Source organism: Canis lupus, chromosome 14 (genome assembly GCF_048164855.1).
Source record: "Canis lupus baileyi chromosome 14, mCanLup2.hap1, whole genome shotgun sequence".
Classification (NCBI taxonomy): domain Eukaryota; kingdom Metazoa; phylum Chordata; class Mammalia; order Carnivora; family Canidae; genus Canis; species Canis lupus.
Window position 1 is genome coordinate 22,166,265 of NC_132851.1, and position 144,179 is coordinate 22,310,443.

The 144,179-nt window shown below is 39.8% G+C and overlaps 1 protein-coding gene, 2 long non-coding RNA genes and 1 other non-coding gene across 7 annotated transcripts; 3 read left to right on the plus strand and 1 right to left on the minus strand.

The window, feature by feature from the left end:
- Window positions 1-36,139: 36,139 nt before the first annotated feature.
- On the minus strand, window positions 36,140-91,377 carry HAS2 (hyaluronan synthase 2). 3 transcript variants are annotated; one of them, XM_072774359.1, is made up of 7 exons: window positions 91,161-91,377; window positions 90,756-90,929; window positions 67,674-67,808; window positions 66,194-66,787; window positions 52,402-53,028; window positions 39,304-39,405; window positions 36,140-37,812 (listed from the first exon to the last, which is right to left on the minus strand). In XM_072774359.1, exons 5-7 carry the CDS (start codon window positions 53,026-53,028, stop codon window positions 36,883-36,885), a joined length of 1,659 nt encoding a protein of 552 aa, XP_072630460.1. In that variant the 5' UTR covers window positions 66,194-66,787; window positions 67,674-67,808; window positions 90,756-90,929; window positions 91,161-91,377; the 3' UTR covers window positions 36,140-36,882. The 3 variants fall into 3 exon arrangements, with proteins under 3 accessions (XP_072630460.1, XP_072630461.1, XP_072630459.1); XM_072774360.1 differs by lacking the exons at window positions 90,756-90,929; window positions 91,161-91,377 and adding an exon at window positions 71,199-71,265 and having other exon boundaries at window positions 66,194-66,445; XM_072774358.1 differs by lacking the exons at window positions 90,756-90,929; window positions 91,161-91,377 and adding an exon at window positions 71,199-71,265.
- Window positions 42,624-42,731, plus strand: LOC140604413 (U6 spliceosomal RNA). The gene has a single exon (XR_012007312.1). It is a non-coding gene; the product is annotated as a U6 spliceosomal RNA (small nuclear RNA).
- On the plus strand, window positions 66,550-77,667 carry LOC140603781 (uncharacterized). 2 transcript variants are annotated; one of them, XR_012006772.1, is made up of 3 exons: window positions 66,550-66,803; window positions 73,771-73,930; window positions 77,235-77,667. It is a non-coding gene; the product is annotated as an uncharacterized lncRNA (long non-coding RNA). The 2 variants fall into 2 exon arrangements; XR_012006771.1 differs by having other exon boundaries at window positions 73,771-73,829.
- A 105-nt stretch (window positions 91,378-91,482) lies between the features above and the next one.
- On the plus strand, window positions 91,483-113,886 carry LOC140603390 (uncharacterized). Its single transcript, XR_012006368.1, has 3 exons — window positions 91,483-91,599; window positions 103,989-104,225; window positions 113,768-113,886. It is a non-coding gene; the product is annotated as an uncharacterized lncRNA (long non-coding RNA).
- The last annotated feature ends 30,293 nt before the right edge of the window (window positions 113,887-144,179 follow it).

A 144,179-nucleotide genomic window follows, 5' to 3' on the forward strand; every position in this document is an offset into this window, starting at 1 on the left:
TAGGTTGTTGGAATTGGGAGGAAGAGATATTATTGTACCCCTCTGCTTGAAAAATACGGTTTTATTTTATCATTAATACCACTCTACCCTTTGTCATAAAATATTTCAGATTCGTTAGGTTTAAAGTTACCACTGGAATTTATACTTTCATTTTTAAAAATTCAAAAAAGTAAATCCAAGTGCAGGTAGGACCTAGGTCCCTAAATGATTTCTTTCCACAGCCTCGGTGATGGGGCGCAATTTCTTCCTGACTCATGTGAATTTGTAGAGTCCACCAAAGAAAGTTCAAATAAGAAAGGACTCACTGCACTCTAATTATTTGTTTTAGAGGAAAGAATTGATCCGGATGATAGAACCATCTACCTACCAGATGGAGCAACCAGCACGCAGAGGCCTTTGTTTGGAAGCGTGTTAGCCTCATTAGATAAAGACAAGAAGTAACAGGAAATCAGTTTATTTTAACGATCCTATCCTGTCTTCCATCCTAATGTAAACAGCCATCCCCTTTGCTAACCAGATGACACCGACACCGCTCTCCACAGCCTCATGTGGCCACAAATGTGAGCACCACAGCAACTAGCTGTTGCTGGTGGAAGATAAGGAGGAAAGAGAGTGTCCATATGAAGTTTATTTATTTTATCAGAGGCTACAACTGTCAGGAGAAGACTGTAAATGCCATGCACTTTCTTCTGGACAGGCTGTCAACTTCAAAGCAGAGGTCTGAGGAGAAGAGTCTGGAATCATCTCCCCCCTCCCATTAAGCAAAGCCCCCACCACTGTCCCCAAGTTCAGCTGAACTTCTCCAGTGTCTGTGAAATGAAACACACACACTGCAGGTTGCGATTTTGCTGGCAGGTAGGTGTTGTTAAAGGGGCCACTGCTTCTTGAGAGGGTTAAGGACTGCCAAGGAAGGAAAGTAAGTGTGCACTGGACGAAAGCTGGAGTCTGTATTAACCCTTGGCCCACGGTATTCCTGGCCTTTCTGCATTACTCACTTGAGGATATTTTAAGAAAGAGGACTGTGTTTTCTGACTGTAAATATGAGTGCAGCAGGTTGAACCAGGTTACACCAAATATTTTTCTAACTGAGGGAGACCAATGTAGAATTTAGATGCCAGCAAGATGACTAAACAGCCGTTTGTCTCATATTTACTCATTTAGGGCTGATGGGAGTGGAAAGAAACAGCTGGTGGGAGCTATTTCTATGGGAAGCAACAAGATACAGCATGCCATAAGAGATTATTTTAAACCCAAGGTACATTATTGTCTCAGGTCCTCTAGAGAGCTCTTACACTCTGCAAGCTTCTCGGTCAATGTAGATACACATGCACAAAAAACTTGAGCTGCATTTCATGGGTGAGGGTTTTGTTTGTTTTTTTTTTGTTTGTTTTGTTTTGTTTTTGGTAAGCACATTTTGTCTTTCAACCATAAAATATGTGTGTGTGATAAGAAAGAAAAGAAGACTATCTTCAAAGTTAAGAACTTAAGTTGCTTTTAAAAGAGCAATAACAAAGGGAAAGAAATTTGAAAAACAACAACAAGATCCCCCCAACGAGGTCATGTAGTACTGTGTTTGCCCCTACTGGTCACAAGAATCGCTCCTGCTAGTTAAGAAGGCGCTGTCCTTATTTTTCATGTGTGATGTAGAGTGACTGAGTGGCCTCCCCTTTTTTCCACAAGCAGTTGGTAACCGCCTCATGAAATCCTCCCCAGGACCGCATGCTTGAGCACATTTACTTTTCCATTACTAACACTTCCAACACATGCTCCAGAGCCAACCCTGTAGTCTCCTCACCACGAGGGAAATAGCCAACTTCCATTCTCGGGAGGAGGCCTTCAGGTAGTGCCTATTTGTAGTCCATTTAATATTTGAGGAAACTTGATCCAGAAATGCAGGTCCAGGGAAGGGTCTCTGTTTTCATTGAATTTTAGAGCCAAAAACAATTTGGGGGAGCTTCAAAGTCAGTATCCTTTTTAATGGGTGTATTCTCAAGATCTAGCAAATTGCCCACACTTAAATGCTCCACGGTTGTGAGTTAATTGATACCAATGGCCTTTTTGCAGATCCTCATTGCTTTGGTTTCCAGTAGAGTTCTCATTATTCAAGATTCCTGCCATAGCCATGGAAGGCTGTTGTGCAGGTACTGAGTGGAAGAGGTATTGGGTATCTGGCTTTTTAAAATTATTTTCTTGGGCAGCCCCAGTGGCCTAGTGGTTTAGTGCCGCCTTTTCAGCCTTGGGCGTGATCCTGGAGTCCCGGGATCGAGTCCCACATCAGGCTCCCTGCATGGAGCCTGCTTCTCCCTCTGCCTGTGTCTCTGCTTCTCTTTCTCTCTGTGTCTGTCATGAATAAATAAATAAAATCTTTAAAAAAATTCTTTTCTTTGCCAAAGCCCTGCTACTTGTCTTTTGTTGTAGTTGTTATGGTATGTTTATGCTGTTTTGTGTTATCTGTTCCTTTCTCCAAAAGACTGCATGGTAAAACACGTTGGATGTCTTACCTGCTGCTACACCCAGATGTCAAGCTCCACCACCTCAAGTCCTCACATACTCATTTACACACATATACACATGAGTGTGCCCATGCGTGTACACACACACACTCACATAGTCACTCACTCATATGGTTGCCCCTCACATACACTCATGCACACGCAGATTTAGGTCTCCTATAAGGACTTCTCTCAGAACTTCAGGCACCCTCAGAAATCAGTCATTTGCTTCTTTAACCTGCCACATTCCCCAATAAGGAAAATTTACTTTTTAAGGCAACTCTTAAAAGCTGCAAAAACTTCAATTTTCCCTGTCTTCACTCCTAACACATCTTTCATGATGATATTTCAGTCCTATGCTTGGCGCTGTTTTATAGAAAGCCCTTTCAGACCCCTTTCATGTTATAACACCACAGAGAAATTAAATATTTTGGCCACTATATTAAATATATATATTTATATTTATATATTTTTTATATATATTTATATATATTTATATTATATTTATATATAAACATGTATTTATATATATATATTTATATATATTTAATATAGTGGCAGAAATAAGATGAGTATTCAGGTTTTCTGACTCCCAGTACAACGCAGCTTCCACTAAAACAGACTGAAGTCTTCAGTACAGGACTGAACATTCTCATAGGGGAAGAAAAAAAAAAAACAAGGCCATATTAACAACAATTATCACATTGTACAATGATTTCTCTAGAGATATAAATGTCCACCATGTTACTCAATGAAATAAAATGGTGCCAAGTCAAATAGCATAAGCTGTGCCTGGAGGCGATTAGAGGGTAACGATATAAATGATGCAACCTCAAGAAAACCATAAAGCAATTGTGAGATTGATCAGAGAGCCAAAGAAATACTAGAATGGTGGTGACCCAAGAATTTCTGAGGGGAAAGAGCTTAATGAGAGCTTAGCAGCTATGATGCCTCAAAAAAAAAAAAAATCCACTCCAACCACAAAGTACACCTGCTTTCACATAAATAGCATCATACTTACATTATGGCTGGTGTCCAAAATACCCTTCTCTTTCTATTGTCCAAGCCCTACCTTTCCTTTCCTTTAAGATTATATTTTACCCCATGAAACCTTCTCTGAGTCTTGGCCCACAGTTGTTTTTTTTTTTTTTTTTTTTTTTTTTTGTTATTTGTTTGTTTTTTTTCATTTTACTCTGAAACCTTTCAAATCTGTGCTTTGACACTGCTAAAAGAAAAAAATTTTTTTCAAAAAAAAAAAATTCTATGTCTTCTTTCATCCAATTGACTGGAAACTCCTGTACCATCTAACTACTTGGGTTTTTTTCCCAAATAACAATACAACTCAATACATGTCTTTAAAAAAAAAAAAAAAAAAAAGCTTTATTTGAGAGAGAGAGACAGAGGATCTGAAGCAGATGCCATGCTGAGCACAAAGCTGGACACAGGGCTCAATCGCACAACTGCAAGATTAGGACCTGAGCCCAAACCAAGAGTTGGATGCTTATCTGATGGAGCCACCCAGGTGCCCCAATGTGTTTCTGACAATGAACTAACTCTAGGGTCAGGGAGGAAAGTTATGCAAGAGTTACAGTAAGAGTGTGGAGCATTTTGAGTGTGTCTTAGAGGTGTGGGACCTGCATTTGTAGCCTGGTCTCTCCTTGTATCCCTCACTTCTTTGTATAGAAAGTTATCCGTGGCCATGAGACCTCTGCATGAAATTCTTGAATAAGCCAGGAACTTATCCCACCATGAGGGTGAAGACTTATTATACATTCAAGTGTATGGATATCAATCAAAACTAGGAAGCAAAAACTATTTATAATGTTTAAAGAGTCTGAAATTGGAACACAGGGCCAGAGAATGGATTTTTCCCCTAATTTTTAAATGTATGTTTTAGAGGAAGAGTCCATGATCTTAAAAAAAAGTCAACTATTAAAATGACCAACATCTGGAGCATCGACAACACCAAAGTAAAAAAAGCAGTAAAAAGATTAGTGGTTGCCAAGATTGGAAGAATAAAAAGAGCACAGAGGATTTTTAATGCAGTGAAAGTACTCTGCATGACAGTATAATGATGGATATATGTTCTCATACGTTTAACCAAACCATAGAATGTAAAACACAAAGAGCGAACTATACTATGAACTACAGACTTGGGGTGATAATGATGTGTCAAATGCTGGCAAAGATGTGGAACAACATGAAATCTCATTCATTGTTGATGGAAATGCAAAATGATACAGTCACTTTGAAAGACATTTTGGAGATTTCTTACAAATCTTAAAATACTCTTAGCATACAATCCAGAAATCAGACTCCTTGGTATTTGCCCAAAGGAGTTGAAAACTTATGTCTGTATAAAAGCCTGCACATAGATGTTTATAGCAGCTTTATTCATAATTGCCAAAACCTGGATGCAAGCAAGGTATCCTCCGGTAGGTGAATGGATGAATAAACTGTAATACAACTGGACAATGGAATATTGTTCAGCACTAAAAAAAAATGAGCTATCAGGACAGAAAAAGACTCAAAGAAAACTTAACTGCATGTTACTAGATGAAAGAAGCCATTGAAAATGTTTACACGCGATGTGATTTCAATTACATGACATTCTGGAAAAGGTGAAACTATAGAGATGGTAAAAAGATGAGTGGTTGCCAAGGTTAGGAGGGGAGGAATAAAGAGACACAGCACAGAGGATTTGGGGGCCAGTGAAACTACTCTGCATGATACCATAATGATGGACACATGTTCTCATATGTTTATTCAAACCCATAGAATGTGCAACACCAGAGTGAATTGTGTTATGAACTACAGACTTTGGATGATAATGATGTGTCTGTGTAGTTCATCAATGGCAACAACGTACCACTCCGGAAGGGGATGTAGATAATGGGGAAGGTTACCTATGTGTCAGGAGCAGAAGGTATATGGAAAATCTCTATGTTTCCCTCAATTTTTCTGTGAACCCCAAACTTTTCTCTAAAATAAAAAAAAATAATAAAGTGTCAATTTAAAAAAGACACACAAAAACATAACAATTAATTACATCGATATGCCTGCTGAAGTATTTAGGGGTATATGTACTGGTGTCTGCAACTAATCTTGAAATGCACCAAATAAATGTGATGAACTGTTGGATGGATAGATGGACAGATATGTGACATAGAAAGAATAGCACAATGCTAATTAGTGACACCAAGAGGTAGGGTGTTCTCTGTATATTTTTCAGGATTTTTTTTTTTAATTTTTATTATTTATGATAGTCACACAGAGAGAGGGAGAGGCAGAGACATAGGCAGAGGGAGAAGCAGGCTCCATGCACTGGGAGCCCGACGTGGGATTCGATTCCGGGTCTCCAGGATCGCGCCCTGGGCCAAAGGCAGGCGCTAAACCGCTGCGCCACCCAGGGATCCCAGGATTTTAAAAGCTATTTATAATCAATGTTGAGAAAAAAAATCTAGTTATGATGTAAAAAGGCAATAAAAAATAGGTGTTTTCTTATTTTACTCACTGATTAATCTATAAGCAGACTGCAGTCTGTCAATAAGGCCCATGCACTTGTGTATGTGCACATGGTGCTATAAATCTGAAAAATTCCATGTGTTAGTAAAACCAACTAATATTGACTGGGTTTAAAAGATATATTGATATATCAGGCTAAAATGCATTCATCTCACTTGCAGCCTGCCTTGTCTATGCCTGGTGAAGAAAACTCCTGGCTAAATGGGGCAGGGGGCACATTTGGAAAATAGTAATTCACCTGAAACTTAAATGAAAATATTTGATGTGCAAAAATAAAGTTTATTTCTTTCTTATTATAAATATAACACATACTATTTATACAAAAAATAGAAGATATGGGAAAAGGAGAAAAAAGTTTTAAAATACATATTTTTGGGGCTGCCTGGGTGGCTCAGTTGGTTCTGCCTTCAGCTCAGATCATGATTCCAAGGTCCTGAGATTGAGACCTGAGTCAGGTTCCCTGCTTAGCAGAGAGTTTGCTTCTCCCTCCCCCTCTCCCTCTGCCCTTCCTCATGTGCTCTCTCTCACTCACTCTGCCCCTCAAATAAATAAAATCTTAAAAAAACCCACATAGCTCTACACTTTTTTCTATCCATAACTTTTTTATTTGCTTCACATAGTTGAACTTATTTTCAATATTTTTTTATTTTTCATTACAAAAACAATGCATTGTCATCGTAATATTTTAGAGAATACAAAAAAAAAAAAACCCGAGGACACAAAAACATCAACTATGCCTCTATGACTCCCATGCAGCCATTTGTAATATTTTTATGAAAAGCCGAACGTTATAAAAATTAAATCATGCAAATCACACTTGAAAAATAATTGAGAACTTTCTCAACTTCAGGTTTCTCTGGATCCAGGCTACCTAGTCTTCCTGAGAAACACTTGCTCTCCCTCCTTGCTTTGTCCATGGTCCCAAGTCTCTGGAGTTTTCCAGCCCCAGAGAAGACATCATTTCCTACCTATTTCCTGGAGCAGTCCCCTCTCAGGCCAAACATCATCTCCCTTCAAAACAGTAGCTTAAGAGTGGCTCAGTAGATGAAGCGTCTGACTCTTGATTTTGGCTCAGGTCATATTCAGGGTCATGAGATCAAGCCTGGCATTGGGTTCTGCACTGGGCATAGAACCTGCTTAAGATTCTCTCTGTCCCTCTCCTTTTACCCTCCCCCACTCTCTTTCTCAAAAAATGAATGAATGGATGAAAATAAAATAATAAAATAGTAGCTAAATGTGACCAATGAAAGCTCTTATGGAATGACCTGGAGATTCGGTGTTTTCTCCCCTTACCTGGATGGGAGTCGGGGGAGGCACAATCTCAAATCTGATATGTAAAAGCTGGGAAATCTGGACACCTTTCCTATTTCAACTCTTTCATCCCCACAGTAGGAATAATGAGAGTATGCACATGAAATTGTTGCAAAGGTGAAATGAGTCCATACATGCATTGCTGTCAGAATGGTGCCCGGCGCCCAGAAAATCCTGAATAAGGGTTAGCTATTGGGCTGGGTTGTCCTTGACCTTCCAAGTGGATTTCTTCTTTTAGCCTTTGTCAGTATTCTCTTGCTATTTTTTAGTCATTAATGTAAAATGCACTGGTATTTTGAAATTTCTTTGTGAAATGTGAAGGCTTGCTCTTAGCATTTAGCTCCAGATTTTTCCCTGGAAACAGGGACACCCTGACCAGGGACCCTAGGGACCCACTCTGGGTCCCACAACTGGGTCCCACTTTATCTTCACAACTTTATCCCTTAGTCCTTGCAGGCCTGCCTGATTAATCTCATCGCTGCCTGTTAAGCCTCACTTTGCTTCCAGAAACCAAACCTGCTCAAATCGCAACCCCATGTTCAACTCCCCATGATGGATCTCTCAAAGCCCTTTCTGGCTGCATCACTGATTTCTAGATGTTACTTTTGATTTTTAGAGTAGCAGATTTTTTGAGCAAATGTTTTATTTAATGATGAACTGCTAGAAGCATGCTATCACTTTTTATTTAACCTTGTATTGTAAGTGTTAGTAAGTTCAGCACAAGAATAAAAACAAAATGCGGGCAGCCCAGGTGGCTCAGCGGTTTAGCGCTGCCTTCAGCCCAGGGCCTGATCCTGGAGTCCCTGGATGGAGTCCCACGTTGGGTTCCCTGCATGGAGCCTGCTTCGCCCTTTGCTTGTGTCTCTCCCTCTCTCTCTCTCTCTCTCTCTCTCTCTCTCTCTCTGTCTCTCATGAATAAATAAATAAAATCTAGAAAAAAAAAGAACAAAATGATATGAGTTAAAAAGATATAAAGTTGCAATTACCAAGATAGTATCATTGCCTGTTTAGAAAACACAAAGTAGGGGCACCTGGGTGGCTCAGCAGTTGGGCATCGGCCTTTGGCTCAGGGCATGATCCCAGGATCGGGTATCGAGTCCCACATCTGGCTCCCTGCAAGGAGCCTGCTTCTCTCTCTGTCTTTCTCTGTGTCTCTCATGAATAAATAAATAAATCTTTTTAAAAAATAAAGAAAACACAAAGTAAACTATAAAATGTAACTCAGTTTAGAAGTAGTGCTGGATATGAGATCAATTGCATGAATATATACCAGCAAAAAATTTAAAGATACAGAAAAAGTAAACTACGATTTGTGCAATGATGGGTAGACCAAAGAATTGATAGACCAAACACAATAGGATTAAGGGCCCAGAATCAGACCCACACATGTTATTTTTAATAGGTGTTCCCTCTCTTTCTTATATGTCTTTCCCCAGGTGTATTGTAACATCATTGGAGGTCATATTTATTTCTTCTAAAGCACCTAACACAGAAGGATTGACTTTTTGCAAATTTTATTTTTAGGGGGTTTTTTAGTATCAAATTTGTCTTTAGCAGAATATATGAGATTTATTTATTTATTTATGTACTTAGAATATATGTGTGTGTCTGTGTGTGTGTGTGTGTGTGTGTGGAAATTAGTGATGGAGTACATTCCAAAAAAAATTATAGTAAAGATTAAATTGTAAAAAAATAGGGCAGCCTGGGTGGCTCAGCAGTTTAGTGCTGCCTTCAGCCCAGGGTGTGGTCTTGGGGACCTGGGATCGAGTCCCACATGGGGCTCCTTGTGTGGGGCCTGCTTCTCCCTCTGCCTGTGTCTCTGCCTCACTCTCTCTCTCTCTCTCTCTCTCTCTGTCACTCATGAATAAATAAATAAAATCTTTAAAAAATAAAATAAATAAATTGTAAAAAATAGAAATAAACCCAGAATATATCAATATCACAAATTGTCTGGCTTAGTGTAAAGCTACCATAGCTGGGTTGGGTTTTTTTAAGATTTTATTTATTGATTTGACAGAGAGTGTGTGAGAGAACACAGCAGGGGAAGCTGGGAGAAGCAGACTCTTCACTGAGCAGGGAGCCTGATGCAGGGCTTGATCCCAGGACCCTGAGATCATGACGTGAGCCGAAGGCAAACCCTTAACCTACTGAGCCACCCATGTGCCCTACCATAGCTTTTTAATGCCCATTTCACTTGCTGCTGTGTAAGACTGTGTCCCAAGGAGCTGCCACATTCTCAGGTCCCCAGTGTCACTACTGCCTCCTTAGCCCTAAACATTGTGTCCTACCTGGGAACGCTCTTCAAGAGATCTAATTGAGGGTATTTTGGAAAATACAAAACTGTATAAAGAAGAAAATAAGATGTCAATAATTCTATTTGGTTTTACTCCTCTTGTGAATATTCCCAATGTAATTATAGCTTATGCAGTCATATAGGCTATCGCACTGTTACATAGCCATATAGGTTATCATGTGCTTATAAATTATGTAAGTTGTACCCAATAGTGTGTTATACTTTTATCATTTCCCTGTTACTCAATATGTGGGGTTTTCCTGTCTTTCCTACTATACAGAATGCTGTGAAAGCATAAGACTTTGTTCATCAAAATTTCAACATTACCTCAACACGCATCCTGAGAAATACAATGACTGGGTTCAAGGCATGACTATTTATCGTCAGACACTTGATAAATATTGATTTTTCCAGACTGCCTTCAGAAAAGGCCACAGAGATTCTTCCTCCACAATATCCTGGTCACACTTTTCAGATAATTAAGCATTTTTTAATTGTTTCAAAACTGATAGTTAAAAATGAGAAAACTATGTACACCCTTATGTTCATTGCAGCATTATTTACAGTAGCCAAGATACAGAAGCAGCCCAAATGTCCACCAGTAGATGAATGGATAAAGAAGAGGTAGTCTGTGTATATACACATATATATAATAGAATATTAGCCATAAAAAAAGAATGTGATAGGGATCCCTGGGTGGCGCAGCAGTTTAGCACCTGCCTTTGGCCCAGGGCGCGATCCTGGAGACCCGGGATCGAATCCCACGTCGGGCTCCCGGTGCATGGAGCCTGCTTCTCCCTCTCCATATGTCTCTGCCTCTCTCTCTCTCTCTCTCTGTGTGACTATCATAAATAAATAAAAATTAAAAAAAAAAAAGAAGTGATCTTGTCATTTGCAACAACATGGATGGGAAGATGAGTGAAATAGATAAAGGGATTAAAAAAGAAAATGAGAAAATTATTATTTTTACTTGCATTGCTTGATTGATAATGGTGGTAAATATACTTAAAAGTGTACTAACTTCTACGCACTTCTATGAATTACTTCTTCAGACATTTTCACTATTTTTTCTATAATAATGTAAGCATTTTTCCAACATAGCAAAGACATTGTCTTTACCTATGTTAGTTTGAATTAATATTTCCCACCATTATTTTGTATTTGCATTTGTATTTCAATTGTGTTCAGGATATGCTGTAATACAGAAGATGTATAATTTACATACATACACACAAAATGCATCCATTAGAAATGTACAGATTGGTGAGCTTTGGCCAATGCATAAATTCCTGTAATCACCACCTTATTTAAGGCAGAGATTAATTCCATCTTCACATAATTTTTCTCAGCAACCTTTTGCTGGCAGTTCCTCCCTTACTCCCAGCCCTAGAAACCACTGGTTTGCTTTCTGTTGCTCTAGATTGATTTTGCCTTTTCCAGAATTTCATGTAAATGGAATCATATAGTATGTGTGGTCCTTTCTTTCTGTCTTCTTTGGCTCGGTTTATTACTTTTAAGTTTCATCCATGGTATTGATATTATCAGTAGTCCATTCCTTTTTATTTGTTTTGTTGCAAAGCACTCCACTTCAAAATGCCAAATTCTATTATTTTTCTCTATTTCATAAAGAATTTGTCATATTCTTTTTCAAGAGTTTGTTTTAAATTTTAGAGCCACATCCTCTTTTGAGTCTTCAGAATAATACATGTCTCCCCTTTCCATGTATTTCTAATGTTGAGACTTGGTTTTTTTGTTGGTTTGTTTTTTTGTTTTTCACTTTGCTTTATTTTCATTAATTTTGAAAGAAGGAGAGATCTATCCAGACATGGTATTTGCCAACAAATCTCTGTGTGAATTGCCCTTGGCTTCTTTTGCTCCTCATGTGCTGTTAGGTTAATCTCGTGTTCATATTAATAGCTGAGGTAGTGGGGTAGTTTGATAGGTTTTATTTTGACCCCATTTCCAGTCATGAATTCACCTGCTTTAACTCTTGTAACTTGAAATGGGATTCTTTTTTTTAAAAAAGATTTTTTATTTATATATTCATGAGAGACCCAAGAGAGAGTGGCAGAGACATAGGCAGAGGGAGAAGCAGGCTCCATGCAGGGAGCCCGACATGGGACTCTTTCCAGGGACTCCAGGATCAGGCCCTGGGCTGAAGGTGGCGCTAAACTGCTGAGCCACCCGGGCTGCCCTGAAATGGGACTCTATCTAATGTCTAGTGCTTGATTCTTTATCACTCTGTCTGAAATCCCCAGTATGTTATCCTACCAGATTCCTATTTCTGCATTGCCCTGTTCACTAACTAACTACTTCCAAAGTTTCATTATGGAGACATAGCTCCCGGTATTCAATGCTAATTGCTCTGTAGAAAAGGAAGATAAAGATGATATGTCTATGGGCTTGTGTCTAGTAGGTTGGGGGTACACAGGAGTATGAAGAAAAACACTCTGACCCCAAAATATAGAACTGAAAATTAGAGGAGCAGCTGCATAATTTTTCTTACTTCTAATAATTTAAACAGGACTTGAATCCAGGTCTGGTTTGACTACAACATTCAAGCTCCATATATGTAGACACTGCTTCTAGAAGCTGATCCATTTTCCTAAAAGAGGAGAATCAAAAAATTTTCTGTCCCATTTTTACTACCAGATAGACAAAAGAGAAAGACACTAGTCCTCAAAGATGTGAACATCTACATATAAAATAACACAACTTGTATTGTGAATTCTAGAGTAGAGATAAAATAAAGGAATACATTTGTAACACAAATATTAGACAATCCAATGTCATAATATAATAAACTCTTGGTACAGTCTACTATAAAGAGTGGGTATTTGGAGTAAATAAAGCTGCAGTACATTAGGTGTGGTCCTATTCATGCCAAGACAGCGGGAGTATCACTCCCTTTGGTCTGGACACTACAGTCCTGTTAATGCAGCCCCAGATCAAATTATCCTCTTGGCAGCCTCAACACACTGGTGACTCATGTTGGGCTGGCAGTCAACTGAAATCGCTAATCCGTCTCACACGTGCAGCTGTTTAGCCGCATCTCCCCCATCCTGGCCTGGTGGGTTGCTTCTCAGAGCATGAATGCTATGTTCTTATATTCCCCTAAACTGTCTCATTTACAAGTATGGAAATTTCACACACTGCATAATCATCATGACATAAGGATGAAACAAGCTTAAACTGCTATTAATTTACCCTTTAAAGTTAAAGACTAAGTAAATCAGAAAAAGATGCAAAAAATTAAGAATGTCAGCGTCCCCCAACCTCACATGTCTAAATAAATGAACAGTTTTCTTCTGTCCTTCTCCTGAATATAAAGATGATACAAATTCTCTGTTGCCATTTTTTCTCTGTAAAGGTCCCAGCTAAGGACTTTTGGAGAATTCTTAAACCCAAGGTAGAGAGGTACCCTAGGCCCTCTGGGCTGATCACCTACTCCACCTCAAATGTAATTTGAAATGTTTCTGGGTCCCCTGGGAAAGATGTTCGCTTTCAAAATAAATGTGCCACACTAAGGTGGAATTAACCTTTTCTGAGCATCTGCTATATTTATTTAGGTTTAGGCACTTTCTTGAAATATTTATTTCATTGTCATGACAACCTTGTAAGTTATACGTGACTCTTTCTGTTTTATAGTGGCAGAGCTAGAGATACAGGGAGAATAAGGATATTGTTCCAATCTGCACTGAAAAATAGAATAAAATAAAATAGCCAGGGTATGACCATCAAATTTTCTGGATTTAAGATTTAGTCTATTCAACAAACTATATAGATACCACTTGCCAGTGCATAGAAAGCAGCTAACTCCAAGAGAGAGGCTTTAGGGTGGTAAAAGTGAAGACATTCACTCTGAAGGGTAGATAAATGAGATAGTGTACTTACTTTGGTCTTAATTTCTAGAGCAATGCCAAACTCATAATAGATACTCAATAAATCATTGAAAATTAATGAATATCCAGCAAATGGCCAAATATGTTCAATTTTGCTTATCAAGTCAGTAACTTTCAATTAATCAGCAGAGATTTTATTAAGTTCCTACCATATATTCAGTACCTCATGGGGTATCATGGATATGTGGTGATCTGAGACAATCTGATTTCAGTGAAACCCAAGATACATGACCAATATTCTCCAATTTAATCAAGTAGCAAAATGTATAGCACTGATTGTTCATGCTACAAGTATTTAGAGATAGAGTACTTGAAAGGATTTTTTGGAAGCCATCATGCAGCTCACATGATGTGAGCCTTAAAGGATAGATAGAAAATCAGTGCATTTCATGAAAGGAAAACATAGTGAGGAAGGGAAGCATAATGTGAGCCTTAAAGGATAGATAGAAAATCAGTGCATTTCATGAAAGGAAAACATAGTGAGGAAGGGAAGCATAAGGTACAGAATGTTTGGGAAAAGGAGAAATAGAGACATAGGAGTGACAGGAAATTATTTTAAGTAAAGACAATGTTAGTTGCTGTAGCAAACAGAAATGCACTACGCATGAAGGGAGGATCTTACTGGAAGCTTTTTAGACCAGATCCAGAAGTGGTATTCAACATATTTCCACTCACATCCCATTGACTGGAACTAGAACATATGATCACACTGAACTACAAGTAGAGTGGAGAGTGTTGTCTCCCTGTATATACAGAAAGAAGAGGAAGTAGTTTCAATGACTAGCTAGCCAGTCTCTGCAAGAGAAATGAACTAATTTGGAAAACAAACGAACAAAACCACACACACACAAAAAAAAACAAAAACAAACACAAACAACAACAAAAAAAACCACATAGAGCTCAAGGTTGAGACCTGATCTCTTTGTGCTTGAGTTTTCTCAGTTTTAAAATGGAGCTAAAACCTTTGATGGAGTTCTCATAAGGTTGTCTTTTAAAGGGGTACAATGAGATAATGAATATAAAATTGCATTGAAAACTCAAAGGTTTACCTGATTTGGGGTTGACTTCACTTCTCAGATGCCAGGAAATTATTATGCTATTATGGTATGTAAAGAAGATGGAGAATACAGTAGTACATTCAAAAATCAATGTAGCGAAGAGTTTGGACTGGGGAAAATAGGAAATTATCCTTTTAAGACTACTTAAAAAGATACCTACTTCCAATGATTCCAAGAATTTCCCAGCCATATGTTAAGTACTAGTTAAATATTTGTTGAATTGATGAATAGGGCCTTATTTTCTTAGTCCCCAGAAAATGTGTATCAAGGTCATATATGGAAAACAGAATTCTGTGAGTGAAGATGTAAGACAAAAGGAAGGGAGGATGAAGGAGAGAAAAACAGGAGGAGGAAATATAGAAGGATCAGAGAATGCTACCTTGCTCACGCCTGTAGCTTTTGTATATATATTATAGTATTTAATAATGGTAACTAAATTAGGAAGGATGTATTATTATATTCATTTTGTAGAAAAGGAAACAAAAGTCCATAAAAATTGTGTCAGTTGGACAAGTTAGTATTGTTGATCACAGACAGAGCTAGATTGAATCTGAATAAGATTCCAAATCCAGGGATCCCTGGGTGGCGCAGCGGTTTGGCGCCTGCCTTTGGCCCAGGGCGCGATCCTGGAGATCCGGGATCGAATCCCACATCGGGCTCCTGGTGCATGGAGCCTGCTTCTCCCTCTGCCTGTGTCTCTGCCTCTCTCTCTCTCTCTCTCTCTCTCTCTCTCTGTGACTATCATAAATAAATAAAAATTAAAAAAAAAAAAAAAAAGATTCCAAATCCATGCTTTGTCCTCTGATCCTCACTACCACTATTAATTAACGAGGTAGGGAAAAGATTGAAGAAATAATCTTTATTTAAAAAAAAATTTTAAGTCATCTCTAAGCCCAACATGGGACTTGAAATCATGACTCCAAGATCAAGAGTTGCCTGCTCCACCAACTGAGCCAGCCAGGTGTCCCCAAAGAAATAATCTTTAAAAAAAAATCTCTTTGGTACAATCAGACTCAGAATCCTTGAGCTTGCAGGCCCACTGGAGACCAGCTAGTCAAATGTCTTATCTATAGATGAGGAAGTTGAAGACAAGGGAAGAGCTGTGTCTTGCCAAGGGTCAAAGACCTTTAATGGCAGAACTAGACCTAGAAAACCCAGGCCCCCCAATTTAGGGTCCACTACAAATGTTTTGGCTAGGGAATTGTTTTTTAAAGTCACATGTGGGACGCCTGGGTGGCTCAGCGGTTAAGCGCCTGCCTTCAGCTCAGGGTGTGATCCTGGAGTCCCGGAATCGAGTCCCACATCGGGCTTCCTGTATGGAGCCTGCTTCTCCCTCTGCCTGTGTCTCTGCCCCTCTCTTTCTGTGTCTCTCATGAATAAATAAATAAAATCTTTTTAAAAAATAAAATAAAATAAAGCCACATGTGGTGCTATAAAGTTATACTATGCATGACAATATACATCTGGAAATTTCCCCATATTTATGTTTCTGCTGTGGTGTTTTGTGATAGAATTATACCAAAGTAGAGCTGAATCACTGAGTAGTCCCTGAGCTAGGTTTTACTTAGTGAGGTGAAGTGATATCAGGTGAGTAAACTGATAGTACAAGAAGTGTCAAGTTGTATAAGATAGTCAGGATTCTTGGGATCCCTGGGTGGCGCAGCAGTTTGGCGCCTGCCTTTGGCCCAGGGCGCGATCCTGGAGACCCGGGATCGAATCCTGCGTGGGGCTCCCGGTGCATGGAGCCTGCTTCTCCCTCTGCCTGTGTCTCTGCCTCTCACTCTCTCTCTCTGTGACTATGACTATCATAAATAAATAAAAAATATTAAAAAAAAAAGATAGTCAGGATTCTTAATTACAGAAGTGATTGCCTGGTATAGGGGAAAGAAGCCTGAGCTGAGAGTTAAGAGATCTGACTCTTTAAACTTGAGTGCCCCTGGCTATCTCTGTGACTCCAGCCCTCACATCCCTTATTTCAGTAGCTTACTATACTTATCTCTTTCACAATAATCCCATAAACTGAGTACCTAACATTTTCAAAAACCAAGGCTCAGGGAGATTACCTTGATGAACAGCATTTAGGGTGGAGATAAGGTTCCAAGGGTCTTGACTATCAGCCTTATACAAAACACTATGCCGGGAGTACTAAGTGCAGTCCCCATTAGCATCGCCTGAAATTTTGTTAAAAGCATCAATTATTGGTATCTCCCAGACTTCCTGAGTCAGACTATTTCAGGCTGGGCTGGGCCCTGAAATTTGTGTGTGTGTGTGCGTTTAAAGATTTTATTTATTTGTTCATGAGAGACACAGAGGCGAGACATAGGCAGAGGGAGAAGCAGGCTCCATGCAGGAAGCCTGATGTGGGACTCAATCCCGGGACTCCACGATCATGCCCTGAGACTAAGGCACATGTGTAACCATTGAGCCACCCAGGTGTCCCTGGAATTTGTGTTTTAACAAGACTCCTATGTAGTTCTGATTGGAGAAGCACACCGCTGCTGTAATTTGGCATAGACATCATTACTTGTTAAATGCTTTAGAGAAAGGAACCCAAGAGATAAGCTAGACTGAAAGGTAAAGTTCAGGAAAAAGAGGCACTCAATCAAGTGTAAGAAGATGAGATAATGATGCATGGAGTCCAGAAATTATATGGAATACAACTCATTATTTTTTAATTAATTTGACCTTTTTTATTTTGAAATAAGTATAAACTCACAGAAAGTTGCAAGGATAGTACAGGCAAGTCCCATGAACCTTTGGGGCAGCTTTCCCAATGATTATATTTTAGATAACTATAATGAAATATGATAACCAGGAAGTTGATTTTGGTACAATACATGTATACAATTCTGCATCATATTTATCTCATATATAGATACATGTAACCATCGCTGCAATCAAGATACTGAAATATTCCATCACCACATAGATCTCAAGTTACACTCCCTTACCATCCCATACACCTGTCAATCACTACTTTGGTCTTTGTTGCTATAATTTTACCACTTAAAGAATGTTATATAAATGGAACAACATAGCATATGACCTTTTTAAAATAGCTTTTTTTTTTTTTTTACTCAGCATAATTCCTTTGAGATCCATCCAAGTTGTTAGATATAGTAATAGTTTATTCTTTCAGTGCTAAATAATATTACTTAGTATGAATGTACCAGTTTGTTTAGTCGTTTGGGTTATTGAAGGAGATTTGAGTTGTTTCTAGTTTGGGTTATTAGGAATAAAGATACTATGAACATTCATGTACCAGTTTTCATGTAGACATATTTTCATTTCTTTGAAATAAATGTCCAACAGTATGATTGCTTGGTTGTATGGCAAGTACATATTTAGTTTTAGTTTTTTATTTTTAGGAAACTACCAAATGGTGTTCCAAAGTAACTCTACAATTTTATATTCCTACCAATTATATATTAGATATACAGCTTCTGTGCATACTCGTGAATGTTTGGTATTGTCACTATTTGATTGCAGTCTTTTTTTTTTTTTTTTAAGATTTTATTTATTCATGAGAGACACAGAGAGAGGCAGAGAGGTAGGCAGAGGGAGAAGCAGGCTCCATGCAGGAAGCCTGATGTGGGACTCCATCCTGGGACTGTGGGATCATGCCCTGAGCCAAAGGCAGATGCTCAACCACTGAGCCACCCTGGCATCCCTGATTGTAGCTCTTAAGAGTATGTAGTGATATCTCATCATGGTTTTAATATACATTTCCTTAAGTGGCAAGTGATATTGAATAAATTTTTATGTATTTATTTGTCACCTGAATATACTTTTGGGTGAAACATATCCTCTTCTATTCATGTCTTTCACCCACTTTCCAATTGGATTGTTTGCTTTCTTACTGTTGAGTACTACATATTCTTTATATATGCTAAATACTAGTCCTTTTTCAGATATGAGGTTTGCAAATATTTTCTCCCTTTCTGTAGCTTGTCTCATCATTCTCTTAATAAGGTATTTCTCGGGCAGCCCAGGTGGCTCAGCGGTTTAGCGCCCCCTTCAGCCCAGGGCGTGATCCTGGAGACCCAGGATCGAGTCCCACATGGGGCTTCCTGCATGGAGCCTGCTTCTCCCTCTGCCTGTGTCTCTGCCTCTCTCTGTGTGTCTCTTGTGAGTAAATAAATAAAATCTTAAAAAAAAAAAATAAGGTATTTCTCAAAACAGAATTTTTTACATTTGATGAAATCCAATTTACCAATTTTCTCTTTAAGAATAGTGATTTTAGTATCATATATAAAAACTTCACCAAGCCCTAGGTCCCAAAGAGTTTTTTCCTATGTCATTTGATATAGAGTTTTAGTTTTATATTTTACACTTAAATCTATGATCCATTTTGACCTTGATTATTTTTTTAAACTTTTTACTCTGCATGAACTTTGAACATACAGATGAACAGAAATATAAACTCTCCAAACCTATGATCTAGATTTAACATCATGTTATAAAAAGGAAGTCAGGGCAACAGGGCAATTGTCTAAATGGAAAGTTACTTAAAAGACCGAAGAGTCAAATGAAATGAATGAAAACTGATTAGATCATAGTTTAAATAGAACAGCTATGAAATACATTCTTAGATAATTAGGGAAAACTTAATATGAACTAGGATGGTTTTAGATAATATTGATACAATTACAGTAAGATGGGTGTAATAATAATCTTGGCATTAAATAAGAAGATGGTCTTACATTTTAGAAATACATACTAAGGTATTTAATGGTAAACTGTCATGATGTCTGATATTTCTTTTTAAAATTTCAGAAAAAAAATCATAAAGTAAATATGGCAAAATGTTAATAATTGTTCATTGGTTCCCTAAAGGGACTGGAACAGCTGTTCTAACATCTCAGTCTTTGAAGTGCGGGACAAAGGGATAGTAACCAGATAAATTATGAAGCAGAGCTTAGGAGAGATGACTGAGAGAGTGAACATGGAGGTAACAGTGAAAATTCGACTAACTTAATTCAATCTAATGAATGTTTACTGAGCAATTGAGTGTTTGTTTTCTACAAAGCGCTGTTTAGCATTTTGGAGAATTTGAAGGTTGGTAACATAGTCCCTCTTATGCAGGAAACAAAGTGATGTTCATTCATTCATTCACTGAATTCTTTTTTTTTATTTTTTTTATTTTTATCTATGATAGTCACACAGAGAGAGAGAGAGAGAGAGGCAGAGACACAGGCAGAGGGAGAAGCAGGCTCCATGCACCGGGAGCCCGACGTCGGATTCGATCCCGGGTCTCCAGGATCGTGCCCTGGGCCAAAGGCAGGCGCCAAACTGCTGCGCCACCCAGGGATCCCTCATTCACTGAATTCTTGTTAAGCACTGAGGATGCAAGATAAACAAATCAGACAAAATCAATACAATTAATAAGATATTGCATAATATCTAACCTGGGAAGACTTTTCTTCTATCTTGAATTAAGTTGGTCTTTATTCTTAGAATGACCTATGTATTCATTTCCTAAGGCTGCTGTAACAAGGTGGCAACAGCTGAGTGGGTTAGAACAACAGAAATGTATTCTCTCTCAGTTCTAAAGGCTAGAAGTCTGAAATCAAGGTGATGGCAGGACCATGCTCTCTCTAATGGCAGAGGGAAAGAATGCTTCTTGCCTATTTCTAGTTTCTCATGGTTACTGGAACATCTTATTCTTTGGTTTGTAGGCAGTAATCTCTGCCTCAGTTGTCACATGGCCATCTTCTACCTATGTCCCTCTCCTCTTTTATAAGACCACCAGTTCTACTGAATCAAGGGCCCACTCTACTCCAGAATGACATAACCTTTTTTTTAAAGATTTTATTTATTTATTCATGATAGTCACACAGAGAGAGAGAGAGAGAGAAGCAGAGACACAGGCAGAGGGAGAAGCAGTCTCCACGCAGGGAGCCTGACATGGGACTCCATCCTGGGTCTCCAGGATTGCACCCGGGCCAAAGGCAGGCGCCAAACCTCTGCGCCACCCAGGGATCCCCAGGGACATAATCTTAATTTCATCACATCTACAGTGGTCCCATTTCCAAAAGGTCATATTCTGGAGTACTGGGCATTAAGACTTCACTATATCTTTTTGGAGAAACATAATTCAACCCATAAAAAAACCGATTCTAAAATCAGTTACTTCTATCCAATATGTGCCTTGGGTGTAGCTAACTTGGAAATGTGACAGCTTTGCCTCAGAAACAATTTTCTTTTTCTTGTTTCTTAAGATTTTATTTATTTATTTGAGAGAGAGAGAGAGCACAAGCAGGGGTGGAGAGGGTCAGAGGCAAAGGGAGAAGGAGGGTCCCTACTGACCACGGGGCTTGATGTGGGACTGGATCCCAGGTCCCCGGGATGATGACCTGAGCCAGAGGCAGATGTTAATCTGACTGAGCCACCCAGATGCCCCAATTTCCTCAACCTACCTCAAACTGTGTGGTCTCTGAGACAAGATTGATAGGGACAGTATTTAGTGATCACACAGCTTTTTGTGATCAGTGTATTCTTGTCTTAATTCCCATTATTTAAACATGAAAACAGATTTTTAGGGTGTTAATGATGAACCCATCTTATATTGTGCAAACATAAGTGGAAGCTTTAAAGAGCAATCTTTTAGCCTTTAACAACAGATTTGTACATCTGTTTAGCGCAAAGTTACCACCACACATAAGTTTCTTGGCAACTGAGCTATTTTTGCCTACAGAGAACTAAAGAGGAACTGAAGAGTATTTAAAACAACAGATTCCCAACTGTTGGGAATTATGAGTCTGTGTCCTTGTTTAATATCTTCCTGGACAGCTGCCTCCTGCTATAATGGCTCTGGAGCCCTGCTTTTAACTGACCAGACACTTTCTGAATGGTCTGTGGCAGGGCTGGTGGAGGCCATCCGGCAGCACAGGCTTCGTGTCTACAAGATGCTCAGCCAGCGTTTGTCACATGAGAGATTGCCGTGAAGAGTCAGGGATGATGCTTACCCTGGGGATTCTATGAGGTTTATTCCAATTATTTTCTACATCCAGTGACTGATGACCACTACAGCAGCAGGGGCACCATGGTCCTGAATGAAACGATGGCTCAGAGGTTGTAGTTGTAGTTGTGATATCTCAGCACCTTTCTTAGCCTCTTTCACGTTCCAGTGTCTTGATTTGCAAAATTGTAAACTAAGGTCCACCCAACAAATTTGTTGTGGCTGTCACCTAGGGTCGGGCCTGCGGGATAAGTCAGATTCGGGGAAGGAGGGCAGAGAAATTCTTGCTTCGGCTCTTTTTCTTTTTTTCTTTTGGCTCTTTTCCTTTTTTTCATCTTTGAGTAATCCAGAGACAGAGGAGCCCTTTTTTTGGCCTGGGGCAGGGGGTTATTTTAAGACAGTAGAGCTTTGCTTCTAAAGAGGTGGGAGCTTCATTCCCCTTTCCACCAGTTCAAGATGATGAGAAACTCCACTGTCCTGGATTCCTGTCCTCAAGAAGGTGACATGTGGTTGAGAAGGATGGATGTACATCTTCTCAAACATCATTATTAGCATCATCACATTCCCATAATGGTCACACTGCCATCACCATTATCAATAATAATTGGCATTTATGAAGTGTTTACTATGGTCCAGGCACTATGCATAACCTGTTTATACAGCATGACCAGAATCCTTTGAGTTAGGTACTGTGCCTTTCTATCAAAGTTGGAGAAGCAATGCAGCATAGTAACTAGGCACTATGTCACTGGAGCTACACTTGCTAGGTGGCTTTTTTTTTTTTTTTTTAAGATTTTATTTATTTGGGAGAGAGAAAGAGAGATCACTTGCAGAGGGGGAAGGGCAGAGGGAAAAGCAGACTCTGCTGAGCAGGGAACCTGATGTAGGACTCGATCCCAGGACCCTGGGATCATGACCTGAGCTGAAGGCAGATGCTTAACCAACTGAAGCCACCCAGGTGCCCTAAATTTGCTGGGTTTAAATCCCTGTCCTCTGTGTGTGAGCCTGCCACCCGAGCTGTGACATTTAATCACTCTGTGCCCTGTTATTCTCAATAAGACAGGGGAGTCAATGATGCTAAGAGTACCTGCTTTGTAGGAATATTGTGAAGATGACATGGGTTGGAAGCATACAGTGCTGTGCTTATTTCATGGAGTAAGAATTCAGCCAATGCTTGCTATTCTCGTCTCTCTCTTTTAGGTGGAGAAACAGACTTGGGGTTTAACCAACCAGGTAGAGCTGATGCCTTTTTAAAATCGTGGTGCTGAAATCTGACCGTAGGCAATGCAGTTCTGCAGCTTGCATTCAAAACCTCGACACCCCACATCTAAATTGAGTTTAATCACTAGAGCCCTCAACCATCAGAGAGCTGGCGCGATGCCACCCAAACCCAAGGGCTGGGGACTGGCACAGCTGATAGAGGCGCACACCGCATTCCCACAGGCTGGAGTAAAAGTAAAATACGACTTTGTTTGGAGATTCCCATGACACCCTCCAAACAGGGTGGAGACACACTGATTTAAAACCCTTCAAATCCCAGAGATTGAATTGCAGGAAAGGTCAGGCATAGGGATATGGGAAGCTCTCCTTTGCCTTTTGAAGCCTGAACTCAGCTGGAGTTTTAAAAGGCACACAAAAATTCCTCTTTGCCTCCTCTTTCCTCTTGAGTTCTGTAGATTAAGCCTGAGGACAGCCTGTTCTGAGGGTAGATTGAGAGCAGAGGTTGGACACCCAGGGTGGCTTAAGTTACTACACCGAATGTGGAACCCGGTCTCTCTGTCAGAGGCAGTGCTGGGGCTGCCCTGCCCTGTAATTAGCTGGGCTGTGGAAATCCACAGATTTGTCAGGCAAGGATTCACATAATCCCACCCTAGGCACTCACCTTCCAGTTCTTTCTCAGAGCCATTTAGCAGCAGCTGTCACTGAGGTCTGACGCTGAAGTCTGATGATACCTAAAAGCACTGACTCCATATTTTGTAAGAACAAACACACACTTTTCCTCCTTGCTATTTTTTTATGGTATGCATAGGCTTGAGCCAAACTATTCTGGACTTTGAGAGTGTTTTTTGTTTTGCTATTTTTTTTTTCCTTCTCCAGTCTGGCACCCCAAGTACTGCATGACGGAGTTGATTCAGAACCAGTCTTGAAGTCTTCTACTTGGGGGGCCCAACCAGTCCTAAATGAAAACCATCATCGCCAACCCTAGGGGAGCCTAAATTTTGAGAACAAGCTTTGTCATGGGGGCAGGTTGCCAGGGACCTTCCTCTCTGTTACGAGGAGCTAGGGGTACTTTTGTGTTCCAGAATGCCATGCCCTCTGCTAAACTTCCATAAAGCTATATGCATGACATATGGATCCTCCTCCTTCTTCTTCTTCTTCTTCTTCTTCTTCTTCTTCTTCTTCTTCTTCTTCTTCTTCTTCTTCTTCTTCTTCTTCTTCTTCTTTTCTTTTTTTTTTCCCAAAAATAAAGGCTGAAGTTTAGGCATCTTTAAGAAATCTCCTTTGTCGGGATGCCTGGGTGGCTCAGCAGTTGAGCATCTATCTGCCTTGGGCTCAGAGCGTGATCCTGGGGTCCTGAGATCGAGTTCTGCATCAAGTTCCCTGCATGGAGCCTGCTTCTCCCTCTGCCTATGTCTCTGCCTCTTCTCTGTGTCTCTCATGAATAATAAATAAACTCTTAAAAAAAAAAGAATTTCATGTATAAAAAAGAGGCTTTTATAGGTTACCTCATTCATTCATTTGGCCTTTTGTTCCCGGTTCTTCATATAACTGAAAAAGACCTACAATTACAGAACAGGATTGGCAAGCTCCTTTTCTCTTCTAAGCTTCAGCTTTTCTCTCTGATAAAGAGGGACCTAATTATGTCTGATGTTTCTTTTGATCTGAAATTATGTTTCTTTTTTTTTAAGATTTTATTTATTTTTTCATGAGAGACACAGAGAGAGAGAAACAGAGACACAGGCGGAGGGAGAGGCAGGCTCCCCTGGAGGGCCCAATGTGGGACTAGATCCCAGGACCTCAGGATCACGCCTGAGCCAAAGGCAGATGCTCAACCCCTGAGCTACCCAGGAGCCCCTGAAATTGTGTTTCTGATTGATATTTTAGTATCTCCCTCCTACAAAGGAGCTTTCTTAACCTCATAGAGAAAGTATTATAAATATAGAAACATAGCAGACAAAGCAAAGCTCTTATAATTCCTGATTCTACAACTAATGATCAATTTCATAGGACTTTTTAAAATTTAGAATATCCAAAATTGATTCTAAAATAATATAACCCTGCTCATTAATAGCGGTATTAATCAAGCAATCTGTGGCTTGAAGACCAAAGATCTCTTCCTTTCTCTTACCCTCTTTTGAGTCTCTGCCCTGCCACTGCCACTTTCACAATAATTCTATGAAGGAGTTCTATAGATGTCTGTTGTTTGGGGGATTCCTGGGATTTTTTTTTTTTTTTTTTTTTTTTGGTAAGAGGATTTCTGCTACCTTTTATCTCCTTTTTACTGTGTACAGAATTGATGGCAATGACTATTGAAGCACTCTGTCCAGTCTTAGCCAAGGGTAGTCATGGGACCTATCAGAATGGACACGTGGACCAATCAGAACCTCCCTTGTGAGAATTTAAGCAAAGACAGAAACTGGGCTGAAGCTCACTCCTTGTGGGAGGTGGGCATGGAAAAGAGTAGGAATCAAGATGAGATTTCTCCTTTAATTATCTAGATCTACTATGTCTCTACCCTCTTCTTTACCTGATTCTCTGGTCTTTCCTCATTAGAAAGTCCAGGGCATTCCATCTCTGCTCTGATTAACCAGTCATGTTCCATTGCATTCAAGGAAAGGTTTATTTATAAATGAGAAAACTTGCCTCATTGGGAAGTCTCATATGGGTCTCCATAGCAGACCAGGATTCTAATTCACACCTTCAGCCCAAACCTATGCTTTTAATCACTCCAATCTTAGATTCTTTTAGATTCTCTTGAGCTGCATGTTATTAGATAAACAGATATCTTTGTTTTTTGGTAATTAGAGTAACATAAATGGACTCCATTATTTTAACACCCTGCAAAAATGTGTTTATTGGGATATGATTTAATGTAATGCTACTAGGATTTATAGAAAAAAAATTGAAAGGGGTTTATGAGAAATTGAAAGAGCATCAGACTTGAAGGGAACAAATCTGTTTTGAATTAATTCTGTCTCATTATAGACTTTAAAGAAGTTTTTTATACTGTTGAGTCCCAATTTCTTCATCTATACAATGGGGTTATTATGCAAAATGAGTAAGTTGAACAACAAAGTCATTATTCTGAGAGATATCTCCATTGAGGGCCACTTAGCTTGATTTCTATTAATTAAGTTCAGTAAAACATAAGTTTGGCCACACAGTAAACAAATTCATATTAAGTAAGACACTTTTCTACTTTTGAGATCTTGAACTTGGCACTCGCTCCCTCAACCCTGTGTTTCATGACACCTTCCTTACTGAAAAAAAGGAGGCATTAATATTTAATTTATAGGCTTGTTTAGTGTTAGTGAAATCATGTATTCTAAACTCCTTGTCATTCAGCAGGTACTCAAACAAACTTTACTTGTCATTGACTTAAGGGTTCTGTATTTTTTTGTTAAACTAAGATAAATAACTTTTATTCACTCACTTGATCAATTATTTACTTACCTGATCAACAAATACAAAGTCCTTAATGGATAAGCATTTCATGTTAGTAAGATATGTTTACAAAGATGAATCAGACATAGCCCTCTTCCTCGTGCATATCACAACTTAGTAGAGAGAAGAAGACAGAAACTTTTAAATAATTAAATATAGTATATGAAGGGTATTATTACTGGAAAATACATGTGCATTTTGGAAAGAAAGGATGGAGTCACTACCTCTTGGTTAGTGACCATCCAAAGGCTTCACAGAGGAAGTTGTTACTTCACCTAGGCCTTACAAGATGATGTGACAGGTTGTGTGACCTTATCAGGACTGGTGAACTCATCATGAATAGGAATCAGTTGAATTAAAGTGATTATCTACTAATTTTTACTCCAAATCTAAGCCTTCATCCACTGTAGCATTCACACTTGTCAACTTAGTTTAAACAGGAAAAAAAAAGAAAAAGATTTTATCAGTGGGTTCAGAGTAAACAAAACAGAAACAACTGGTTCATATGTTGTCATTCATCATGGTAGAAAGAGAACGAGGTTCTAGCTGGGGCTCATATCCCTGTGTGACTCCAGAAATTCAGCTGGACGAGATTAACTCTGAAGAAATATTTCAGTGTTTATATACAGATTCTCACCCAGTTATATTTCTGTAGACTGCCTGTTATCTGGTCTATGAAGGAAATGACTCAAGCATAGAAAGGAAAGACGGCTAATACCTATGGCATCATTGGATTTATCCCTTGCCAGATAACATTATTCCAATGGAGATGCTTTCTTAACTGGACCTTGTCCAGCCTGGGCTTCTATCCATGCAGTGAGATATGAGCTCTATATGCCCAGAAGTAATTCTGAACAGTTTGGAAAGTAGCCATCTAATGGGGGTCACAGCAACATAAGCAGCCTTAGTCAAGGTCTCAGAAGGTCAATGGAAGCTTTCAGCCCTCTTTACACTCCCTAATCTCTAGTTGTTTCTTCTGCCAAAAATATACTTGTGGAAAACTGGTACTGGTTCCAAATTACCATCCAGTGCCTAGATTCTTGGCAATACTGGGTGGGACTTTTCTTGGGTGGAGCTGAAAATTAGGCAAGCAATGACTGTGGTCATCAACGCACACAGAGTTAGTCTATTTCCCTTTCTAAAATGATCTTCTCCAAGATACTCAGACATTTTAAAAAAATCTTGCCAGTTATCAAAGATGGTAAAAAATGTAAAACTCTGGTTGGTGTGCTAAATACACATTCATGCAATATTGATTATAACATGGAAAGCAAATTTGGATCCACGGTGTATGTATAAACAAGCCACCCAGTTTTAAGTTTTTCCTTGGATCTAACTTGGGTTAGTTCTTGATTTGTGGAAATGAATAACAGAGAAGAGGAAAATCCCTTTTTAAAATTTGAATAAGAGATTTTGGGAAGGCAGGTACAAGATTTACAAAAGTTGAGCAGTTGGCACCATTATTTTAGACCTGCATGCATTCAACAATATTCACTGGGTACTTTCTCTCCACCAAGTGCTGCTCTAGGCTCTGAAATACAGACTATCCCCCTGCTATCAGGGTTTTATTTAAACTCTAAGTGCTGGGGATCCCTGGGTGGATCAGTGATTTAGCGCCTGGCTTTGACCCAGGGTGTGATCCTGGGGACCCAGGAGTGAGTCCCACATCAGGCTCCCTGCATGGAGCCTGCTTCTCCCTCTGCCTGTGTCTCTGCCCCCTCCCCCCTCTGTGTGTGTGTGTGTGTGTGTGTGTGTGTGTGTGTGTGTCTCTCATGAATAAATAAATTAATTTAAATAAATAAATAAATAAACTCTAAGTGCTGAGAGAGACAACAATCAAGTAAATAAATAAATGTCATCGTTTCCATTAATGATAAATGCACTGAGAAAAATCACAGGATAATGCGTTGGAAAGTGGGAATGTGGATGTCACTTTAGGGAGCATGGTCAGATAAGGCCTCTATGAGGAGGTGACCTAAATGACAAGAAGAAACCAACCATGCTAAGTCCTTAGGTAGTGATCCTGAAGTGGAAACAAGTTTGTCTTGGCTGAGGAGCAGAAAAAGTGCCAGTGTATAGTGTAATAAGGAAGAAAGATAGGAGTTCAAAAAAAAAAAAAAAAAAAAGAAAGATAGGAGTTCAACAGAGGTCATGGAAACAGAAGGCAAATCATGTAGAATCTTGTAGAGTGTGTTATCCCAAGATAAGAAGACACTCGAAGGGTTCTAAGCAGGTAAATGTCATGGTCTCACACTGTTCCATGGAAAAATAAAGAGGACCAAGAATGGGGGACACAATGGGATGTCTGTGACAGCAGACACAAGATGGTGTGGCGATGTGGCTGGAATGGTAGCAACAAGGATGAGAAAACATGGTCATTAGGACTCGGAGCCTGAATCTGACTTCTGTTGTGGTAAATGTCTGAATGTCTCCTAATGCTCTCAACAAATAACAGAAACTCAAATCTGAAGGATTCTTCTGAATCTCCGATAGCATTTCCCTTCTATTATTTTTATTGAGCCCGGCAGCAGCCCTACGAGGTTCGTAGCAGTGGAGTTCTTATACTTTTACAAATGAATAAATTGGGGTTTTCACTAAGAGTCAACCAGAACACAGCAGAGCCAGGACTCAAATCCATTGGATGCCAACACCATGCTCTTCCTACTGGCCCACCTACCATGTTTCAGGCATTCCAGAGTATTTACTTTGTCAGACACAAAACTGTATTGAATCAAGTGCTCTTCTTGAAGTTAGAACTTCAGGATTGCCTATATACTAGGCAATTATAACAATTCTCCTGCTTTGTGTCTAAAGGAAAAGAAGGCCACCTCTTGCTAGAAAAAATCTTAAGGCTGTAAAGAAGCCAACAAATGGATGATTTAAAATGCATTTTTGAGGTATGCTGAAGGACACAACCAGTGGAATTGGTCCATTTGGCAAGATTAAAGAAACTGCTGCTCAATTCCATTTCACTGGTATCAAAAAAAAAATTCTATTCTCCTATTCTCACAGTGTACTGGCCACAGATGGAGGCATTGCTTTGATGGTCTAATACATCAACCTAAGATCTAAAAACACACCAGTTGTGAAAGCAATATAAATGAGTTTTAAACTGGACTATATCTCGGACGCCTGGGTGGCTCAGTGGTTGGGTGTCTGCCTTCAGCTCAGGTCGTGATCCCGGGGTCCTGGGATCAAGTTCTACATTAGGCTTCCCATGGGGAGCTGCTTCTCCCTCTGCCTATGTCCTTGCCTCTCTCTTTGTGTCTCTCAAGAATGGGTGAAAAAATAAAAATCTTAAGAAAATAGAAATAAACTATACTGTATCTGTTAAGTACCCCTGCCTGGAGAAGCTAATGTCAACTCATCATGTGCTAGTCAATTCGTACAATACATTATGAACCTAGGAAAAAAGTTAAAATGTATTTCTGAGAAGCAAAATTCCTTGGTATTTGCATTAAATGTCCCAGCTCTTGGTCCAGTGGTTTGCTGTGTAAAGAAATTTTAAAAAGGAAATAAGGGGGCACCTGGGTGACTCAGTGGTTGAGCCATCTGCCTGTGACTCGGGTCGTGATCCTGGGGTCTTAGGATCAAGTCCCACAAGGAGTCTGCTTCTCTCTCTGCCTATGTCTCTGCCTCTCTCTCTCTCTCTCTCTCTGTGTGTCTCTCATGAATGAATAAATAAAAAATCTTAAAAAAAATAAAAATAAAAAAGAAGTAAGGAACAACCGAAGGAAGAAAGAAGAAAGGAACATAAGTGAAGTTAGCTGCTCAGGAAAGAGGGAAAAAAGAAAAGAAAATTTTATTGAACTTCTATTTGGAGGCAAATATCTTTCCTAGGTGCACTTCGTAGGCTGTCTTGACTGCCTGGTAACTTTGAGATGTGTCATCTCCATTATTAATCACATGAAGAAAATAAGGCTCAAAGAAGTGGGATTTTCTCAACTTTAAGTCAATCTGCAACCCAAACCTCAATACTAAATAAGTCAGACCTCCAAACCTGTTCCAGCCTGTGCACTTCCAAAGTGGGTAATATGGCAATAATTTGGTTTAGGGCAAGAACTTTAGAAGATCCATTTTTGATATGTTGCAATATTTCTTAGTGGTACTGAAAATGTCAGGTATTGTTGTAGACAGCCCAGGGTGGCTTTTTATTTAAAGTCTAAATATCAAAGACCCGTAAACCTGAAAGCTTATGATTTACAACTCCTTTCGAGGGGAATGGATTTAAGCATAGCCTCAATATGTCAGATTTAAGAGGGGAGTAGCTGCCCAGAAACGGCTAATTTGAGGTTTTCTGCATTATAAAGCAGGCCAAAACATCTGGGTAAAAGAGCCCCAGATGCTAGCCTCAGGGTTTGTAGCCAGCTGTGCAACCTTGAGCGAGGTGCTAAAATCAACTGGATTGCAATTGATTCCTTTGAGATAAGGGGCCTTTACTCTCCCCCTTTCTTTAGGTCTTGACTGATTCCAACTAAGATTTGAGGCAGCTGAGTTGGACTAAATGAACTTCAAGTTGCCTTTGTACAGTGGGATTATACTGATCACTTCATTTAAACAGCCATTCAACTTGGATCCCAGAAATATTTTTTCCAAGATTCTTTTTTCCTTAAAATTTTTGCCCTATGTTTTTGATATTTTGCTTGAGTTGTCTAGAAAAGTGGATCGTCTAGAAAAGTGGGATGTGTCCTTATGTGACATGCTCATGCATCTGTTCTTTCTGAGTGAACATGTACAACTGTGATCCTCTCCTGACCTTGTTAAAAGTGATTGTATTTGATTTTTCGACTCAACAACCCAACTCAGTCCAAGATAAAAGGCAAGCCCCCCTTCAGTTTATGAAGCAATTGTGCTTCCTTTCAGTCAGCACCCTGTACATTGCCAAGTTATTTCAAAGATTAGGCTCACCTACTCATTGCACATTTCCCCCAATGTATTAGGATTGAACTCCTTGTTGCCCTGAATAGCAGAGCTAAAAGAAGTCATCTAGATTTGCTGAAGCCAGAGTGGGGAGAGCTTTCTGACAGCAAGTGGGTAAACAACTCTTCAAAAAGAGCCTGTCTCTGTAACTCAGGGGCTGAGCCAAATGAACCTGAAGCCTCCTCCCTCTTAAGCCTGTGGTCTCCACACCTGGAGCTGATTACTCAAGAAATAAGGAGCTTAAGCATTGCATATTTTTTCCAGATCTTGAGTGAAAATAAATCCAACTTGTGGTGTCAGGGGTTATATACCAGCATAACCTAAACTATATACTGTGGGATAACAATGTTAATCTAGACGTTAACCAACATCCCTGTGGAATGGATACTGTAGTCATCTAAGTGTAGATATTTCTGTATGTGATGGGCCTATCTTGCAGACTCATAAAACTTTATCAGCATGTTAAGTTTTCCGAGAGTTTCTGCAATAAAAAAAGCTAAGGTAAAGGGCAAAGTGTGTGCAAGAGGAAGCAAAGTAATATGCTTTAGTGGGACCTCAAAAAATAGGATTAAGGCCTATGAGAGAGGATGCAAACATAATCATTAGCCTTGAATGCATTTGTTTTAATGCTTTTATCTTGTTGACAATGAGATGAAATTAAACCTTTGTATTCAGTTAGGTCTTAGAAGGGAAATTTTGACAGAAATGTACAGAATTCATTGGATGAAACAGAAAGGAGGAAAAGAGGTAGTTAGGAGGTGTTTTTAATGATTCAGGTAGGAGATACAGTATGTCTTAACTAGGGTGAGAGAAGAATTTGACGGACATGGCAAGGAGGGAATCAAATGATTGGGACTATCCAGTTATGGGGCAGATAAAAGAAGCTGGTGTTTGGGCAACTAGAGGGAGATCTGAATGGAATAGGAATGAAAATAGTCAAGTGCCCGGAAGCATAATGCCAGTTTATTATAAGCACACTTGAACCAAATCATACTTGTCCATGTGGGGCACTCAAATCCAAACCTCCATCATATCATTTGGTTTGCAAAAATGTCAGCACCCCATTCAAAATTACCTGCATGTCCTGTGCCCTATCAAATTGAAACACCTCATTCTAGTATTTCTCCCAGTTGGATTCTGGTTTTCTGTGATCTACCTTCAAATGTACTTATTTTTTTTAAGATTTTTAAACAATCTACGCCCAATGTGGGGCTCAAACTTACAACCCCAAGGTCAAGAGGCACATGCTCTACTGACTGAGTCAGCCAGGTGTCCTCAAATGTACTTTCTATAGCTAAGTCTGCACTCTTGCTTATAGATACAGGCCAACCTTAATTAAACTTGTTAGTTCTGTGGAAAGGAACATATATCAAAATCACACCTTGGGACGCCTGGGTGGCTCAGCGGTTTAGCGCCTGCCTTCGGCCCAGGGCGTGATCCAGGAGTCCCAGGATCGAGTCCTGCATCGGGCTCCCTGCATGGAGCCTGCTTCTCCCTCTGCCTGTGTCTCTGCATCTCTCTATCTCTGTGTCTCTGCCTCTATCTCTGTGTCTCTGCCTCTATCTCTGTGTCTCTCATGAATAAATAAATAAAATCTTTAAAAAAAAATCACATCTTTATTGCTCTACCCATATTCTTTTCATCTGGAAAGTCCTTAGTTCCCATAAATTTGCACACTCATCCCAGACACCTCAATGCCACACTATCTTGAAATCGATCTTAACAGAGTTAATCATCCACTTCATTCCTACTTTTTATATCCCTGTGCCATTCTTTATACCTTTATTACGCCATTTTGCACCAAATGTTAGTATAATTATCATATCCCTTATTCAATTTCTTACTCATGATGGGTATTCAGTGAACTTCACTAAAACCAGGTGTGTGTCAACATCTATATTTGATAGTAAAGGTAAGAATCTCAGTAGGAAAATACAAATATTTGAATTGACAGTTATCATAGAGACAATACTTAGTATGAAGAAAGCAGTAGAATGTACTAGATTAGAGCAATGCTTCTCAAATTTAAGGTGAGTCAAAGTCATCTGGGGATCTTATTAAACAGGTCCTGGGGCCCAGCCCAAGATTTTGATTCAGTGAGAGCTTTTGATTCAGCTGGTCTGGACCAAGGCTGTGCATTTGCATTTCTAACAAGTTCCCATGTGATGCTGGCACCATTGGACCATGGATGGCACACTGAGTGTTGTGTTTGAAGAAGTCTGACATCAGAATGCGTGCAGCCAAGTTCTGCCATTGCAATTTGCTAGCTTTATGATCCCAAGATACCAAGTCTCTTTAAGCCTCTGATTCCTCACCCGTAAAATGGCAGGAACAGTGGAACCCCTTTGGACTGATAGAATTAAAATAGGCAGTCTATACAATGTACTTCTGGCAATCCCTGATAACCTGGTATGGGCTCAAAAATTAGGTGTTGGTGTGAAGTATTTAAGGGTACAAATAAGTCAACAGATTTCTAAAGAGCAAGGGCCATTAAACCATGGCCGTCAGACCAAACCTGGCTCATCGCCTGTTTTAGTAATGCTGTTAAGCTAGGAAGAGTTTTAAGATATTTAAAGGACTACAAAATATGAAAAGATTTCATAATGCATGAAAATTATAAATTCAAATTTCGATGTCCATAAAGGGTTACTGGAACATGGCCACACACATTTGTTGGTATAATGCCTATGGATGCTTTTGTGCTACAAGAACAAAGTAAGTAGTCCCATAACAGACCACATGGCCAGGAAAGACTGCAGCGTACACTGGCTCTTTACATTGTTTGCCAACCTCTTATATTGCACCACGTGACTTTATCAGTGAATTATTGGGATTAGAACCACCACTAGAGTGCCAATAATGTTCAGTGGCTACTGTTATTTTTCTTTATATATAAAATGTAACTGTACCAAAGTAATGAGAGATTCTTAGGAACCAAATAATAAAAATTGGGAAATAAGATGAATTTGAGGGATGAGTGGCAAAATGGATTACCATCAAAGCTCCTCAGAACAGGAAATGCTATTAGATGCCCCAACCCACTTTTTTAAAAAAGCAGTATTTATTGTCCTTTTTCGGATTATAAAAACAATACAGGATCATGGTATTTGGAAAATACAAAAATGTATACAGCATAGAAATCGGTGATACTCCCAAGAGTAGAGATAACCAAGCTTAAACATTTTTATTTTTACAAAATCGGGACGTTACTGTACAAAATGGTTGTATATTTTTAATGTAACATTTGTCTAACTCCCCATATCCTCTGAGAATATTTTAAAGGATAATAATGCTCCAATGTTTGAAAATGCCATAATTCATTTAATTATTGCTACTCATTGGATTTGAAGTTCTTTTAAGATTTTGCTATTATTTGTTAAGTATCATAATTAAACAAACTTGCTTGTAACTCTTCTGAAAATCTGTTTTTTCCCCTAAATTACTATAATAAAGTAATTTCGGTCTAAATTTGGGCTGCTTCCAAGGGAAGTAGAAGGTAAAGACATGTTCTATTAATTGGGTCTCTCTCTCTCTCTCTCTCTCTCTCTCTCGTTTTCCTGATTTCCAAACACCAATTTGGGGGATTTCTGCTTCATGATTAGTAACATTAAGCGACTTCTATTATCTTTGACCAAGCATGTTTGTCTGTTTTTTACATACCCCGTTCTTCAATCTATTCCACTACAATCAGGAAAACAAAGTTTTTGTTTCATTTGAAATTCCCCCTTCCCTTAGAAAAAAAGGCGATAGTCTTATCAAAAATATTTTATTTACAAAAAAATCAATTATACTATACATCCTATCCTGGAAATACATTGAATAATTGCTAAAATAAATACAGGCAATTAATTCAATCTTTTATAAGAATGAGAGAATTTGACATTTGAAAGTTATCAAAGCTTAACTTAGAACATAAATAGTTAAAAAGGCAAACTCAAGTTTCAGTTTCATTTATTGGCATGCTGTGTGTTTCGTTTCCCACAAACTCTCTGGTCAGTGAGTCTGGGTTGCAGAATGATCTGTACCTTTTTGTACATCGAAGGTAGAATGTGCAGCTTTTTCTTGGGCAGGATAGATGGAGCATAGACATCTGCATGGAAAGGAAGCAGAATGGCAGAAGCACAAGGTTGAACACTTCTCCACATTCGCACTCCACTTCATCCCAACATTTTTTTAATGCAATGACCCGTGTATTTGATTGTTTCTAACACAGGTCTACACAGCACCAGCTACAAGGCAAGATGGTTCATGTCAAAAGCCAAACTGGATAACTGAGGCCCTTGAAGTAGTTAAATTAGCCGGGTTAAGGTTACCGGGTTCATCAATTTTTTTTTTTTTATGTGCCAATTCTTGATACACGTATTAAACCTTGATATTATTTTGACTACGTAAACATATCTATGTAGGCCAATAGCAGGACAGAAGAAGCAATTATCTGTATAAATTCAGGAAAAAAAATCCTCCCTAGGAAGTAGAAGAGGAGCTTGAATGTGCCAGTTTTGTATCTATAGGCTTAACACTGACTAAAATGTATCCAACTCACCCCTGTAAACCTCATGTAAAGTGAACTGGCAAGCTGAAAAAAAAAAAAAAAAGACAGGTAAATTATGTTCCATATGTAGACAGGATCTGGTAAATTCAGGCCACAGAACAAAATGATGAACTGTATTGTATTTATCCAAGTAACACAGATCATTTTTTCCACTCTCCAATTTACTCAGCCTGAGAAAACACTGCCAGAAATCTTCACATTTGTCCAGTGCCGGATGCTTAGTGTTTTCTCTCAAGGACTAGCATTCCCTTTTTTCGTTTAAATCTCATGAAAAATTGCACTTTTCTACCCCCTTGGCCTTGATTTTCAATGATTTCTTTTCTTTTTTCTTTTTTGTACACGTAAGTATGTATTTCTTACTCCCAAAGTGTGACAGGTATATTGGCCTTTTCTAAAGGTAAAGAAAAAAAATTAAAATATTGAAAGTTTTAAGTATTTTCCACGGAAATAAACTATTCCATTTTAAAAGGTAGAGAGAGAGAGAAACATTTTATTCTTTCTATCATGAACAACATCAGTCAACCAAGCTTCACATTTTGGGTAGGTTTTTTTTTTTTTCAGTATGAATTTTTTCAGAACTTATTTTAATAATAATAAAAAAGAACAGGTGTATTTTGGCAGAGAAGTAAAATATAGAATATGCAAAATTTGTTTTAAAAATTGGCATACAAAATTTTAAAACACAGTACAATTATATAAAAATACAGCACAGCCAACGGCCTTTAAAATTTCCTTTGGCATCTCATTTGGTAGAGTTAAACAGAAAATCCTTTCTAAAAAAAAAAAAAAAACAAATTAGCTATCAACACAGTCCATAAGTTAGGTTGTATATGTTGAAAGAACTTTTCCTTGAGTTTCCAAAATCCTTTTCTTCCATGATAACCCACATAAAGCATGGCTAGTGAGGTATATAGGGCAAACACTGTTAGGCGGATGTACAGTAAGGAAAAAGTGCATAAACAAAGAATGCTTCCCACTTTCATAGAAATAACAGGTTAAATCTGAGTTTCTTCTCATGGATGTCTTGTTTTACTTTGGCAGAATCAAAATAAACCCATAGAAATGTCTTTGTTCAAGTCCCAGCAGCAGTGATATGTCTCCTTTGGTGGCATTATCTGATGCCACGATACTGTACAGTCCCGAGAGGAACTAAGGTTTTGTGTGTGTCTGCGTGCGTGACTGCAAACATCAAACAACAGAAGATCATACATCGAGCACCATGTCATACTGTTGTCCCTTCTTCCTCCTGCCACACTTATTGATGAGAACCACATACAGCGTCAAAAGCATGACCCAATAGCATGCATAGAGCAACGTTCCAACAATGAGAACTGTCTGCTTGGATTCTGAGAATGGCTTTTTAGATTCCTTATAAATGGTGAAAATCACACCACCCAGGAGGATTGTAAACCAAACCGATACTGGAATGAGTCCTATGAAATTAACGACAATGGTTTTCCTTCCAGATGTGCCCCACCCAGCTTTGTTTATCGTGGCAATGGCAAACATTTTGGCAGGAAGTAAACTTGACATGTATAGCACTGAGTAGAGGGACATGAAGACCATGACAATATTTCCTCTAAGGCAGCTGGCAAAGGAGGATTTTATGAGACCTACTAACTGGACAGTTAACAAGAAGAGGAGGATGTTCCAAATTTTACCCCTATAGAAGAGCTGGATCACTGTGGCAATGAGAAAGAAAGGGAAGAATCCAGTGATAACGGCCTCATAGGTCATCCACAAGTGATGTTTATGGAACCACATCGCATTGTACAGCCACTCTCGGAAGTAGGACTTGCTCCAGCGGGTCTGCTGGTTTAACCATCTGAGATACTCTATAGGCGTCTCCGTAAGGCACTTGGATCGAGCTGTGTATTTTGTTGCATAGCCCAGACTCAGCACTCGGTTCGTTAGATGCCGGTCGTCCCCAAAACTACATTGGCTGCCCATAAATTCCTGATTGTACCAGTCTTCCACAAATTCATGCAGCAAGGAGTTTCTGTACATTCCCAGAGGTCCACTAATGCACTGGACACACCCAAAATAAGACTGGCAGGCCCTTTCTATGTTAAAAGCCATCCAGTATCTCACACTGCTGAGGAAGGAGATCCAGGAATCATACTTGTTTAAAATCTGCAAGAAGGAAACAAAAAAAAAAAAGGATAAATAAAAGGGAAGCCTTCACTAATACCAACAAAATCGGTGCCATCGTGAGGTTACTACCTAGAGCGATGTTTGTTGTTTGATCCTCCTAGGTTAGTTAGCCGTCCTTCTTTTTGACATGGTTATATTTTGTTTTCTCTGATTCTGTGTTCCGAGATTAATCTGATAAATTGTGTGCATGCGTTTAGTTTTTGATGAGCAATACTTTCTCTACTTCGTGACTCTGTCCTCGTTTTTGTTGGGCTTTTTAAAATTTTTCTTGTTGTTATGCTATAATAGTCAGCATTTTTTTTTAGGCATTACTTCTCAGATCCTAAATTCTCCCACTCTCTCCTACCATGTAAGATCTGAAAGGTTTTTAAGTCTTAATCTCTCCTGTTCTGGTTAATTTCCAGCTCATTCAATTCTATCAATTTTCTTCCTCTTTCTTTCCCTCTTTTATGCAATGCCAGTGATAAACTGTTTGTTCTGGCCTCTCCCCAAAACTTAAATCCTGAAATCATGCTTTATGTAAAGGCTACTGAAACTTATCAGCTTTTTCTTGGCAATATTTCTAAATTCTTTCCTCCATCTCGATTTTGCTCGGTTCTCATCTGGATTTCGCATGCTTCCTCTTTTACCACCAACCAGGCTGTTTCTTTGTCTTTTCCAGGCATTGTCTTTGCCATTTTATACGTACACCATGCATGTATAAAATGGGTTATACAGCAATGCAATACCTAATTTTTAAACTCCGGTTTCCATGTGCCTCTCACCTTTTGCTAAAATCACATTTGCAAAGCACTCATTTTAATCTTCACATATTTTCAGGTATTCACATATATATTCATTTCCCATCCCACAGATTCCAAGTTGCCTTCGTTAATATTTGCTTCATTGTTTCTCCATTTATAGCCAATAATGGGAAATCAATAGTAATTAGTGAGAAATAAATCATAATCAGAAAACCGACTTGCTAATTGTTCCTTTGCCTTTCTTACCAGTATAAATATGAGTTGCTACTTCTCTTTTCCTCTTTTGTAACCTAATTTGGATTTTTAATCAACTACATATTGACCAGCTTTTAAATACCTAGGTATAAAACACAGCATCCATCTCTGCCCTTCTTCCATTCTTTTTTTACCTTCTCAACTAAATGAACTCCAATATCAAGATTTTACCAGAACATTAAGTTATGGTTCAAGAAGATATGATAGAAATCATTACACATTTAAATTAATTGTGTATAACTTATCAGCCAAAACAGACAAGAATTATATCCCAGGGTTAAGCAAAAAAATCCTTTTTTTTTTTTTTCAATTTAGAAAAGAGGAAATAAAGTGGGTCCAAGGCACATACTAACATGTCACTAGCACCAAAAGCAACATCTGATAGAGTGTTTTGTGTATAATAAATATATGTTCAATGAATCAAAGAGTATAATGAAAAGTAAGTCATGCAGAAAGTGAAGCTGATCTGCACCTGGACATCTCCCCCGACACCTCCAACCATGGGGTCTTCTTCTAAAACTTTCACCATCTCCACAGATGAGGCAGGGTCAAGCATGGTGTCTGAATCACAAACCTGCAAAGAAGTAGCAATGAGTTAAAGAAAAGGAAGAAGCACAAGTGTGGTCAATGCAGTCAACATTGAGCATCCATATTATGCCTTCAGCTTTATTGTCACAGGGCCTCAATAAGCCAGTATTGCAGGGATGACGGTTTGTTCTGTCATGACCAATACAAAGAGCAAGCTTGATATCGAAGGAAATGGCATAGCTAGATAGACCAGCTGAAGTGATGTGCTAGGTGTGTCTTACAGGCTAACCAGTTCGTCTTGGTTTACCATGGATGTTCCTTATCTTGGCAATGAAAAGTCTTATGTCCCAGGTAACACACTAGTTTTCCAGGACTTAGGAAACACATTAGGTTGGTCACCACGGAGGTCTTTTATTGTTGTTACTGTTGCCTTAAATAAGCCCTCTAGGCAGCTTATCCCTCAGGTCTGAATGAGGGTCAGAAAATTCTATTGAAAAGGAGGCATGTTTAACAACAAATTCCCTCCCCTATTTTATTTATTTACTTTTTAAAGATTTTATTTATTTGTGTATTTATTCATGAGAGACACACAGAGAGAGGCAAAGACACCGGCAGAGGGAGAAACAGGCTTCCTGTGGGGAGCCTGATGTGGGACTTGGTCCCAAGACCCCAGTATCAAGACCTGAGCCAAAGGCAGATGTTCAACCGCTGAGCCACCGAGGTGCCCTCCCTCTCCTATTTTAATATGGTGACTAAAAGGCAGAAGAGTAATTCCCCTACATCTGTTGTATACTTTTGAAGCAAGATGTCCATATGAGCTGGACTTAGCAGTTGACAGAGCAACGAGAAGGGAACTAGCTTGATCTGCAGACCACCTTCCTATTCTAAACCATTAAGTACTCAACTAGCCTTTTGTACATAAAAACAAATGTAAATTATCATAAGCCATTCTAGAAATGCCATTAGTTGTTCTTGAAGACAATCTTTATATAGGTCTAAAAAAGTTATTCTGAAACCAAACCAAACTACAATTTCAAGAAAATTATTGGGATTAATCTCTACCAGTGAACCTCTGACAGACAGTTCTGTTGGAGGTCCAAGGGGGCAGGGTTATAATTACTTTTCTTTCCAGCCTGATTTCTGAGCCAGTCGGAAAATGAAACAGAAGAATAAAAGAGAGGAGAAACCAAAAGATCACGTGTCTAATCCTAAAGCTAATACAGAGAACAGAGCTTATACCTGTGGAATAGCAGGTGTCATAATTATGTTCCCAGTATTAGACAGACTTATAAAGTCCAAATAGCATCTGAGTGGGGTCAGCCTCCTCCTGCAGGTAAAGTGCATTCCCTTCTAAAGGTATAGCAGATGCTGGCTTCTTGGTGGTAATCCACACCCAGAAGAAAGGGGGAAGGAGGAGCCAGCTACCCCTTCTCCCATCCTCAGCTATCAGATTAAATCACTTGTCCTAGGAAGGAAAGAGTGAGGCAGGCTACTACCTTTCCCTCCAGGTGGGTTATACCTGGGGACAGAGCTTCTTCCACGTGATCAAAGAAAATCAGAAGGAGGAAAAGTGCTCCCATCTCTCTATCTCTGATTAATACCAGTTAGACATAGTCCCCATATTCTTTTCTGGGGACTGCAGCAAAGCCTAGTAGATAAAAATTAATGAGAGTTGACCTGTAATGAACCAGTTTCACACCCCCATCCAAACAACATAGAACATAATTGAGATGGGAGAGTTATCAGCAATTCCCAATATTTTGCCATCTATTCTGACCACTGGATGGATTTAATCAAGATTAAGCCTATTTATTTATATCAAAAGTAATTATCTTTATAGTTCTCCATACTACTTTATTAAAATAGTAGGGATCTGGGACAGCTGGGTGGCTCAGTGGTCGAGTGTCTACCTGTGGCTCAGGTCACGAACCTAGGGTCCTGGATCATAAGTCCTATATCAGGTTCCCCACAGGGAACCTGCCTCTGCCTCTGCCTGTGTCTCTGCCTCGGTGTGTGAGTCACTCATGAATAAATAAATATTTAAAAATAAAATAAAATAGTAGAGATCTGATATACCAGTTTTGAATGAAAAAAAAAAACAAAAACCTAGTAACTTGTAAAAGCATAAACTAAGTTGAAAGGGTCTCTCTCTCTCTCTCTCTCTCTCTCTCTCTCTCTCTATATATATATATATATATATATATAAATAGCATGAGTCTCTCACATAATTAGTTAAGGAATTTCAACATTTTTAAAAACGTGTCTGCATGGGCAGCCCGGATGGCTCAGCTGTTTAGTGCCGCCTTCAGCCCAGGGCCTGATCCTGGAGACCTGGGATCGAGTCCCACATCAGGCTCCCTGCATGGAGCCTGCTTCTCCCTCTGCCTGTGTCTTTGCCTCTCTCTCTCTCTCTCTCCCTCTCTCTGTCTTTCATGAATTAAAAAAAAAAAAAAAAAGTGTCTGCCTCTGTTTTACTAACAGCTATATTTTTCTGAAACAAACATGGATTAATATATATTTTTGAAAACATTAATGAATAATGTTGGTGAAAACAATTTAAATGCATTATTGAAGCTTGTAAATTAAGAAGGATGTAGGGTATTCAGTTATAACCACTTATTTTGTTTTATTTCATTTCTTAGCATTCTATTTTGGTCCAGCATGAGCTCACTTATTTAGGCAACAGCAAGGCATTGGTTTTTCACTGTAGAAAGCAGGATTTTACTAATACTTGGGTTCATATGCAAGCCTCAGAAGCCTCAACAAATTTCTCCCAAAGTGACCTTTTACCTCCCTTGTGTCTTGCAAGGGAGAAGGGTGTCTTTGGATGGCTTGTCTTTGGATGGCTGCAAACCTGTTCGGCCTCTAAGGAGGGTAGAAGGGTGAAGGCAAGAGTTCAGCCCACCTTTAGAATCCAGGATCCCAAGCTTATGGCCACACCCACCTCTATTGACTCAGGCTGGGACAGGTAAAGCCGGAAAGCTAAAATAAGACTAAAAATAACAGGAAGGGGGCAATCTAGAATTAATGTTCAAGTAACCCCGCCTTGTGAGCACAGGCAAGCCAAGGGAACTGCCCTGTTGAAATGACTAAACTTCTGAGGCTCTGAATATTTAAATTGGTCCTGTCCCTCCCAGTTTCCAACAGCAAAGCGCCAGCAGTTCTGAGAGAGACTGTTCTCCTGGTGGGTTTAAGTGTCAGAAGGGAAAGCTCCCAGATCCCTGCTACAGCAGGATCACAGAGCTTTAAAGAAGTACAATTTCTGTGACTCGCTTCAGCAGCACATATACCCAACTGAGAACAATATAGAGAAGGTTAACATGGTCCCTGAGTATGGACAACATGCAAAGTTGTGAAGCATTCCATATTTTAAAAAGAGAAGAAAGAAGATAAATAAGTTCGATGTCTGGATTTCTGGATGCACTTTGGTGACCAAATGCCAGCTAGAAAGCCATCATCGGTGACAATCAGCATGTATGCCCATGGACCTAATGGTATGTGTTTATGAGTATCTAAAGAGTGTGACTTTAGCTCCTCTGAAAATCAAGATAGTGCGAACAGGATTTCTAGTTGTCTCCCCACCAGTTAATAACAAGTATGTAATTCCATAAATGTTGGCTATTTAGCTCTAGGCTAGAAACTGGGGGGGGGGGGGACACAGCCAGTGGACACAGAGTTTGACCTCACCTAAGGACAAAATACAGGCTGTGATTAGCACCCAGGAAACAATTAGAAAGCAAATCTCTCCACACTGAATATCTCACTGTCATTTGTCTAAACCACATGATCACTAGTCATAAGATTTCTCACTAGGAGATATGGAAATGAAGCAAAGTCATCAAGTTTTCACTAAAATGAGTGGAAAATGTCAAGACAGAATGACATTTTGGGGAGGAACCAGCCACCTCAGTCTTAACCACAGAATCATCAACTGAAGTGCCTATGACTACCACTCCTCCTTCTTCCTCCTTCTCTGCAGTCAAGAGGTTAATAGCCTTTCCTTCCCTCCCTATTTAAAACAACGGTTGACAAAATAAGGTCTTCAGGCCAAGTCTAGCCTGCCACCTGTTTTGATACAGTCTGTGGGCTTAAAAAAAAATGGTTTTTATCTTTAAAAATAATGTAAAAATTCATTAAAAAATACTATTTTGTTGCACATGGAAATTATATGAAACTCAAATTTCAGTATCCATAAATAAAGTTGTATTGGAGCTCAAGCATATTCATTCATTGTCATATCAGCTATAGCTGCTTTCACACTAAAACAGCAAAGTGGAATAGTTGTAATGGAGACCATATGGCCTGCAAAGCCTAATAGTTACTATCAGGCCTTTTACAAGCAAAGTTTGCCAACCCTGAGACTAAAATAATTGGTTGCAGGGGGAGGGTTCTCTTTCATTAAAAAAAAAAAAAAAAAAAAAAAAAAAGGTTGAGATTAAATGTATTCTAAACCCAATTTTAATTCTAGTGGATTTTTAAAAAACATTGCCTCCATCGTCATGTGTTATAAAGAACAGTAAATGCATAGAAGGTGTAAAGTACATCATTAGGTAAAGCAGATTTTTTTTCTTTGGCCAACATTGGCTTATTATAAGGGCAAATGGCCCCAGATTAAGTCCTGGGTCCTGGGATCCCTGGGTGGCGCAGCGGTTTGGCGCCTGCCTTTGGCCCAGGGTGCGATCCTGGAGACCCGGGATCGAATCCCACGTCGGGCTCCCGGTGCATGGAGCCTGCTTCTCCCTCTGCCTGTGTCTCTGCCTCTCTCACTCTCTGTGACTATCATAAATAAATAAAAATAAAAAAAATCATTTAAGTCCTGGGTCCTGTATCTGACTACTTCTGTGACCTTTAACAAGCCATTGACCATCATCATGGTCCTGGAGTGAGACACTGCACATCAAAGTACCTTGTAAAGTACAAAGGACTGTAGAGAGGTACACCATTAATATAAGGTAATAATTCTTACCTTTTTATACTCACTAAGTAACCCTAACCTAAGGGATCATGACAATTCTTACCACAAATAGATGGCTTAGTAGAGAATCTCTAAAATGACCATGGGAATTGATTACATATCAAGGTACTTTTATCCCAATAAACAAATTCAAATGTGTCTGCAACTATAATTCAGTTACAAACTATTAGTTTAGTGATGCCTGGGTGGCTCAGCGGTTGAGCATCTGCTTTCAGCTCAGGTTGTGATCGTGGAGTCTCAGGATCGAGTCCCGCATTGGGCTCCCTGCATGGAGCCTGCTTCTCCCTTTGCCTGTGTCTCTGCCTCTCTCTGTGTGTCTCTCATGAATAAATAAATATTTTTAAAAACTATTAGTTTATAGTCTATTATATAAGTTAATTGACTATAAATTCATTCCAACTTATCTCACTGATCTTAAAGTGAATCTACCTCACTACAATTTAAACAAAAATCTCCTTTAGAAATATTCCTACCTCTTCTACAAAACACAGTTCAAATCTAAGACCGAAGTCTAAAATCTCAAGTCTCTGGGTTTTACTTTTTTTTAAATGTTTCACTTTTCAAAACGTGTTTCCTTTTGAAACTGCCTGGTGGATCTCCCCACCCCCACCTCCAACCCCATACCACTTCAAAGGGCATTGAGAGCTATACAGATTAAGAGAAAATCTTAATTACTCTGGCTGCCTTCAATGAGGAAACAGGTTGAAAATAAATCAGGACCCCTTCTGCTGCTATTGTCTTTATCCCTTGCCTGCTTACAAGACTTGACCCTTCATCTTAACCTTGACCCAGTGAAACTATTTTTTTCTATAGTGTGTGGAATGTACACTTGGTCGTGACCTTGCTACCAGCTTTCTTGACACAGCTTTACCATGAAGTAAATGGAGTCTCCCTCATCCCTCCTTTCCCTGGAGACATTTCTCTAGTGAAAAGGGATAGGCCAGACCAACAATAACAAAAATCACAAATAGTTATTTACTAGCAAACACAAGATCGTGCCAGTCTCCTTGAATTCTTACAGTATAATACCAGAGGAAACACACTGCTGTGGAAGAGAAAGCACTATGCAAATATTGGAACCAAACAGATCTGTCCCAATCCGCCATTCACCAAGTTTATCTAAACCTGGACTAGCTTCTTGACTTTAGTGTCCTCACATCATCTTCCTAAGCCTCTACCACTCAGATGAAAAATGTGGTTAATCATATCCACCTAAAGTTTGTTGTATTGGTAAATTAATTCGATAATGCATGTAAAGCACTTAAGAATGGCTAGCTCATAGTAAATGCTCAATAAAAGGAAGACATAAAGTGGTAAACCTAAACCAGAAGTGACAAACCAAAAACAGAGGCCCCAACTAAGGACACTAATCCAATGAGAAGTGGATTACTTTTTTACTATCACTTTTTACTATCACTATAAATAAGTGATGGCTCACTGAGAGAGCAAGAAGCCAGTGCCTACACCATACCCAATAAGCTGAAGTTAAGCAAACTGAATTCGAGCAGGCAATGTAAAATCCTTAGATTGGGTTGTTTACAAGAGAAAAGAAATTTAAAAAAAAATAGAGAGTAGTTTGCTGCTAATGAGTATTCATTTATAGCCTTGAATGTACTCTTGGGGTGTAAAGTGTGAAAGTTGCTCCTATAGCAAAGGGTAGATCCTGGGTTTAAAACTTACAAAAGTATTTGTTGTATTTTTTTTAAGATTTATTTATTCATGAAAGAGAGAGAGAGAGAGAGGCAGAGATAAGGTAGAGGGAGAAACAGGCTCCATGCAGGGAGTTCAATGTGGGACTTGATCCCAGGACTCCAGGATCATGCCTTGAGCCAAAGGCAGATGCCCAACCACTGAGCCACCCAGGCGTCCCATGTTTGTTGTATCTTGACTTCGTATCTCATTGTCATTGTATCTGCTGAATGTGATACTATTTAAAATAGGAACATACTCTTTGGTTTTATAAGTACATAAACATACAGGGCAGAATTTTACTTTTTAAATCTGGACTTGAAGACTCAATTATCTGCTAAAAATGAATCCATAATTTGGATGGGACCATAAACATGCAGAAGATGGTGGAAACTAAAGTTAGAATGGAAAATAACCTTCACAAAAACAGAATATCACACACAATTTAAAATTTCTCATATAACCAACAAGGTCACTCAAAAGTTCATGGTACACAATAATTAACTTTATTATAGCAAACCTCTAGGACTTTATCAACATTGCATGATGCTTTCAATTTTTAAAAATCTTGATTTTTCTATTTATTTGTATTCTAGATAAACGGAATTTGCAAATGCAGCTAAATTTACCAGCCTCAGATTAAAGTGGCAAATACAAGAATCATAAAATCTAAGACTTATAGAGCTAAAAAGACTCTTTGAAATTAGTTAGTAAAACCATTCCAGAAAAAAATACTCTCCAAGAAAGAGAAAGGTAATCTTTCTTTTGTAAGAGGGAAGAATGAGGAAGACCATCTTTTCTTACATCAATTAAGTTTATGGCAAGGGATTCTAAATCTAGCCAATGAACATCTAAGACAATCATAGACATCTAAGCAATTTGGCCCTTCTCTGTTGCTTTTTAAAAAAAGAATTAGGAAGATATATGCCTTCCCTGGTAGAATGAATTATCCAAATTTTTGTAAAATAATTACTGTCTTTCATCAACCTAGAATCTCTTCAAAACATTAAGGTTAAAAAAGAAGTCATTTGGTCATTCTCTTTTCTTTTTAGGAAGGCTTAAACATGAGTGAAAGTCCTAGAAGGTGCAAAACAAAGGTGACAAGCCAGCTGGGAACGTGGGAAACCAAATGTTGACACCTCTAAGGCTTAAGTCATGAAACACCCCTATTCCAAATGGTTGGAATTCTCATTCTAAAGAAAGGAATCAGGAAATCCCATAATGATGGCACTTAACTCAGGACCTAAATTCAAGATTCCAAATTTGGGGGGAACAGCAGGTTAAAAATGAAAGTGAGGGGAGCCTGACTGGCTCAGTTGGTTGAGTGTACAAGTTCGAGCCCCATGTTGGGTGTAGAGATTACTTGAAAATAGAATCTTAGGGACACCTGGTTGGCTCAGTGGTTGAGCGTCTGCCTTTGGCTCAGCTCGTGATCCCCGGGTACTGGGATGGAGTCCCATCTCGGGCTCCCCACAGGGAGCCTGCTTCTCCCTCTGCTTATGTCTCAGCCTCTCTCAGTCTCTCATGAATAAATAAATAAAAATCATTTAAAATAAATAAATAAATAATTTGAGTCCTTAGCATTGAATTCAGCACCAACAGTTATAACTGACACCTAAACAAAGTTCACCTAACAAACATATTTTCTCCATAAGGCAATCAGAGCCTTGTGCTCAGGAACACTAGCCAGCACTTCAGCAGGACACTTGAGGGGCATTTTAAACAGCTGCATGACCAAGAAAAAGCCCAACAATGTGAAAAACATGATACCAAGTAGATTATGAAGTTCCTTGTTATACTGTACTGTACCGTGTTCAGTACAGTTTCTAGCACAGTCTTCTTTGACCTCAGTTGGGAACATGCACATCAGGTGACTCAAATTTTTTTGCTGTTCCACACGTCTGCAAATGATCACAAAAGCACTGCAAGTACTGATTTGGGGGTTACACATACACTTTAGTGAGTAAGGTAATCTACAAACACAGACTCCATGAATAATGAAGGTCAACTCTACAATTATGAATAATTTAGTCTCACTTGTCTCCTGCTAAAAGGAACATGGATACCTAGGACACTGTCAGATTAAATTAATAATAAATGGTCTCCTATTAAAAATAAAACAAGACAAAATCAGAGAGGGGAGACAAACCATAAGAGACTTTTAATCATAGGAAGCAAACTGAGGGTCGCTGGAGGGAGGGGGAGGATGGGGTAACCCGGTGATGGGCATGAAGGAGGGCAAGTGATGTGATGAGAACTGGGTGTGATAGAAGACTGAGGAATCACTGACCTCTACCTCTGACACCAATAATACAGTGTATGTTAATTACTTGAATTTAAATAAAATGTTTTTAAAAAGAAACAACAAATAAACAAACAAACAAAAAAAGACGGGGAGTGGCGCCTGGGTGGCTCAGTTGGTTAAGCCGCTGCTTTCGGGGTCAGGTCATGATCTCAGGGTACTGGGACTGAGTCCCCTATTGGACTCCTTGCTTGGCAAAGCCTGCTTCTCCCTCTGCCCCTCCCCCCACTTGTGCATGCACACACACTCTCTCTCAAATGAATAAATAAAATCTTAAAAAAAAAAGTTGTCTTCTATCATCTTCACTGGTAGACCATATTTATACTTATTATAGATTTTCCCATCAGAAAATCCCTAATACCACACATCAGGGGATATTGTCAGTTACCCTTGTCACACAGACCAGTGCCCGCTATGCTGTAATATCCACGTTCAGTAATAGGACATAAGAATAAAGAAATTCTATAATCTAGGTATCAAAGTACACCTAAAAACGTCTTCTGATGTTAAGAAGTAACAAACAAACGAAAATGAAAAGCAAATACAACATAACCTGAAAACTGTTTCCAAAATAGGGGAAAATTAGAAAGGTATATGCTGTCAAGTATCAGACTTGAGAATCTATGGGTCATGTATTTGCTGTGGAGGATTTTAATTTTGCTCATTGTCCATTTCCATACTTTTAAACACACCATCAGCAGCATATGTTACTATGGTAAATAAAAAAGCTAACAGAAGTACTAATTTGAGGGACGCCTGGGTGGCTCAGCAGTTGAGCATCTGCCTTTGGCCCAGGATGTGATCCTGGGGTCCCGAGATCGAGTCCCGCATCGGGCTCCCTGCATGGAGCCTGCTTCTTCCTCTGCCTGTGTCTGTCTGTCTGTCTGTCTGTCTCTCTCTCTCTCTCTCTCTGTCTCTCGCAAATAAATAAAATCTTTAAAAAAAAAAGTATTATTTTAAAAAGGTAAAAAAGACTTTTGCCCTACTTTACTTAAGCCATTCCAAACAGATCAGAATCTCTTTTTGGAAAGAAAAAAAAAGTTGTCTCCAGAAAATGCTTTGATTCAAAATTCAGAAAATCTTCCCTATTCTCCCCTTCGTTTCTCAATTCCTTCTTTTCTCACTTCATTACTGATGTTTTCCTACATTCTTTACCTCTGAAAGCAGCCTCTAGCACCCCGGGTGAATTTGCTACCTTCTGCTTTCTCTTAGACTAAAGCGTCCCTCTACATTCTAGAGCAGTGTTGATTATCTGGATGGCTTTAGGCTGAGACAGTAGTCGGTCAAGAAGACTAGAGGTGAAAACAGAGAGGCGGAGGGACAGGCAGCAGAGCCTCGCTCTGGTGGAGAGCAGAGGGAACCAACCGAGAGAGCCCAGGTGTGTGTGTAGAAAGGTTACCCTTGAGATGGGAAGTGAACTTGGGTACCTTTGCAACTGTAAACAAGAACAGAAAAGAAGAATCCTGACAGCATTCAGAAGCAGGACTTTTGATTTTCTCTTGTTAGGAGGCAGACTCATGCATGAGCAGTTGGGGAGGACTCTGGATGGGTGCTCGGAGAGTGGTGAAGGCATGAAATAATAGGTCATGAGAGCAACAAGCAAGACATCTACTCGACATCGGGTGGAAAGAGGGCTAACCAGTGCCCAAGAGCCTGGAGGAAACCAATCGTCTTGGCCATGTCCGCACAGCTAAGCAGTGTCTTCAGCCATAACACGAATGATGGGAAAAGGGGATTTGGGAGGAGCAGCCTTAAAAAAAGAAAAGCAAGCATGTGAGCAGATGGTCCTGTTTCTGCCCAGCCCTTATTTTCTCTTGTGTATGAGCACCCAAACTTTACTTCCTACTTTCTGTAGGCAATCGGCTCTCCACATTCAGTCACTTGTAATGTTTAGTAGCCAACATCCTTTGACCCCTCTCCGTCTTTCTGTGGCTTCTGCTTTGTAATGCTCAGACCCTGGGTCAGTCAGAATGGATGGTGAGAATGCACTGATTTGAGCCTTATGACATTTCCATTTTTATAGGGCGCACATGGTTAAGTATCGGGGAGCCGATGAATGCCAGAAGTTTTTCTACCCTAGTGTGAGTGCTTGGAATGGGCTAAAAATTCCAGCAGGATTCAGAGTGGGTCTATACCTGAAGTCCTCAGCCCTGATGGAAGGCGAGTTCTCAAGCCTGATTTGGGCTCCAGCAAGGAGGTTACTCTAACATTTCATAGTTTGTATTATTTTGCCCTGGTCAGGCACAATGTCAGGTCGTCAAGGATACAAACAAAATTCAAAACAAGAATGATGGGAGAAAGAGATTTGGGAGGAATAGGCTTTAAAAAAAAAAAAAGAAAGAAAGAAAGAAAGAAAAGAAAAGAAAACCTTCACAATGACAATCTGATTAGAAATGACAAATGTAGCAATCGTTTTAATTAGAATTAAAGGCAAAATATCAAAACACGCTTCCTCATTTTAGGACCAGAGCCTCATTCTTCAAACCCTCTCTAGAAGTTCCCTGACCATCTCATCACTTCCTTTAAAAGGACTGCTTCATCCTCTATCTGGGCCTGAAGTTGCATTATGAAAACCCATAAAAATGTCCTGAGTTAACTAAAATTACCTCAACTGCGACGGTTCTAAAAATTAGGAGACTAGGAGAAACTTAGGAGTGAAACTCTATCAATTCCCTAGAAGAGATTAACACGCAGGTTGGTATCAACTGGAAAAAAATAATGCCTTGCGGGCCACCTGGGTGGCTTTGTGGTTGAGCATCTGCCTTTGGCTCAGGTCATGATCCTGGGGTCCTGGGATCGAGTCCTGCATCAGGCTCCCCATATGGAGCCTACTTCTCCCTCTACCTATGTCTCTGCCTCTCTCTGTCTGTAATGAATAAATAAATACAATCTTTTTTTTAAAAATGCCTCAAAACTCTTCAGATATTAACCAAAATTAACCCCATGGTCCTCACAAACCCCTTGTGAGATTGGTTTACTCTATGCAGGAAACTCTATGCAAGGGAGGTGGTCCTGCTCGAGGTCACCCAGCTAGCAATACTTGGACTCTGCAGCCACTGCCCATTGGCATCCTATTACACAAAGCATGTCATCCCACTGGGCATGACTTTGCGGGAATAAAAGTCCCTAAAGTATATGATAGGTCTTCTGAAAAGAAGCATTTCACCTATGTGAGGACAGGGAGGGTGTCCCAATGGATTTTCTTAAATCAGAGACATGTCTCCCTTTTCCAAATCATCATGGCCAAAACCCAACTAAAGTATCTGCAGGAAAATTGCAACCAGCAAACTCACAGGGACGCTACTAACATTCTAAAGAAAGCTTCTACTAAGAGGGGAGAAGCCCCAGGGCCAGCAGTCAGGGAATTAATGACAGACACAGCCTGTCTCATTTTCATGAGACCAAACACCATCACAAATGCTTTCAAAGGTCAAGTGCAGTGAGTGAGGTAATGCTGTTTGGGGAGTGAAATAAACATTACTTCGCTTTTGCTCTGGGAAGGGTTTTTTGTGTGTGTGTGTTTGTTTTTCTCCCTTTTTTGTTTTCCTTTTCTTTCTGTCTTTCAGTTTTGAATTCCTTCGCCTTTTAAATCAAAATTGTTCTCACCACCCCCATTTTGCCCAGTCTCTGTGAAAAACGTTTTATAGCCATCTCTCGAGCCTGCAGATTTTCTCAAGACCCTTCTGCTCGGCAGACACTATTTTCTTACAAGGCTGGAGATTTTAAGACTGTGGAAAATGACGTTGGATTTGACTTGGCAGAAGCAAGGGGGCAGAGAAGGTAAGGGAGGGGGGCAGAGAAGGAAGGAAGGGTCTCCTGTTCAAAATAATCTTGATTTCCAACCAATAACACTGGAGAAGTTAAGCATTTTCGTAGATAGTCTTAACAGTTACACAAGATTTTTTTTTTTTCCCTCCCTTTCAAAATGTGCTTTCAACAGTCATGCTGTTTTCAAAAGAACTGAAAGGAGTACTGTGTTCAGAGGGACAAGGATGGGCTATAGCATATGCCTGCAGAGATACAAAAGCTGCTTTATTTAAATGTATGTTTGCCCTGGCAGGAATTCGGAAACCTACCTGTACATAATCCACACTTCGTCCCAGTGCTCTGAAGGCCGTGTACATGACTTCTCTTTTTCCACCCCATTTTTGCATGATGCAAATACTTTTGTTGGACAAGACCAACTGGGTGACATGTTGCGAGCTTTCTTTATGTGACTCATCCGTCTCACCAGGACCTTTCTCGTGGAAGTTGTTCTTCCAGATATAAGTGGCTGATTTGTCCCTGCCCATGACTTCGCTAAAGATGTCCATCATATAAAGGTCATCTTCCGAGTTCCCATCTATGACCATGACAACTTTAATCCCAGGGTAGGTTAGCCTCTTCACAGATTGCAAACATTTTCGTAAGTAGTCTGGATCTTCTTGATAGGCAGCGATGCAAAGAGCAACAGTCTTGTTCAATTTGATGGGTGTTTCTAGGGATTTCTTCATTTTTCGATGCTCCAAAAAGGCAAACAGGCTTTGGATGATGAGGTGTGATGCTAAAAAGGCACCATACAGTCCAAAAGAGAAGTAGTAATTATCTGTTTGGATAAATTGGTAGCCAACAATGTAAGCAGCTGTGATTCCAAGGAGGAGAGACACTCCAAAAAGTGTGGTTCCAATTATTCTCAGGATGCATAGAAACCTCTCACAATGCATCTGTAATATAATCAAAGGATACTCTTGGTTAGCCACTCCGGTCCCGTACTTGTTATAAACATGGTATCATGGGGAGTATTGGACGAGAAGCACTTGGGAGCTCCAACCTCACTTTTTCACTTAACCAGTTGTGTGACTTTCTATACCTCAGGTTTGCTCATTTGCAAAATAGATGCCTATTTTGGATCTATCTATTTAGGTTGCCCTTCTGGTACACCTCAGAGGGCTGTTTCAAGAATCAAATGAGATGATGGTGACAAGGTGGTACTGAAAACCATAATGTGTTAAACAAATACATGCAAGTATTATTTTAGATACGTTAGATCATTTACCTAAGGATGCACTCTATGGAGGTGGTCATAGCTAGGTGTAGAACCTAAACATCCTAGTGAGCAAGGCATTCTTCCTACACCATGTTACTCCAAACCCCCCAATACTGACCAGTGAATCCAATCCAAACCCCTCAGCTCACATCCTTTCCATGCAGCCAGCTGAGGTTGGAGATCAGGATATCTGGATTCTAGTACTAACTCTTCCAACAACTAGCTGTGTGACCTTGAGAAAGCCACTTTACCCCTCTGAGCCTCAGGGTTTTTTAATCTATTAAAAGAGGGAGTTTAGACTCCAAATCTCTGTTGACATTAAAAGTTCTTCATGCCTGGGGATCCTGCACATACATCTATCAAGCCCTGGTAATTCTGATTTGCATTCCTTTGTTCAGAAGTCTCTTTCCTCCATCCACCAGCACTAACACCAGATGGTTAAATCCTGGGGATCAGAGAGCTTACTGTAACAGAGTAAGCACACAATAAATGTTTATAGAAATGATTCATAAGTTAAGGAAGAAATAGCACCATGCTTAATTTCAACAGGTAAATTTCCCATCCTCTCGAAGCTCTAATACATTATACCGGAGACACATTTCAGCTTTTAATAACAGCCAGTTGTGTGCTCCTCCCTATAGTTTGTGTGTGTCCTGAATAAGGTTTCAAACATCCAGAGTATAGGAGGACAATTTCTTTTTTCTTTTTTTTTCTTTTTCTTTTTTTTTTTTTTTTATATTTCCTAAAGTATCTCCAAAGCTGAATGCATTAGAGTTACCTGGTAGACTTGTTATTTTGTTTTTCTTTTGGGTTCCCTGGACCCAGGGCCAGTGTGTGGTGGAAAGGTTTCCCAGACATCCAACAAACAATTGTGGGTGTCCCACAATTTAACTCAATCCTGACACCATCTACCTAATAGTATCAGACTCCAGGGTTTAGTCCTACAAGACTGCTTCCCATCTCCCCAACTTCAGTCCCAAGCCCAGGTTGTGACCTATACATCATCTGACCCACCAGTTATAGATCAGAGGTTCACAAGCCCCACCCACCTTGTGTTTGATTAGTTTGCTAGAGTGGCTCACAAACTCAGGAAACCTGTCTGCTCACTAGATTACTGATTTATTATAAAAAGGACCTAACCCAGGAGCAGCCAGATAAAAGATCTGGGGAAAGGGCACAGAGCTTCCATGCCTCTCCAAGAGCACCACTTTTCTCAAATCTCGGTGTGTTCACCAACCCAGAAGCCCTCTCAACTCTCTTCTGTGTTTTAATTTAACTCAATCTCTAGCCCCACTCAGCTCCCCAGAGGTTTGGGGGTGGGACTAGATGCTCCAATCCTCTAATCAAACGGTTGGCTCCATTGGCAACCAGTCTTCACCCTTACTTTGAAGGTCTTAAAGTCACTTAACAGAAGAAAAGACACCCGTGTCTCACTTCAATGTACCAAGGGTTTTAGAAGCTCTGCCCTGAGCAAGATGAAGACCAAATATGTATTTCTTATTATAAGTCACAATAAGAACTTTTCACACAAAGCTTATTTTCTTCCTCTTTCAATAATGAACTATAATGAAGGACACAGTTGGCATAAATGCAGTGTCCCGATCTTCAATCATTCACACTGACTTCAGGGTTTTCATCCTATCTATGTATAATTAATACTTAACCTTATTCTTTAATTCAACCAGCTTTTGAAAGCTGAGTAAATCTACTCTAAGTGGAAACTTAAAGTAAGCAATTATCTCTGCACAGTCTCTTGCTGGATATGCTGTTTCTATTTTTCCGACTCTGACATTGACTTAAAATTGAATGTCCACGTAGCACCCAGTATGATGCTGGTTGTTACTCATTGTGTGGTCAACACATCGCTCAGATCCAAGAGGCACCATTCATATTCCACTGAGGTGGTCCTGAGTGGATATGCATTATGCTTTGGGGACCCTTTGCATGACTGGCTCATCAATCGTGCTTCCTCTCCTACGCACAGACTGCTTGACGTGGCTGGCCCTGGTGTTCCAGCTTTTGGAAACCCGAGATGGGCCACTTCCAATAAAGACTTGAGGGAGAGTCAGGAGCAATCTCTTTTCCTTCCACAGGCTTGATGCACATACCAACAAATTCCCCGGGGGGATTGCAGAACCCAAAGATAGAGGGATCTTGGTTTTTGAATTCCCACGTGGAAGGGAGCCAGCCACCAATCAGGAAGACCTGCCTTGGACACTGAGTTAGCAAGAAATAATTTCTGGGTGTGTGTGTGTGTTTTTTTTTTTTTTTTTTTTTACCCACTGTGAATTGAGTCTACCTCCCCCTCACTTATACAACCAGGGTAATGCAAAGCAGCCTGGTGACCAGGATTCCAGCTTGTGGACATTATTTTCCTTTGTTAAGTGGAGCTAATAGTATTTGTCAAGGACCTTCACAGAGCTGCAGTGAGGAGCCAAATCAAAGTGTTTCTTGAAAGGGTTTTACAAAACCAAAAGACACAATGCAGTTTGAAATATCGGCTAACAAGGAAGCTGAAACAACAGTACACAGATGCGGTCCCCTTCGCATCCTTCCATAGGACATCAGAGACTGATTAAGGTAATCACAACACAATGGAAAATTCACGGTGCTGGGGAACAGTGAAATGTTGAGTTTCCAGTGAAAGGCAAGAGAGCACAGCATCCCTTGTTAATTCAAACAGCTGACAGGATGCTGAAAACTCCCATCGGGCACTTTAACCAATGCCTAAAGGTGCGGGGAGCACCAGACTTGGAACTTGACGTTTCCAAGACGTGAGTCATTCTCACAAGAGTGAAAAATTTCAAGGAGACCAAAACGCTCTGCCAGGGAGAAGCTGAAGTGTGTGTTTCGCTTGTGTTTAAAATCACCAGAGCCAGCAAAAGAACTGCCTGCCATTCTTTTCCATTATTCACATTTTCCTTGCTTTTATCAGCACACGTGGACAAAGAGAGTGTGCACATAGCATCTGCTGGCCACAGCTGAAGTGGGAACACCCTCTTACATCATAGGAGTCTACAGAATGTCCCTTTGAAGCCTGGGAAAAGCTGCTAGTAAACCACAGCAACATGACTAAAATCGAACCTATTTCGGCGACGTATCAGATTGTTGCCTGGTATGACACAGGCGACATCTCTGGCCAGGCCAAAGGGCAAAAGGCACATTTCAGAGCCAGCTTTCCCGAGGGAATACATTGATCTCAAGGAGTGACACGCAGAGTGTTTCTTTATAATTTCCCCCAGGGCAATTTCAGAGATATGGGCACCATATGTGTGAGACTTTGGGAGACAATCCTCAATTCAGATTCTGTTTCATAAGCAAACTCTCCTTGTCAGACATATGGCTTGATTGTTAAATTGGGAAATATGGTTAGTTCCATCCTGGATCATAAGAGTCTACTGCTACATAGAAAGGGGATTTAGAAATCCACCTTCCAGTAGTATTTAAGACCTAAAACCTGGATTCTTTTTTTCTGCCCAAATCAAACTTTAATTGATTTTTAAGCTACTATTACACCTGATACTAATTATTCACTAACTACTAGTCTTCACGGAATTCTAAGCCAAACCAAATGTTTGAGAATACCTTAATGTACAATAATATAAGTCCCACAAAGTCAACAGATTTTTTAAAAATCTATTTTCACTCATGTGCCTCAAGGACATACAACACTGCCTGGCTTATGGGTGGTATTTAGTAAATATTTGCTGAGTGAATGGATGGGACTTTATGCATCCACATCATCCTTGGCATCACTATTATATCCACTAACATTCACCGTTCATTAGGTTCCTGGCACCTGGGCAAGCTCTGTCTGTTTTGTTGAGTAGCATGATCCTATTTAATCTTAACTTTAAATGGTAAATGTACTCTTAATCTCATGTTACAAATAACATTTACATAGGACGAGGAAACCAAGACTCTTAAGTATTCAAGTAACTTGTCCACAGTCACAAAATCAGGAGTAGAATCCACATGGTAGCATAATGCCAGATTAGAGTATTCTCAGTAAATATTTTCTGAATACATTTGAATCATCATGACAAAAGAGGCAGCATCCTTTTGTGTCTGGTTAATACAACATGTTGTGTGAGGACATGTTAGAAATGAACTTTCCTGCTACCATGGAAAATGGGGAATTGACACTCAGGTACAGATACGAGATCAGCCCACACTCAGGGAAGATTTCTGGGCTCATATACTTTTCTATGCAGATGCAGCCCAAAAGGGCATAGAATGACACTATCCCAGAGAAAACTAGTGGTTCCATCTATACAGTATCAGTTCTATTAATGCTTGCAGCCAAAATCCTGCTTTACCATAAGAAAGGCACTCCTGCCTTCGTTTTTCCACCTGTAGAGCAGATATAAGCCTTGCTGTTAGCTCACATACCCCAAGTACTTCTCTACAGGTCATTGGGTATCAGCCTTTTTTTTCCCCTTTGATGTCTTATTAACCAGAAAGCAATGTGGAATGAGCTAGAAGGACAGCTGCTCTCACAGCTTCTTAAAGTGGTCCTTCTGTTTGGAATCTGGGAGAAGAGAAGTGAATGCAAATTAGTCCTCAGCATCTGGGAAAGGCTACAGAGATTAGGGCCAAGTGAGATCTCTTCAGAGAGGTATTAGCTTACCACTCCCTTCTAAAATGATTCCTCCACCCTACCCTTTCTTCACTCCCTGTGATTCTCCCCAGACCCTGCTGGATTTTCTAACTAGTCCTATATATACTCTACAGCTACAGAGATTTCATGATCTCAACAAACTGTGTGTTCTTGTACCAAAAACAGGGTCTGGCACATAGTAGGCATGCAATAAAGACATTCTGAATAAATGAATTAGTCCTTTTGGACTCAGGCAGTCAATGCAGACAAAGAACAGACCCCTCTCCTATCTCTGCTGCAGGGTCAATGAATGTATGTTGAACCCTTAAGACTACTTACCCCTCTACCAGCAAGGTTTTTCTTTATTTTTAAAAAATTTCTTGCCCTTGGGATGTCTGGATGGCTCAGTGATTGAGCATCTGCCTTCAGCTCAGGTCATGATCCAAGGGTCCTGGGATCGAGTCCCACATCGGGCTCCCCACGGGGAGTCTGCTTTTCCCTCTGCCTGTGTCTCTGTCTCTCTCTGTGTCTCATGAATAAATAAAATCTTAAAAAAAAAAAATTTCTTGCCCAACTATCTAAATGTAATGGTTGTAGGGAGTACCAGGCCAGCTGTAGAAGATCTTTGGATAAGTCAGAAAAGGCAAGTGGCCTTCCAAAAGCATTTCCAGAAATTGCTCCAGTTACAATTTGAGGAACCTTATGAATCCAGAGGTCAAGTCTGGGACATGGAGGGTAATGAGGTAATCTCTTATCAACTTGAAATCTGGTACTCTTACAATATTTATTGTCTACTGATCCATATACTGTTTCGTGTTTGGATCTAATAACTCGGGTGTGTGTATACTTGCGGGTGCATGCATGCACACCTACACGTCTCTGGAATCAAACTGAATTGGGATAGATTCCTGGCTCTTTCTTTTAATGGTGCGGTCTCACTGAACAAGTTACATAATACTTGACATCTTCAGTTTCTTCATCTAAGATAAAATGGAAATCATCATGTTGATTCCACAAGACAGATTTTTAAAATTAAGAGAGAGGGGATGCCTGGGTGGCTCAGTGGTTGAGCATCTGCCTTTGGCTCAGGGAGTGGTCCTGGAGTCCCGGGATCAAGTCCCGCATCGGACTCTCTGCATGGAGCCTGCTTCTCCCTCTGCCTGTGTCTCTGCCTCTCTCTGTGGGTCTCTCATGAATGAATGAATGAATGAATGAATGAATGAATGAATAAAGTCTTTTAAAAAAAAGAGCATGGTGTTTCTAAATAAACAAATAAATAAAATTAAAAGAGAACTCACAAGTATCTAAATAAAGTACCAACAGTTAGAGCTCAGTGATGTTCACTCTCTGCCACTTGTTGCCCTCCTGCTAATCAGTCAGACTCTCCTTCCCTTAATAAGGGATAATCGTGGCATAGTGAGCATAGCTGGGCTGGGAAGAAATGGATTCAAGCCCAAGCTCTGCCTTATATTAGATATCTGACAAACTGAGTGTTCCTGTGAATGAGCCATGTGTCCTTAGACAATCAGTATCTCTGAACTTCAAATTTGGGGGATTAGGGTTGAAACTTCATTAATTGTCATATCATAACCACCCATAGCTGAGTATCTATCAGGATGAATGTATGTTGCAATGTGGGCATGCTCTTCACCTGAAGGAGGAATACAAAGAGTAATAAATTCCTCTCGGTATCTACTCCCTGAGCCTCATTTCCTCATCTGCTAAATAGAAATACAACCTCTTGGCGGGCTTCCTGTAAGTAGGCAAGGAATATATATATTTATCTCAGGTTCAATGGGATACTAACAGCTTCAATGTCTTAAGGTAAAGAGAGAGTAACTTAACTGATGGAGTGCACTTGTTCCTCTTCCTTATTATATCCTAAAATCCACTGAAGACTAGGTTGCTGTCTTTTGAACTGGTAGCCAATATTTAGACACACAAAGACCAAATGGAGATACGTAAAGGACATTTACTTAGCGAATGCATTGCTCAAAATCACATCTCATAAATAGCAGACCTGGTTCGAGAACACAGGTTTTCTTTACCCCGAACTTGTATCTACAGATCAAATCATATGTAGAATGATTAGAATTAAGAATATTAACTTAGGTGACACTAGCAAGGATCCTGGAAACCTGCCTCTTGGTGATATAAGACATACTCTGCTTGTAGGCATTTGCTTGCTAAGAATAAGTTACGAAGGTATGATGAGCAAAGGTAGAAAGAAGAGGTTCCCAAATTTTGATGTACATCCACATTACTGGGGCATCTGTAAAATCTACTCCTGGGTGCCTCTTGAAACATTCTGGGTTAATTGGTTGGTATAGGGTGGCTACAGAGCATCAGTAGTTTTCAAATCTCCTTATGCGATTCTCATTGCAACAAAGTGTGGCAATCACTGGGTTAAAGTCTAAGAAAACTTCAATGATTTATTTGCATTGACACACATACACATCCCTCCTGTGTATCGTTGCTACTGTTCTTGACCAGAAATCCGAGGTAAAAGTACCCAAAGAAAGCCTCTCAACAGTCTTCACATTATAGCACATTACCCTCTGGGACATATTAGAGCACATGACCCTCAGCTTGTCCCCTTCTGACCTCCTCTCCTTCTCTGGCTTTGAAGTTGGCCTTTGTCTTACCAGTCCCACTGCATTGATCCTAGCAGAGACCCTGGAGCCAAGCTTGCAAGGTTAGGCTTGAGGCCTGTCAAAGGCCTTGTCACCCCAGCTGTGTCTGGATCCAGATCTCTGGGTTTCAGATTTCTCTTCATTTGTACCATCAGTATTAATTACTCCTAGGATGCCAATTCCCCCAACTGCCCTATCGGTTCCTGAATTTCACCATCACAAACTTCATCCTAAAGTTCAGCATGGCAAAGGAGAAAGTTTGCAAAAAGCCCTGGCATAGAATCTTTGCTCTCTATGCTCCTCCTCCACTGGCTCTTGGGCACTATCTTTATAGGTCAAAACCCCATGTAGCCATATGCACCACAAATGCCAAGTCTTCTCATGAAATCTTTTCTGATCTCTCTCAGATGTGATTTCTTCTCAGTTTAAGCCCCCATAAAACTTGACTAGGCCAGCTGCAGCATGGTCTAGGTCCAAGGCAAGATATTCAAAAATTATTAGACTAAATTCCATCCACATTCCTCACTAAACACTGTGACTTTGATTCAGTTGCTTAATCTGAGGCAAGGTTCCTTTAATTACAAAATTTTCTTTATAGAGGGTTGGAATTAGATATAATGTATATTAAGTATCTAACTCAGTGCCTGATACATATTAGACATGTGATAAACAGTAGCTATTTTACTTTTTTATGGACCCTATTATATTTTGCCCTACACTATAGTTATTTATAAAGACTTCTTCGAGTATATTTTTTGTATGACAAATTCCATTAAAATGTGAACTGCATCTTATTTTTTAAAAATTTGCAGTAAAAATAATGAATTTAAGAGACATTCTTTTGGAACTATTTTATTAAAGTCAAAAAAAAATTTAAGAGGGGTGCCTGGGTGCCTCAGTTAGTTAAGCATACATCTGGTTCCCTGCTTGGTGGGGATCCTGCTTCTTTCTCTCCCCCTGCCCCCACCCCACGCTGCTCCTGCTCCTGCTTGCTCTCTCTCAAATAAATAAAATCTTAAAAAATATATTTAAGAGTGTAACTTCATTATATTTATTTTGACTCTAATATCAACAACATTTTCATAGGTTATGAGGGGTACCTGGCTGGCTCAGTCCGTAGATCATGCCATTCTTGATCTCAGGGTCTTGAGTTCAAGCCCTGCCCCCCATCTTTCCAACCCCCCCCCAGGGGGGCATAACTTGGAAAGATAGACTGTGGACAGGACATATATATATATATATATATGTATGTATATATATAGTATATATAGATGTATAGTGGATACACTATATAGTATATACTACACATCTGTATACATTGTACACATCTGTATACATTTGTATACATTGATGACATTCAAAATATACTTGAATAATTTAAGGTATATTCAATGGGGTGACATTTATTCTATGCAGATTGCCGCTAGAGGGGAAAGGATTAAAACCAAGTTGGAGTGGAAATGATTTTTCTACAGGGAGCTATCTTCCCCCATTCAGCTGTCACATTAGCTGCCACTGGGTTGGTCCTTGCAGCCTCTTAGTGGGACACAACCTGGGTGAATTTGAATTTAAAAAAAAAAAAAACAAACAGGGACGCCTGGGTGGCTCAGTGGTTGAGCATCTGCCTTTATCTCAGGGAGTGATCCTGGCATCGTGGGATCAAGTCCCACATAGGGCTCTTTGCATGGAGCCTGCTTCTCCCTCTGCCTGTGTCTCTGCCTTTCTGTCTCTCTAATGAATAAATAAATAAATCTTAAAAAAAAAAAAAAAAAAAGAAAGAAAGAAAGAACCCAGAACCCAGAAGGGGACAGTGGAGTTTATGCTCTGTTCTCTAATTACATTAATTCATCACTCCCACATTATATAAAAGTCAGGAAGCTAATAATGGAATACTTGTTCTTAAATTGAAAAAAAAATGTAACCAGGTAAATAAGTTGTGGGGTAAAAGGTACAAAATAGGGAATACAATCAATGGTATTGCAATGCTGTATGATGAGGAGAGGTGAGTAGCTACACTGGTGGTGAGTACAGCATGAAGTTCGTACTTGTTGAATCACTATGTTGTATACCTAGAATTAACGTAACATTGTGTGTGAACTATAATTCAATTAAAGAAATGTAACACTGCAATACAACTTTGCCCAAGAGGACCCACACCTTATCCATAAAGGTTTTCCCCACAGTTCCAATAAGAGACACTAAATGAATCCGTGAACAGTCTGTGCTTTAAAATTTCAAGAAAAAAAATTTTAGGGGCACCTGGGTGGCTCAGTTGGTCAAGCATCTGCATTCAGCTCAGGTCATGATCTTAGGGGCCTAGGATGGAGCCCTGTGTGGGGCTCCCTGCTCAGTGATGGGAGGTCTGCTTCTCCCTCTACCCCTCCCCCACCCCAGCTTGTGCTCTCTCTCTCATAAATAAATAAATAAATAAATAAATAAATAAATAAATAAATAAATAAAATCTTTAAAAATTTTTGTTTTAAAAGACAACTGGTCCAGAAACCATGTATAAAAAAGTGTTTACGAGGGGGATCCCTGGGTGGTTCAGCGGTTTGACACCTGCCTTTGGCCCAGGGCATGAACCTGGAGTCCCGGGATCAAGTCCCACATTGGTCTCCCTGCATGGAGCCTGCTTCTCCCTCCTCCTGTCTCTGCCTCTCGCTTTCTAGGTCTATCATAAATAAATAAATAAATAAATAAATAAATAAATAAATAAATAAATATCTTTAAAAAAAGTGTTTACAAGATTCAAAACTATGAGGCTATTCTATAAACCTAACAAAAACAATTAGTTTCAATCTGACTACTTACTGGTGAGTTTCTGACTCATTTGTTGCTCTATCCCTGTGTTCCAGGAAGGCAGCTACTACATCTTTGCTTTGTGGAGAGTGACATTCAAATCTGCTGCTAATCGTCAGATTTAAGACCTTAATTTTTGGAAGCTGCATAACTTCTTCTGGTAAAGTAAGGAGTTAGGTACACCTGGGTGGCTCAGCAGTTCCGTGCCTGCCTTCGGCCTTGGGAGTGATCCTGGAGTCCCGGGATCGAGTCCCACATTGGGTTCCCTGCAGGGAGCCTGCTTCTCCCTCTGCTGCCTGTGTCTCTGCCTCTCTGTGTGTCTCTCATGAATAAATGAATAAAATCTTAAAAAAAAAAATTAGTTTCATGTACAATACAAGCAACTCAGGTAATACGTTTGTTAATAAATCTACAAGACATTTTGCTATTCCTCCAATTCAGGAGGAATACGTAACAGAAGTGAATAGAAGGGTTCATATTCTAATTCCAGTGCTGTCATTGAGAAATGTTGACCTAGAATTCTGAATACTTGTCCCAAAACTGAAAACTCACACATGACATAACTACTAAAATAGGCACTTTAAAGAGTTAACTTCTATGGAAAATCGAAAATAGCCAAGTAGTGAAAAGACCTGTAATGAATATGATGAGTACTAAAAATGTAGTATCAATCAATAAATGATAAAAATAAAAAGGATAAAAAATGCAGTATCTCAGTACTTTAAGTAACCTTATTTAGCATCTAGAAAAGCGCAGCCAAAATATAATGAATGAATCAATCTGCACACATTGGAATGAAAAGAAAATGGTTAGATTTTAAGTATTCCCTTCAGTCCTGTTTTGTAAAATTTAAAACCCTATCTACAAACAATCTGACGGGCATAAATATCTGTCCCTAGCCACATCTACGTAAATACACATTTTAATTTTAAACCTCTCCCCACTGAATGTGTTTGAATACGTGTTGACCTTTTAAAAAGTTTAAATCAAAAAAATATATAAATAAAATACAATAAAAAGTTTAAATTGCCTTTCTAAAAAAAAAAAAAATAATAATAATAATAAAACTTAATCCTGTTTAACGCTTCCAAAGGTACATTATCCTCCTCCTTCACTGCAAAGAAGAAACCTGCCTGGGGGAGAACAAGAGCTTGACATCCGCAACGGGCAGAGAACTCCCCCGCCCCGCCCCACACCCCTCGCCTTCCGCGAAGCCCAGCTACCAACACCCTTCGCTTTACTCCCAACCCAGAGCTGAGAGTCTATATATACTCAGGCCTCCAGCTCGGGGAAGCCCTTCGGGGCCAATCAGGGCTCCCCGACCTATTGCGTCACACCTCCCCCCAGGGCGTGACGTCAAAGGCAATCCCTGGCCAGCCACGTGGGTTGGAGCGCGGCGTAGCTGGGCGGCCGCTCGGGAGACGCCGGGCGGCGGCGGTGCCCAGGCCGGGGACGTGGGCAGGGAGGGGGCGCGGGCTCCGATGCGCACCCAGGGGCACGGCGGCCGCGGCTCGCTCCCCGGGGGCGCGCGGGGCGCGGGGTCCCCTCCTCCGCGGGGGGGTTTGGGGGCTGGAGGGCGAGGCGCTGGACCCAAGCGGGTGTAATAGGACCCGGGGCTCGGGAGCCCTCCCAGCTCCGCCCCCCGCTCCCTGCCCCGCTTTCCAGCCTGAATCCTCCTTGGAGTGTCCCCGCCGCAGGGGCAGGCTCCCCGCCGCCGCGCCCGCACAGACCCTCCTTTCACCCCCCGCCCCCCTTCACGGGGACCGGGATCCGAGCCCTCGCTCCCGCCCGGCGGCCTGACGCACTCCGCCCGGGGTGTAGACTGTCCCCATCCCGACCCAGCCTCCGGCTCGCCTCCCGCCGCGCCCCTGCTCCCAGCTCCGGGCCGCGCGCCGCGGCTGCACCCCGAGCCCCCCGCCCGCCGGGCCCCGCGCCGCCCCCGCGGGCAGAAGCGCCAGCGTGCTCGGTGCCACGTCGGAGCCGGCTCCCGGGACCGTGCCGCCGCCCGCGGGCCCCACGCACGCCCTGCCCCGGGACCCCGGGACCCCCGCCCCAGCGCGGCTTCCGGAGCCCGGCTGAGCCCGCGCGGACCCAGCCTGACGCTTTCTGGGGGTCCGGAGAGTGCAAAGGAGGGGAAGCCCGGGGAAGTGGGAGTGGCCGAGCGAGGCCGGTAGCTGCGAGGAGGTGGCGAAGGACCCTCCTTCCCGGGGGTCCCGGCGCTCGGGAGCGGGGAGCCCGGGCCGCGTTAACCCTTTGCATCCAAGTAAGCAGCGGGTCCCCCCCCCCACCCCGCCCCTTAGAAGCAAAAGGCGCCGGGCTGTTCCAGGTTTGTCCTCCCCACGCAAAGTGGGGGGGCGGGAGAGGGGGTGGGAAGGGATGGGAAGGAAGGGGCAAGGGGGGAGCCGCTGCGCGGAATGCCTTTTCCCTGCACAGTGGAAATCCTTGTTTCCTAACTTGGGAGCCCCTCTGCGGCTCCGGAAGGCGAGGAGTGGAAAACTACATCCCGGGACGTGCAGGCTGTCCCAGGCGGAGAGGCTACCTGTGTCCCCAGAAAGGCAGCGGACTGCTGGCGAGCGCCGCAGGGATGGGAAAAGACAGGGATGCACCGCCAAGCCTGACAGTGATCTGAAATATCCCCTGATTTTCAGGCTGCTGGGCAATTGGCAGACCTCAAACTTTTCTGTCGAAAAACCCAGCTTTACAGTTTTTTTTTTTTTAATTTTTTAACGCTGATGTGGATCATTTCTTCCCTCTCCCTGGCCTATTCGGGGGGCCCTCCTGGTTCACCGTCTCGCGCCAGTGCAACATACCTTGTTCAGCTCTTGGTCATAAAGTTGTCCTCAGCCTGTCTGTGTGGTCCCGGAGGGTCGGTGGCGGGCAGTTTCCAAAATTGAGGTAATAAGAGATCAGATGAATTTGAGACGACCGGCCAAAAAAAATAAAAAATTTAAAAACAACATTTAAAAAGGATGGGGGAGTCTTCAACGTTTGGTTCTCCCCCACTTCAAAAGGAAATTCCACTACTATTCTTGTTAAGGTCTCCGTCGCACTTCAGTCTAATTCTTAAAAGAAAAATCTGTGCTTTAAAAATAAATTAACTTTATTTTTATTTTATTTATTATTATTTTATATATATATATATTTTTTTTTTTTTTCTCGCTCCAGTTTCCCCCTCCCCTGATATCGGAAAGTCTCTTTTCTTGTTCGTATCAAGAAAAGCCCGGTGAAGACTCAGCAGAACCCGGGAAGCGCAGAATTAGGAGAAAGTCTTTGGCTGGGGCTGGTTCAAGTCCCTGGTTCAATGGGCTGCGGGAAGCCAGGACTGGGTGGGTAATTCTTTCCAGACGTCTTGACTTCTCCTTCCTCGCTGTTGTTGCTTTCTGCCTCCTCCAAGTTAAGGGGGTCTTAACAAGAGAGCCGGTGGGTGTTTTAATAGGGCGGAGGAGGGAGGGGGCTGGGGGGAGTGGAGGAGGGAGGTGCGGACTGGGGAACCCGCAGGGGGAGGGAACTGGGAGCGCGCGCGGGCGGGCGGGCTGGCGGGCGGGCGGGCGGGAGGCGGGGTGGGGGAGAGGAAGAAAGAGAAATTGGCCATTCAAAGCCCTCTCTGAGCTAGAGGCCGGTTCTAAACTCCAATGAATTCAATTAACTTGATTGCTAACGTGTGCAGAGAAAGGCCGTGCGCGGATGCTGGCCGGCACCTGATTCCCTCCTTCCCTCCAGCGGTGGAGCGGGGAGGCCGCGCTCTGCAGACATCCCCGACCTCCAGGCTGAGCTGCGAGGATTCCCTCTTCGCGGAAAAAGTCCCCGCACCTTTTAGCTAATTTGCTTTCAGGCCAAGTGGTGCCCTTAGGCTAAGTAACAGCCCGGGCGGGGGTGGGGGGGGGGAGATAGCTGGGGAGGGTGTGTGTGTGTGTGTGTGTGTGTGCACACCTGGAACCTCGAGAGCCGGCTGCGACTCTAAATAAAATCGGCTACAGGTTAACCCTTTCTTCGCAGGAGCTCGGAAGTTTCTGGGCTGTCCTGTGTCACAGCCCCTCTTACACAGACATTCCCATGGGTGGGGGGGGGGGGCGGAAAAAAGACGAAGCAGTTAGACTTTTTCCCATCACTTGACCCCCTAACGTAGAGATACGCAAGCAGCACGCGTTATAAATGAAACGTAAAATAAAAATCGTGCCCTGGAGACCTCGAAGGTAGCGCGGTTAGAAAAAGCCATTTCCAAGAGAATGACTTAACTGGCTCTTTGCTTCTTGCGAGCCTTCTGAGAAGCTAACGAGTCAAAATGCTTACTTTTGCTTTGAGACGCTCTTTTCTCCATCCTTTTTTCCAATGCCCTAAAGCTGGGAAGAGTTCCTTGGGCCGGTCACCCTTTTCCCCCTCGATTTCTCTTTGGGCCTGATCACTTAAAACGGACGGTAGGTGGCACTGTTTAGGAAAAAATGAGAGGGAGTTTACAAATTCACTAATCTGGCCCTCGACGGTTCCGCTATCATTATTCTAGGGTAAAAAGAGATGTCTTTATTCCCTGCCCTTGCAAGGCATCCCTGGTATTTCAAGGTATCTTCTTTGGGTCTCGGCTAGGCTTTGCAAAGTGGGTTCTTGCTGCTTATCACGCATTTTGGACAATAACGAACAAGGCGAAAGAGAAAAGTCGAGTAAACTAGAAACGATGCTTTTCAACAAGTCACGCAGGGTGTGGTGTTAGGGGATGTGCTTAGAGGTCAAGAATTTTATTGCGATACCAGGTAGTCAGCCAGGGCCGACCTGCAAAGTACCACGCATTTCCGCCACCTCCCCACCCCCCCACACACACACACCCCCACACCCCCCCGCGGCGGTTACACCTCTGGGAAGCATTACCCAGGTCTGATGACTTCACACTGCTCTGGGGAAACCCACTTACTAATTTTCCCCTACAAACCTTCAAGGCTTCAGCCTTTGAACACTGCCTTAGGTGATTCAACTCTTGAGGAACTGGCTTAGATTTCAGAGCACAGTTTCATCCCATTTAGACTCCTGTTTCTTGAATTTTAGTTGTATGGTAGTTTTATTTATTTATTATTTATTTATTTATTTATTTATTTATTTATTTATTTATTTATTTATTTTTATATATGGTAGTTTTTAAATGCTAACTTGTAACTTAAAATATGTCATCTAACTTATGTACTCTTGCATATAATATGGATTAAGCTTATTTAGGGGTAGTGTGAAAATTGTGGGTATCAAGTGTCTAGCTGTGGGACCCCACGGGAACACTTAACCTCAGCTCTAAATTTCAGGGAATATTATATGTAATGCAGGACTGCAGATTCTTGATTAGTAGCATTTAGCTGTCCCTGTGCTGATAGTTCCAGCAATGAGAACATTTAGTAAAGCTGGGTTTCTTTATTAAACAAAAACACATTTGTTGTTTGTCCCTTGTACTTATAAATTCATGGCCCATTAAGAAAAAGTAAAATGTTGCCTGACTATGAATGAATATAAAAGCTCATTGCACATCCATCCATTTCTATCAGTTCCCCCTACCTCAAGAGAATAGGGAAGAGACTAGTACAATTTAAAGCTAGACATGAAAGTTCTTGAGAGCAGACTATTATATACATCAGATTTTCTTAGGGACGATCCCGGATAAGAGAGACCTGAAATTCAAACCCAATCTTTGATGTGGCATTGTGAGCCGTGGAATCTGTATTCACCTCACTAGAAGCATATTCACCTCACTAGACCTTTATTTCCTAGTAGATAAATGAAGAAAATACCTGCCTTACACAGTTGTTATGATGATACAGTTTGTTAAATTATATTAAGACCTTAGTATAGGCCTAAAGTCTACTCCTAGGTAATGTAAGCCAATGGTTCTTCATGTAACCCAGTGGTTTCCAGTATAACCATTGTGGGTATTCAAAAAGTATTCATACCCTTCTCCTGACTTTCTATTCTTTTTTTTTTTTTTTTAAGATTTTTTTTTGTTTATTCATTTGAGAAACAGAGCACTCAGAGGGAGAGGCAGAGGGAAAAGGAGAAGACTGGCTCCGCTGAGCAGGGAGCCCAAAGTGGGGCTCCATCCCAGGACCTAGAGATCATGACCTGAGCCAAAGGCATCCAGTTTACCAACTGAGCCACTCAGGTGCCACATCCTGGGATCGAGTTTCATGTTGGGCTCCCCACAGGGAGTCTGCTTCTCCCTCTGCCTATGTCTCTGCCTCTCTGTGTGTCTCTCATGAATAAATAAATAAAATCTTTTTAAAAAGTATTATATGACTTAGTCTACACTTTGAAAGGTTGATGCTCAAAAGGACCTGAGATTAATGATTGTAATTTGATTGACAATAAAATCTCCAAATACAACCATCTGGATGATTTATTAAAAAAAAAAAAAAAATAGAGGGATGCCTGGCTGGCTCAGTCAGTAGAGCTTGTGACTCTTGATCTCAGGGTCATGATTTCCAGCCCCACATTGGGTGTAGAGTTTACTTAATATATTTACTATATAAAATTTATATATATAATATTTTTTAATTAAAAAGAAAAAATGCCTTGTATTTTGGAACTTTACCTTAAATCACTGAATAAGCAGAAGCTTTACTTTCATATTGTTGGACTATTTACTTTTTAAAAATTACCTCCAGACTCCTATGTATTTCAGATTGGAAGGGGAACAAATTCTTTTACATAGTTTAAAGGACACATTTATCACTTGCATTTTTCTGACAAAGATTACAGAAAAGGACTATTTATCCTACTTGATTTAAATGCCAATAATTTCTGTCAACAAGGGCTTACAATTTACATGACAAATCAATAAAAGCAGAAAGTGCTACTCAAAGGGAAGCCTATAGTCTAATTGTCCTTTGAAATTTTAATAGTCTTTTTTTTTTTTTTTCTGGTACAAATTCTTTTATTTACAGGAAATAACACACAAACTTACAGGAAATAACACACAAACTAATAGTCTTAATCATAATGTCTAAGCGGAAGATGTTATAATGTCTTTGTCCACAAGCAGATGCTAATAGTCTTAATTGTGGAATTAGAGTAAGTAGTCACATTATTTAAATAATCTGCCTTGGAAATTTCAACTCCTGAAAAGATCTGAACTTTCCAGCTTTTTAAAATCTTTAAAAGGATAGTTTAATTTCTAGAAGCTAATTTATTTCTTATTCCTTATTCCTGTTTATTATAAACAAATTTATTTCTGACTAGTTGTTAAAGTTTCTAGGTAGAGGGACCTTTTTGGTGTGTAATTTTTAAAAAAGTGATTCTGTTCCCAGAAAAGTAAATATTCATTCAAAAGTTTTCATACAGTTTCAGAGGGTTCACAGAGAGCTTTCCCCAAAACCTATTCATGGAGGAACGAAAAATCTCCTTGTCCCAAAGAAGTATTATTCAGTCTTTGGAAATACTACAACTTCTTACTTCATTGTAAAACACACCATATAGTTAAAGGTTGAAAAAGAAAACAAAAGGGGGAAAAAAACGAAATGAGCCTTTTATTTTCTCTATTGATTCACACTAATTTTCTTTTGAAATCGTAAGTTTGGGGGGAAAGGAAATCTCAAATTAAAGGAACTTTAGGCATTTAGGAGAAAGCTATTCAAAGGGAACAGAAACCTAGAAATACAAAATATTTCAAGAATCCATTACATCTAGCCTTCCTCAGGCATTGAGACCTGATCTTGGATTTTTAAGAAAACAACAGCATCCAAAATGATACCAAACTTTCAGGATAAAAAAGCCTGCCTTCAAATACAGGTGGCTGAAATCTTTGGGAGGAAAAACCCTGAACCCATTCAGTAAAGTGAGACTTCCTACCTTTATCCAAAAGAGGTGTTAGCTCCAAGACCCAATTAGCCGAATTACCATTCCAATGGCACCTGAGGGCTGGTACTGCCGCTATCATCCTAAAAATACCTTAAGAGGTGTGACTCCATGCATTGCATTAGTCACTTCCTGCCTACCATAGATATCAGGATAATTTTGGGAGTAAAACCAAGTAACTGTGAAGCTATTCGAAAGAACTATATTTTTCTGAATTATGCAAATATTCTTCCCCATAGCAATATTTTTCTAGTATTTTACAGTTTCAGAGGGCACCCAGATCTCTGTGGCTTTGAGAACTTAGTAGGCCGTGGTTCCATCTATGTATTATGCCAAAGCCAAGAACCAGGACACATTTTGATTTGGGTCCTGACTCACCTCTTGCAAATAGCACCTGGTGTTTGTTTGCACCGAATTTGTCAAGCTTCTAATTAAGCAATTTGGGAAGTAGCCTTATTGTTTGTTTTGAAAAGCCCAGTGTCTCCCAGAGTCTGGGGTGAAAAGAACTGTTAAAACCCTCTGAAAGCGTGGACTGAGGGTGGCCTCCACTGCAGTTACCAAGCTGCTTTTAAAAAACACAGATTCTATGCCCAGACTCCAGACCTACTTCATCAGAATCTATAGCAGCAAGTCCTGGGAACATGCCTATTTTGAAAAATTGCCCAGGTTATTGTTATGCCCTCTGATGCTTGGCAACTTCTGCTTTCGGGATGTTGTAGATGAAGAGATCATTTCCTGGGCTTTTTACACATTGCTCTTTAAGATTCGATTTTTGTCCCTAACTCTACTTGGATAACAAAAAAATAGAAATGCCTCTTTTGCAGAATACAACTGAATTGTGAATTGAACGAATTTCTCTTTATAATGACAGCATCTTTGTATTGATGAGGTTTATACAGTCAATACGGTATCTGCTTGCATCTGAATCCAGTGATTTCTACCACAAGTGAGGCGATATCAAGTAGAAAAGTGAGAGCTCTAAACTCACCCTACCTGTTTGGGGAAAAACTGTATAGTCTGGGCAAATTGCTTAATCTCTCTATGCCTCAGTTTCTCTCTATGTAAAACAGGCATTGTAGTAAAATTGGACCTTAGAAGTTCATGGGGAAAGTAAATAAAATTATCCATCTTAAACTCTGAGTGAGCAAGCAATTTTAACTATAATTACTGTTGTCACTGAAAACACTATTATGTTGAAAGAGCAGCACCCAAGAACTTATTCCCTCGTTGTTATGCTTCCTGCTCCTGTATATTCCTGGATTTGCTCAGAATTCACTTTTTTTTTTAAGATTTTATTTACTTATTTAAGAGAGAGAGAGAGCACGCACACAAGCAGGGGGAGGGGCAAGGGGAAAAGCAGGCGCCCCGCTGAGCAGGGAGCCCTAGTGGGGACTCAGTCCAAATGAAGGCCCTTGAATCATGACCTGAGCCAAGGGCAGATGCTTAACCGACTGAGCCACCCAGACACCCTATTTGCTCGGAATTCAAAACATTTAAAAACTGGTCAAATCTTGAAGATTTTAAAAGCTGTAAATTTGGTTTTAAATTCCTGAAAAAGGGACACCTGGTTGGCTCTGTGGTTAAGCATCTGCCTTGGGCTCAGGTCATGACCCCGGGGTCCTGGGGTCAAGTCCCACATTCTCCCTCTGCCTGTGTCTCTGCCTCTCTGTGTGTGTCTCTCATGAATAAGTAAATAAAATCTTAAAAAAAAAAAAAATTCCAAGAAAATCCTTTTAAGGTACTGAGTACCAGCAGTAAGTATGCAGTTCATAAAGAATTTGCTATGTAAGTATTCACCAAATCCACCCATATTATAAGAAGCCCATGTATGAGAATTAAAAGCCAAATTTAAAATACTTATTTGAAAGAATTGAATGTTCTTTTTCTTCCATGATATATTTACCGAAGGAAGCCAGTTTAGATGGGGCATCTGGTTTTCAGCACACCCTTGCTTTACACCTATGTTTCCAGCTGAATGTTCTGTGGTGCTGAGAGGTCAAGTGACTTGCCCCAGGTCACACACAATGAGTCAGTGATTCAGGGCTAATTGAATCAAGGATTTTTATGCCCGGGCTCCTGGCAAGTTTCTTTGGTGGGAGTGTCCACAAATAAATGGTTAACTGAGATAAATATTTACGCTTCTGCTTTTAGAGCAAAGAAAAGGGATACATTTGCTATTTTCTTGCATCTTTATTAAATTTAAATTTCTAAATAAAATTTTAAAAATATTTCTAAATATAATAACTCAAACATGGCCTCCCAACCGTCTTCCAAATAGAAAAATTTATGATGTGTAACTAACTATAGTGAATTGGAAGTATCGCAGGAGAGTTTATCTTTTGGAAATTCTGGCCAATTTGATCTACTCTCTGTCATCACTCCTCAGCTTGAGTTACTGTGTTCATTGTTGCCAAGTATCCGTTCTCCAAAAGTGTATTGATTATCTCCTATGGGCTATTCTACAGTCTTGCCACTAGCATTTGCAGGACTCAGCCCAAGAGTACTAAGTATATCTAAATGCCTAATATTTATCAATCGAACTGACTTCTTTCTTTCCCACTTCCAGCTTCATCCTCTAATGTGATGGGTAACCGGACCGACAGGAGTTCATGAGTTCATTCTTTGGTGAGAAATTGCACTAGGGTGACTGTTGTACAAAGACTTTTATTTGCAGCAAATAAGGAGATCACAGAAGAGCTTCCAAAGGCATTCCTCCCTAAGAGAGGGTGAGTGAGTTCCTTTTGTTTAGGGTTAGGATGAGTTTTTAGACAGGGAAGCCCTGTCATTGTACGAAGAGGCAGGCATAGGGTCGCACATACACCTTAAGAAAACATGCCTAGGGGGATCCCTGGGTGGCTCAGCGGTTTGGTGCCTGCCTTTGACCGAGGGCGCGATCCTGGGGACCCGGGATTGAGTCCCTCATCGGGCTTCTGGCATGGAGCCTGCTTCTCCCTCTGCCTCTCTCTCTCTCTCTCTCTATCATGAATAAATAAATAAAATCTTTAAAAAAAAAAGAAAACATGCCTACATATACATTGTGTATTATGTAAATGAGGCTGAGGCTTCTCCTTGGGTGGAGATTTTAGTAATATAATGAGGTGAAGGTAATGGTGGGTCATTCCACATGTCACTCCATGGTCTGTCTGCACAGGCCCTACTGTGGTATAGCTCAGAAGGTCTGGGTGGGCTGGAGATCTTGTCAGGACAGTCACCATCACCCGAGGGGTGGTTTCAGGTTTCATTTGCCCGAGTTAAGAGGTAAGCTGGCAAGAAGAGCTTAAGGAAAAATGTGGGACAAACGTGAGTACAAACAGGTGAGCAATAAATGTCAGGTCTTGGGGTCTAGCTGGTCACAGTGCTTTTTTTCTTTTTTTTTTTTTTTTTGGTCACAGTGCATCTTGAATATGCATTGAATCTCAGCTTACACATCCAAGTACATCCACAGTTCCCGACATCAGGCTCCACTGTACTATTCTTTGGACCCCTGCCCTTCAGACTGAGGTTAGAAGATTCTGCTAGCCCTGGAAATTGGCTCAGAAATAAGGCCTTTCATGCTTGGATCTAAGGGTGGTACTGCCAGGAGCCATACCAGTCTTGCCATCGATGCAAGACTAAAATTTCTACCATGCAATCTGAGTATATATATCATTCTCCTAAAATATCACCACTTTCATTGTCAACTCAGCAAAAGTCCAAATTCTTAGTCTGATCTGGCCTTAAACTTTCCAACTTGATAGCCAACTTTTCCATTTACAGTGTTAAAAAGAAAACTGCAGGTCAAAATGGTGTCACCGGGGCAGCCCAGGTGACTCAGTGATCTAGTGCCACCTTCAGCCCAGGGCCTGATCCTGGAGACCTGGGATAGAGTCCCATGTCGGGCTCCCTGCATGGAGCCTGCTTCTCCCTCTGCCTGTGTCTCTGCCTCTCTCTCTCTCTGTGTGTCTCTCATGAATAAATAAATAAAATCTTAAAAAAAAAAAATGGTTTCACCTAAGCCAAGTTACCAAACCTGGGCTTAATACCCAACCTAATTACAATTTCGACTTCCCCCAGAAATGTAATTCTTGATGAGTCAGTCAGGAATTATCTGATCAGCACCAATGAGGTAATCTATCATATTGTCCCTCTCTATCCCCCCCAAAATGAGGTAAACTACCTAATAAGATCCCCTGCCCTTCTCCCCAGGGGAATGTGACCATGCCTGGAACAATCCTTTCTTTCTCTGGTAACTTCTCACCCCAACCTCTTTCCTATAAAAACCTTTTGTACACCTCCTCAGAACTCCCCTCTGCTTGCTAGATGGATGCTGCTCCCTGATTCATGAATCACTTAATAGAACCAATTGGTCTTGGGGGCACCTGGGTGGCTCAGTGGCTGAGTAACTGCCTTTGGCTCAGGTAGTGATTCCGGAGTCCTGGGATAGAGCCCCACATTCAGGCTCCCCACAGGGAGCCTGCTTCTCCCTCTGCCTGTGTCTCTGCCTCTCTCTCTCTCTGTGTCTCTCATGAAGAAATAAATAAAATCTTTTAAAAAAATTAGATCTTTATATTTACTTATTGTTTTTTGTTCTTTAACACCAGTGTACCCACGGTAAACAAGTTAGATCATGTTTCCATCTCAGTAACTTACTCTATTTCTCCTTTCTGCCTAAAATACTTTTTCTGTTTCTGCCTGGCTTGATATTCTTATTCATCTCTCCTTATCCTTTAGGAGACTCCACACTATTCTTTCCATCAGACTTATCCCTTACTAAGTCTCTAGTTGTATGTTTAGACTAGTTTTGGTTGTGAGGTGTTGAGGACTAGTCCTCTGCCACTCACTTTCTTTCAGTTCTTTGAAAATATCTTTATTGTCTTTGTAGAAATTATGCTTATTTGTTGTAAATGAATCATACCACAATAGATGGCTTAAGAGGCTACAAACTCAGAAATGTTGCCAATTTTTTCATATAGACTCATGGATCGATGTATAGAAGTTATGCAAGAAGAACATTTATCTTTGTACCTTTTCTTTTTGATTGATAAAGAGATCTACATTAGTCTTTTTAAATAACTGCTTATTATTCTACGCTGGCAATACTTTACAATTTATTTAATTGATCTCTCTTGCTTCATTGTTTTCTTTATCTTATTCTCTGTTATCTATTATAAAAAATATTATAAGACATGGTATTGTACAATTCATACAAGATCCAATCATGTACAATTATCCCCTTGGGATAAATTCTTAAAACTAGAGATTCTTTCATGTCAGAGCATGAAAAGTGATACAAAAGTGCCATTCAGGGATCCCTGGGTGGCTCAGAGGTTTGGCGCCTGCCTTTGGCCCAGGGTGCGATCCTGGAGACCCGGGATCAAGCCCCACATCGAGCTCCCCGTGGGGAGCCTGCTTCTCCCTCTGCCTGTGTCTCTCCCTCTCTCTCTGTGTCTCTCCTGAATAAATAAATAAAAACTTAAAAAAAAAAAAAGTGCCATTCACTTTTGTATCTCTTGGAGCACCTGATGTGAAGTCTTATAATAAATAGATAGTAAATCAATATGGGCTACATAAGTAAATTCATTAATTCGTTAGTGATTGGCTACTTAATATCTATATATATACCTGACCTAATGCAGTACTGTAATTGGATGTTCTGGGAGGAGCCAATCTGGATTTATGCTACTTATTTACATCGACAAAAACTTCAAGAGAAAAAAAAGGAGATAATAAAGTTTAAAATCAAAAGAACTAGATACATGTGCAGTGACACACTTCCTTACCTATGTTTTTGTTTATTTGTTTGTTTTTTAAGATTATTTGAGAGAGAGGGGGAGAGCAAAAACACCAGTGGGCCTAGGGGCAGACTCCCCACTGAGAGGGGACCCCACGCGGGGCTCTGTCTCATGACCCTGAGATCAAGACCTGAGCCAAAACAAGAGTCAGAAGCTCAACGGACTGAACCACCCAGGCGCCCCCACTACTTGTGTTTATTTGCTATTCCCAAGGATGCTCTGAAAAGATAAAGTTGATGTCACTGCCTCTATTTTGCAGGTGAAGAACCTGAAGTAGGATGGAAGAAATGATTTGCCCAAGGTGACCTGCCTTGCGGAAGGAGCCCCACACTATGTTTTTCCTCCAGTCTCGTGTTTTCTCAAATCCACCACTTTGCTTTTTAACCAAATGATGGTTTTCCACCATTTCATCTTAATGAAGAACTCTGCCACAGGCATTGTCTTCTTAGAATCACTCTGCAGGTGGTCTCTCCTTTTGCCAATGGAAAGATACAAATTGGAAGAAGGAACGATCTTCTGTTTCTTCAGTGCCTCCAACAGACCAGCTACACCTGAGGGTGACTTTGCTTTTTCCAGTTGGTGAAGATGGCAAGTTTGCTGAAAATCCTGTCACTTGTTAAGATAAGGCAGGAATGTGTGCTGCCTAAGTAGGTGGTAGTTTTTAAGTAAAAACATGTAATTCATTTTAGGAAGGGACGGATTCTGTCCTATTCTTTGATTAATCCCTAGCATCTAGCACACTGCCTGGTACGTGTTAGATCCTAAAAATATACATATTCCTATAAAAGGAGGGAAGGAGCAAAGACAAAAGGGAGTCTAATGCTGATATCTTCTACAAAATATTATTCTTTAACAATAACTGTCATTGGCTTATTTTTATTTTGATAGATGAAATTTTAATCATCCCCAAACATCCACAGTAACTGACCCAAGTAAGATTAAATCAGTCTTCAAAGGTTCTTTGTTCTTTTATCTCTCTCCAAATACTCCCATTTATATTTTGAAATATGGGCTCTAATCTAAAAGGCTAAGAGTTTTTATTTTGGGGGGAAATAGTGACATTTGGATCCTTAGGGGAAATAATTGTGGTTTAAAAATAGTTGTTTTAACAAATTAGCATAAATCATCCTTATTCTAACTTTCACAAATATTCCTATTCTTCGTAGAGTCTAACATAAAAATGTTTTCTGTGGCTATAGAAATAATATCAAGTCGAAATAAATATGTAATATATAATATGAATTTATATAACAATATAAACATTATATATATATAATATATATATATATAATGTATTCAGATCTATATAAATTCTTTCTTCCCACCTACACATGCATCCACATTCTTTAAGTAAAGTGACCATAGGGACGCCTGGGTGGCTCAGTGGTTGAGCGTCTGACTTTGGTTCAGAGCATGATCCGGGAGTCCCCAGATCGAGTCCCACATCCAGCTTCCTGCATGGAGCCTGCTTCTTCCTCTGCCTGTGTCTCTGCTTCTCTTTGTGTGTGTCTCATAAATAAATAAATAAAATCTTAAAAAAAAAGAAAGTGACTATAGAGGGAGAATTTACTCGGCAGTCCCGATTTCAAATATTCTAAACCTTTATTCACTTAATATATATCACACCAGGGGGGATCCCTGGGTGGCGCAGCGGTTTAGCGCCTGCCTTTGGCCCAGGGCGCGATCCTGGAGACCCGGGATCGAATCCCACATCGGGCTCCCGGTGCATGGAGCCTGCTTCTCCCTCTGCCTGTGTCTCTGCCTCTCTCTCTCTCTGTGTGGCTATCATAAATAAATAAAAATTAAAAAAAAAAATATATATATATATATATCACACCATTCATGCAAGTCTTGAGTCTAGGTGCAAAAGTGGTGTCAATACTTACAGCTGATAGAGATAACGAGCTCAGACCAGATAATAAGAAAACTCATTTGCATAGATCAGTCAGCTGAGATTAAGTTATGCGACAGCACAAAAAAAAAAACAAAAAGACCCCAAATCACAGTGATTTAGGAAAGCAAAGGTTTATTTCTCACTGTCTTTGTGTGATTGACTGAGGCTCTGCTTCATGCCTTTTTATTCTGGTGTCTAGGCTGAGAGAACAGCTCCTCCCTGGGACGTTCAAAGGAAAAAGAGAAGGTTGCAGAGGAGGCTGGATTCTGCTTAGAAGCGCCTTTGCTCATAACTCATTGGTCTAAGCAAGTCACATGGACAAAGCTGACATCAAATGAGTGGAAAGTATAATCCTCCCGGAGGGAGGGCCCCTCCTAAGGGGCAGGACCTATTGGGAGAGCAATGGCACTTTTGGTGCAAATGTACTGCATACTTTTTTATGTTGTACAGTAACGCCCTCTGGTAAGTTCTCCCAGCTAGAGTTGCCGAAGTGATTTTTTGTCTACCACTTTCCAAATTGAATTAACATTCAAGTTGTTATAATTCTATACATTTCTCCTCTATGCATTTCTCAAACCTGATCTCCCCTCTGTAACTCACCTACCAGTCCATTGTTCAGATTCTTAGTATTTATCAACAGATTTTCTGATCATAAATTAATTCCATATATAACCACCAATGTGAAGTATGCAAAATGCACAAATCTAAAATGTCATTTTTCTGGGGCACCTAGCTGGTTCAGTTGGTAGAACTTCTGGTGCTTCATCTTGGGGTCATGAGTTCAAGCCTCATGTTAGGTATAGAGTTTATTTTAAAAAAGAATCAACTGGATTTAATGAAAACTTTTTAAAACATCGATGTAATAAAAATAGGTCTTTTATTTTCACAGATATAATTGGATGATGAATAGAACATATGAAACCAGAGATAAAGATAAGTCCAACTATGTTTTTTAAAGTCCAATTATAAAGGCAATATAGGAGACTAAATATATTAAGTTTACTTGGATAAAAAGCCAGATTTCCATTTTGGCTATCACACACACACATACAAACACACACAGAACTCTACCATTTTTTTTCTCTAAACACATTTTCAACACACCAAAAAGACAAGCCAAAAAAAAAAAAAAAAAGAGAGAGAGAGAGAGAGAGAGAGAAAGGGAAGAAAAAAGTTAATAGAAATTTGGAAATGGTAGCTTACACACCAAAGGAAAGCCACGATAACAATTTAGTATCAGTTGCAACTTTATTCTATTTAGTAGCAAAATTGAAGGTTCTTCTATTTTTCCTATATTTTTTATTTGTTATTTATTGTGGCAATTAACAATATTAATAATATCCTTTTTTGTCTCTTAGGCATATAAATTTGTAAATCAGTAGTAGTAGTAAAATGAATTAGTAACCGGTGGGATTTTAAGAACACGTAAATGAATCTAAGTTAACATGTAAGAATTTTTTAAAAATTTCTCTCATACTTACTTAGATATTTTTTTTCGTTTCTAAAGCAGGCATGTAGAACTATAAATTTCCCTCTCAACACTGTTTTAACTACTCCCCACATGCTTTGATGTGCTATATTTTTATTTTCATTCCATTCGGTATATTTTCTTATTTACCTTGAAAGTTCCTCTTTGACCCATGGATTATTTAAAAGTATGTGGTTTAGTTTCCACATGTTTGGTGATTTTCTTTCCTTTCTGTTATCAATTTCTGGTTTGATTCCACTGTGGCTGAAAACACTCTGTATGATTTCATTTCTTTTAAATGTTTTGAAATTTGTTTTATGGCCCATGATATGGTCCATCTAGCAATATCTTCTGTGGACACTTGAATATATTCCATTTTTGGTGAAGGGAGTGTTCTATAAATGTTGATTAGATTCTGTTGGTTGATAGTGTTGGTGAATGGTACTGTTTTTCTGATTTTCTGTTTGGTTCTCCCAGTTGTTGGCAGAGTGGTATTGGAAGTTTCTAACAGTGTGAATTTGTCTGTTTCTCTTTTCAATTCTATTTTTTTTTTCCTTCACAGATTTTGAAACTCTGTTGTTTGATGCATGCACATTTAGGATTAATTTTTTTTAGATTGATCTTTTTATCATTATGTAATATGCCTCTTAGTAAATGGTAATTTTTATTGCTTTGAAATCTACTTTAGCTGATATTAATACAGCTACTTCTGCTTTCTTTCACTGTTTTAAGGGTTTTTTTTTTTTTTAATAATAATCTCTACTCAATGTGGGGCTCATAGACACCACTGAGATCCAGAGTTACATATGCTTCACCGATTGACTCACCCAGGTGCCCCACTTTCTTTTAAAGTTTATATGATTTATCTTTTTCCATTTATTTACTTTTAACTTACCTGTGTCATTATATTGGAAGTAAGTTTCTTATAGAGTGCATATACTTGCACCATGTTTTGTTTTGTTTTGTTTTTTGTTTTTTACCTACTCTGCTTATCTGTATCTTATAATTAGTGTATTTAAGCCATTTACATCTAATATTATTGATATGTTCGGGCTTAAAGTTCACCATTTGAAATTTTCTTTTCTTCTTGTTCTTTCACTTCTTTCTTTTTTTCTTTACTTCCTATGGATTGCTTAAACTTTTTTTTTAGGGATCCCTGGGTGGCGCAGCGGTTTGGCGCCTGCCTTTGGCCCAGGGCGCGATCCTGGAGACCCGGGATCGAATCCCACGTCGGGCTCCCGGTGCATGGAGCCTGCTTCTCTCTCTGCCTGTGTCTCTGCCTCTCTCTCTCTCTCTCTGTGACTATCGTAAATAAATAAATAAAATTAAAAAAAAAAAATAAATAAAAAATAAACTTTTTTTTAAATTCCATTTTGATTCATTTGTAGTTCTTTCAGTTTATTGCTTTATGTCTTTTATAATGGTTGTAAATACTACATTATATATATATGTAATTATCACAGAATACTGAAGTTGAAATTTTATCAGCTTGAGTGAAATGTAAAAAAACCTTACCTCCCTTGATGTCCCTTTAACTTCCACGTTTTATAATTGCCATAAACATTTCCTCTTCACAAATAGATCTTTTGTGATAGTCCCGCAGGTTGCTAGGGCTCTGTTTTTTGTTTTTTTTTTTCCCTGTCCATATTATTTCTGTTTTCCAGAAACAGACTTTTCAAGGTCTTCTTTGGTTTGTCTTATAGATAATTTCCAAGGTTTTTAGTTGTACTTCATAGAAGAAATAAAGAAAAGTATATTTTCTCTATCTTCTTAGAAGTATAAGCATACCCTACTTTTGGCAATTATTGTGATTATTTTTTTTTAAGATTTTATTTATTTATTCATGAGAGACAGAGAGAGAGAGAGAGAGGCAGAGACACAGGCAGAAGAAGAAGCAGTCTCCACACAGGGAGCCAGATGCAGGACTCGATCCCAGGACTCCAGGATCACGCCCTGGGACAAAGGCAGGAGCGAAACCACTGAGCCACCCAGGGATCACTGTGATTATTTTAATGAATTATACTTGAATGAACACAACATTGTGTGTATCAGGGGGAATAAATGGATGTATAAAAACTAACATTGTTTGAAATAATGGCTATGAAATTAGGTATGGATGATAAGCTATTGAAAATATTGAAGGTTTATGCATTGAGATCATGTTCCAAGTGTTTCTAGAGTTCTCATTCTAAGGAAACCAAAACTGGAAATTATAGAAGTTGCATTACTGATATAGCTCATAAAAGGTAGATGGCACGGATTATTTGACTTATGCTTCTTTCTCTTCTCCAAAATGCCATAACTATACATCAAAAGACTGACAAATTAATGTGCATTTATATACAAAGTTAAATTAAAATATAATATTTATTTAATTTTTTAATACTCTACTTCTTAAGTCTTAATTGGGAAGGACAAGTGAGATAGGAATTCTCTAAATGCTGCTCAAATTTGATTTCTTACTGTTAAATGTATCCCTTTCAAGTAGCTCAACTGAAAAAATTAAGTTGTTCTTTAGAAAATTTAGATTTTTTTCCTACAAGACCTAGATCATTATAGACTGAACTGTAAATGGCTTTGAGAGCTAACTGAGAAAAATCCACCCAAAGAGCAATTTTAACTTAATATGAATGTATTTGTACTTACCTTTTGAAATATTCATTATATGAGACCTGGTCCTTATTTTGCACATGGGTGCATGCATGCAAGCATCACACACAGATGCACACACACGAATATGTTTCATAAAACAAAGTTAGCTATATCCTTGCACCTGCAACTTCTGGGTGGTAATAACTTGAATTACATTGAAACCCATGTGATGGAGATGTTAATTTCTCTACTCTCTTTGGACAGTGGAACAGATGCTGTCTTAAACTTCAAAGGGACTTGACTACTTTCTGAGTTTCATTAATGAACAACAACTTTTCACAGCCTGGATAAAAAAAAAAAAAAATCTAGCAAAACATACAAAGGAAAAAGGCCAATGAGGAATCCATCAGTCTTTTCCTTCTGAAATGTTTTTTAGGAATAGAGAGGAAGTCAAACTCAAAACATTTGATCTTTCCCAGGAAACGGGACTGCACTGTATTTATTGCTTTTCAAATCTGACAGTTCATCCTGTGGCCTCACATCATGGTAAGGGACCCAACTGTATGAGAAGATGTGCTTGGGGAGATAATTTGTTAAAGAGTTTGATAAAAAAAAAAAAAAAAAAGAAAAAAGAAAAGAAAAAGAAAACCCAGTTGGTGATAAATGTTTTTATTATTTTTTTTTCTGTACTATCTTATCTAATTCTGGCTGTTGAGGTTAGCTCAGTAATGCTTACAGTTTGAAGAGAATAGACAAAGAAAAGAATAAAGACTCAGTAGTTTTTAGTATTCAGATAGAGTCTGTAGGTTCTGAAGAGAAGAAAGGAGGTTGATTACTGTTCTAACCAAAAAAAAAAAAAAATAGAAAGAAAGAAAATCTTCAACTCTTAGAAAAATTTTAAATTAAAAAAAAGAAAAAATTTAAATTTCTATAACATTGATATGTTAGGGATTTTATTAAAAAATCAAGATTACTTATTTGTTAGTTTTGTACCCATAGTTACAATTTTTTTCAGGAGAAACAGATAAAGGTTTGGGTTCTAAGTTTACCAGACATGGATTGGAATACCAGCTCTACCATTTAACAACTGTGTCATCTTGAACAAGTAACTTAACATCTTTAACCTTTTGTTTTTGTAAAACTGATGTGGTAACAATGGCCCATAATCTCTTAATCAAAACTCAAGATCAGCTATGTTCTGGAAATTAGAAACAAAATATAATTTTTTATGTATAAACATTTTTTTCAAAAGATTTTACGTATTTATTTGACAGAGAGAGAGAGAGGAGACAGCACAAACAGGGGGATGGACAGAGGGAGAGTGAGAAGCAGGCTGCCCACTGGGCAGGGAGCCCAATGTGGGTTCTGTCCCAGGACCCCAGAATCATGACCTGAGCAGAAGGCAGACACTTAACCAACTGAGGCACCCAGGCAACCCTTTATGTATAAACTTTTATTGAGGAAGTGGTTCAATATAATTCAGATATTAACTAGACTCCTATTTAAGCATTCTTTTATGCACCATGAGTAATACAAAAATGAACAGAACTATCCTTGCTGTCTAGGAGCTTACAATTCTGTATAACAAATGCAGAAGACCAGAACACATTATAAGTTTCCCTAGTCAGAAAAGTCTATGGAAGCTCAGAGGGAGAAAATGAATTCTGATGGAATGGCGTGGCTCAGGAAAAATGATAAAAGAGGCAGTATTTGGACTTATTCTTCGATTTCATTAACTTTTCGTTATTTTTACTACCCTTTAGTCCATTGTGCATGTGTGTATGTGTGTGTGCAGTTTCCTTTCTCTTTTGTGAAAACTGCTACAGTACTCACTCACATGTCATTACAGATTCAAATCCTATGTAGATAGCACTCAAGTACTTTCATCAGCTAGATCCGACTTTAGTCTAAAACACCAAACACCATGATCAGTTGTTACAGGTGTTCCTAAATTAATTTTCTTATTCCTAATAATGATCTATGTTTTCCTTTTTGTAATGGCATTTTGGACATAGCTTTATTAAGGTATAATTTATTTTATTTTTATTTTTTTAAATTTTTATTTATTTATGATAGTCACACAAACAGAAAGAGAGAGAGAAAGGCAGAGACATAGGCAGAGGGAGAAGCAGGCTCCATGCACCGGGAGCCCGACGTGGGATTCGATCCCGGGTCTCCAGGATCACGCCCTGGGCCAAAGGCAGGCGCCAAACCGCTGCGCCACGCAGGGATCCCAAGGTATAATTTATATATTATCTACACTGATCTGTTTTATATGCACAATGCAATGATATTTTTTCAGATTTTATTTTTAAGTAATCTCTACACCCAGTGTGCTGCTTGAACTTAAAACCTCAAGATTAAGAGTCACATACATGTTCCACTGACTGAGCCAGCCAGGCACAACCAATTCAATGATTTGTTTTTTTTTTAATAAATTGACAGAATTGTACAACTGTCCTTACAATAAAGTTATAAAACATTTCTATCATTATAAAAAGATACAATTTGGAAGTTTTGAATAATAAAAGGTAATGCAGTGCAAATACTATATATTATCTAACAACCTAGTAATGTATATTAACACCCTCAGGGGATGTGAGACAGCACTCCATTATAAAAAAAAATATTAAATTTCTCCAGCGAATCATACTCATGTTTGTACTAAATGCAATGATGTCTAAAGATAGTTTTATATCAATATAAGTCAGATTTTTACCTCCAAAGGAGTTCAAGTCAAGTCACCCAATGAATAATGAAGCATTTTGAGTGCTCAGAGTTTCTTTTATTTTGGAATTGCAGAGAAGGTACTGTAGACTGAAAATACCTTATAGGATCACTGTGAGCCATAAAGAGAAAAGGTAGTAAGATGCTTAGCACAGCACAGATTACATAGTAGACTCAGTGTCTCTCTTTGAGCTTGTATTGATAGTTAATTAAAGCACTCTATTACAGTGTTAGATGCACTGTTTGTGTGGCCAGGAGACTTGATTCCTGGACCCTCTGTTTTGTTAACTGGTATGAGATATTGGGTAAGGGTGGGAAAATCTTTATTACTTCTGATGAATCAGGCACTGCTCTTAGCACTTTACATATGCTAACTAATAAATATTTATATCAACCTTATCTCATAGAAATCATCATCATCTCCCTTTTCATAGATAATAAAAGCACAGAACGTTTAAACAACTTGCCTAAAGTCACAGAGCAAGCAAGCCGTGGAAGCAATATTCAAACCCAGACATTCTGTCTCTAGAGCCCATTCTCTGAAACACCAAGCTCTATTTCTAAATATCATGAATATTGCTAACATTCTCTAGGCTCTGCTTTTCTTTCTTTTTTTTTTCTTTTTAGAATTTTATTTATTTATTTATTTGAGAGAAATAGAGAGAGAGAGAGAGAGAGAGAGAGAGGCACAGACATAGGCAAAGGGAGAAGCAGGCTCCCTGTGGTGAGCCTGATGTGGGACTTGATCCCAGGATCCCCAGATCACGCCCTGAGCCAAAGGCAGACGCTCAACCACCCCTCTCTGGCCTTTTACATCACAACAGTAGAATGTTTTGGTCAGCTGGAGTTTCTGAAACATAAAGATTTTTATTCGTCTCCAGTGCTCCCTGTTTCCTGGCTATCAGTAGTTCAAAGATTGTTTTAATTTTTTCACTGTCCTTGCTTTCTTCTAAATAGAGTGGAAGTTAGGCCAGGACCCTTTTCTTGTCTTTATAGCATCATAGGCTGGGGTATGGTGCCTGAAACAGGTAGAAATTTAGTATACATTTGACCCTTGAACAACATGGGATTGAATTGCAAGGGTCTGCTTATACATGGATTTTTTCAATAAATACAGTACAGTACTGTAAATGTATTTTCTTTTCCTTATGATTTTTATAATAACATTTTCTTTTCTCTAGCTTACTTGATTGTAAGAATATAAGTATAAAATACATATATAAAGTGTGTGTTGGGATGCCTGGGTGGCTCAGCAGTTGAGCATCTGCCTTTGGCTCAAGTTGTGATTCCTCAGTCCCAGGATCGAGTCCCACATGAGGCTTCCGCATGGAGCCTGCTTCTCTCTCTGCCTATGTCTCTGCCTCTCTCTGTGTGTCTTTCATGAATAAATAAATAAAATCTAAAAAAAAAAAAAAAGTGTGTGTTGACTGTTTATGTTATTGGTAAGGCTTCCAGTCAATAGTAGGTATTAGTAGGTAAGTTTTTGAGGAGTCAAAAGTTATTCCCGTATTTTCAGCTGTGCAAGGGGTAGGTGCCCCTAACTGCCACATTATTCAAAGTTCAAATGTAAATTTTTAACAATTAAAAAAATGTTTATTGTGCATTTGTGGGTGTCAGGCACTTTGCTGAGCATTTTTTAAGTTATTTATTTATTTATTTATTTATTTATTTATTTATTTATTTTTATTTGAGAGAGAGAGAGCACAAGCAAGGAGGAGAAGAAGCAGGCTCCTAACTGGGCAGAGAGTCTTGATGATGGGCTTGATTCCCAGGACCTGAGCCTAAGAGGCTTAACCAACTGACCCACCCAGGCACCCCTAATGCTAAACATGTTGTGTGCATTTTCTGACGTAGTTTGGGAATGTTAGTGAGGTCTGGAGCCAATGACCAAGAGAAAATTGAGTTGTCTTTGGTACAAAAAGGTGATTTTATTAAATAATGAGGACAGGGCCCAAGGACAGAAAGAGTTGCCCTGGGGTCTTGAGAAGTGGCCCATTATATACTTTCAAGTTAAGAGGGGTTTAGGGAAAGCCTAAGCCTCTCAGATATTTTGGAAACAAAGTTTCCAGGACCTTGAGGAGGCTAGCTTTTGTTAGGAAAAGATCATTTATTACTGTTCAGTAAAACCTTAGTCATGAGACCTTTCAGATATCAGTAGGCTGTATGCTTGAGGAATGATTGCCAACATGTATTTGGGGGATGGAGAGTGGGTAGAGATAAAGGTAGTTTCCAAAGGAAATTTTATATGTTAAAATAGACTTACAAGATCCTGGGGTTGGGCCCAGATTGCCTTTTACCCTTGGCAAAGTATTAACATCAAGGCTGCTGAGTTCAGAGAGGAATGTCTCTCTGCTTGTTTCAAGGACTTGTCAGTGGGCTGTGGATAATAAGGAAACTTAAGTTTTCTTTTGCCTTTGTTTCTCACATCATTTTTTTTTTTTTTTTTTTTTAGATTTTATTTATTTATTCATGAGAGACACAGGCAGAGGGAGGAGGCTCCATGCTGGGAATCCGACTTGTGACTCGATCCTGGGTCTCCAGGATCATGCCCTGGGCTGAAGGCAGAGGTAAACGGCTGAGCCATCCAGGCTGCCCTCCCACATCATCTTTTACTTTAATCCACACATCAGTCTGATGGGAAACGTACCAAGATTTGTCCAGAGAATTGGAAGCTTAGAGAGGCTGATATTATATCCAAGGACCCACAGTGATGGAAGGGGCACAGACTCATGTGGTCCACCTGCCTTGAAAACCTGTGGCAGGGGATCCCTGGGTGGCTCAGCGGTTTAGCGCCTGCCTTTGGCCCAGGGCGCGATCCTGGAGACCCGGGATCGAATCCCACGTCGGGCTCCCGGTGCATGGAGCCTGCTTCTCCCTCCTCCTGTGTCTCTGCCTCTCTCTCTCTCTCTCTCTCTCTAATAAATATATAAATCTTTAAAAAAAAAAAAAAAAAAAAAAAAAAACCTGTGGCATTGAGCACCTGGTTGAGCAGAAGCTCAAGGCCTTGACTCAAGGCCTGATCCCGGGGTCCTGGGATCAAGTCCCTAATCGGGCTGCCCGCAAGGAGCCTGCTTCTCCCTCTGCCTATGCTTCTGACTCTCTATGTCTTTTATGAATAAATAAATAAAATCTTAAAAAGAAAAGCCTTTGGCATCTTCAAAGTGTGATGAATTCATTTATAATTATTTACATGATTTTAATATGGGTCATAATTTTCCCAAAGTAAAAGATATTTTATGAGAATTTTTAATATAATTTTAAAATACCACTTTGTAAGGGATGAATAAAGGTGTTATTGTTTTAAGAACAGTTAAGAAATTAGGAAGAGTTCAAAATGTTCTTCAAGGAAAAAATTAAAAATATGATACCAATGTACATTGAAACATTTTTAATGTAGAGACATTTTGTAGAAATAGGAGTCTTTTTCCTAGGCTCTTTTTGATGTTTTAAAAAAAAATTATAAAGTAATCTCTACACCCAACATGGAGCTTGAACTCGCAACCTCAAGATCAAGAGTTACACGCTCCACCAATTGCACCAGGCAGGCACCCCTTCCTAAGCTTCTCTTAATCATTAAGCATTTTCTTTTCAAGTACTGCTTTTACAAAAAATGATTATCTTATTAAAAGCTCTTTTATAAAACACTTAAAAAAAAACTTTAAAGCTTAAATAAGCTCAAACACATGTGAACAATACAGCTTTCTTGTCCTCTCCCTTGTTTTCAAAGCCAAACCTATGGATAAGGCTAGACTCTCCCAGAAGACACTTACTTAGTTAAACTCATCCAAAGAGTTAGGGAGTTCACACATATTCCAGTCAGCTTGCTATTAGACCAACTCTTGTGCTCAATGCATCAGGCTGATTCCTCCCAAAAGAAAAGACTAGAAACTACACAACTCTGAGAATAAGGTGGGGTGGATTCTTGGTGCTGATTTGCATGTCTCTACAGTACTGCTTTCAAATCCTTTATAATCACCCTTAAGGCAGCCCACTCAACCTGTTTGTTGTTTTAATTTCCCATCTCAAGAAACTAAACTGACTATATAGTTCCAGTAAGAGGTAATGAGAGTAAATCATCAACAAGAATGTAAGAAGGGGCAGAGCAAATGATTTCACAAAGGGCTGTTAGTTCCAACTAAATCAATCCAATGTGATCCCATCAAATGGGACAGAGGCTTGCCAGGTTCCCTACTTAGGGAAATAAAAAATGAAGCCAACCCTGCAGGCGAGGAGTTCTTAATCTAATAGAGATAAGCCAGAGAAGCCAATCTGGCAAGTCCATGCAATGTTGTGAGGGAGGTGTGGGTGGGTTGCCATGGAGTAGCAGAGGATGGGAAGACCTGTGACCTGTTGTATTTGGAAGGAAAGGGAAAGAGGGATATGGAAGGCAGTTGCTGGGGGAATCCAAGAAGACATCATGTGGGTCTCTGCATGAAGGTTGTATCTTGAAAGGAGGATACAATTTTATGGGTTGGGAAGGAAGAAGTATTCAAAATGAAATGAAGTACATGAGCAAGGGTAATGTCATGGCCGCATGAAGGACACCTTGTGCAAAGAAGAATGTCATTTGGTGGGGGTGTCCTTTTATTTTATTTGTTTATTTTATTTATTTTATTTATGTTTTAATTTTATTTTAAAGATTTTATTTATTTATTCATGAGAGACACAGAGAGAGAGAGAGAGAGAGGCAGAAACACAGGCCGAGGGAGAAGCAGGCCCCATGCAGAGAGCCCGACATGGGACTCAATCCAGGAACTCCTATATCACGCCCTAGGCCAAAGGCAGGTGCCAAACCACTGAGCCACCTAGGCATCCCAAGGGGGTGTCCTTTTATAAAAGAATGAAAAGGTCCCCAAGGCCCTAGCTCTTCTAACTCAAGATCTACAGTTAAATAATATCAAAATATTTGTGCATTTTTTTGTCAGTTATTTCATCTCCATGTGCTATTTTAATAGTTATTTAATTATAACTGTCAATAAATAGGTAAAATATATTGAGCATTTAATTTTACATTTTATCCTCAACAGAATACAGAGGAAAATGCTACTGTTATCTCCACTTTCCAGATGAAAAAATAGAACAAAGGTTAAGTGACTTGCCTTAAGTCCAAGGATAGCGAAAAAAATTAAGATTGCAAATTTAGCTTCTAGAGCCTCATGCCAACTCCTGACACATATGGAGTGCCCACGATATGCCAGACTCTTGGCTCAGGTCTGGAGTTACATACATGACCAAGCAACACAGTCCATGCTCCCTGGGACCTCTTCTTGTTCCTGAAACGATTTCAGCAGCTTAGTTTAGATGGAGCAAACATTTAAACAAATAAATAAATAAACAAACAAACAAATAAATAAATAATAAAAAGCCATTTATAAAAGGTTCCTTATTCTTAGCTACAATTACATATAATTAAGAGGTTAAAAAGAAGGAGAGGGATAGCTACTTGAGAGGAGAGTGAAAGAAAGAGGAAAAGAGGTCTGTGTTTCAAGGACAGTTTCACTTACCAGACTAGTAGGATTGTTGTGTTCATGATGGGACAGCCTGGGGGATAAAGAATAAACACCTGATAAATTGCAAACTACATATTTTAACATGCATTTGTCCATGTAATTCCTACAACAAACTTGTGAAATAGGTATAATGATCCCATTTTATAATTAAGGAAAATACAAGGATCCACTGGTAATTTGAGACCACATTGTATGGAATACCCTAAAAGTATGACATGACCATGCCTGCCTCTTCCCTACCTTAAATGGTAACCTCTCAGTTCAAACATTCTACTGTGGATTAGAAACCATGGCAACCCCAGAAATATTCGGAACACAGCAAATGTACGTGGGATGGAAGTATATCTGAGAACACGGTGTAATTCAGGACAAGAAGGTTTGAGGGGTACTTCCTTGGGGGAATCAGGAGCTTAAGTGGCCTATGAGCTGCCAGGTGAAAAAGCTAAGGTTTTTTTGTTTTGTTTTGTTTTGTTTTGTTTTGTTTTATATATAAAAGAAGCTTCTCTGTAAAAGTTGGCAATGAGTCATTTGACTATTTGTAGAGATATGATTCAATGAGCTGCCCTCTCACCTTCAAGTCGGGAATTTGTCTTCTTATTACTTAATGACAACAATAATAACAATTGCTATGTATTGAACACAAACAATGCCAAACACCATACTGGATCCTTTCCATACACTATCTGAAATCTTTTTGTTAACCCTATGGGTGAGAATTCTCTCTGTTTTATAGATGAAAAAAACTGTGGCTCAGAGAGTTTAAGGAGCTTGTTCAATTTACTACAGATTAATAGAGCCAGGATTAAATTTATACTCTTTCCATTAGGCCATCTTGCATTCATTAGACATTATTATTTCCTTTTAGCATGAGAATCCAGTGGACCACACTAAGCTGATGTAATTCCAGTCAAAAGCAAATAAATTAGTTAATATGCAGTCTTATTTCTGCTAATGGTGACAAAAAAACAATTGAGTTTACAGAAACGTTGAGATAGGGGTTAGATTTGTGAGCACATCTTTATACTGGGTTTAGGTTTGAAGTCGCTGACTTCGCCTCTCTAGGTCTGGGCTTTTCCATCTGGAACATGAGAATGCTGGATTTGAAATCTAAGGTGTGCCCTCAGCTCTGTGATATTTTGACTCTTTGCTTCCTGTGTTCCATTGTGCACAGGACCAAACATCTCAACCCACTGGGTGTTCTGGATTTTTGAGATTTCTGTAGACTTAACTAACTAAAGGAGCAATTTCCTGTTTGGAAAGGTGGTTTTTCTCCTCTCTTCATTGAGATGCTATGCTTAAAGTGCTTCTCAGGCTCAAGAGTAGAATGAAAGTTCCTGGTTATCTTTATGTTCCCTAACTTCATGGGCTTATCAATTTGCCCTGTTTGACAGTACTACTGTCCTCCAACAGTAAGTTGGACCTCATGGCTTTATAGCTTCTTCACAAATCATCACATGTGAAAACCGGAAATGTAACAGAGAAAATTATCTCTTTTCCCTAAGAGATAAGAAAAAGTTCTAAGAAGTTCATCTGTTGAAGAGCACTTAAGAGCACATCTTAGGGATCCTTGGAAATCTGCATTCCAACATGACTCTCCGTATCTCCTGGGCAGAATCTGAAGGGGGTGCAGTCTGCTTTCTCTCCTCCACACCCAACTGATAATGCACAGATGTCGGAGTTGAGGCAACTGGCAGCATGCCTATATCAGGCTGTCTCAGAATTGGAAAGTGGGAAAAGCCAATTCAGGTCAAGAAATAATCTCGCTTCAAGCTGGACCAGGTCTCCAGCCAGATCCAGGCTCAGCCAGTGGCTAGATATGGCAGCCAAGTTTCTATCCGCTTTGCCATTATTAACATGTATAGAAACATGCATTTCTTAGTAACAGAATGAGAAACCAAACAGGAAGGTAACTAGCTGTTAGAGTTTAGGTTTCGTTTCTGGGTAAATCAGCTGTCATCTCACAGAGACATTCCTTCTGTGTGTAATCTCAAACCAGCTAAGACAAATGAGATGGAATAAGAGAAAGTGTGTTAGCAGCTGCTTTTAAATTTGCCCTGGTCATCGAGATCTGTCTTAGTTTGGGTTTTAGACTCTCTAAAGTAGCAGTTGTCATGTTCAACTTTAGATAACCCCATAAATCCGGAAATAGCTAATGTGATTCATGTGAGAATCAGTTACGGTAATGATCTGTGTCCAAATGTTGGTTTTATCGTCATACCTATTCCAAGAGCTGTGTTCAATGAAAGGATGGCAAGTCATGGTCTCTGCACCTCTGAGTCACTGCTCCTTTCCTACATCAAGCATATGATCTTACCTGATTTTGAAGTTGGCCTGTCTGTTAGGCTCCTGGCCAAGTTTGGACCTCCAAGGCAGGAGTGAGAGTAGGAGCAGGGGAAGGAGGGGAAGGTCTGCTTAATGAGATGAGTAAAAAGTAAGATGACCTTTTAAGGGTTACAGAGAATAAATGTTCCAAAAAATTGTTTATATAAGCTGCCTTTGTGATATAAAGCCTAAGGTATTTTTGTGGGTGTGTGTGAAGATTAAAGATAGTGAAAGTTCTAGTAAAACTGACACACCTTACCCTCTTACTCTTCAAAAACTTCCTTACCTTCATCTCAATTTTCCAAAAATACATTGAGGATCTGCTGTGTAAAAAAACTCCCCTTGGGGGTAACAAATATGCAGAAGACACAATGCCTATGCCTGCTGTCTCAGGGCTCAGTCCAGTGGGAAGACAGAAATGTGCAGATGCAATTCTAAATCAGGCCAAACTGGGATGGGTACAGAAACCATTTCCTCTTGGAATCTCTCTCTGACCTCCCCTCTGAACACCTGTAACACACTGAATCTGTGGCAAAGAATGCCTAGCACCAATCAGTATCAGTCTCCCCTTCTTAATAACAGAACCCCTATTTTATTTGGGATAACAATGTACTGTACATATTAGAATAATCCATTTCATAACATCCTTTGGTAGTCAGATGTGGCAATGTAACTAATTTCTGCCCAATACAATGTGAGTGGAAGTACTGGATGGGACTTCTAAGCTGCTTAAGGGATGCAGACTGAGCTGATTGAAGTTCTCTATTCCTTCACACTCCTCCTTGATCCAGCCTAGCATGTAGATGTACTGGCTGTGTAGCCAAGAACTAGCTGGGACCAGAAGCGGACTCTGAGGATGAGAACCATGTAAGTTCTCTGAGAACTTTGTAGAGATGTTATATCATACCTGGACTATTTTCCTACCAGGATTGGTTGATTGAATCATTCATTCATTCATTCATTCATTTTACATGAAACAAAAATAAGTAGATACTCTTTAAAATATCTATCTGCTTTTCTCTTCAAGGAAAGCAAACCTAATTATAGCTAATGAACCTTACATAAAACTTAACACACTGCATATGATTGCTTATTTAATTTTCTGATTCTCCACATATCCAGACTTTAGTCTGCTTAATGAAATAGACTTTGTTTACTTAGTCCTAGTTGTAAAGATTTACAGGTTAAATTGAAAGATAGAATAAATAGATTTATTAGATTGGGCAAATTTAAAAAGTTGAAAGATGTACAGATTTATTGGAAATTGGAAATGGATTTGAAAGCATAACAGAAATCAGGCATGACTTCCAAGTATTTCATCTGAGCAACTGACATGGTGATTCAGGACAGGTTTGGGGAGAAGATCCAGCATTTAGTTCTGAGCATACTAAATTTCAGCTGGACTCATACATTTGGGAGTTGTCAGCAAATAATGGCAATTAAAGCCATAAAATTAAATGAGATCTTCCAGGAATTAATGCAGAGAGAACAGAAGTAGTCATAGAATCAAGCCTAATGCATTCAATGGTTAGCAATCTATAGAATAAGAAAGGCCAAAAAAAGAAAAAGAAAGGAAGAATAGTCACTAAGTTAAAAACAAAAACAAAAGTGGTTTCCCGGCTACATTAAGAAAATATTTCAAGGAGGGGAGAGGAATCATTGAGCCAAAGAATGCTGATAGATCAAAGAAGGTAATGCATGTCATTGACAGCGAGATTTAGTGCTGTGGAAATCACTGGATATTTTGGTGACATGGTGGGGGCTGTATGGTCTGACCAGAATAATTTTGAGAGAAAACAAGAATGAAGGGAAATAGAGGCTACATTTTCAAGGAATTTAGAGACTGAAGTCACAGGGAAATGGTACTGGAGGAGATTGCAGTGCCCTAAGACAATTTTTGTTTGTTTGTTTGTTTGTTGTGTGTGTGTGTGTGTGTGTGTGTGTGTGTGTAGGTGGAAGGAATCTTACATGTTTCTAGAGAGAAGCAATAACTGATAATTCATGAGAGAGGGAAGAATTCATAACACTTGCTTCCCACCAGTCTTCTAGTTTTCATGGTTTTACCCCTTTTATTTGATTCTCTTATAAAGGAATTTATATGAGCATAGTCAGCTTCCTATGCCTTTTCTTCCATGCAATTACGCTGTAAACTCTTTGTAGGCAAGGCCTAGAATTGAACTTTTAGGCTTGGTGGTCAGTAGCTGATAGGTTGATTAGCATCATAAAGTGTTAATGATGATAGGATGCTTAATGAGTTACTAACTCTCAGGGCTTCTTAAAGCTGAAGCTTGGAGAAGTGCTGCCTTGTTCTTTGACACAAAGGGACGGCTGTCCAACCATGGGATTTTGGAAACCTGTAGCAAGTGATTAGGAGGATGGGACAGGAATTTGCCCAGTGTTTATCATACATTTTGCCTAAAATAGCAACTAGAATCACTGCTAAATCTTCCATGTGAAGTCCCAAATTATCCATGACCACTTGATAAGCAAACAGGCAGTAATATAACACTTCAAGGAGATCGGTGCTAAACCTACTTGCACATTAAGAAAGCAATGGTAGGGGGTGCCTGGGTGGGTCACTGAGTTCAGCAACTGTCTTTGGCTCAGGTCATGGTCTTGGGGTTCTGGGGTTTTAGTAAGCCCCTGGGCTGGACTTACTATAAATAAAATGAAATAAGACTTAAAGACATCTTTATTGTTATATAATCCACATATTATATAAATAATTCTTTTAAAGTGTAAAATTCATTGTTTTTTTTTTTTTTTTTAGTATAGTCACAGGGTTGTGTGGCATTCACCACAATCTAAATTTAGAAAAATTTTACCTCTAAAAGAAACTGTACCTGTTAGCAGTCTATCCTCCCTGCCCCAAAAATATTCCTTCCCCTCATCCCTAGACAATTACTAATTTACTTTTTTTTTTTAAGATTTTATTCATTCATTCATGAGAGATAGAGAGAGAGGCAGAGACACTGGCAGAGGGAGAAGTAGGCTCCATGCAGAAGCCCCACGTGGGACTGGATCTCAGGTCTCCAGGATCACACCCTGGGCCTAAGGCGGTGCTAAACTGCTGAGCCACCCGGGCTGCCATAATTTACTTTCTTAATATATAGTTTGCCCATCCTGAACATTTCAGACAAATAGATTCATAAAATATGTGGACTATTTCTTTCCAAGTAGTGTAATATATTCAAAGTTCACCCATATTACACAATTATATCAATTAAGTATCGTATAGACAGTTATCAGTTATGCATCATATTATAACATGTAATGGCATAAAAACAGACTCAGAGACAAATGGAGCAAAATCAATAGCCTAGGGGCACCTGGGTGACTCAGTGGTTGAGCGTCTGCCTTTGGTTCAGGTCTGATCCTTGGGATTGAGTGCAGCATTAGGCTGCTCATAGGAAGCCTGCTTCTCCCTCTGCCTGTGTCTCTGCCTCTCTCTTGGTGTCTCTCATAAATAAATAAATAAAATCTTAAAAAAAAAAATGGAAAGCCCAGACATAAACTCACACATATATGGGCAACCAATTTTTGACAAGGGTTTGAAGAATGCATGATGGGGATGGGACAGTCTCTGATAAATAGTGTTGGGAAAACTGGAGATCCAAATGTAGAAGAATAAAATTGAACCCGTCTTACACTATTAACAAAAGTTAACTTGAAATGGTTTGAAGACTTAAGTGTAAGACCTGAAACTATAAAACTCCTAGACAAAACAGGGGATAAGGTCTTTGACATTAGCTGTGCAATGATTTCTTTAGATAAGACACCAAAAGCACAAGCAACAGAAACTAAAATAAGCACTGGGACTACATTAATCTAAAGAGCTTCTGTACAGCAACAGAAATACTCAATAACGGGCACCTGGGTGGCTCAGTGGGTTAAACATCTGGCTTCTGCTCAGGTCATGATCTCAGGGTCTTGGGCTCATTGGGCTCCCTGCCCAGTGGGGAGCCTGTTTCTCCCTCTCCCTCTGTCCCTCTTCTCTGCTCATGCTCCATCTCTCTCTCTCAAATAAATAAAATCTTAAAAAAAAATCAATAAAATGAAAAGGCATTCTACAGAATGGGAAAAACATTCATAAACCATGTATCCGACAAGGGATTAATATTAAAAAATGTACAGAGAACTCACACCACTTAATAGGAAAACAGTGAGTGATGCAATAAAAAAACAGGCAAAGGACCCGAATAGACATTTTTTCTAAAGAAGACATACAAGTGACCAATAGGTATATGAAAAGATGCTCAATATCACTCATCATCAGGGAAATGCATTTAAAGCAACAATGAGCTATCACCTCTTTATCTATTAGGATGGCTAGTATCAGAAGGACTAGCAATAACAGATGTTGGTGAGGATGTGGAGAATAGGGAACCCCTATACACTGCTTTTGGGAACATAAAATGTAGAGCCATTATGGGAAGCTGTATGACAGTTCCTCAAAGGGTATAGGGGAGATGTTTAAGGGTACAAACTTGTAACTAGTAAGTAAATAGATTCTGAAGATCTGATGCACATGTTAACCTAAATAAAAAGTTTGAATTAGCAGAAATTGAGTTTATTTTGGAATAGCAGAGGATTTGCAATAGCAGGAGATGTGTGCAGCAGGAAGCTACAGGAGAGTCTGTCGAGAGTTGGGTGGGTTATCTCTACAGGCAAAGAGTGTAAAGAGGGGAAATCCAGCCAGAGTCCAAGCAGGAAGTATATTGGCTTGAGGATGGGGGAAGATTCTTGTCAGATATGTATTGGGCAGGAGATAAGTCTTGGTTTTCTGTAAATCAGACATATGTGGAAAATCAGTCTTTCAGTTTTAAAGCTTTGTTCTTCTGAGGGTGCATGCGTGAGATTTACCACTTCATATCCTCCAGTTTTATTTTAGGTTGAAACTCTTTCACACACAGCATAGAGAATATAGTCATTGATTTTATATTATAAACTTCAAAATAGCTAAGAGATTAGATCTTAATTGTTCTCACCGCAAAAAGAAATGATAATTAGATGATGTGATTAAAGTGTTATCTGACACTATGGTGGTCATCATATTGCAATATATAAATATATCAAACCAACATATTGTACATCTTGAACTTATACAATTTTATTCATCAAGTATATCTTAATTTTTAAAAATTAAAAAAAATTTTGGTTGGGCAAAGAATACCTTCTTAGAAAAGGAAGCAATATCTCTCTTCAGGAAATAACTGGAAACAACTCCCTCCACCCCCATCCCCGCCCTGGTTTTTTTCTCCTTGTATTATTTTTCATAATACAACAATAAACAGAAGATTTGGACTACCAAAAAAATAATTTTCAGGATTCTAGCAAAATAGGATCATCTGTCTCCTTCCAGCCAGTTTCTACATGTGTGCACATTTTTGCATCAATGAAACCACAGGGTACACACAATTTGAAAGTCTGCCGTTTTCAATTAATAGTGTATCATAAGAATTTTTCATGTAGTTACTCAAATATCATTTACAGCTGCATAATATCCCATTGAGGATGTAACCTAATTTGATTAACCATCCCCCTATCCTCAGACATTTACTCTATCCTTACTTTGAGGGTTTATAAAAAGCAATATGGTGAACATTTGTGTGCATGTAAGCTCTTGCTTTCATTTGGATTATTACTTTAGGCTAGATTGATTTTTCAAATTAGTAAGATTAACTAGGATCAAAGGACATGATCCTTTTTTTCTCAAATGACCAATTTTTAAAGAATAGAATATATTTTTTCCCCTAAATTTAAGGATCACAGAGAAATAGAGCTAAAGGGAAATTTTAGGAATGCCTCATTTAGTAGATGGCAAATTGACCTTTTTTTAAGATTTTATTTATTTATTCATAAAAGAAACACACACACACACACACACACACACACACACACACACACACAGAGAATGAATGGCAGAGGCACAGGCAGAGGGAGAAGCAGGCTTCTGACAAGGAGACTGATATGGGACTCGATCCCAGATTCCGGAATCACACCCTGAGCCAAAGGCAGACGCTCAACTGCTGAGCCACCCAGGCATCCCCAAATTGACTGGTTTAGTGTTAAACATTAGATAATGCAGTAGATTAAGATGGAAATTGGATTATATATAAATTAAGTGGCAAAACCAGCACCAGAACACATCTGAGCATCTTAAACAGCCTTAAAAAAAAAAAAAAAAAATCCGTTCCAATCCTTTTAAAATATAATGCCTGAATTAAACTGGTATTCAAAACATCCTGACTTTTTTTCTGTCACTTTTACACTAAGCATACTTTGGGCAAAATGCAAGGTGTATTTTATTTTAACATTTTAGCAAATTGGGGCTAGATGACAAAAGAAATGCTCAAATGAAAGAAAAGATATAAATTGTAAAACTGATCATTTTCTGAGTGGAAAAGGAAAGGGAGATATAGATATTTATATCTATATATCTATACCTATACCTAAACCTATATCTATATCTATCATATTTGGTATTATGTCATTCTGTATAAGCTCTTCTTTGTTAGAATTTAATAAATCACTTCTTATGTACTTTTTCTCTCTCTAGTGCTAGAAAGTGGCATGAGTTTCTCCTTCACATGTGATATCAGAGTTCCATAGTGCTATATATATATGTACGCATATATGTTTAATACGTTTCATGCCCAACGTAAGCCTTGAACTCATGACCCCGAGATCAAAAGTCATATGTTCTACCAACTGAGCCAGCTACACACCCCATATATTGCTTTATATATCCAAAAAAGAAAAAAGGAGGTCAAGCTTAGCAACAATGAAATCAGTCAGAGTCATGCAATATGTCACATTTTATCAATTATAATACATGCATGTATTATAACCATTTTAAATTATTAAAATATTAATGGCTATTAAAAATAACCATTTTTAAATTAATAACAACAGAGCTAAAAATAGAGTTGGACATTAATATATCAACTGATCAAGTTGTGCTTTTTGACCAGAATATCTCTGGATAGATATCTGTGTCATAAGAATAGATTAAATCAGAAAAGTGGGCCAGAGATTGACCTGACAGTTTGGATACCGGTGATTAGGAAAATCTACCTGCAAAACAACAGATCTTATGGCACATGGGGAAAAAATGAGAGAGATACCATTTTTCAGGAGATATTATCATAAAAATGTATTCATATATATGTATATATATTTTACTCATGAGAATATGTACGAATTTACTAAATGTACTAATTTCTATCCTTCAAGTGCAATGCATGCAATGCCCTGTGTTAACTCTGTGGAACATGTTACAAGATATGTAGAATTGATGCCTGAAGACATGTCTTGACGTCGTCCAGCTTTAAAGCTGTGGAGTAAGAAAGTGAACCTAACCACTATAATATGGGGGGAAAAATCAGCAAAATCTACTTGGATCTCTTTGTCCTGGAAAACTATTCCTTATTAATTTTCCAAAACTTGTCATTTCTTCAGTACATAAATTCTAATTCAGGTGATTAGGTTCCTGCTTTGCTTCATTTTGTTTTCTTTTCTCATTTCATGTCCAAGAACATATTCTGGAAACTGACTTCATTATTCTTCAGACATCATTAGGAAGATATTCACATACTACAAGGGTTCTGGCTGCTGTTTTTCCCTGTTGAACATGTCTTACTAGTTTTTACACCCTACTGAAGTACCTATGTCTTGGGAAGGGATAGTAGATAGAAGAGAGCAAGTATTGATGGTTCAATTTCAAGGCACCAGTCACAAGTATGTATTTGATTTGGAGCAGAGACTCCCTGAACCTCCCTTCCTGCAGCATCACCAATGCGTTTTGTGAACAGTGGCTTCTTACCCTAGACTTGGGAAAAGCATGAGAAAGTGGCACAGTTATGGGTTAGTTATGGGCTGTTACTGAGAATAAATTGTGAGAGCAAGCAAAGAGAGCTTTATGTTTTTATCAGTAGGGCTTTGTAGTAGGCAACCCTGTTTGAGTGAAAAGAGACAAAATTCAATTCAAAATTGTTTAAGGAAATGGGAAATTTCTGGTATATGTACTGGCAAACTTCAGCTAGGGGTTTCTTCATTGATGGTTAGATTAAAAGGCTTAAGCAATGTGTTAGAAGATGTACTGAGGCATATTAAAATTCTTAAGAATTTATTTGAACAAAAATTGATTCCAGGGCAGCCCCGGTGGCGCAGTGGTTTGGCGCCACCTGCAGCCTGGGGTGTGATCCTGGAGACCCCGGATCGAATCCCACATAGGGCTCCCTGCATGGAGCCTGCTTCTCCCTCTGCCTGTGTCTCTGCCTCTCTCTCTCTCTGTGTGTCTATGAATGAATAAATAAAATCTTAAAAAAAAAAATTGATTCCAATCAGGCAGCACCAAACTGGGAGTGGTTAGGACCACACCTTGAATCCAGAGGAAAGACAGAGAAAGTATGGAAGCAAAGAAAGAAAAGTCTTCAATTGTCTGTAGTTTAAAGATGAGGGTTTGAATGAAGGCAGCCTAGCCTCAGAGCAAATATTGGAGCAAACATTGATTTTCAGTATGTCCCAAAAAGGCCACAAGGGAAGAGTAGGCTGAAAAAAAAAAAAAAAAAAAAGATAAGAAGGCAGTGGGCTAGAGAGTTGTTTATAAATGGAAAGAAGAACAAGAATGTGCCTTCAACTAATAGGGTGGTCTGTGGAGAAAGAAAAGAAAGATAAAGATCCTTCTGGACATGAGACCAAAAACCATCTGGAGAACCAGAAGGAAATTGGCAGTGTTCCCATATTGGGAAAATATTGAGTAAGCCATCAATAAACATGAGAATTCAGACTGGAAAGTCAGGAAGACGAGCCTGAGAGAAGAAAGGCAACAAGTCATTGCTGTGGTTCTATACAGCCTGCATGATACACACAACATCTCACCTCAATGAACAGGGGATTTGTAGTGTTTAATGCCTGAAACGTACAGGTTCAGTCTAAGTGGACTATCTCATTCCAGCACTGGTGTTTCCAAAATTAAACTTCAGGATGAAAAATCAGGTATTTACTTCTTTGCTATACTTCTCTGTTACCTAACAACATTGCTAGGACCAGAGCTCACACCAAGGTTTGAAGCCTATTGCATCAATGACTTCATTTCAAATGTGTCCTAAATATCTGTTGGATAAAGAAGAACCATGGGAATTTCAAAGAACAAAACTGCAGCCAATAATCAGAAGATATAAAGCTACAAAACGCATGTAATATCCTTCCAGACATCAAGGAGGGCTCTTTTCTTCTAAAAGCCATACTGTATACAGGATAAAAAAAAAAAACTTCACCTCTTAAAAAAAGAAAATTTAGTGGTGCCTCGCTGGCTCAGTCGTGTGAGTGTCCAGCTCTTGATTTTGGCTCAGGTTGTGGGATTGAGTCCCCTATTGGGCTGTACATTCGGCGCAGTCTACTTGTCTCTTTACCTCTGCTCCTCCTTGCTTTCTCTCTGTCTCTCTCTCAAATAAATAAATAAATAAATAAATAAATAAATAAATAAATAAACAAATAAATAAAATCTTTAAAAAAAGGGAAATTTAGACCATTAAAAAATTATATAGAATATCAGCAGAGAAGGGAGTCATTGCTTCTCAGTTTCTGGAATGATCAAAAACAATTTATGAACAAAAAATCATATATGTTAATTCTTGTCTTGACATTTTAATAATTGAGTGCACACGTACACACGCACATAATGGTTAAATTTAATTTACAATGAACTATTTTGCAGGATCAAAGTCCTTCCAAAACTTTGCTTAATTAGGAGATACATTCATGACTTTTCAGAGAGTTGTCAAATAATATTTTCAATATCATCAATGTTACCTGAGATGCTATGGAACATAACCCAAGCTATACAATTAACTTCACATTAAGATTTGAAGTGACACAAGCATTGCCTGTGACTATCATCTCTCAATTTGTAAATCATCAGAGCATGGTGACAGTTTGGCTTGACCACAACTAGGTCTGAGTAAAGTATTTTTCCTTTTGTGCAATAAGGAAACTTCTAGTATGAGAACTCCTTTTTCTCCTTTCAGTTTATTTTAGAAATCATTTATTAATTTTCCCTCTGCTCAAAGTAATTCCATAGTTTGCCTGTTCTTTTTTTTCTTTTTGAGGACTAAGGGGTAACTTTTCAGGCAGTTTCCTTAGTCATTCTAGGCAGCTCGCCAATGGAATATAGACTAAACAACACAGAGGATATTAATTTTACCTCACTATACAGGCACACAGCTAGTGATGCATAAAGTCTTCATTCCAGAACTGACAATAAAAGGGTTGTGTAATTGTCCAGAGTCCAACGTCACTAACAGTTTTTTGAGGGAGTTGGAAGGAGATAAGAGAATAGGCCTTGGGGAATAATTTTAAAATGGCTAAATAGTGATGGCAGAGCCAAACTCATACCTACATCAGTGGGGTGCAGAGAATTAATCTTGGAGTATCTTTAATGCTGAATTTGAGAAGAGAAACTTCAAAATGAACCTTAAAAAACCCTGTATTTCACAGATGTATTTGGTGTTTCCTGGCGGTAGAAGAGCCTGGGTAAAAAGAAGATTTTGAAAAAGCAATTTTTTTTTGAAATACAACATGCATACAAAACAATTCATAAATCATAAGTTTAGAGCTTAGTAAATGTTTAAATGTGACTTCACTTTGAAAGCAACTCTCAGGTGAAGAAACAAAACATCAACTACTTCCCAGAAGACATGCCTATACCACCATGTAGTCAACATCTTCCCTCAGGTAAACTATATACTGACCTATATCATTACATTAGTTTTGTTTATGACTATTACATAAATGGACCATAAATAAAGTGTACACTCTTTCACGATGGACTCTTTCTTAAATCAACATTTTATTTAAGTGTGGTTGTAGTACCTTCATTCTCATTGTATTACCTAGTATTCTCAAAGTGTGAATATACCTCTTATCAATCTGTGAATATACCTTCTACTATTAAGAACTATTCTGGGGATCCCTGGGTGGCTCAGGGTTTAGCACCTGCCTTCAGCCCAGGGTGTGATCCTGGAGTCCCGGGATTGAGAACCACATCGGGCTCCTTGCATGGAGCCTGCTTCTCCCTCTGCTTCTCTCTTTCTCTCTGTCTCCCTGTGTTTCTCGTGAATAAATAAATAAAATCTTAAAAAAAAAAAAAGAACTATTTTGGGTGAAATAGATGATGGGGATTGTCATGAGGAGCACTGGGTGATATATGGAATTGTTGAATCACTATATTGTATGCCTGAAACTAGTATTGCACTGTATGTTAACTAACTGGAATTAAAATACAAACTTGAAAAAAAGAACTATTTTATTCTATTATTTGAATACAACATATAATACATGTTGTATGCCACTGAGTTTGGACTTTTATATCAATATTCATGAGAGAGATTGGTCTGTAATTTTTGTTTCTTGTAAGGTCTTGCTATGTTTTGATATAAAGATTATTCACACTTTAAAACTGTTAGGAAGTGTTCCTTCTATGTCCATTATTTGAGAGATTTTATGTAAAATTAGCTTTATTTCTCCCTTAAATTTTTGGAAGAATCAATTAGCAAAGCGTAGAATATCTTTTCCTTACAAACTCTGAGAGGGCATAGGAATTTCCGTTATGCCTTTGAGAGGTTTTGGCTTAACCTTTCTGTTCATCCAGCCCTATAGCTTCAACTTAACAATATCTCCAGGAATAGGCAGGCTCTGTATTTAGTGTCCTTTTGTCTTCTGATTTTGGCACTTCCATTATATGCAACTCCCCAAAGCTGTCCCAGTTTCTCTGTCCCCCAATAAGACCTTTCCCAGGACAACCTCAAGTTTCTAGCCTTACTGCAACCTAAGATCAGCAAAGGCTTCCAGGGAGAGGAGTAGATCTTCAGTTCACCTCTTAAAGATTTCTTTCCTTCTAGATGCTTCAGTAGATCTCTGATTATCTTCAAATATGTGAATTTATCAGGTGGTTTGGTGTTTTGGAGCATTAGTTGGCCTTGCAAGAACTACTCTATCCTTCCAGAAGTTGAAGCTAAAAGGAAGATTTAAAAAAAAAAAAAAAAAAAAAAAATATATATATATATATATATATATATATATATATTCTTTCATCTTTGCTTTGTACTGACTGGTTATAAGAAGTTTCAGTACCACCTAGAGTAGCTTACAGTATGAAGTAGACAAATACCCATCTGAAGAATTCATAATTACAAATAGTAATGCATGCTAATTCAGTCACGTTTCAAAATAACTCCACTTAGGGGATCCCTGGGTGGCGCAGCGGTTTGGCGCCTGCCTTTGGCCCAGGGCGCGATCCTGGAGACCGGGGATCGAATCCCACGTTGGGCTCCCGGTGCATGGAGCCTGCTTCTCCCTCTGCCTGTGTCTCTGCGTCTCTCTCTCTCTCTGTGTAACTATCATAAATAAAAAAAAAATAAAAAAACAAACAAACAAAATAACTCCACTTAAATTGTTGTCAAGAACTTTCAAGTGTTTCTTTGTGTAATTATTCTAAAATATAGTGATTTGGGGAATTTTTAAAATTGTATTTATTTATTTATTTAAGATTTATTAGTTTCAGAGAGAGAGAGAGAGCATGGTTGGGGGGAAAGGGAGAAAGAGAGAGACAGAGGTCTCAAACAGACTTCCTGCTAAGTGTGGAGCCCAATGTGGGGCTTGATCTCAAGACCCTGAGATCATGACCTGAGCCGAAATTGAGAATTGGACACTCATTAGACTGAGCCACCCAGATGCCCTCAAATTTCCCTTTTTTAGTTAAAAATTATTTTAAAAAATAACATCTGCACAAAGCTGAATAAACTGAAAAATCAACAACCTTTTTAAAGAAATGAAGTCACAGGACAAACCATTGCCTTCAAATTGGAGACACCAACAAGCAAATACAGAAAAGCACAACAAACTTTAATATTAACAGAAATATTTTTCTTGTTTTTTTTTTAAAATTAAAGTTCGATTTGCCAACATATACGATAATAACCGAAATCTCTGCAGGACCTACTACCAGGGTAGGGAAACCTGAATTGGAATTGATAAATTTGCTAGAGGCTCAGTGTAGACAACTCTGAGAGATAACTCCAGGGAGAATTGATCATCAGGGGAGCCCTAAACTTTTGTGAGTTGTACCTTCAAAACTCTGCCAGGGTCTCACAGAAAATATCAAAGAAAAATCCTCCCATGCTTCTGGCAGGGGAGGGAAAAAGGAATCATTCTGAAATATGCCAGAGCAATTTGTTCTTTTTTTTTTTTTTAAGATTTTTTTTTTTAATTCATGAGAAACACAAAGAGAGAGGCAGAGATATAGGCAGAGGGAGAAGCAGGCTCCCTGTGGGGACCCTGATGCAGGACTCAATCCCAGGACCCCAGGATCATGACATGAGCCAAAGGCAGATGCTCAACCACTGAGCCACCCAGGTGCCCTACAATCTGTTCTTAACAAGATCTGCCCTCATAGAAATTATTTAGCCAGAGCCTAACCTGTTGGCGTTTTAGCAAAGCCTAACTGAGTTGGGGGAATGAAGTATGCAATTCCAGCTAGCTCTAGCCTTCCATGTGGAGTGAGGGAAATGCCAACAGCACTGGTCTTTAAAACTGAGACCTTGCTTCTCCCCCTGCCTGTGTCTCTGCCTATCTATCTATCTATCTATCTATCTATCTATCTATCTATCTATCATCTCTCATTAATAAATAAATAAAATATATATAAAAAAAAAAGGGTGGCCCAGATGGCTCAGCAGTTTAGCACTGCCTTCAGCCCAGGGTATGATCCTGGAGTCTGGGGATGGAGTCCCACATCGGGCTCCCTGCATGGAGCCTGCTTCTCCCCCTGCCTGTGTCTCTGCCTCTCTCTCTCTCTCTCTATCTCTCATTAATAAATAAATAAAATATTTTAAAAAAAATAAAATAAAACTGAGACCTAATCATGAGAATACAGAATGTCTCTCTTCTCCCAACACCTTACCATTACATTAATAAATACTGACTTATGGCAATGTCTTCTACTCAGTACATCATGTGTAACAATTATGAATAATTACAAGGTATATTAAAATACAGACATTTCAGTTTGAAAAAAAAAAAAAGAAAGAGCACTTATCAGAGCCAGGCTCAGCAACGATGGGGCTGTTGGAATTTTCAGACTGGGAATTTAAAATAATTATGATTAATATGTTAAGTGCTCTAACAGATAAAGTTAATAGCATGAAAAACAGATGGGCGATGCAGGCAGGAAGGTGGATATTCCAAGAAAAAAACCCCACAGTAATAAAAAATGCTAATGATCAAAAACACTGTAACAGAAATGAAGAATGTCTTTGATGGGTTTATTAGTAGATGACATGGCTGGAGAAAAAAATCACTGAGCCTAAGGATATCTCTATAGAGACTTCCAAAACTGAAAAGCAAAGAGAGAAAAGACAAATAAATAAATCGGAACAAAGTATCCAAGATCTGTGAGACAACTACAAAGAGTGTAACAGATACGTAATTAGAATATCAGAAGGAGAAGAAAGAGAAAGGAACAGAAGAAACATTTTGAAACAGTAATGACTGAAATTTTCCCCTTAATTAATATCAGACACTAAACTACAGATTCAAGAAACTCAGAGAACATCAAGCAGATAAATGCCCAAAACAAACAAACAAACAAACAAACAACGCACTACAGTTTGGTATATCAGATCCAAGTTATAGAAAATCAAAGATATTGAAAAAGTCCTGAAAAAAGCCCCAAGGGGGGGAAACCTTACCTATAGTGGATCAAAGACTATAATTACATATGACAACTCCTCAGAAACCATACAAACAAGAAAAGAATGGAGTGAAATATTTAATGTGTTGAAAGAAAAAACAATCACCAAGTTAAATTTTGTACCCTGTGAAATTATCCTTCCAGAGTGGAGGAGAAATAATGACTTTCTCAGACAAACAAAAATTATGGGAATTTGTTGCCAGCAATTCTGCCTTGAAAGAAATACTAAAAAAAGTTCTTTCAAGAGAAGGAAACTATTATAGTTCAGAAACTTAAATCTATATAAGAAAAAAAAGAACATTGAAGAAGGTAAAATAAAAACTTTTTTCTTATTCTTAATAGATCTAACAAATAATAGTATATATTCTTATCTATATATGGTATATATGCTGATATATATTTATATATAAATGAATGAATGACAGCAATGATATAGGAGACAGGAGGTTAGAATTAAAATTGTTTGTGATAATAAGGTCCTTGAGCTTCCTGTGAAGCAATATAGTATGTACAAAAGTAGACATCTATCTGTTGTAAATGTATATTGCTAACTTTAGGAACCCCCCCACCAAATAAATTAAAAATAGAAATTAAAAAAGGAGAAGAAGCAAAACTGTTTTGCTAAGAAAAGAGAGATAATTCAGAGCACTGGGTAGCTCATTTAAGTGTCTGACTTTGACTTAGGTCATGATCTCCTGGTCCTGGGATTAAGCCCTGTGTCAGGCTCCCTGCCCAGTGGAGAATCTGTTTGTCCCTCTGCCCCTCCCCAACTCATGCTCTCTCTTCCTCTCTCTCTCAAATAAATAAACATTTTTTTTTAAAAAAGAAGAGAAAATGGAATCATATAAAATGCTCAATTAAAAGCAAAAACAGAAGTGCTTGGCTGGCTTAGTCGATAGAGCATCTGATTTTTAATCTCAGGGTTGTGAGTTTGAGCTTCACACTGGATATAGAGATTACTTTAATAATAATAATAATAATAACAATAATAAGCACAAGAAGGCATGATCAGCTGTGGTAGCATCCTGGGGGAGCAGGGGGTAGAGAGAAGAAGCACATAAGGAAAAAAGAATGCAGAAGACAAGAATAGGAACAACAAACAAGGACAAAAAAATAGAAAACAGTAACAAAAATGATACATATATATATATTTGAAAATAAGACACATCTATAATGAAATCTAAGTTTCCACTTTAGAAAACTAGAATAGGAAGAGCAAATTAAATCCGAAGTAAGCAGAAGAAAAGAAATGAGAAGTAGAGCAGAAGTCAGTGAAATTCAAATTAGGAAATCAAGAGAAAATCAATAAAAACAAAAGCTAGTTCTTTGAAAAGATCAATAAAATCAATAAGCTTCTGGCCAGGCTAACTAGAAAAGAGAGAGGACACAAGTTACTAATGTTAGAAATGAATGAGGGGATATCACTACAGAACCTATGGGCATTAAAAGGATAGTAAAGGTGGGGAATCCCTGAGTGGCTCAGTGGTTTAGCGCCTGCCTTTGGCCCAGGGTGTGATCCTGGAGTCCAGGGATCGAGTCCCATGTCGGGCTCCCTGTATGGAGCCTGCTTCACTCTCTTCCTATGTCTCTGCCTCTCTCTCTCTCTCATGAATAAATAAATATATTTAAAAAAAAAAAGATAGTAAAGGAATACTGTGAAAAATTCTGTCCATCTGAAGCTTTCCCACTATGATCAGCTACAAGGCAAAGATGGTCCCTCCTACTACTCCTCTTTAACACTGTACTGGAAGTTCTAGCTAATGCAATATGAGAAGAAAATGAAATAAAAAGGTATACAGATTGGAAGGAAGGAAGACTTTTTAAATTATGCGATTACCTATCTAGAAAATCTATATAAATAAAATCAAAGAAGAACTAAATAAATAGGCAGATAATTCATGTTCATTGATAGGAAGATTCAATATACCAAGTCACAATTTTTCTCAACCTGAACCTATGATTATACAATTAAGTGTGTGTTCTCTAATAAATGCAAACTCTGAAGGCAGACACATTTTAAGGTTTTTTTTTTTTTTTTTTTTTTTTATTTATGATAGTCACACACACACAGAGAGAGAGAGAGAGAGAGAGGCAGAGACACAGGCAGAGGGAGAAGCAGGCTCCATGCACCGGGAGCCCGACGTGGGATTTGATCCTGGGTCTCCAGGATCGCGCCCTGGGCCAAAGGCAGGTGCTAAACCGCTGCGCCACCCAGGGATCCCCATTTTAAGGTTTTTTAAAAAATATTTTATTTATTTATTCATGAGAGACAGAAAGAGAGAGGCAGAAACACAGGCAGAGGGAGAAGCAGGCTCCATGTGGGGAGCCCGACATGGGACTCGATCCCAGGTCTCCAGGATCACGCCCTGGGCTGAAGGCGGTGCTAAACTGCTGAGCCACCTGGGCTGCCCTGGAGCCTACTTTAAAAATTTTTTTAAAAATATATTAGAGAATAACAGAAATATCCTTTTTTTTAAAAGATTTTATTTATTTATTTATTTATTTATTTATTCATTCATTCATTCATTCATTCATTCATGAGAGACAGAGAGAGAGAGAGAGAGAGAGAGAGGCAGAGACACAAGCAGAGGGATAAGCAGGCTTCCATGCAGGAAGCCTGATGTGGGACTTGATCCAGGGGCTCTGGGATCACACCCTGACACAAAGGCAGATGCTCAACCGCTAAGCCACCCAGGCATCCCTAACAGAAATATTCTAACCAGGAAGTGACAGGAATTTATGTGTTTTTCAGAAAGATCAATCTATCAGTCCTGTGAAAATTAAATAGAGGAGGAGTGAAGATTGAAAAGTGAGAGGTTGGGGGCATCTGGGTGGCTCAAGTTAGCTGTCTGACTCTTGATTTCATCTCAGGTCATGATCTCAGGATCCTCATTTCGAGCCCCACTTTGGGCTTCATGCTCATTTTGAAGTCTGCTTAAGATCTTCTCTCTCCTTTTCCCTCTGCCTCTCTCCCCACTCAAGCACCCTCTCTTTCAAATAAATAAATAAAATATTAAAAAGAAGAAGAAATAAAATCTTAAAAAAAAAAAAAAAGAAAACAGAGAGATTAAAACTTGAACAGGGTTTGAGAAGGGGATGGATTGAAGACAATGAAATATGGTTCCATACCCCCATTACCAGCAACGAACATGAATAAAATACCTCATCATCCAGAAAGATTTGATTGCTTTTGCTTTTACTTTTCTCTAGAAATTCTACAGTGTGTGTGAATGAAAATATTAGAAAATATATCTTTTTTTTGCTAACATCATCTTATTTCTTATTTATTCACTTAAAATCAAATGATGGCAAACTTTATATGTGAGTGTCCTAGAAAAGCATATCTAAAGTCCAGTCAAGTCCAGTTCATTTAGCAGATGCACTGTGGATGTACCTAATAAAATTTTTTATTACCAATCTAATTTTTACACCATTTTACAATGAACTGATAGCTGATGTGTGAGTTTATTCTTTTGAATGTGCTCTTTAACTTTTTTTTTTTTTTTTTAAGATCTTATTTATTTATAGGACAGAGAGAGAGAGAGCACAAGCAGGCAGAGGGAGAGGCAGGCTTCCTGCTGAGCAGAGAGCCTGACCTGGGACTCTATCCCAGGACCCTGAGATCAGGACTTGAGGAAGGCAGACACTTAATCCACTGAGCCACCCAGGTGCCTGGCTTTTCAACTGTTGATTGGGAATGGGGCACTAAGTGATTCATCTATTTTTTAACTGGTGAAGAGAGAAGTCTAAATACATACAAGGAACTATGCTACGTACCACATATAGGAAATGCCAGTTGGAGGTAATAGGTAGAAAAGAACAGGTGTCAACTTAAAAAGAACACAAAATTGATGCGAAAATACCATTGTTAGTGCTATTTTTCTAATTTACCATATTTTGTTTAAATTTGGCAGCAATTAAATAGAGTTATATAAGTTCTGTGCCTTAGTTTCATCATCTGTGAAGGTTTTTATGAGACTAAGTTAATTTTTCACCTAGGGAGTAAGCAGAGTCAAGAGCATAGACTTTAGATTTCAAAGACTGAATGCCCAGCTAAAATCCCACCTTGACCGCTAGTAGCTGTGTGACCTTGGGCAAGTTATTTGTCTTCTCTATACTCAGTGCCCTCATCTGTCAAATAGGGATAATAAATAGTACATATTTCATAGGGTTGTTGGAAGCTTAAACAAATTAATATTTACAGAGTGCTCAGAATAGTGCCTGGTACATAGTAAGGGCTGTGTAAGTGTTTACTAAATATATAAAATTAAAAATGGAGAATAAGAAAATAATTTGGTCTCAATAAAAGCTTGTTTCTTTCTCTTTTCATCCCAAATGCTTCAAAAGAGAAAAACTTTAAAAAGTCTTCTTTAGGGGCACCTGAGTGGCTCAGTGATTGGTTGATCGTCTGCCTTCAGTTCAGGGCATGATCTCCAGGGTCCTGGGATTGAGTCCCACGTGGGACTCCCCGCAGGGAGCCTGCTTCTCCCTCTGCCTGTGTCTCTGCCTCTCTCTGTGTGTCTGTCATGAATAAATAAATAAAATCTTTTTTTAAAATTCTTATTTGGATGAAATATAGTATATGATTTAAGTCAGTGATCAGTGAAAAAGATAATTTCTTTTTAAAATTTTCTTTAGAATCTCTTCCAGCTGTATCGATATATACAAATGTTTATTTACAAAGAAGTAAGAATCTGTGAATATGTCCATGTTTACATACATAAATAAAAGTATTTTTATATAAAAATGTATCTCCAATGACCTCTGATTACATTCTCTGTAATTATTATAATCCCCCTGAGGATGACACGAATTTCTGATAGGCTGGTCAATCAATACATTCTGGTCCCAGCCTCTTATTTCCTGTTCTTTGATAGAATAGAACTGGAGAGGAAAAGAAGCAATAGTGTTCTGATCTAGTTCTGATCTATCTTGCTTTGCAAAAAGGAATAGTATTTATGTTAGAGTATTTGGCAAGCGAGAAGTAGATTTTTTTTTTTTTTTTCAAGGTCTGCTTTTAAGGCCAAATTTGTTCAGGGTGGAGCCCTGCTCTTGGCTTAAAAGCCACATTCACCACTGGCCCTTTTGCTGGAAAACACAAATGGCCAATTATGTATGCTGTGACCAGTTGCTGGACTGTTAAAGGCGTGCAAAAAGACAAGGTTCTCAGCAAACAACCCTTAAAATGCTGGAGGGTTAGAGGGGTCAAAGGATCTCCATTCCATGGGAAGCATTTTATCACAATGCAAATCTTTCCTAACTTTTAAATTGGAGGCACTCTGGTGACCACTTCATTTGGCAATAACTAGGGTGGCTCTGTGTAATGAGGATGAAACCATCCTGGCAGGAAAATGGAAATCCCGTGAGTGCTTCTATTGCCTATTTAGGCACCCCAATGCTGGTATGTAACTATAGGACTCTTGAACCTCCCTGAAGACAACATCTACGGGTTTCATCTTCAGCCTCAGTTTCAGTGCAATGTGATTTGATGGTGGTAACTGTTTTATTTTGGTGTTTTTCATGACAGCTGGCAGGGGAGGCTGTATGGATGAGTTAGAGAAAGATACAGCGTGCCGCATTTCCTTCATCTGAAGACATGGTTCTGCATTTTCAGCTTCCTAAAATCAGGGTAGGCAATAAAATCGCTATTACGTTAAATGTGTATGTGTGCTTTTTTTTTTCTTTTTTTTCAAAGAGCTATTAGCTTTTATCGTCTTTCCTTCCATTTCCCTACTCGGGCCCTAGCAGTTTTTCTCTCAGTTGCCACCGGAAAGGGTCTAAATCAATGGGGAGGTGATTACAAATAATAATGACCCACCTGCTGAGTGTAAAGAGTTTCACAGCAGGGCCCAGAGCCTGCCCCTTTGCCATTCATTTTTTTTTTCTCTTTTTTCCTCAATCCCTCCCTCTGTGGAAGGCAGCTTTACCTCCTATTTCCTTCCTCTAGATCGCACCGTGCTAATGACGTGCTAGGATTTCTTCTGGTTGTTTTGTCTCTTATCTTGGAAGAAATGTTCAAATACACAAGATCTACTCTAGTTATTTTCTCAACGGCCCATCTGTAGACTCATGAAATCTTTCCAAAGGTCTAGAGCTCCTCCTTTTTTACTAAGCACTTACAATTTTTCACCACCCTCCTTAGCAAATAAAAACTGTAGGAGGACAACTAGTGTGATGGCTATATTTACATATTATTTTACTAGAATCTGTGAAACGTGTGCTCTAAGAACAGTATCACTGGGGAACCACTCCTACATGTGGATAGTTGATACCTTGACAATTAATTAAACTACTCCTTTGTCTCTGCAAGACTTTGCAAAAAGTTTTGTTGTGGTATGGATGGTCTTGTTAATCGTATCTCTGTTCAGACGTCCCTTCTCTGTATATTCTTTTATTTCTTTGTGAAAATTTCATTTTTTAATAAAAATTGTATGTATTTCAGGTACATCATGGTGACCTAATATCCATATACCTAGTGAAATGATTACCGCTGTCAGCTAATAAGCACACGGTCTCCTCACATGGTTATCTGTGTGTGTGTGTGTGTGTGTGTGTGTGTGTGTGATAAAAACACCAGAAATCTTCTTTCACCAACTTTCCAGAATTCAACATGGTATTACTAACTCTAGTCACCATGGTTTACATTCAGTCCCTAGACTTATTCATGAGTGGCTATGTGCCCTTTGGCCACCACCTCCCACATATGGTGACCCCTGCTGTACTCTCTGCTCCTATGCATTGACTTCTGTAGATTCTCTATATAAGTGAGATCATGAAACTTCCTTTTTTCCCCCCTTTCTGAGTCTCTTTACCTGTATTTTCTATAGTCTGAGTAATTCTAAAAGCATACAGAAAATTCAGCCATTTCATCTGTAGTTATGCAAACCTGGGCATAGGTGATGGACAGTCAATAGAGGACTAACATTAAAAACTGCCAAAAATAAAACTCACAAGCCTGGACAGAGTGGTGTCTCTTAACTCTGTGAGGCTTAGGACAGTGTGTGAGGTCTGCCTGAAGAAGACTGTGACTCTAATTACTTTTCAATGCTCTTCCCAGAGTTTAGGCTTTGGAAATCAGTAGAGATAAGAGCTTTGATTTTTGTTTGTTTGTTTTTTTGTTTGTTTGTTTGTTTTTCTTTTCAGAAAAGGCAATTTAGGGCTGCAGTAGGGGGGATGGCCCTTCCAATCGGGAAGAAGGAGGCCTAGGATGGCTGTGTCAATACTCCCATAATAATAAAAATGCTTCAAATACACTGTGTTGATGAGCATGCAGCAATGCCTGAGGTGCAATGCCTGAGGTGATTTTGTGTCTGAATGAAGAGGGTCCAGACTGTGACCAAGATTAGAGCATTGAATGGAGAAACTCTTGCACCAAATTTGACAACTGTTGTAACACTTCACTTAGATTGTTGTTTCTTTTCACAAGGCCATTTGATCTAGTAGACCGTTGAACCTGACAGGCCCTATCCTCATGCTGAGCACTGAATTATCTATCTGACCTTTAATAGGGTTGGACTTAATTTTCTCTCCTGTAAATAGGAAGAGTAACATTTGCACAGTGTTGCTGTGAGGTTTCAGTACATGACTAGGTTTAAAGAATATGCTTTTTTCTCCCCTTTCCTTAGCTTATGGTCTTTTTAAGAACTTATTTTTTATTTAAAAAGTAAAGCATTTTTCTAAGGAAGGGCTACCTTTTAGTTACTGATCACATCCTTTCGAAAACAAAAGAGTCATTGATAACTAATAATAGAAAAATAGCTAGTAGCACAACAAGAAGTAGTTCTGAATGGCTAAGTGGTGAATTAAACTTCAGGAATGCCCCTTAATGATGGCATTATCAACTGCAGAGAGGTTAGAAAAATGGATTCTGACAGGTGCATGCATCTTTTAGGACTCTTGGCCATCTCTCTGTGAGGAAGATGTTGGAATATTTTTTCTATTTTTTGAAGCAGATTCTATAGGAAACCTCCAAGCTTGGGGAGTCAGATTCCACTGCGAGCCCTGGCCTGATGGGTCTTTCGTTAGCTTAGAGCTACTTCAACACTGCCTCCTGGTGGTGCATAGAAGACATATTTTACAAACAAATTAAAAGGTATAGTAGGTATTGGTTTGATTAAGGGGCACTAATAATGGTTCCAAAGGAGAGCTGAGTTCTGAAATCCAAACTAGAAGCAGTATTAGATCAAGTTAACATATGTTCCCTACTCTGGGCCAGAAATCGTGTTAGGACCATGATGGGATAGATTTGAGAATCCTTTTATAAAACATGAGCAATGGGTGTTCCTTTGGCAGATGAGAGATTGAGTTAAGAAGTCGCAAATTGTTTGAATGAGGGAAATGAGGATTATTTCATTTTAAGTGTTTTTGGGAGGAACGGTGTTTTTCCCTGTGGTCATTATAGTAAACTGGTGAACACCCAGAAAATTCAATTAAAGACTAGTACAATATTAGAGTTGAGAACATAGCTAAGAGTCCGTTAAGCCCAGCTCCTGTACCGTATTAAATACTAGCCCCAAACCACACAAGCAATTAGCGGTGGATCTTAGGACCTGGAATAGTCATTATTCATTGAGCCCTTATTAAGTGCCAAGTATTATGCCAGGTAACAGAGGCACAGTGATAAAATATAAACATGGTCCTTGCCCTAACGGAGCCATTGGCACACTGATAACTAGTTTCACTGTGTTCCCCTGTGAGAAGACTGTGAAAGGAATGAACTTCAGAGCTGATACTTGATTGATTGTAGATATCATAAAGTCAGGCAGTGAAATTGCTGGGAATTTAGATTCCTAGCATAAGCAAAATTCTGCCCCTGCTTAATTTATAATAGTCAAGAGCAAAGACGTCAAGTTCTTGTAGAAGACAAAAAAAAAAAAAAAAAAAAAAGAAAGAAAGAAAGAAAGAAAGAAAGAAAGAAAGAAAGAAAGAAAGAAAAAGAAATATTTAACATTTAAAATAGTAATGGATGGATCTCATTTTCACATTACTGATGCTTGTCTATAGAAGTTTGGGTGTGTCCAGAATATCTGGTCCCTACAGAGGAAAGTGAATACTTACTCATTGTAGCCAACATGGAAGGAGTTTACCTGTCACTGCTTGAAGTCATTACCTCATGCAACACTGTAATTGTCTAAGTATGAAATTCATGAATTAGTTCACAACATATTTCATCATAATGATTAATGTGGTTAAATAACAGTAAATGGACTGTATCCTTTTCAATGGTGTAATGGAGTCCCAATGCATTTCAATATAGAGGCTCCAATTATTTCAAAAATCACTGTTGATAGCTTTTAGACTTTTGTGTCGATCTAAGCAGAGAAAAACAATTTGTGTGAGTATATGTGTGTGTGTTTCAGTTGTCCCTCCCTCCCCCACCACTTCGCAAAAGTGAAATAATAGGGCTCAAAGGAAGTTTTCCTATAGTTTTTTGTTCTCATCTAATTTTCTTGAATGGTTAAGGGCAAGTAATTATCAAGTACTCATTCTATAGACAATTTAAGGATATATATATTTTTAAATTTTATTTATTTATTCATGAGAGACAGAGAGAGAGAGAGAGAGAGAGAGAGAGAGAGGCAGAGACACAGGCAGAGGGGGAAGCAGGCTCCATGCAGGTACTTGATCCCAGGACTCCAGGATCATGCTCTGGGCTGAAGGCAGGGGCTAAACCACTGAGCCACACAGGCTGCCCAGGATATATGGTTTTTATATATGTGTTATGAAAGTTTAAAACACATAGACCCTTATTTTCTACCAAATAAAGTATTCTTGTCTAGTTGTTTTGTACAAATTGTCAATTTGCATTCATACACATTTACAGAAGTATTTTGGCCCAAGTTTAAACGGAACCTGTGGTACATGACTCTCACAGGGATGTTTTGAGAAGTAAGTAAGATAACCCAGGTAAAATGCTTAGTATAGTACTAGGCATTTATATGCCCCAAACATAGTAGCAACTCATTTTACTATTTCACAAAATAATTGACAAATAAGCTTATAACTGCTAATCAGCAAAAGCCCAAGGAGGTAAGTAGCTATCAGGGCATCACATTGTAGGCATCATGGACCCACTCATAGGGAGATTTGTGCCCAAGTAAAAGATTGCATGCATGTGGGGTTGGATAGGATATAGAGCAACCACATAATTATTGCAAAATTGTGTCATGAGATGGAAATCTTAGTCATTGGAGACTTGAGGACAAAATAACCTATTGCAGGGCATGATTGAGACACAAATAACGGAAATCCATCTCTGGGAATGTGAATGTCAAATCCAAGCCAACCAGTTGCAAGTGGTCCTAGCATTGGGATACACACCCCTCCGTAGGGCATAGGGGCCAGCAGACCCTCTCTAATCTTTATTAGGACTGCACACCTCTCTACTGGTCTCCTTATTAGGGGTCCATTAGCAAGACTAGAGGGAGAAGAGGCAGGACCAGCAATTGTTTGTTTTCCAATGGTAGAATCAAAATTGGTTAGGGAAGAGACGACTCAGTATAGAATCCAGGAAAATGGGTGCATTCCTTGTGCATCGAAGAAAACTGGCCTTTGAACACCCCAAGAAGAAATTAATCCCTAAACAAAATCTATACAACTCTGCAATAGAAAAAAATGGAATAGGCTAGGATTTAGAGCCACAATTTTGCATTTGGTTTCTCACTCAACCTTGGACAAAGTACCTACCCTTTCTGATCTTAATTTTTTCCTCTGTAAAAAACAGTGCATATTAAAAATACAGAGCTATTAGGGCAAATGAGAACATGCATGTGAAAGCATATTGTAGATTGTAAATACTGCAAAATGCTTGTCATTGTCTATTTTTACCCACTTTCCCTGCTGTGTCTTTCACAATCCTTCTTCCTCTCTTTCTGACCCAAGAATGTACACTCCCCTACATTCAGAAGACAGTAGGTTAGACCAATGCCCTCTCTCCTCCTTTGAGTCTTGGCAACAGGGGTGTAGGAATATCTAGCAGCTTTGACCTCACGGAGGCACAAGACAGGCAGCGACGCAGCACAGAGGTTCTGGCTGAGTGGCTCAGACTTTACACTCTTAGCTCTTGACCTCTAGATCCTTGCTCTCGGGAGAATGAAGACAGTACCTGCCATGGAACTACTTCCCAAATGGGTGGGAAACCCCTGAGAAGCTGAAGCTCTCCTTTTTATGGGAGGTTCTCTTCTGCCTTCCCACCCCATTAAGTTATCTGTCCTCTTCTGATTTTATGGTTCATTTGCAGATTTATTATTATAATACTGCTCTTTCCATCTGAAACACCAACTGGCTTCCTTTCTGTAGGCTCCCGGGGGCCTCTTCTGCCATTCTGTACCTGTGGGAATGAGAAGACGGAGGCTCTCTTATTTCAGGGGCAGGGAGGGCCCCCTGTGAACGATGCAATGATTTCTTACGGGAAGGGAAGACACTTGTGTGATTTTTATAGAGAAGCCATCCAAAGTTGTAGAAGGAATGGGTAGTGCAGAGGAATTAGGGGGATTATTCTCTGAGGAGAAGAGAGCCATGACATCACAGAGGGGCGATCTGCATCAGCTTCAAGGACTATCACTGCAGTGAGAGCCCATGGCCTAATTCTACTCTTGGGCGGGGTTAGACTGTTTAAAGCTTACGTCTGTCTACATATCTTGCCGCTGACAGCTTGGCAGAAGATGGAACACAAGGTATAATCATCAGAATAAATTTATGGAGGGATCATTATTTGTTATTGTCTTTGTTTTAATAGTTGCTTTGGGATTCATAGTTTTCTCCCATTCTAATAGTGATTTTATGATAGTGAGCTAAAACCCTTTCACTCTGCTCTGAAACACAACATATTTCTCTTTCTTTCACAAATGATTATCACAGAGTTCATTTGGTTTTCCACACAGAGAAATCACTACGTCCATGTAGTCACTTTTCAGATCACACACATCCCCACAGTCCTGCTTCTCTGCATTTGTGCACTTTTGGTTTCTGGCAGAAGTTTCTTAGCATTCAACCCTGAGGCAAAAAGTTGGAAATAGGTTTTTCTCCAGGACTATCCTTTTTCTACTTTCAAGAAAATATTTTATTTTTCCTCTACCTGGTTTGGACGGTGCCGAACCCTCAAGAAGTTAGTTAGGTTGGGTCATTTCCTTTCATTTTGGAATCCTTAAGAGAAAACTCTTATTCAGTTGTATTTTATGGTATTTGGAAAAAAGACAAAAAGACATATATCGTCCTCATCAGTTTAATTATGAATGTTTGTTGTCAATGTGTTTTTCTTAAAAGAGCTCAAGACACTTTCCATGTCCATGATAAATTGGACAGTGGATATTATATCTTATTACTTTATAATTATCATACAATTCATAGTTGATTATATCATTAAATTCTGGTTGCAAATCTTCAACTGATGTCCTGTCTCCATTCCTGCTTTTGCCCCAGCAACAGAGATTAGTTATGAGGAAAGAATCAAAAGGCTAGTAATTTTTCCATTTAGCCCCATATCAAATGTATTCATCAACACCTCAAATTAGCTTAGCAAAAACAAGTCAAATTGAGAAAATTTCCTTCTTTGTCCGTCTACACTGCCACACTGTACGTCTAGTTCTCATCGCTCACCTGACACAATGGCCTCCCTCTGATCTCTTTACCTACATATCTCCACTCCTCAAGCTTGTCCTACTTACCTCAGATTCACCTTACTGAAAGTCAACTATGGTTAAGTCATTAACCTTCTCAAATAACCTTTGTACTGGCTATTGCCTCTTTTTTTAAGATTTTATTTATTTATTTATTTATTTATTTATTTATTTATTTATTTGACACAGACAGAGAGAGAGCAGGAGCAGAGGGAGCATGAGCAGAGGGAGCATCAGGGGGAGCAGCAGGCTCCCCACTGAGTAGGGAGCTCCAACACGGGGCTCCATCCCAGCACCCTGGGATCATAACCTGTGCCAAAGGCAGATGCGTTAACCCACTGAGCCACCCCAGTGGCTACTGCCTCTTAAATGAAAGTTCATGTTTTAATGTCACACACAAAGCCCTCAGGCAGAAGCAAATCCAGGTTTTTATCCCACCATAAGATAGGCTCTCAATCTGCTTGGTGACTAAAGGCATAAACTTGGGGTATGGATCTGGGGGCAAGGCTTCCCAGGGGGATGAGTTTTACCTCTTGGTTGATGAACTTTAATGAAAGGAGATTCCACTCATCTATTCCACATTATCTATCAATAGTTGCAAAATTTCTTTCAATTATCTTCATCCTCATTTTACTAACATTGGGCCAACATACTTTGAATTTAGATGAAGCCAGGCCATTTACGTAGAGTGGGCTTCAGGAACATGGGTTCCCTATCATTTCCCCCAGCAATGTTTCTGTCCTCAGGACTTGACTTCTCCATCTGACGTATGTCTCACCATTTACTGGTTACTTGTTTTCTGGAAAACAACTTGAGAAGCATTAGGATAGTTGATACCTTTTAATTTGAAAACTGCATTTATTTATGTGCCTGCTCACCCAGAGATTATGTCTTCCTTAGGTAGTAAAGTGCCAGGAAATTTCTTTTTGAATTACTGATGGTAGCCTCTATTGAACTCACCCCTCTGGTCTGAAGGATAGATGCCTATTGCCTGAAGTTGCTTTGGTGGTCTCTTTAGAAGGCAGGCTCCTGGGTGCATTTCTTCATCACTTCAGGTCATCTCTTCCAAGACTGTTTGTATGTATGGTAAAGAGTTGGGAGTGGGGAACTTAGTCTCTTGGAGATTATGAGAAAGCTTCGTTTAGAAGGATGGGAAAACATACCACTATGCAGGTAAATAAGAAATATGGAAGTGATCAGATTGTTTAAATATTGAGATTTTATTTTAAAAAAATTTAAAGTAATCTCTGTGTCCATCATGGGGCTCAAACTCATGACCCTGAGAGCAAGAGGCACATACTCTACTGACTGAGCCAGCCAGGAACTCCTAAATTTTGATATTTTATTTTATTAAAAATTTATTTTTCTAAAGATTGTGTTTTTAAGCAATCTCTATACCCAATGTGGGTAAAACCCTAAAATCAAGAGTCCCATACCACCAACTGAGCCAGCCAGGAGTCTATACATTTTGAGATTTTAAAGGAATATGCTTCTTTGGAAGCTAGATGTGAAACCGTGGAGAAGGAAAGGAGTCATCATGTTAGGTCCCTGGGACTGTAGGTGTTGGATTGTTGGATCAAGTCCTAAAGACTGGAATATAAACTTCCTAATAGTAGACACCTTGTCTAGGTTGTTGACCATTGTACCTTCCAGAACCAAACATAATGCCTGGAATATGGTAGACACTCCACATCCAATAGACACATGATAAACCTCTATTACAAGAGTAGGCAAATGACCCAGCATGCCTGATTTGACTCACTCATTTAAAGATACTCTGCATTTGAACACAGATAACTGCAGTCTAGCAAATCCATGGCCAGGGTACTCTAAATGGATTTGGAATTTAAGAAATGGATAATTTTTAAAGACCACAATTTCAGTTCAGGGATCTGGATCAGCAGATGACCCTCTCTATGTGACCAACAACTTTACAACCTCAACTTCATATAATATTGAGAATCATTAGCAGTTGAGCGCTGGTGGGATTATATCTCTGGTGCTGTACGAGTGTAGAAATCTACTTGATCCCTTCTTTTAAATTATACAAATCCTTTTTTTAAAAGTTTTTTTTTAAATTTTTATTTATTTATGATAGTCACACACACACACACACACACAGAGAGGCAGAAACATAGGCAGAGGGAGAAGCAGGCTCCATGCACTGGGAGCCCGACGTGGGATTCAACCCCGAGTCTCCAGGATCGCGCCCTGGGCCAAAGGCAGGCGCTAAACCGCTGTGCCACCCAGGGATCCCTGAATTTTACAAATCCTTAGGGTTCTTTGGGAAATCCAAGTAAAACCTCAGGAGGAAGATCTTAAATGTCTTCCTACCAGAAAAACCCCCTGTGTTTTTATATTATTATGTAAAAAATTAAAAGAACTGTGGCTGCCTTTGTGCTCCAAGTTTGTGGAATAGTTCTTTCTGATTGAGTAGATAAATAAATAAGACCAAATTGGTAATAAGGTATAAGTAAGATGCAATCGATAGGCAGTGCCACTGCTTTCTTAGAGCTATTTATCAAATCACTCCTTCATTCAAGCAGAAACATAGCACAGATTACACAAAAACTTTTTAATACAGGCCAAAACACCTGTCACATACAATAGGCCTAAGAATGCGGTGACTCAGGAAGAAAACTGGATTGGGCTCAAGCCACCTGGCCTCTAGATCTTGCAGGTAGCTCTGCCATACAGCTGTCGTGTAACTCTGGGCAAGTCACTTCAATCTCTAAGATTCTCTCTTCTCTCCTCTCAAAACTGATGAAGGTAGATTAAATAATCTTTTCCTTTCAAGGCGTATGATTCTTTTATCCCCTGAATGGGACATTTTGTCAAAGAGCTTCTTCCATCTTGGCTCTAAGAGTAACTTTTTATAGGCTGTTCTCTAACAAGAGAGAAACTGAAAAGATATCTTTAACAGTTATAAAACCAAAATGGTTTATAGGCTTTAAAAAGTAGTACTGTTCAGGGTCCTTTATTCATAGAGCAAAATCCAGTGATGAGCTCATCATTTCCATTATAAATAGAGTATCTCTTGGTGTCTGTAAGTTAATTGGAACATTTTGCTTAGAATTGAATCCTGCCAAGAAGTTTTTCATGAGCTTTTAACACAAACGTGGTACTCTATCTTTTGATAAGAAACTATAGGAAGAAAAAATACATACCAAAGCACTGGTGACCTTAAAAGCCAGGGACATACCTTCACAAGTCATTTAGAGAATCTTTACCTCCTGGTCTTGTTGAAGGCCAGCACTTGACGCCAAAGGAAGAAAACTGAGAAACAGTAGGAGGGGAACAAGGGTATTCATGATTTTATTTATTTTTTATTTTTTACTTTTTAAAAATATTTTATTTATTTATTCATGAGAGACACACACACAAAGAGGCAGAGACACAGGCAGAGGGAGAAGCAGGCTCCATGCAAGGAGCCTGATGCGGGACTCAACCCCAGGACTCCAGGATCACTCCATGGGCTGAAGGTGGTGCTAAACCGCTGAGCCACCCAGGGATCTCCAAGTGCATGATTTTGAAAAATCAACAAAAGAGAGAAAGAAAGTGTGTGGTGCTTGACAAGAATTTAGTTTCTGGAGAAGGGCCAACCTGTATTTGAATACCAGTCTTGCAAGTTCATAGTTTCATGACTGTCAGAGGGAAGAACTGAGGCAGGATTCTCTGGGTGAAATGACAAGGTTGTACCATAGAGAGAGAAAAAGATGTCCTGTTTCCATCCTTTAAATTCCTAAGAGTAGTGTGAGCCTTAGAGCCAAAATAGAAATGCAATCCAACTTTACAATCAGATGTTGGCCCGAGAGGTAGAGAAAAGTGAGAAGAGACATATAGCTTGTGGCAAGAATGGACTGTAGCCTGGCGGATGCCTGGTCTAAGTGGATGGCGCCCTTTGGAGACCAAGAGCCATGATGAGACCTTATGGCTCTTTGGGAGTGGTCCCATTTTGGTGAGGACAAACAATTTCTTTTACAGTGTTTTAGACATTTATGGTATGAATTTCAAAAGCTCGATATTGGCAATCCATTACCTTAAAAGGAACACCTGACTTGACTTCTAGTTAAAGAATTATGACAGACAAGATTACTTGAAAACACTCCCTAATAAAAAATCCTTAAAAAAAAATCCTTTAAATTATGGATAAATTATAATGTACATTTCTTTTTTCTTAAAGTAATCTCCACACCTATCATGGGGCTTGAACTCACAACACTGAGATCAATAGTTGCCTTCTCCACTCACTGAGCCAGCCAGGTGCCCTGCATACATTTCTTTTGAATGCACAAGAATGTAAACTATCTCCCCAGGGGTTAAAAACAAAGCATAACTAAAAGCCACGTTGTTTGGTATATAGACACCTACTGAAACTTCTGTGGAGGTTAGAAGGATGAGGGTAACTAGTTGTTTGTTTGTTGAAATGGAAGTTTATATATAGTTGATATAAAATATTAGTTTCAGGTATACAGCATAGTGAATTGACAATTATATACATTATGAAATGCTTGCCACAGTGAATGTATAGGATAACTCATTTTTGATATCTAACCAAGGACAGAAAGAAAACTTTGAACCTGTGCCTCATTGGGAGTTGGAACTGACATCCCTCATTTAGGTCCAGAATCCAAGAAGGTCTATTGGAATAGTAGAAAAGTAAAAGATTAGAATAGTAGAAAACTCTACCCATCAGGTTGATAGCAAGAAAATCCTCTCTCCAACTGGGCTGTAGATAGGGAAAAACAAAAGTTTCAACTAAGAATTTATATTGCAGACTAATGAGCAGGGAGCCTGACATGGGTGGGGCTAGATCCCAGGACCCTGGGGGTCACGACCTGAGCGGAAGCCATGTGCTTAACCCACTGAGCCACCTGGGCGCCCCTTAGGCATTTTTAACTCTATACATCCAGAGTTTTGACCTCTACATCCTGGAAGAACCCGCTGAAGGAAGCATTTCAGCAGAAGAAAGTTGTATAGAGGGAGTAGGGAAGTGATTGAAGGAATAGTGAGCAAATAACTTGTAAACATATGTGTAAACCTACATAAATATAGACTAGGCTGGATAATTAAAAATATTGGTGCTTGATTGTGGGGTTCCAAAATTCAAAGTATAAATCCTTGGCTAATAATAACGGGTTTCCAAAATTCAAAGTATAAATCCTTGGCTAATAATAACAGAGGAGACAAGTGAGGCTGACCAGGGTTAAAGCATCCCAAGCTCCTTGCATTTCTACAGAGGAAGGTAGACATACTGCTTATCATTAGATTTTGCTATGTCAAATTTAAAGGGAAGCTCTAAAGAATTAGGAATAAAAGGGTAAATGTGTAGAGTTTTAAATTTATAAAACAGGGACTCCTGGGTGGCTCAGCGGTTGGTGTCTGCCTTTGGCTCAGGGCATGATCCTGGGGTCCTGGGATCGAGTCCCGCATGGGGCTCCTCTGCCGATGTCTCTGCCTCTCCATGCCTCTCGTGAATAAAAAAAAAAACTAAAAACATTGACTTTTATTTTTTTATTTTTTATTTCTTAAAGATTTTATTTGTTCATGATAGACACAGAGAGACAGAGGGAGAGAGGCGGAGACACAGGCAGAGGGAGAAGCAGGCTCCATGCAGGAAGCCCGATGCGGGACTCGATCCCAGGACTCCAGGATCATGCCCTTGACCAAAGGCAGGCACCAAACCGCTGAGCCACCCAGGGATCCCCAAAAACATTGACTTTTAAGATAATAATATATATATATATATAGGACCTGTGAGAACTACCATATAATACAGAGTTACAATAAGTGTTAGAAATGAGCATAAAAGGCTGGAAGTAGGAATGAGATTGGTAAATTGGTATTTGATACAATTGGTAATTGATACAAATGTTCTCAGGTTTTGTCTGGGAATTGGTAAAAGTGCAACTCAAGGCAGAGTGCAAATAGAATACTATTACCACTTCTAATTTAAGACTAAAATAATAAAAAAATAAATAATTAACCAATAAGCTATGGAAGGGAAATGGATACATTAAAAGCTCCATCTTAGTGAAATTTTAGAACACCTAAACCAGAACAAAAAACAGATTGCCTCCAAAAAAAACAAAAGTACACCTGATGGTGGAATTGTCAACAAGATAAGAAGCAAAAAAGATATGCATTGGGGAGCCCAATGTGGGATTCGATCCCAGGACCATGGGATCACGACTTGAACCAAAGGCAGACACTCAACCACTAAGCCACCCAGGTGCCCCCAAAAGACTAATATTTAAAGTACTTTTTTTTTTTTTTTAACAAACTCAAATAGAAGGACAAAAAGGAGCAAAGAACAACAACAACAACAAAAAAAACAAATAGGATGATGGTAGATTTATTTATTTATTTATTTATTTATTTATTTATTTATTTGATGGTAGATTTAAAGTCAAATATATCAGCAATTATATTAAATAAAAATGCAGTAAGTACCTCTTTTATAAAATGTAGGTAGTACAACTGATTTTTTACTTGAATTCAATTAGCCCACATATAGTACATCATTAGTTTCAGATGTAGAGTTTCGTAATTCATCAGTTACATAATACTGGGTATATAATACCCAGTGTTCATCACATCACCTCCCCCCCAATACCAGTCACTCGGTTACTTTATCCCCCCAGCCACCCCCATCCAGCAACCCTCAACTCTCCTTGCTGAGTCCCTCATGGTTTGTCTCCCTCTCTGATTTCTTTCCATTCAGTTTTCCCTCCCTTCTCCTATGATGCTCTGCACTATTTCTTATATTCCACATAAGGGTGAAACCTTAAAAAGTTCAATCCTGCTTACAAGAGACACCGCTTCAATAGAGGAACCCAGATAAGTTGTAAGTAAAAGGATAAGAAACACATGCAAAAATCAATCAAAATAAAACCAGACTAGTTATACTGATCAAAGTAGGCTTTAAAGCATGACTTAATATTGGCGATGGAGATATTTCATGATGATAAAGAGGCCACTTGAATAAGAGGCTAGAGTAATTCCAAATTTCATGCATCTAATGATATACTCTCAAATCACAAGAGAAACCGATAGAACAAAAGGAAAATGAGACAATACACAATCATGGCTGGCAATTTTAACACCTTAAGTGACCAATAGAAAAAGCCAACAATAAAGATTTAGAAGATGTGAACGTCAGGATTTAAAAATTTGAGCAATTGGCCTGCTATAGGATGACTGTAGAGGTGACACCTCATCACCTTGCCACACATCAGAACATGATTATCGTGGGAAGGACGATAATTATAAAGCAATAAAATATAATATCAACTGTCCAATTTATCGTGGACATGGAAAGTGTCTTAAGCTCTTTTAAGAAAAGCACATTGACACATTCATAATTAAACGGATGAGGATGATAAATATATTTTTTTTTTTGCTTTTTTCCCACTGCCTGTCATTGCTGATGGGCAGAATTTGAGTTACAGTTCCACCTGCACCCAAGGGGAGGACATGAGACCAGGTTGGGACTCTTGGGGGTCCCCTGAGCCGTCTCCCACAACCGTCATTCTACATTATTTGATAAATGCTGATCCGTTGCCTATCGTATATCAGCTCTGCTGCTAGAGTGAGAGCTGCTGAGAGAAATAGTAGTTTCCTGCCCTCAAGGAACTCCCAGTCTCCTGGGAGACAAAGACCCACAAAGATTTCATAAACAATGTGCGTGTGCAAGGACACAGGTGGGCACAAGGCCGAGGAAGGAGAGGCACCTTCTGCATGGGGCCCTCCATGAGTGGGCACTCTAGGCACCCCTAGAGTGGGGCCAGGGGCGTCAGGAAGACCGCATGGTTAAGGGCAAGCCTGCGCCTGAGTCTGGAAGGGTAACTTCTGATTATCCAGGTGGAGAGCGGGGAAAGACATCCACGTAAAAGCCACACCTGAGCAAATCCCGGCGTGCATGTGCAGTGTTGCCGAGGGCAGGAGCCCAGTGCTTTTGCAAACCAGAGGCAGGGATCCCTGGGAGGCGCAGCGGTTTGGCGCCTGCCTTTGGCCCAGGGCGCGATCCTGGAGACCCGGGATCGAATCCCACATCGGGCTCCTGGTGCATGGAGCCTGCTTCTCCCTCTGCCTGTGTCTCTGCCTCTCTCTCTTTGTGTGACTATCATAAATAAATAAAAATTTATTAAAAAAAAAAAGAAAGAAAGAAAACCAGAGGCAAAAGAGGAAGGCCTGGCTGGACCCTCCACTCGTTCAAAGAACCCATCCCCTTGCCAGCCATCATCCTTCTCTTCTTGGTTTTCCAACTAGCCTGTGAGCTCCCTGAGGCTGGAGACCACGGCCTGGGCAATGTCACCATAACCTCTCCCACCTTCTCCGGGCCTTTATGGCACAGATTTCCCCAGCGCCCAGCCCCGGGCCTGGCAAGCGTGTGCGGATTGCATCAATAAGCCAGCGAACAGCGTGCTTTCCTGGGGGTGACAGCTTGCAGTCTGGGACCCCTGGCCTCTTTCCAGCCCGGGACCCACCTGCCACCCCAGCCGGAGCCCGGGGTGCAGCCCCGGGGCCTCTCACAGCTGCAGCGCGGGCCCCACCTCAGCGGCGCCTGCGTCACCGGGAGGACCGAGGGATCCCCGTGTTCCGCGCGCACCGCCCTGTTTGCGATTAGCCGGAGCCCCCGGGGAGCAGGCGGCTCAGCCAACGCCGCTCCTGCGGCTCTCGGTGCTTCTGGGTGTCGTGTTTTGCAGGACGGAGGGCGGGACGTGCGGAGGAGGGTGGGGGTGGGAGCCGCGCTGGCCGGGGGAGGCCTGGCCTGCAGCGCACGCCGCTCGGCTCCGCGCGGCTCCCCAGGCAGCAGGGGAGGGGCCCGCGCTGTGCCTCGCCGCTGCCAGGTCCCCGAGCAGTTGGGGGAACACCCCGCGCCCTTGCCAAGTGGCCGGTGTTCCGGCTGGGCCTGCCTAGGAAAGCCTGCTGAGTCACTTGGGATTGGAGTAGAGCCTGCTGCTTGGGCTGGGGACGGGGAAGACGGATGGGAGGCGAACCTGCAAGCCCCAGGCAGCACAAACGAGTCTCCCGTCTGCCAACCCTGAACCCCCAAAGCTGCACTTACGAGCCAGAGTGTCCACACCCCAGCACTCAGACTCAGCTCTGCGAGTGGCAGACAGCGGTGCCCGTGCCACCCTGAGATGCAGGGCCCGAGGGCGGCCGGATTTAGCAGGCCTGGAGGAGACACGGAAAAAAAAAAGAGGTCTATCTCCTCTTCTTCAAAAAACAAGAAAAAAACCCCAAAGCAAAAACCCTCTTAGATCGCAGTCCTAGGCTATGTCTGCTATATATATATTAATTTTTTTTATTTATTCATGAGAGATGCAGAGAGAGAGAGAGAGAGGCAGAGCCACAGGCAGAGACAGAAGCAGGCTCCATGCAGGGAGCCTGACGTGGGATTTGATCCTAGGACTCCAGGATCACACCCTGGGTCAAAGGCGGGGCTAAACTGCTGAGCCACCCAGGGATCCCCCCAAATTTTGTTTTTAAGAAATAATTATTGAGGTGTCTGGGTAGCAGAGGTGGTTAAGCTACAGACTCTTGATTTCAGGTCAGGGTCTTGAGATCCAGGCCTGCATCGGGCTCTGCGCTCGGTGCAGAGCTTGCATGAGATTCTCTCTCCCTCTCCTTTCGTCCCTCCCACTTGTGTGTACTCTCTCTCTCTCTCTCAAATAAATAAATAAATCTTTTAAAAATTGTTATTTAATTGTATTACTAAAAGAAACACCAGAGCAGATACATCAAAGCCAAAATGAAATTTAAAAAGCTTTCTCCGCAGGTTAAGAAGAATGTAGATGGAATAATATGTTGCTTGGGCTTTCACTTCAGCCTGGGGTTGGGGGGGATATGGATGGGACAGAAGGAACAGAGCAGTGGGGATGAAAAGGCAGTGGTACTCCTTTGCCCTTTGCCCCCACAGTGTTCTCATCTGGGGATGGCAGGGTTGGGCCAGAGGATCTCTAAGCTTTCTTCTTTTTCTTCTTTTCTTTTCTTTTCTTTTCTTTCTTTTCTTTTCTTTTCTTTTCTTTTCTTTTCTTTTTTTCTTTTCTTTTCTTTTCTTTTCTTTTCTTTTCTTTCTTTTCTTTTTTCTTTTCTTTTCTTTTCTTTCTTTTCTTTTCTTTTCTTTCTTTTCTTTGTTTCTTCATTCTTTCTTTTTTTAAAGATTTTATTTATTTATTCATGAGAGATATAGAGAAAGGCAGAGATATAGGCAGAGAAAAAAAGCAGGCTCCCCACAGGGATCCCAATGTGGGACTCCATCCCAGGGCCCTGGGATCACAGCCTGAGCCAAAGGCAGATGCTCAGCCACTGAGCCACCCGGGCACCTCAATTTCTAAGTGTCTTAATGAACGAATCTAGAAGTCTAAGCTGCAAAGTTTTGTGATGCTGTTTTTAAAAGCCTCTGAGATTTCCCAGCCTGTTCATTCAATGGACTAATTCTGGCCAGCCTCCCTTCTGGTCCCCAAAGGGACACCCACACATAAAAGGCTGGCAGGAAAACAGAAGAGACACAAGGGGTTGAAGTCTCTGAAGCCTTGGAAAGGAGAATGAACTGGAAGAATGAGGCTCTGATATCTGGGATCAGTCTCATGGTTTGTCTCATTAACTCTGGGTATTTGCTTCTCTGGAGTTTTGATTTAATGATGTTGTGAGAGCATCAGTTAAATTGAAGGCCCGTTTCAGGCGACTATGCTGAGGCCAGGCGTGCCAGTTCTAGTACTGTGGGGGTGGGCATGGTGACGGTAAGGGTGGGGCGAGAGGGAAGACATGGAAGCAACATCTGGAAAAGTAGCTGCTTGGCTGGTTCCCTGGGGACTGGTAGGGTGAGGTTTGCTGTCCTGCCCTATAACACCTCCGTGTATCAAGCAATCCAGCGACAGGTGGATCTGGAGCTGATTTAGGGTGCAAAGTTACATGATGGGGTTCTGAGTTTCCCTGGACATGATTCTTGACCTCCAAGCATTCTAAATTGCATTCAAGAAACAGCCCTCTGCTATTGGAAATCCACGTATAGGGAAATCCACAGCAAAAGGTATGGTTGCTTGTTAAGATTACAAGCTCCAAATCACACAGACTCGAGTTCAAGTTCCAGCTCTGGTATTTCTCACCTCTGTGTGTCTGCATCGCTACTGCATATATGGCTGTGCAGGTTGTTCTCTGCCCAAGGGAATCAGGCCCAGAGGTGACTAGGATCTGAAACGCAGCCTCTAATCTGCTCCTGCAGCCTAGTGCCCCGGCACAAGAGCTACTTCCCCTTCCAGTTGGAAGAAGAGGTTGATATTTCTTATTAGCACAGAGACATTATTAACATGCTAAGCCATATATCCTTGGGATGCACCCACTTGGAGGGACCTTTTTCTCATTTGCAGAAAAGGCATCATATGAGCTAATGTATGAATCAGGAGTGGCCTTGTGAACTTTTATGCTTCCCAGTTTCCTCGTCTGGGAAGTAAAGAAAACGAAACACACTTTGTGGGATTGTGCAGTGATACATGTAAGCGAGGAGTCCAGCAAAATGCTCAGTACTGGATAATAAGTGCTCAGTAAATAGCACCTTTATTACCATCCTCATCATCTCTAGCTCAGAGATTTGCTCTGAGGATGAGTTCTGTAAAAATCATGAAACAACCAATGTGTGTTCCATTAATGTTAGCAGTTTTTTTTTCTTTTTTCTTTTTTCTTTTTTTTAAAGATTTTATTTTTTCATTCATGAGAGACACACAGAGAGAGGCAGGGGGAGAAGCAGACTCCCTTCAGGGAACCTGATGCAGGACTTGATCCCAGGACCCCGGGATCATGACCAGAGCCAAAAGCAGACACTCAACCACTGAGCCACCCAGGAGCCCCACTGCTCTCTTTTTTTACCTTGTGCTCAGTAGTGTCATGATAAGTAGAAGATGAAAATTGAGGAAAGGGGGATTTTTAAAAGATTCTATTTATTTATTGAGAGGAAGACCACAAGTGGTGGGGAGGGGCAGAGGGACAAGCAGACTCCCCACCGAGCAGGGAACCTGATCCAGGACTCCATCAGGATCCCTATGACCATGACCTTAGCCAAAGTCAGAAGCTGAACCGGCTGAGTCACCCAGGTGGCCCGAGGGGGAAGATCCTTTAAGTCAGGGATTGTTTTCTTTTTTGTTTTGTTTTGTTTTTTTTTAAATTTTTTATTGGTGTTCAATTTACTAACATACAGAATAACCCCCAGTGCCCGTCAGAAGGAGAGATAAGTCAGGGATTGAAAGTCTCTTCAGGGCAGACGTAGGATTTACGGTGGTGGTGGTGGGGGGGTTTAAACAAAGTAGTTTGGAAAGGAAGAGGCATGAACTAAAGCCATGAAACAGAAAATTTGTCTCTCTATTCTAGCTATGTCTTAACCCATTAATTAAATATCTGGAAAAATCTCGAAGGGAGAAAAAAAATCAACAACAACTAGACAACTGTGAGCTTTTTTGGAAATAGCAGTGCTTGGCCAGCCTTCAGCAGAGAGCCTTACGCCGGGAGCCGTGGCAGGTTCCTGGAGACCTGCTAACTGCTCCCTAAGGGATGCGCCTGACAGGTAGGCCGTCGGCTGGTGGAGCTGCAGCTGCACAGAATAGAAAATCTCCTCCATGGCTATGAAGTGACATTTCAGCTAGCCAGGGGGGCCGGTGGCAGCAACGATCGGATTTGTCATCCTCGATTTCTAGTCCACCAGCCCCGTTCTGTCAACAAGCCTGGCGCCGGGCTGATTCCCTGGAAGAGTGACGGGCACGTTCTTGTTTCTGTTCCACACTCTAAGACTATTCGGTCTGAGATTGCAGACAGCAAGAGGATACAGTTTTCTTTCTGGGCTATTTTAAGAGGAGTATAAGCCTTGCAGCTTTCAAATCATCAAATGAACACATGAAACTCCTCTTTTCCATTTTTCTGCTTTGTGGGCTGGATCTAGAATCTAGTTCTGCCTCTAACTCTGTGAGCTGGGGCCAGTCACTTAATCTCTCCAAGCCTTTTTTTTTTTTCCCTCCCTTTATTGTTTAAATGATAGAACGTCTCTCACTATCTTTTTTTTTTTTAAGATTTTATTTATTTATTCATGATCGACAGAGAGAGAGAGAGAGAGAGAGAGAGAGAGAGAGAGAGGCAGAGGGAGAAGCAGGCTCCACACAGGGGGCCCGACCCGGGACATGATCCCAGGTCTCCAGGATCACACCCTGGGCTGAAGGCAGTGCTAAACCACTGAGCCACCCCTCTCACTATCCTTTCTAAGGTAGATCTTTCCCCCTATTATTTTTTCCAAGGCTATCATTTTTACTTCCTAGGACTTAGCAAAATTTGCAACAACTGTAGAATTTATTATTTTATTGCTTAGCACTCTGCCTCACCTGTCTAGCAAAGGCTTTTATCTATCCTGTATGATCCTTTTTTTTCCAAGATTTTATCCATTTATTTGACAGGCAGAGAGAGAGAGAGAGAGAGAGCACAAGCAGGGGGAGTGGGAGAGGGAGAAGCAGGTACCTGCTGAGCAAGGAGCCCAAGGCAGGGTTTGATCCCAGGACTCTGGGACCATGACCTGAGCTGAAGGTAGACACTTAACCGACTGAGCCACCCAGGCGCCCCTTAAATTAAGTTTTAAGTTTGAATTCCAGTACAGTTAACATACAGTGTCAGCTTAGTTTCCTATGTACAATACAGTGATTCAACAGTTCCGTACATGACTCAGTGCTCATCACGACAGGTGTACTCTTAATCCCCATCACCTGTTTCACCCCTCCCTGCACCCACCTCCTCCCTGGTAACCATCGGTTTGTTCTCTAGAGTTAAGAGTCTGTTGCTTGATCTCTCTCTCTCTCTTTAACTTTGGTCATTTGTTTAGTTTCTTAAATTCTACATATGAGTAAAATCATATGTATTTGTCTTTCTCTGACTGACTTATTTCATTTAGCATAATGCCCTCTAGTCTATCCATGTTGTTGCAAATCATCCTGTACATGATTATATGGTAGCACACAAGGTGGAGGCTTAGTGCACAGGGAGTGCAACAATGTAGTGAATTGATGATATTCGTTAAGTATATGGACATCTTTTTTTTTTTTTAAAAGTAAACTATTACATAAGTTTAAGTCATTGTCATAGTCTTTATTTGCAATTTAATATTTATTTTTACTCATTTTTCCTGCTGGTCACTCTTGGGTTAAAGGTAAAGTCGGGGGAAAAATGTCTTGAATCATGTCATTGCCACGTAGACTGTAAAAATCTATGACCATTTTTAAGCTAAAGCTATTTTGTGTGCTTTAAAGGATGTTACTTCTGCCCTTAGGTCCTTTTTTACACTGTCAGCCACTTAATTCTACCCTGAGACGTTGGCTTATTTGGTTAAGGTCTTATATCTCACGTGCAAATAATATAGGATAGAGTGAACTCATTCACACATGACCAATCACTAACAATGTTCATTAGGATGAGGAGCACTGCTGTTCGGGAAAGCCATGAGCAAAGATCTAATGTAAGGGAATCACGCAGACACATAGCCATTTCCTTGCAAATAAGCAATAAATACAGGCATGAGGCTATACTATTCCACGTATAGAAAAGAATTATGTTGGAGGGAAACAGTCTGTGGAGAGATAATTCAGCTATCACCAAAATTGTTTCATTGTTACACCAGTCAGTTTGAAGCTATGGGAGGTAGCTTCATTATAGATTTTTCTTGTCCTTATTTTAAAATTTTACAATTGCATAACTGAAGGAGTCTAACTGGAGAAATAGTCTGCCCTCAAATTCAACGCTCTGCATCCTGAAAAGCAGATAACGATTTGCCACTTTAAATTCATAGTATTTCCACAACAGAAGTCGTGGAGTTCCATCTCAGGCACAACAGCTCATAGTATATAATGCACATCAAATATATTCACAGCCTATCAAATGTTTGTAAATAGCTGGAACAATAAGAAACTACAAGCAATAGTTTCAATTTATTACACACTTGCAGTGTTTCAGACATTATGGTGGGTGTCTGCAGGCAAATGTCTTTGAACTCTTCTTCATCAGTTATTCTTTTTTTTTTTTAATTTTATTTATTTATGATAGTCACACAGGGAGAGAGAGAGAGAGAGGCAGAGACACAAGCAGAGGGAGAAGCAGGCTCCATGCACCGGGAGCCCGACATGGGATTTGATCCCAGGCCTCCAGGATTGCGCCCTGGGCCAAAGGCAGGCGCCAAACCTCTGCGCCACCCAGGGATCCCTTCATCAGTTATTCTTGAAGATTGAGTCATCTATCACCCCATTAACTGCTATTTCTAAGCAGACACCCCAATCTCAGATCCAATTCCCCCAAATCCATTCTCTCTCTTAGTTCTCTAGCAGGGCTGTAGCTACATTCCTCCTTATTTGCTTAAGAAAAATGTTTTGATTCTGTACCTACTTTTTTCTCTGCCTCCTAACGAAGGAAATGATGTTGGCTCTGGCAAACTTCAAAGCTTTGTCTGAAGGGTGGTGTCACAGCTATCATCCTTGGTCTCCAAGTGACCATAAGGAGGAGAGGCTTGGACTCTCACGTGAGTGAGAAATAAAGTTCTTTCTCCTTTGTTTGTTTGTTCTTTAAAGATTTTATTTATTTATTTAAGACAGAGTGAGAGAGAGCATGAGGCAGTAGGGGAGGGAAGGAAGGAAAGGGCAGAGAGAGAAGCAGACTCCCCGCTGAGCAGGGAGCCTGATGTGGGGCTTGATTCCAGGACCCTAAAATCAGGACCTGAGCCAAAGGCAGACACTTAACCGACTGAGCCACCCAGGTGCCCCAACTACCCTGTTTTTAGATGACAGTTATGGCAGGCAGTACAATGATACTGGAAAATCATGTGCAATATACAATAATTAATTTCTAGTAAATTAAAGAATAAGGCTCAATGGAGAAGATGAACATTTTCCTACTTGTTATTTTAGTTAGTGATTTGAAACCTATCTTATTTTTAAAATTTTTTTTAAAGATTTTATTTATTTATTCATGAGAGACAGAGAGAGAGAGAGAGAGAGAGAGAGAGGCAGAGACACAGCAGAGGGAGAAGCAGGCTCCATGCAGGGACCATGACGTGGGACTTGATCCCAGATCTCCAGGATCACACCGTGGGCCGAAGGCAGGCGCTAAACCACTGAGCCACCGGGGCTGCCCAAAACCTATCTTATTTTTAATAATTACATTTTTTCTCTGTTCTGCAAACTTTTATGACAATGGGAAGCTGAAAATAGCAAATGCCCTTAAAAGTAGAGGGATTCATAATAAAATGTGTATGAGAGGGGAAGCGTTTAATTCCAGCACTTAGCCTTCCACACAGATGGAGATCTTAAATCTTAATTCTAAGGAGAGGAAACATCAGCTTGTACTACTTCTAAATCTTTGTGGCAAGTGTTGGGCCTTGGCAAAGCACAGGATTTCCAAGAGGCCATCTCAGAAGATGTGGGCATTTGTGATCATTGTTTGTCTGTGTTGGCCAGAAGATGGAAGAAGGATTCTATATTCCATTTTAAAAATATGGACTGCTCTGTCCATACCTCAGTGAAGCCTATTCTCAGATCCTATTAGCTTTCCTCATTATGCCACCCCAAAATGGTTGAGGCTAAAGCTAAAACTTAAAACAGAGAGGAAATAATTGATTGGAAACCCTCCAAAAGGAAGAATTGGGTCACGGCCTCTGAGAGCAGGGCTCCCTTTGTCTGTTTTCTCCTTTCTCTACAATGGCACCACCTTGTAGAGTTCCAACAAGCTCTCCAAGTACAGAAAATCTGCATCTCATTTCTGCTGAAATATGTTTTCAATTTGGGATTTGAGTTTCCAGATTGACTTGTGAACATCTAAAGGACTCAATGTCACCGTGACATAATGTTCCCCAAAGGCCAGTTGGCCGTCAGCAAAGAAATGGGCAGTGATTAGCTAGCTGTCAGTGGTCAAAGGTGCTGATGGGACTGCAGAAAGCAACGTGGGAAAATTTGAGAAGGAAAGAGGGGGAAACCCAGGGTGTTGTGGGGGAGGGGACATGGCATAAGGGGAACTTTATAAGCTAAAGGGATTGTTAGAGGATGAAATATGAAGGACTAGATGGGCAAAATGGAAATTTTACAGATAATTTGGAACGTGTTTAAAGGACCACGTTGAATAGGAAAAGATCTTAAGACACACATTTTCAAACCAGGGGATGAGAACCAGAACAAAAAGGAAAGGTTAATCTACATCTGAAGAAATTAGATTCACACCAAGGCCAGGGGCTAATCATCATGGAATGTTTCTAAAAATCACGATGACAATTTTTAAAAGCAATAATGCCAACGACTACAGCTACCATCCGTGAAACTCTGTTTACATGCTACTCATTTCACCAGCGTTTTGTTTAGATCATCTCGGATGATCATTTGGAGAAGCCTTAATCTCCTGCTGTAGAGGAGAAATGTAAAAATCAACGGGTCTAAAAGGTTGTAACTCTCCTCTCCTTTGGCTGTATTCTCTCCTCCCTAAAACAATGATTTGACCGAGACAAATTTAACTGCATTTGTTTGAAAGGTGAAAAGGAATCCCAACTGTATAACTCAGGACATGCAGAGAGGGGAGGAGGGAGCTAGGCTGTTAGAGCTATTTTGTGAATGATGAAGATGATGTTAATGGGATGTGTTTAATTTATTAATGTATATATGAATCCCCCCTCCCCTTACATACCAGCCCTGGGAGCCACTTCATTTTTCCTCGTCGGCCCCTCTCTGACCCCCGGTCTGGCTGCCCATAAAGCAGTCATTCCTCTTACCTCCAAGGAGACACTCTGATTGATTCATTGATTTTAGGGACAGCTGCATACAAGATCTGTCTCTTACATAACTGAGAATCGTGAAAAGACTTCATTTTTGTGCTATTTGTGGGAGAGTGGCCTGGAAGAAGATAGTTCCTTTCCAATATTTGACTTGTTTGTGTTCTGTGAGGAAGGGAAGCTCAGCAAACCATTTTTGTTCACTATTGGTGTGTTCTGGACTATGTATGCTTACACCACACACACACATATGCGTATATATAGCAGAATTTATGCGTTTCTTTCACCATTTATTTATTCATATACCATTAAAACGCTCTCAAGGAGCCACTCTCTGAAAAATTAGGAAGTTGCAAACTTTACATAGGTGCTCTAACCACTCCCTTCCAAGTCTTTTTATCTCTTGTCCTTCTAACCCCCCAGCCCTATTGCATTTCGTGCTGGTTTGAGTTTATTATGGTGGGTTTGTGTTTCAATAGGAATGAGATCGAGTGGGCAGAAAATTTGAACCCAAGGACAAGTAGTTCTGGAATTATATCAAATACTGCTTCTTAGTAGTTGTGTGACCTTTGTTTTAACATCTCTGAGTTCTCTTGTATCTGTAAAAATGGAAAATAAAGCTTTCCTTTCATAGTCCTTGAGTAGATCTTATGTGAACGGGTTTAGCTTTCTCACAAGTAGCAAGTTCTCAATAAATGGTACTTTACGTTTCTGAAGTCCAAAAAAACCTTGAAGAGTCCAAGAAAATAGTCTATAATGAGGGAATAGTGTTCTATGGGGAGCATATTTGTGGAATTTGAATTCTCTCTCTCTCTTTTTTTTTTTTTTTTTGAATTGGAATTCTTAATCAGAATTCTCACTTTCCTTCTGCCGGGTAATCCTTTCTTCAAGTATGTTGCATAGCACTTACCATGCTATATTAACTAGTGGTCAACACATGTGGCCCTCCACTAGGTTATGGATTTCCTGAAAGTTGGGATTATGTATTTTTTATTCTTTTAGATTCCACAGGATCAATCTGTATTATTGGATACTTAATACCTGTCAGCTCTGTGTGAATTGGCCTAGTGCTTCCTACTCTTCTGAGACATTGTAGAAGCCAACTGAGAGCCCACGTCCATGGCTAAGTTGGTTTTTTGAGATTTGCAGTGAATGTACTTTTCTAACGAATTCTAAAGTCTTCCCCCCCTCTCTCTTTTTAAAGATTTTATTTATTTATTCATGAGAGACACAGAGAGAGAGGCAGAGACATAGGCAGAGGGAGAAGCAACCTCCCTGCAAGGAGCCCAATGCGGGACCCAATCCCAGGACCCCGAGATCATGACCTGAGCCAAAGGCAGATGTTCAACCACTGAGTCACCCAGGTGCCACCTTCCTCTTTCTTTGTGGAATGTCTTTCTAATTTAAAAAAATGGCTGGGTCACCTGGGTGGCTCAGCTGGGTAAGTGTCTGACTCAGTTTCAGCTCAGGTTGTGATCTCATGGGTCATGAGATTGAGCCCTGTGTCAGGCTCTCCCCCTCAGTGGGGAGTCTGCCTGAAGATTCTCTCCCTCTGCCCCTCCCTCCACTCATGCCCATGTGGTCTCTCTCTCTTTCAAATAAATAAATCTTAAAAAAAAAAAAGACTAATAACTGCCCGATCCTGGACGGATGGGATAGTTAACACCTGTGTAAGATGCAGCTGATAGAACAGTGCTTCCATCAACCCATCTGCAACTTATTACATATCGATTATTGACAAAAATGATTTTTTTCCCTGAAGGAATTCACTGGAATAAGTGACAGAAAAGTCAATGCTCCTCTCACTATTGCTCAAAACTTTTAGTTCAGGTTTCAAGTTTTCCTTCATCCTTTGGCAACAGAAAGAAACGAAAATAACATGATCAACACCCAAACAAAAGAAAATTGGTTGAGTCAATCCTCAGCTTGTGCCTGTTGAGATAATTACTGTGGGGAGTGATAAATACCATCCAATTTCATATTTTCCTGTCTGGGATGTTAGCTGCAGTAATTCTTTTTTTTTTTTTTTTTTTTTTTTGCTTCTTAAATCTGCTTGCTCAATCTGACTTGAAAAAAAATATATCCCCACAGTGAACCAATGAGTTCATTTGGTCAACCTTGCTTCCTTAGCTTTCTGAATCTTCATGTGCAGGTATCTAAGTTTTGATTTCCAAGATTTGAAAAAAATCTTTAACTTGGACATTCTGACCAGTAGATGCACTAGGGGAATCCTATTCTGCCTAACAAATTTTCTAACCAAAAGATCTTCCTGCAATGTATTCAGGGTGGACATCTAAACTTTTTCCCAGTGTGTTTTCCTCATCTGAAACAACTGAGGATTTAATATTACAGATAATTTTTTGTGCTTAGTCTCATTATACAAACTTTATAGTACCAAGGAGCATCAGTGATACTTTTAAGATGTGATCTCTTTCAAAATATAATTGCAGTCTTTGCCCATTAAGACCTTGAAGAGGACATATTGGAATGCTGGGTCTGAGTTCGTGGGTGTCAGGCGATCCGTATTTAATCTATGATAGAATGACTTTCAAAAGGTCCCTTCCTTTTTTATTCTCTCTTCCCACCTGCCTACCCCAATCAACCCTACTCAATGGAGACAACTTTCTGCCTTTTCAAAGTTAAAAGCTATTCCAATTCTTTTAGCTCTAGTGCCTCTGTGGATGGCCAAGTTTTGTTAACATCTCAGACCTGGCTCCCTTCTGAGGAAGTTCTTCAGAGGTCAGAGGTTAATGGTATCAAAAGTAGGGCTGTCTGGTTTATTGTAAGGGTGTTTGGTTAAGATCTAGATCTCAGATAAGAGTGGATTTGCACTGGCTGGGAAAGGAAATGGTTTCCAATACAGCACAATGATTCCTAGAAGGAAACCAACAGCGGGAGAGCCACTGAACACATGCTAAGTTGCAGTTTGTTTTTCCTTTAGAATTGTTAGATCTCCAAATACCATCTTTTAATGAGAACCAAACCTTGAGTTTATAGGTAAAAATAAGACTCACCTCCAGACCTACGCTATTAAGCTGAGCAGCAAAGCAGAGGACTCAGAAGGAGCTGTGAAGCAAAACAAATGAGTTTCCAGTTCCCCGAGTTTAAACCCATACTCCCTGGACTTGGAGGTCAAAGCTCACCACTCAAGGTGACACCTCATATTTTATTTAAGCACATTTCTTCTGAGGAGCTGAAAGCACCTGGCAGACATGAACTCTTTTGTGCAGTGAAATAAAACACAGATATCACCAAGTGAGGAACTACAAAGATCTGAGTCTCTTGGTCCATCCAGTTTAATAATATTGATTTTATCTTCACATTACTTTGTTTCTTATGTACACTTTTGAGGTGATATATCACTTTAGCCAGTCATCTGATTTATGGAAGACAGCTTTAGCATCTCGAAAAAAATTTTTTTAAAGGGACTTCATAGTTTCCTCGGGGTCACCACAAAGTCCCTATGCAAGTGGTTGTGCTCTGTTAATATTTGTTCTCATTGTCCTCCTAAATTTTACTTTCACTCCTCAAGGACAATCTTGATCACGTCCAATGGTCCAATGAGAAGAAAGCGTTCAGAAGAACATGGAGAATAATTCCAATATGGCAGAAAAATGATGAAGAGAGTTTATGGTGATACTGTAGTTCAACATCTTCATTTCACTATTGAGGAAATTAAAACCCAGATTGTTCCAAGTTCTTTAATCTCAGGAGAAAATAAGAGAAAGAGAGAAGAGAAGAGAAGAGAAGAGAAGAGAAGAGGAGAGGAGAGGAGAGGAGAGGAGAGGAGAGGAGAGGAGAGAAGAGAAGAGAAGAGAAGAGAAGAGAAGAGAAGAGAAGAGAAGAGAAGAGAAGAGAAGAGAAGAGAAGAGAAGAGAAAGATACAGTGTTTATGGTGAAATTGTCCTTTGAAATTCCAACCTTAGAGGAAGTCCCGGTTAGGGCAGTGGCCAGTCAGGGAATGACTACAGATCTGGAACTACCCTGCATGGTCAAGCATGGGCCTGAGTGACCCGCTCCTCAGTACCTTCAACCATGGCCACGTCTTCCAGCTCTAAATGACTAGAGTAGCCTGGTGTTCCTCCCTCAGATGCTCTGACTGTACTTTGTTCTGAATTAGGTATGGCCTTAAAGTCCATGGCTCATGTGGAGTCGGTGATTCACATCCGGCTGCCTTTCTTCACACATCATCTCATCTCAGTTGTTACAACGGTTGCATTTTTAAGGCTTCCAGGTGCTCTTTTGGCACATAGTGGAGGAAGGCCAGCAAGTACTTTTTGTTGAGGATAGCAGATCATCCTTTACCCAGCTCGACTGGTTCCTGGGATCCCAGGGACAGACCACAGCATTCTTCTCTATTTAGCCATTCTTTCAGAAACAGCATGAGTCCATTTCCTCCATGAAGCCCTACCTGACCTCTCTAAGCTGCTTCTGACCCATGATAGCTCCAACTGCATTGTTTATTTGACATTGGTTCTTGTATCGCTTACTTTTTGCTCTGTCTTCCCTCTTCAACGACTGTGAAACCTGTAAAGAAAGGAATTATGTCTCTTATATCACTGTCAATGTCTACTCTGCTGCTGGACAGATGCTTACAGAGTACTTTGCATTTTTCTCTGCCTCAAAAGCTTCAGTTACAAGAAAAAAGTTCCCCCTCCGTTTTATCCTCTTATTTAGTCCTTCCCCACCCACCATGACAACCGTTGCTTGCGTGTGACTAAGATTAGAATAACTCCACATCACTTGTCATCAGGGAAATAAAAATCAAAACCACAATGAGATACCACTTTATAACAGTGAGAATGGCTAAAATTAACAAGACAGGAAACAACAAATGTTGGCGAGGGTGTGGATTAAAGGGAACCCTCTTGCCCTGTTGGTAGGAATGCAAGCTGGTGCAACCACTCTGGAAAACAGTGTAGAGGTCAAGAAGTTAACTCAAGAAGTTAAAAATAGAGCTACCCTACGGCCCAGCAATTGCACTACTGGGTATTTACCCCAAAGATACAGATATAGTGAAACAGTGGGACACCTGCATCCCAGTGTTCATAGCAGCAATATACACAATAGCCAAACTGTGGAAGGAGCTGAGATGTCCTTCAACAGATGAATGGATAAAGAAGAGTGGTGTATGTATACAATGGAATATTACTCAACCGTCAGAAAGGGCAAATACCTACCATTTACATCCACATGGATGGAACTGGAGGGTATTATCCTAAGTGAAATAAGTCAGTTGGAGAAAGGCAATTATCATACAGTTTCACTCATATGTGGAATATAAGAAATAGTGAAAGGGTCCATTAGGGAAGGGGGAGAAATTGAGTGGGGAAAAATTAGAGAAGACAACAAACCATGAGAGACTCCTCACTGGGAAAAAACAAAGGGTTGCAGAAGGAGGAGGTGGATGGAGGATGGGCTAATGGGTGACGGGCACTAAGGAAGGCACTTGATGGGTTGAGCACTGGGTGTTATACTACATGTTGACAAACTGAATTTAAATTTAAAGAAGATTAAAAAATAACTTTACACTGGTTTACTCATATACC

Coding starts and splice junctions, on each gene's coding strand:
- HAS2 (XM_072774359.1), bottom strand. CDS start 53,028: ATGCATTGTGAGAGGTTTCTATGCATCCTGAGAATAATTGGAACCACA. Junction 39,406..52,401: donor GAAGTGTGGATTATGTACAG/GTAGGTTTCCGA, acceptor ACTTCTTTGCAG/GTTTGTGATTCAGACACCAT. Junction 37,813..39,303: donor GTGTCGGGGGAGATGTCCAG/GTGCAGATCAGC, acceptor TCCTTCTTGCAG/ATTTTAAACAAGTATGATTC.